The 144,179-nt window shown below is 48.8% G+C and overlaps 3 protein-coding genes and 1 long non-coding RNA gene across 7 annotated transcripts; 3 read left to right on the forward strand and 1 right to left on the reverse strand.

The window, feature by feature from the left end:
- Positions 1-16,177: 16,177 nt before the first annotated feature.
- On the forward strand, positions 16,178-28,469 carry LOC122363272 (histone-arginine methyltransferase CARMER-like). The gene is made up of 12 exons (XM_043332335.1): positions 16,178-16,575; positions 16,991-17,113; positions 18,067-18,170; positions 20,714-20,818; positions 21,220-21,330; positions 21,688-21,865; positions 22,375-22,465; positions 23,714-23,886; positions 24,372-24,594; positions 26,095-26,282; positions 26,627-26,713; positions 27,289-28,469. The coding sequence occupies exons 1-12, from the start codon at positions 16,443-16,445 to the stop codon at positions 27,567-27,569; spliced, it is 1,797 nt and encodes a 598-aa protein (XP_043188270.1). The 5' UTR covers positions 16,178-16,442; the 3' UTR covers positions 27,570-28,469.
- Positions 28,470-35,056: 6,587 nt separating this feature from the next.
- LOC122363268 (rRNA N6-adenosine-methyltransferase ZCCHC4-like) lies at positions 35,057-85,773 on the reverse strand. Of its 4 annotated transcripts, none has more exons than XM_043332320.1 (11): positions 85,644-85,773; positions 82,016-82,165; positions 73,647-73,851; positions 72,732-72,870; positions 71,949-72,143; positions 63,469-63,583; positions 62,756-62,854; positions 50,208-50,318; positions 49,431-49,594; positions 35,904-36,080; positions 35,057-35,628 (listed from the first exon to the last, which is right to left on the reverse strand). In XM_043332320.1, the coding sequence occupies exons 2-11, from the start codon at positions 82,083-82,085 to the stop codon at positions 35,596-35,598; spliced, it is 1,308 nt and encodes a 435-aa protein (XP_043188255.1). In that variant the 5' UTR covers positions 82,086-82,165; positions 85,644-85,773; the 3' UTR covers positions 35,057-35,595. The 4 variants fall into 4 exon arrangements, with proteins under 4 accessions (XP_043188255.1, XP_043188256.1, XP_043188257.1 ...); XM_043332321.1 differs by having other exon boundaries at positions 85,716-85,738; XM_043332322.1 differs by lacking the exon at positions 85,644-85,773 and adding an exon at positions 85,116-85,135.
- Positions 85,774-127,444: 41,671 nt separating this feature from the next.
- LOC122363262 lies at positions 127,445-128,388 on the forward strand. The gene is made up of 2 exons (XR_006253335.1): positions 127,445-128,125; positions 128,327-128,388. It is a non-coding gene; the product is annotated as an uncharacterized LOC122363262 (long non-coding RNA).
- A 2,453-nt stretch (positions 128,389-130,841) lies between these two features.
- LOC122363266 lies at positions 130,842-138,633 on the forward strand. The gene is made up of 4 exons (XM_043332317.1): positions 130,842-130,868; positions 131,005-131,599; positions 138,160-138,283; positions 138,485-138,633. Exons 1-4 carry the CDS (start codon positions 130,842-130,844, stop codon positions 138,552-138,554), a joined length of 816 nt encoding a protein of 271 aa, XP_043188252.1. The 3' UTR covers positions 138,555-138,633.
- The last annotated feature ends 5,546 nt before the right edge of the window (positions 138,634-144,179 follow it).

Here is a 144,179-nt window from a genome sequence, read left to right on the forward strand (position 1 = left end):
AGTTTCATCATGATCCATCAAACAATGTGGGTATCACCGGCAGAAAACCTAGGGATTCGGCGCACACGTTTGGTAACTGTCGGCCGGAGGCTGTACCTCTGATGACGTCATAACTCCGTGACCTGACATGACCCGATCAATTTTTTTTCGGCAAAAGATGCGCAAAGGTTGCCCCAGAGGGTATTGAAAATTTCAGCCCGCTACGACAAGCCGTTTAGCGTGCACTTCGAAAAAACCTCAGGGGGGGTTGATACAACCCCCCCCCCCTAGGCGTTCTAGGGTTAAAGGGACTATCCCACCTTCTAAAATGTTGTTAAAACCAGTTAAATTGTGCCCGACTATAGATTGGATGACCAGGAACACGGTTCTGGCATTTATTTTTCATTAAACATCTTAGGCTTCCCATATTCCAAACACAAACTTTCAAATATGTGACGTCACAGCCCAATATTACCTCCTTCCCCAGGCCACATTACTGTCATGAAGCTGATTCTTTTTACTCTGTAGGCACCACAACAAAGTTCAGACCAAGTTTTAAGCGATTTTCAATGAACAAACCCATTTAAATCAGAATGACTAAACGAGGTGACGTCACACTAACGGTCGCTCCATGTTGAAGATAGGGCCTTGTACAAGGCCCATTTTCCAATGAAGGGAACGAATTTCTTCAACACCAAGAGGCCGGGGGGGGGGGGGTTGCAACCTAGATAGATAGTGGTTTCTGAACCTCGCCGCAAACTTGGCTATCTCAACTCAAACCCCATGTTAAAGGTGGGATAGTCCCTTTAAGGCAGGGCCTCGTCTAACATCTTAAATGGGGGGGGGGGGGGGAGGCAAACCTCCGCAGTCACCGGCCTGCCCCCCCCCCCCAGTCAGGGTAAAAATGTCACTACTGGGGGGCCGGCAAAAGCGAAAAGGCAAGCAAATTTTTACTGTGAGACACATAAAAACAAATGCGTAAACGAAACATGGATGCAATGTGAGCACATATTGATATACACGATTACCTCTGACTGATTTACGTGTTTATTTTGTTTACCTGATACCATTGTTTTTTCCGCTAAACAATACGTTATATTTCGGGTTTTCAGGCGACCTAACTCGGTGTCCCACATATTCTCCTTTAATATCAATCTGTTTTTTTTTTTCTGTCCTCGGGGCGTGTATCTGTTGTTTCCACCTATCGTCGTTCTCACTACGCGACGTCGAACTTCTGGCTGGACGGTCACCGGTGTGCAGCAAGAGTAGCTCCTAATCGTGTTGCGATTCCAAGTTAAAGAACGTATAAATACACCAGATGTATTTTTTGATCGGATGTATTTTTGATCGTCAGCAAAATGAACAACCATGACAGGGCAGGGCTCCGACTCGGCCCAGTACAAACTCTGCACCAAGATAAGCCTACTCGATGAAATGAGAGCCTCGTTCATGGCTCCCCAACCCGTAAATATCCTCCCTGAATAGGCGCGTTGCCGTATGAAATAGCGACCTTGCAAGGCACGCTCAAATGATACGAACAGCTCCGTGAATATGATCACCGAACAGGCCGCTCAGACTAGTAAGGCTAACATATTCACGGCGCTGTGCTATCAGTGCAGTGGTTGGGTCCAAAAAAGCGTATGTGGAACGAGCCGGACAGACTAGTCCCAGATTTAGACCCTCGAATGTATATGCGTCGCCGAGTAAGCCGACAGCAAGCCTCTCAGACGAGTCTGCCGACGTCCCCAGCAAACGCATATAACATTCGAGGTCCCAACGCACCAGCCGCGACAACAGACATTGCCCGACTGCCCTCCGCCGGCGCGCCCTCACCCGACCTCGCCTCACAATCACGTGGTCAGCAGCCGACCAATCACCGCACGAGTCCGCGCCGCACAGCCCCGCTCCAGCGAGTGATGCTGTGCCGCAATACAGCGGCCGCGCGTCGGCCGAGGAGCTCAGCCGGCGGCCGAGCGAATCACTGATCACAGCAAGATACAAATATTACTTTAACCTTCCAGGCGGTGGGGGGGGGGGCATTTTTTGCCCCCCCTTTAGTTTTTTCAAAATACCTCGAGAACTGCTGCGCCGATCGTCACCAAACTTTCAGTACCCTCCCGGGAGCAGCTAGCGCACATGGTGACCAAAATTTTTTCCAAAGGCTATGATAGGTTGGCCGCTAATGACGTCAGAGTGACGTCATTTTTGCCATTTTCGACCCAAAAAAGGTTTCGCGGGAAGAGCTGTGAGGCCTACAGCTTTAGAGATACAGAAAAATGTTTCAGACATAAAAGGTGTGGAATCAAAAGTGCTACAAAACTGTTATTTCGGTTTTTCGAATTTTTTGGATTTTGACCCCCAAAAATAAAAAATAGATTTTTTGAATATAATAGCCAAAAATCAATTGTTTTTTTGAATTTCCAAAAAAACGGAATATATGTGATAGTCCCTACCGCCTTCTATCTACATACCAAATTTGAGCGCAAAAAAAGACCACCATTAGACTCCCCGTGACGAGCTGCATCGAATCGATACCCATTTTATGCAAAAATATCAACTTTGAAATTTGACCTTTTTTGACCTGACCTTGACCTGACCTCCACCAGAAAATGACCTAAACCGTACCTGATGGTCTTATAACCAACACCATTGAGCTGGAAATGAAAAACTGGCCATAAACATGCATCGCATAACCTTAGTAAAGTTGGGCTCATGTGGTGACCCTTGGTGACCTTTGGTGACCTGACCTGTGACCTGACCTGGTATGACCAGTGACCTCTAATAGCAACATATGTACTAGGCAACTGACGCCTTATCGCTGATTTTCGACAAAATGCGTTTTACTCGGTGTTATAGCGCTTTCCCTAGCAGCCCCGTGAACGGTGAAACATTTTATCTTTGACCTGACCTGTGACGTCATCGGTGACTCCGAGGTCAATGAAATTTGGTTTCATTCAACAAATTTGACAGGGCTATCGAACGCCGTTTGAATTTTGCGGATCCGTCCAGTAGTTTTGGAGATACGGGGGGGGGGGCAAAAAATGCCCCCCCCCCCCCACCGCGCGGAAGGTGGCTGGTAGGCCCACCGCCTGCCGGGTTAAACCACTCATGACCGAGTTTCAACAAATCGTATTGAAGCAGGCTCCCATTTTGGGTGATTGTAAGCTCAGCCTGGTGGTCTGTCTCTGGGGACGGGAAAGACTAGTGTGGGCGGTGTGGGCTACCAGAGGCCGACGTGGGTCCAGAAGCTGGCTTTGGCCATCAGAGCTCGGCACCTGACGCTCACAAGCCAGCGGGGCCCATTGGAAACCGATGTGGTTCGCAAAAAAGTAATGCGTTGGTAATAAATTGCTAAGATAAGATCAATGCTCAGGTCATTCGAGGGCATCCACTGTCCATTTCGCTCGATTATTCTCTGAAAATATTTGATTTCAACGTTTTAACTCTACCTTGCACGAACAGAGGAGCAGAAGCGCATATAAATAAGGAATGGCTCCCTTTTTGCCGTACCGGGAGCAAGATTCTTAGAAAACGGAAATAAGCCGTTAAATTTGAACTCTGACGAACAGTAAAGCATTCATCAGAGGCTGAAATCGTAAACAAATGACCGACTTAACCCGCGCGGGGCTGGGGTCTCCAGCCGAACGCGCGGGGCTGGGGGGGGGGGGGTAAATTTTACCCCCGTGTTATCTCCCGAACTAATGGTCCGATTTGGAAAATTCGAACGCCAATCGAAAGATCTCATCACCAACAACTAAAAACATGTACTTAATTTTAAGTTTGAGGTCAAGGTCAAGGTCAGGTCAAGGCCCAAGGGTACAAATTGCAAGTTTCTACAGTATCGGCCCTGCACCGTAGTTGCCGAAGAATGGAGTCATGGACTGAGACTGATTGCCCAAAACGTGTTTTTAGGCTACCAAGACAATGTTCGTTGCATGCAATATCATTCAGAGGTCAAGGTCAAGGTCAGGTCAGGTCAGGTCAGGTCACCAAAAACAAAATATAGAAAAGGGCATGTGCGACACATGTTTTATAGGTCATTTTACTCATAGAATTCAATAGGCAAACTCAATAAGTGATATGGACCACCTCTGGATGAATTTCAGGTCGAGGTCAGGTCAAGGTCAGGTCAAGTAAGGTCAAATTTTGAAGTTGGTTGTTAAGGCCTAAAAAGGTGTCTATCTGATGCAGTTTTTCACGGCGAATCGAATGGTGCTATTTTTGTTTCCGTACGAGGTCTAGAACTTCCAACAAATTCATTTTCAATTTTTTTGTGTGTCGTGACGTCATAAAATTTTGAATAACTCCCACATTTTTGAACCGATTCTTCTAAAAATTGGTATAGAGGTGCACATAGACCACTTCTCTGACATATATTCCGTTTTTTCGATACACTCGAAATTTTGGATTTTATAACTATTTTCCCAAAAAAGTCAGTGTTTTGAAAAAAATTGGGCCAAAATCCAAAATTTCGAAAAAACGAGATAGCCATTTGATAGACAAAGTAGAAAGGCGTATAACCTTTTTGTTACGTCTTGATTCCTTTAAAAATGAAGATATGTTAGCGGCGTTTGAAATTTTGCCGTTTTTGAGGCGAAAATGGCGAACATGACGTCACTAAAACGTCAATTTCTCAAAAATTGTCCGACGGATTTCGCTCAAATTTTCAGGGAACGTGTCAAATTGATGTAACAAAAGGTACTGAAAGTTTGGCGGCGCTGCGTGCCGCCGTTTTTGAGATATTGCCAAAATTCGCGAGGGGGGGGGGGGTAAAATTTACCCCCCAGCCACGCGCGGGTTAAAAAAGGTGTAGCGGGTCCAAAGCTAAGGTTTCATTCTTTGTATGCTTATTACTGTCTGGTGGGGCAATGTGAGGGGGTTAAAAACTAATGCCAAGGCATGGGTCGGATGGTCTATCATTTTTATTTATTTAGTGTTAAAAAAAGTTCATCAGGTTTCAGGGCTGTTATGAAAAATAAGTGGCGTAAATCCGGAGAGAAAACAGGACTTGGGGTACCCTAGGTTTGGCTCCTGAAGTTTCTGGCCCTCTCAGTGAAAATCTCTTAAATGAGGCCCTGACTTAACCCGCGCCCCACTGGGGTCTGTGTATGTATAACACGCCCTACTGGGGGGGGGGGGGGGGGGGGCTATTCATAGCCCCCCTCCTAACTCCGAAACTACTGGGTCGATCGTCAAAATTCAAACGGCGTCTGATAGCCCCGGAAAAACTGTCGAGCGAAACCTAATTTCATTGACCTCGAGGTCACCGATGACGTCACAGGTCAGGTCAAAGTAAAAATTACTAGCATTTTGGCTTGTTCACATTTTGGGCTCTGGCCGCCGTCTTACAAGTCAGATCAGGCTCATTTTTGGTTTCCACACTCGTGAACAGATGCTTTAGATACCTTGAGGGTACCAAACTTGTACTTTGATTTTTAGGTCAGGGTCAGGTCATCACAGGTCACGAAAATATTATATCATGCGTCGGTCACGTGACACATGTTTTATGGTCCATTTAGGCCATAGATTTCGAATGTGATGTCGTCTGTGTCATTCGAGGTCATTTTGAGTCAAATTTAGCTTAGGTCAGGTCACTTTCAGGTCAAAAAAGGTCAAATTTTGAAGTTAAAATTTTTCAACAAGAAAGGTGTCTATTGGATGCAGTTTGAGCTCAGGAACACGATGGTGCCATTTATATTGGTGTACGATGTCAAATACGTACTGAAAAAATGATTTGAAAAATTGATAATTGTGATTTTTTTTTGCAATAATGCGTATAACTTGGCCATTTTTGAAGATATTTAGCTAAAACTTGCTAGAGTTAGTCATAATCATGCGTTCTGTCACATATATTCCGGTTTTTTTTTTCGAAAAATAAAAAAAAATTGAAAAAAAATAAAAATATAAATTTTGAATATTATTATATGAAATTTTCGAAATTTTCAAACTTTGGAAAATCCGAGATAGCAGTTTGATAGCGCAGTCAATTTTGAGTTTTTTTCATGCAAAGAAATTGGATCTAGCTTAAAAACTGAGCTCTTGGGAGCGATTGCCGTGGTTCAATGTTTTGCGTCGAAATCGGACGAACATGACGTCACTCTGACGTCATTTCCGGCCGACCTATGGTAGCTACGAAGTTCAAATTTTCACACAAGGTGTCAAATTGATGCAGCCGAAGGTACTGAAAGTTTGGCGTCGATCCGTCAAGCGGTTTGGAAGTTATTGCAGAAAAACGGGAGGGGGGCTATAAATAGCCCCCCCAGTGGGGCGCGGGTTAAGGTCTCGATGACCTCAATTTTTCGACCTTTGACGGCACAGAAGGTCAAACAATGTTAACCCTCGCCCCGCTGGGGGGGGGGGGGTCAATTAGCCCCCCCCCCTGTGCTTTTTCTTGAATAGCAGGAAAACGGCGGCGCGCAGCGCCGCTAATTTTTCAGTACCTTCCCGGGCATCAATTTGACACCTTCACACAAAATTTCAAGTCTTAGGTCATCTTAGGTTTAGGAGTGATTTAGGTCAAACTGAGGTCATGTTCGAGCAAAAATGAGCAAAGAACATGAAATCTTGAAACGCTCACAAACATGGGTGGAGAATGTTTGAAAAAGTTACCCCGGCCGGCGACCGATAGTCGCGGGAAGACGATATACTCACGTTGTTCTCAACGGTCATCATCAAACCCCTATTCTGACGCATGGAATAGGATGCTGTGTTTGCTCAAGGATGAGCGTTGTATCCGACACCGTATTATTCATAACATTTTTGGAATGATCGAAAAGGCAATTTCCTTTTAAATTATTATTTCTTTTTACTTAAACTTCCTATTTCACACCGAACCCAAACCAAACCATATGCCATTTTGAGTACCTAAATGTTGCGTTTTCAGCTTTTTATTGTGTCTCAAAATAGCTACAAAAAGACAACTCACCATAGTAGAAGCTTTACAGAGAAATTGACAGATCGAACCAAGCAAAGCACTAAAATAGATCACTGACATCCACGGGCATAGCCTTTTTCAATGTTGGGCGGCTCTTATAATACAAACAGGGAGTCGATCCAGGAATATCGACCGGTCCCGGTCTCGTAGCTCAGTTGCTAGAGCGTTGGATTCCGCGTGGCGAGAGCACGCGGCCCGGTTACAACAGTCCGAGTTCGAAGCATGATGGCCGCTCGGTGTTTATGAGCACCCTGACGGGTACGCTCATAAACGGGTGTGGTTGCGGTTGGTGGCAGGTCAGTTGAAGGCAATGAGGTCAAGCAGTAGTTTTGAAAAAGTGCGCCGAAGGCGCGCCAAAATTTCGAAACTGAACAGGATGTGAGAGCAATCTTGGCATTGGCGACCACACGCGGGTCTTAGGGTTGGAGATTATGGCAAGTTAAGTAAATGGTAAATACCTACCTGATTCAGGCGCGGATACAAGGGGGGGGCCATGGGGGCCATGGCCCCCCCCTTGGCCGATTTTTTTTCAAAAATAAAATAAAAAGTTAAAAAGCTGAAAAGGGGGCCTCCTGAAAATAAAGTGGCCGAAATCCGATGAGTTTTTTTTTTAACCTACCCACTTAGTTATTTCTTAGAAGACTAGCTGAGAAGACTTCTTTGTTAGAAGATTGGTAAAGCTTTTCATAACTTGGAGGTCTCTTATACTCACAGAGATGACCACTTTTACAGGGCCTCCTAACCTGCACAGAGGGCCTCCAAGCCTGCACAGATGTCCTAACAAACACAAAATCTCTTAGCCTACACAGAGGCCTCCACTCGCATCCGAACAAAGGGCCTCCTAGCCAACACAGAGGGCCTCCTAACTCACACAGAAGGTCTCCTATCCTGCACAGAGGGACTCCAAGCCTGCACAGATATCCTCTTCGCCAACACAGGACCTCTTAATCTCCACAGAGGGCCTCCACTCGCATCCACACAAAGGGTCTCCAAGTCTGTACTGAGGGCCTGCGCTCGCATCTGCACAGAGGGCCTCCTAGCTATCACAGAGGGCTTCCTAGTTCACATACAAGGCCTCCTAGCAGGGGCGGATCCAGGGGGGCGATAGGGACTATAGCGCCCCCCCCCCGGGCGACTTTCTCATTTTCTTTTTTTTGCAAAAAAAGCATGATAGGGGGCCCCCAAAAATAAAGTGGACGAAATCCAGGCTTAAACTTTTGGGGGTAGGTAGGGCCCCCATCGATGGGGGGCCCCCGATTCGGAATAGCCCCTCCCTTGGCAAAATGCTGGATCCGCCCCTGACCTGATTTGCAATATTACGCCCATGGAAGTCAACATTCGAAGAGCGTGAGTTTTCTTTTCTCGTATGGAGACAGCTTTTAGGATTTACAAGAGTAGAAAAGTTACCCCGGCCGCGCCGGGGTAGGCTGAAAGTTACCCCGGCCACGGCCGGGGTGGCCGGGGCAGGTTCTCCACCCATGCTCACAAAAGCTACAGTTACCAAGCAATTTCAAAGTTCTTTATATGGTCATATAGGTAAAAGACGGCGTTACAAAACTGCTCTCTCAGATTTTCAAAATGCTGGGATTTTGACCCCCCAAAATTCAAAAAGTCGATTTTTTTTTAAAGAAAAACGCAAAAATAAAAAAAACGAATTTAGAAAAACCGGAATGTATGTGATAGTCCCTGCGCTCTTCTATATACATAGGGGAGAGTGGTGCAGGAGGCCCCCCCTTAAGCTCAGTTGCTATTTTTAGACAACTGATAATATTTAAGAGCTAACGTGTGCATGCGCTGTGAGCATGCATCATTTTCCCATACATATTTGCATTCAAAATGAATCTAGGGGGTACACAAACCGTAAACTTTAACATTTTGGAAAAAGTTGCAAAAGGGCCTCTTACACTATGGGTATGGTAAGACGCCCCCCCCCCCCTCGGGCGTTTAACAAGGCAAGTCGACTTGTAAAAGACGTTTTGCGAACACAGCTGCAAGGCCTTTTATTTCGAAAAGCTAAGCAAATACGGTGTTATCGAAACCAATAACACTTCCAAAGCGCTCGAACAATGCGAAAACTAGCACAACCAAACGCTGATGACCAACGAAAATTGTACCTATTACCTCTAGAAAAAGAAACAGAAAAAAAGAAACAAAAACAAACTCCTTGAAAAATGAATGCCACGCCTGCCGCAGGTGCAGGCGTTTTAGCATCGGGGGCGTTTTTTATCGGGGGGCGTTTTATAATCCTCGAAGGGAGGGCCTCTTAAAAAAATGCAGTGTTTTAACGTCACAATATTTATGGTTTATGAGACATTTGCAGCGCACCAGAACATGGTCAATTCTGAAGCTAACATGTGACAATTTCGATGAGATAAGATTGCATTTGATAGCCATTGTTTTTTCAGATATATAAGGGTGATAAAGATGCATATATCTAGCAAGTAAAGGGGCAAAAACAGAAACAGGCTTACCAAAAGTCGCTGCGACGCACCTGATACCTCAGGTTTCGTGAGTTGGTGTTTCAAGATGGCTTCTGCTTTACAAGAACATTGAAAAATAAATAACATTATTGGTTTGGTAAAAAAAGCGATGGGGCCTCTTACCGACCCTGGGCGTCTTACACGGATCTCCCCTACCAAATTTTAGATTGATATCCTTTTTTTGCCAATTTTTAGCGAAAAAAAAAAAACTGTTCAAAATTGATGACGTCAGATTTTTGAACTCGATTTTTAGCAATTCTAGATCACGTAGCGCAAAACAAAGACCACCATTGAACTCCCCGTGACGAGCTGCATCGAATCAATACCCATTTCATGTAAACATATCAACTTTGAAATTTGACCTAATTTGACCTGACCTTCACCAGGACATAATCTTAACCGACCCCAAAGGCTGCCTGACCCACATAATCGCATTTAGCGTAGTATAAAATGGACCATTAAACATGCATCACATGATATTTTCATATTGTGACCCTCAGTGACCTGACCTCTGTGACCTGACCTGGTATCAGTGACCTCAAATAGCAAAACATGTGTTTGACGAACATTTCTTTATCGATGATTTTTAATGAAATGCATTTTAATCGATTTTACAACGCATTTCTTGAAATGCCTGTACCTAAACGTGGAAAATTCGACATTTGACCTGACCTTTGATGTCATTAGTTTGACCTAGGTCAATGAAATTGGGCCACATGGTAGTTCGCTGTTGGGACTATCCAACACCGTTTGCTGCTTGTCGCTATGCTGCGTGGTTCTCGAGATCTTAGGGGGGGGGGGCAAATTGCCCCCCCGCCCGAACAGGACGCGTTGCTCGGCAAATCCGCAACGGGGCGCGGGTTAAATCTGTCATTGACTGTCAGACTCACTTGTCACATGCAGTCTGTGAGTCATGAACAGAAACCCATATTTTAAAATGAGCCTGGAATGGAATATTGCATAAGAGTGATCCATTTAGATAGCCATCTAAACGGATGATGAACTGTGACGTCACGAGAGTGTCAGCCTCCTAGACCAATCACAAGACACATGCGTGAGGCGTATGGAACGGCATATGCTGGATTGTGAACATTCGAGTTGCTATAAATGCGTCTCATATAGATATAAGCAGCCACAGCAACCTCGTTAGCTATTTTCTTTGATCTGTGACGTCACAGGTAGAAGGACCGATTAAAGGGTAAGGGGTAAGATGCACACATCTGGAACCCGAGGCTGCGACTATGTAGATATTGACCGAGGAATCAATTGCGAACCCTTGAGGCACTTTTGACGCGCCCCTTCCTTTAAAGTATCAAATGCGTTTTCTTGATAAAACGGATCAATACACTTTGTATGCGTCTGGGGAAAATGTGATTCATACTTTTTCTGCCACATCTAATACAATTCAAAGATTATTTAAACTTGAATCGAGATACATGTATCCATCGGTAGATACATGGCTTTGTGGCGTTTTTGGTACGCAATTCATGCACCAGCGTATGAACTTAAGGGCCGATTAAGGGATAAGGGGTATAGTCATAAGAACACCATGATTTAAAAGAAAAGTTTAATTACGACACACCCTACTGCACAGTGCGCACAGCCAAATCGCACAGGACTCGATAATACGAACGATCTTAACTGGTCGGTCAACTATTGCACTCTGTCCTCGTTGATTCTCGAGGATCGGAGCTGAGCTCCCTTATCTTGCGGCCGATTTACAGCGGTATGTCGGCAGACGGCGACAGGAGCCGCTAGCGAGCTGACCGCTCTGGGCGAGGAGAAGACCGTCTACAGTGGGAGGAGGAGGTGACCGCGCCGTCTATGGCAGGGTAAGAATGTGACCGGGACCCGGCCATGGCCGCCCAGCTGAGAGTTGGCCGCGCCGGCGGAAGAGCAGACGCACCGGCGAGGCCAACCGTGAGAGAACTGGTGGCCATGTTCAGCAAGCCCCCATCGTCAATTGGCCAGGTCAGTTGCTAGGGCGTTCCTTTGCGCAGCGCGCGTCACAAAAGTGAGCGGTCATCAGTTGGCAAAGTGGCAAGGCTTATTGAACTCTAAGACGAGCAGGCTTCGGCACAGGTCAACACTGAGAAGAAAGATCATGAGGACCAGAAAGAAAGAGAGCCGCTGTCTTTGATGACCTTGAACCTGTTTGTAAAGAGATATGGACGCATTAGCGAGAAGATAGTCAGCCTTCTCTTGGAAAGTAACCAGCCATTCAACTACCGCACGCATTCTGTCGTCAGTGCCTGGAACAACGCCAGGCGAGCGCTGCACTGGCTGCCGAGCGAGCCGCTGTGGCGCTGCCTTCAGCGACATTACGCCGAGGCGGCCGGCGAGTGTTCCGCCTGCTCCCCGCTCGGCCAGCTCTCCGTGCTGCACTTCAACCAGTCCGGCAGCAGCATCGAGGGACTGGACGACCTCGATGGACACGACAGCCGAAAGTGCGCCTCAGACGTGGACGTCATGATGGAGCTCGGCCCGTGTCGCTGGCTCAGAACTGATGACCCGGAAGGGCCGCCGCTCTTGGTGGACCCTTCTCCTCCTGATGGTGACCCGGACTCGATGCCGCTGCTGGTGGTTGAGCCAAGCGCCAATCCCGGTTTTGTGCTGCTGTTTGTCAAGCCAACGTCTGCGTGCGATCACAGCGATCGTCGCCAGGTTTCTGCCGAGGACCTCCGTCGTTTGGTGCAGGATTGGTGCAGAACCCGCCATGGCTCGGATGTGATCATCGAACAGCAGGGCCCGCCGTCAATGTCCGTCAGGAAGGAGACATCGACGGCGGCATTGACTGGGTGCCTTGTCTCCGTTGGCCCGTGTGGCCGTCAGGAGAGTTCCGCACCCGTCGACGTGTGACCGACTTCCCACCGGCAGAGGCGCGGGAAGACATCTGCCGCTATGGCGTACACCTGGTGCCCACCGGCCACCCTGGGAGCCCCACTGAACACATCGAGCTGCGTCTATCGTTCTCACGCGCAGAGGTGGTGGCTGGCTGGCACTTGTTTCCTACCGTGCGGATCGCTGCCCGTGGCCTAAAAATTGTGAAGAACGAGCTGAAAAAACGCAGAAAAACGACAACAGTGAAAGACACCGGAAAACGTCTCAAGTCCTATCACATCAAAACCACGGCTCTGTGGCTGTGCCAGGACCTGCCCAGGGACAGCTGGAAGAGTGCCACCACAGCGATGCACCTGATTCTGGACAAACTGGAGAAGGCACTCACAGATGGCACGCTGCACTGCTTCTTCTGGACGAAAATCAACCTCTTCGCAGAGTACACCGCTGATGACCTGCGCGCTACGCAGCGTGAAGTCCAGAAGATGAGGAAGTTTGTGGTGGCTGGGTTGCTAGCGTGGCACGACTCCTGTTTCGATCTCCAGCCGTGGTACGCTCATTACGAGCAACGGATGTCGCCAGACAGTGCCTCAGGCAGTGAGGAGGCTGCGTCTGGCGATCGTCTGCCCTCTGACCGCTCGCTGCAGCGTATTGCAGCTCGGTACATTACTATGCATGGAGTTATGGAAATCATCAAACATCGGCATCAGGGCGTCTCTGGTGTGGAGAACTGCTCCGACCTGCCGGACTTCATGCGGACAGAGCTGTTACGTTATCGGCTAGGCGGGCGATACCACCAGGGCCGCATATTTGTACAGGCGATGCTGGCGGCCCCTGACGACCTGGTGGGCAGTGCGCGGCTGGTAGCGCACGGCAGAGACGTCTACACCTGGGACGTGGCACCGCTGCTGGCACTGCTCGAAGACTCAGACATGCAGCTGCTGCTGGGAGAACCCGAGGCAGTGGCGAGCTGGTGGCGACAACAGCTGCGGCTGCCTCTCGCGGAGCGACCGGAGGGTATAACCGCTGACCTGGACACGCCGCTGGGCAGGAAGGAGCTGCTGCTCAATGCAGAACTCCTGCTGCGAGCCTGTGAAGAGTCCGACAGTCTGCTGACGCGACGCCATGGCCCGCCGGGGAGCTCGGAGCTCCGCCGCGAGGCCGACCAGCACGCTCTCGAGGCACATCGTCCAGGGTCGGTTGCGCCTCCTCCAACTGCGCAGAGCTCCACGAACTCTGCAGCGGATGAGACGAGAGATGCTCCCGGAACACGGCGTGCGAGAAAGCCAATCTGGAAAAAGGACAAGCGCGAATGGGACAGATCGTTTGGAGATGACAACTGGTACTGGCTTTCCTACGAGGAAATTCGCCAGGAGCTGGAGGACGACTATCGCTGCCATCTCTACGGCCGGCTGAAGCGGTGCGCTGTTTTCCGCGGGTCTCCGTGCGCCACTGCTGCCGCTGAGCTCTGGAGACAGGCCATCGGGCGGCTGCTGTCGGGCCCTGAGCTGCGCACCAAGTACGACGCTATCACCGGTGCCCTGCCGGACAGGTGGCAGCTCAGACAGTATGCCTCAGACGACTGCTGAACAAGCGAAACTCACGAAATACTGTACTAACGGGAAGTCGACTTTCAATAACGACCCGTGTGTACGTAGGGGTGGGCAGTGAGCTACCACGTCGCTGTGTGCTTTGAAATACGGATATGCAATGATTGCTCAGCCTGTGCTTGTCATCTGGTTAACCTACATACATCAGTGTGATGCGTACAGTTCATGTTTGTTATCGACCTGTAGCGAAGCAGTCAAGGACAAGCAACCTTGGCCCACGCATAAAATCAGCCGCACGAAAGCTAGAACTTCTGTAGGTAGGTATTTGATGTCAAACAAATCCAAATGTCAACATTTGATGCCTGTTTTTTCCTTCAGGCTGTAAACCTATATGCCTCAAAAACCTGTTTGACTGAGTTCAGCCAGAATGCGTATGAGAGCAGGAGCACAGGGCGCCGAACTATATGAATGGTTCGGCACTTTAGCCCGCGCCCCGTAGGGCTATCAGCGGACCCCACCACCCGTAGGGGGAGGGGGCGTTTCCCCCCCCTAAGATCTCGGAAAGTTACCTGCCGATTGTAAAAATTTAAACGACGTTCGATAGCCCCACCAGGTAACTACCTTGTGACCCAATTTCATTGACCTCGGTCTAACTGATGACGTCACAGGTCAGGTCAAAGGTCGCATTTTCACCGTTTACAGGCATTACAAGAAATGTGTTGTGAAATCGAGTAAATTGGTAAGTTATTGAAAACCATCGATGGTACATTGTTCGTCAAACACATACTTCGCTATCTGAGGTCACTGATACCAGGTCAGGTCACAGAGGTCGGGTCTGGGGGGTCACAATATGAAAGTGTCGTGTGATACATGTTTTATGGTCCATTTTACATGACAAATGCGATTATGTGGGTCAGGCAGCCTTTGGGGCCAGCTTAGGTCAAATGCGATTATGTGGGTCAGGCAGCCTTTGGGGCCAGCTTAGGTCACGTTTTGGTGAAGGTCAGGTCAAGGTCAGGCCAGGGTCAGGCCAAATTTGACCTAATATATTAGGTCAAATTTCAAAGTTGATATTTTTGCATAACATGGGTATTGATTCGATGCAGCTCGTCACGGGGAGTCCAATGGTGGTCTTTGTTTTGCCCTACGTGGTCTAGAATTGCCAAAAATTGAGTTTGAAAATTTACCGTCATCATTTTTGAACAGTTTTTTTTTTCGCTATAACTTGGCCAAAAAACGAGATATCGATCTGAAATTTGGTATGTAGATAAAAGACGGTAGGTAGGTAGGTACCTATCACATATATTCTGAGTTTTCAAACTCAAAAAACTTTTTGGATTTTTTGACTAATATATAAAAAGCGCATTTTTTATTTTTGCGGTTCAAAACTCAATAATTTCAAAAATTCGAGATTACAGTTTTATAGCCCTGTCAATTCTACACCTTTTATGTCTTGATGATTTTTTGGTATCTTCAAAGCTGTAGGCCTGACAGCTCTTCTCGCGAAGGTCTTTTTTCGGTCGAAAATGGCATAGCATGATGTCATTCTGACGTCATTTGTGGCCAACATATCATAGCCTCTGGAAAAATTTTTGGTCACAATGTGTAATATTGATGCCCAGAGGGGTCCTGAAAGTTTGGTGGCGATATCTCCAGCCGTTTAGGAGATATCGACGGAAAAGGACATGGGGGCCGTTTCGGCCCCCCCTATGGGGCGCGGGTTTTAAGGCACTTTTGACGCGCCCCTTCCTTTAAGGGCCGATTAAGGGGTAAGTGGTAAGAGCTAGGGCCAAATAAAGGTCATATTCTTGCTCCCCGTCCCACAATTGACCTGATAGGAGTTTTTGAAGCGATTCTGAATCCGACGCTGTATTCGTTGCTGTTGCTGACGCTAACTTCACGGACATCTCCGGAGAGGGAGTCGGTGGGCTTTTGGCGACTACGACTCCGACCGTCCGGGCAGAACTGTTGACTCCGACCGACTCCGACCCCGACTCCGACTCCGACTCCGACTCCGCAGCCCTGCATAGTAGGTAAGGTACGTACCTACTTGTACACTCGGGGGCAGATTGATGTTCCGCCTCCCCCTACCCATCGGGCTCCCATGGCTCAGCAGTGGCTGCTGCCAGTGTTGCCTGCCCTCAGCACTGCTCAGCACTGTCTGCCAGTGCCAGTGCTGCCAGTGCTGCCACTGGCCGCTGCCAGTGTTGAGCAATGGGAGCCTGAAGAGTAGGGAGTGGTGGAACATCAATCTGCCCCCGAGTGTACGCATGTTTCGAAATAGGTACGCGTGTTGAGCATAGGCGTAACAGTAAAGGCAAAAAGTGGTAGCACTTTTTTGGTATATGGAAGCTAATAAATGGTTCGTTCTTTGCGCACCTTGTCTTGAATGGCGCAGACACACAACCAACGGCGGGGCGCGCGCGCCGGGTCGTGTGTTGTGCTTTGGTTGTGCTCTGCTTCACTCAATATACCCTGGTGCTCTGCTGGGGCCGGGCGCCGGCTGTAGTTTATGGCAGATTTTTTTCGGATAACTTAGTTATTTTCACGAAGAAACTCACCCGCTCCCCATGAATCTTGTCATAAACTATTGAGAAGTCCTTGAGGTACACGTCTGCCCTCGAATCGCACATTATTCTGGAAACATTTTGAGCAATAACAATGGCAGCTGTTTTTGACAATGTTTTGATAAACAAAATCCATGAAGACGGCTCTTCTGTGAACCACCTGTCAGGAAAGGCACAAATTCGCTTGTCCTATGATCCTGCTGGAATAAGTGTCAAAGTTTTACAAGGTAAGTTGGTGAGTTGAATACCTGAGGGGTGTTCACGGGCACCGCAAACTGCTGAGTGCGATGTGTGCAGCGGGCGTGGGGGTAGGGGATGGGTAGACAGTTCTGACGTCCAGGACCACCAGTGGTAACTTAGCCCTGGGTTATTTAGTTGCAAAATTGCTAGCATTTTGACCTGCTAGCAACTACAACTACTAGAGCAACTACTAGACTAGTGCTTACAGCTAGTATAGGCTAATAATATAGGTTTGTGCATAGCAGAGAGTTGATAAAAAGCTGTCAGAATTTTGTTCAAGCTTGTTATGTGAGATTTCACACAAAAATCCACTAGTTTTAATTGCAAATTTTCTTTTGAAACTCTCCCACACCCCTTTTCACACCAATGACAGGACAGATACCTATTTTATCTCTGTTTCAGATGAAAAAGTCCAACTGGAGTTTCCTGTCTCAAAGACAACAGAATGCTGCAAGGCTGGGAAAACAGCATACATTTTCTCTCTGAGCACTGATGCATTCATGATTGTTCTTGACAGTACACAGGGTAAGTTTGGTCCTTATAAACCATATTTCTCTTCTTAATGTCTAGGTAAAGTAGCATCATCAGTTTGAAGCAAAACATAAAACTGAGAAGGTTGTGAAACCTAACCTTTTTTGCATTGCTGTTTTTCTCATTTCAATGCAACACTTCTCTTATATAGTTATCTGATGACTCCTCATTAAGCTTTAGCACTTAGAGTGGGTTGAATCTTTATTCAATTATCGGTCTTTATGTTCTTTTATCAGTACATACCCATTACCCACCCATATTCTTCCTACTAGGTATTTATGTAGAAAAGACATGGAAATGCAAGTCTTCTATAGGCCAGTAAATATTTGGTTGAGTACTTCTTTTTGTACTTATAAGTGGGTAACTGGGAAGAGGCCTTAATGGAGACAATGTAAGAGGCCTTTAGGGAGACAGATGAGATGTGGAAGTGACCCGTGCAGCATGATATGCACATGGATTAGGTATTCCTGGATGGGACACTCCGCCGATTATCTGACCACGCACGACGGCGAGGGCGCAGGCGCCATTTAGCATTGCGTGCTATGGGCAGATCGTGTCTAATGGTTCCGTATGTGATAGTGACTAAATGAAGCCATAATTATCATAAGAAAGGACTAAAAATATGTGAAAGTGTCTGAAATCGTGTCTTACGAGCTAGACCTCGCTAATTTCGCCCTCCATTACCGCGTTTTTCGGGTGGCCGCTTGGTCGCCGGCGCTGGTGTTGGGGAATAGGGAGTGTCCTATCCAGGAATACTTCATCCATGATATGCATGTGTCATTTAGGTTCAAGTAATTCTAGGTTTTGGTAATATGTCCTGCTTCCTTAGCTATTCCCGACCTTTTTGTTGTTTGCACTCCTTGCTATTGCTAGAGCCATTTTTATCAGTTAAACTCTCAATTTTCACCCATCTGCATTTATGACGGCACACCTTTTCTTATTTCCAGATTGTCAGCGACTCAGCACTCACATACAGGATTTCAAGTCTGGTCAGGCCACTTCAGTGTTCTCTGAGAGAACGGAAGAGGCCTCGGCCTCACAGTATTTCCAGGTCAGTGTACACTTCAAACGGGGCCGGTGTTCGTCTCGTATTTCTTCGTAGGCCAGTTATTGTGGCGCTATTTTCGTCGCGTCTCATTTATCCTCTGTTTATTCGAAAGTGCAAATTTTCTCGCATTCGTCCAGCGAGATTTCCCTGTCTCTACGCTTCTTCGTCCATCGTATTTCTTCGTCTCTGTAAATACTAGGGTTGACTATTAAGTAATGGAAGTGCCTTAAGCAATTAAACGGGTTTGCACGTGCACACATTATTTAGGTGTCATTTCATGCGCCGATCTTTTTTCTATCCAATAGTGAAGACCACATGTCCCTAGCTACTTTTTGCTATAAGCCATCGTCGTTTTCCCAAGAGACCACCCGAACCTGTGGCGCACCACCTGGCAATGGCCAAAGCCGCGCGCCAGCGCCGAGTGCAAGGTCATTAGAGCTCAGTTTGTTGTAGGGAAAAGGCCTACCAAGATCATAAAATTTATTTTATAAGTGTATGGAGCGACGCAGCCTCCCCACAGACGATAAGTCGGTGGTTTCATCGGTTTGAGAAAGAAAGCGCCGATCAGTCTTCTGGCGGCGTTCCAGGAGTGGGTCAAGACGAGGCTGGAATGGTGTGTGATGCTTGAAGGCGATTATGTGGAGTAGTGTATGCTGTCATTTATCGTGCCAATGTGTACAGGGTGTCCCATAAGTTCGTTCTCACCTACATTTTACGTTTTTAGGCTTTCTTGCTTAAAGGCACGCTGAAATTGGTTCGTAACTGAGCTTACATGGTTGCCATGGCTGGTAGAAATATGCTCCACAGTAGCTAATTTCTGTAGACAAAATAGTTTTTGCTAGAGCCCGCTTCCTACAGAGACGGCTAACGCCGCAACATAGAGGTCTCCGATACGGGTACGTCTCAGTATTTAGTCAGCACGTGACCATTCGCGACGATTGAGGGTGATTGAGGCCTACCAGTCTGTAGCCAATATCCATCGCTAACTGGACGCACAGTCAGCAAGTGACGCCGATGATTTGTTGGAAGTCAATAACTGCAAGTTTATCCTCTTTCTAGCCAGCCCTCAGGAATGAGCCAAGTGGCCAAAACTGTGTGGCGCCAAAGTGGCCATCAAAAAGGTCAAAGGGTTAGAAAGTTGGTAAACAGACTTTTCAGGATGGATTACCAGCTGTCTAAGAGTGTTCTTTCGGGGTACATAACTCAAAGGTGACTTAAGCTTTGCTTACCGGAAGGCTCAAAAAAGTCAAAAACGTCTTAAAATGGCCAAACATGAGTTTCGTTATGCCTGAGGCTAAACAAAACTAGAGGACTGATGACATCAACCAGGTCATCTGGACTAACTAGTCCACGTTCGAGATGAAACACCCGTCCAAACCCGAAAACAACCCCATAAGGGCGAAGGAGGAGGCCTTCATTTCGTCCCGTTATGTTCCTATGCAAAAGGTCAGGGTCACTGTGTTGTGGGGTTATAGGCGTTCTGGAGTTGATCAAGTTACAAGTGGCAACCCGGAAACAGTTTTGGGAAGCAGAATGCTTTTCCAAGAACATCTAGGAGGAATTTCAGCCCTCAAGCTGAACTCGAACCGCGAGTATGAACACATTTATAGAGGAGAAAATGGCATCCGGGAGGTCGTAGGCCCATCTTCAGGCAAGACAGTGCATCAGTGCACAGGTCAAGCAAAGCTTAAAAGCGGTGCAAGGAGACTGTGACAGGCGTTTGTGGCAAGATCACATGCCAGGCACCTCATCGGATCAAAATTTCATAAAAATTTGTTGGTTATGCTGAAGTTGAGGCTCGTTGAAGCGTAGCGCTCTTCCAGCCTCGAGGAGCTCACGGCGCATGTCAAGTCAGTCTGGGTTAACTTTAAGCCTGCTATGCAGCCAAACATGCCGGTTGGCATGCCGCAGCATGTATTCATGTGTTTGCCTATTAAATGGGGAGCACATTGAGGGGTCATAAATATACCAAAACGCAATGTACTCTGTTTCACATGCAAACAAATGTGAGAACGAACTTATGGGACACCCTGTATTGTTTTGATGAAAATATAGATATTGTCCATTGTGTAGCCATAACAATAAGCCAATAAGCTCTGATGACCTCGCGCTGGCGCTTGGCGCGCGATTTTGGCCATTGCCAGACTCCTTTTTCGTGGTGCGCCGCAGGTTTGGGTGGTCTCTTGGGAAAACGACGATAGCTTGGAGCAAAAAGTAGCTAAGGACATGTGGTCTTCACCATTGGATAGAAAAAACATCGGCGCATGAACTGACACCAAGAAAACATGTGCACGTGCAAAAACGTTCAATTGCTTAAGGCACTTCCATTACTTAATAGTCAACCCTAGTATTTGTTTTTGTAATTTTTAGCCCTGACAGGGACAAAGGTTATCAGACTGTGTAGGGTGCTTTTTAAGTTTGTACAATATGCTGACACCCATTCATTGTTGATAAAACAGATCGCTGACGTGCGTCGTGCACGATGCTTTGTAGTTGAACTTGTGGCTGGCTGTGTTTATAATGCTGTGATTCCTGTCTGTCCACAGTTCTACAGCTACCTCTCCCAGCAGCAGAACATGCTACAGGACTTCATCAGGACGGGCACCTACCAGCGGGCCATCCTCTCCAACGCGGCCGACTTTACTGGCAAGGTACGCCGCCACCCGGGCTCTGAGAGGCTGGCACGGGACTAGGAGCCCATCAGACCCAAAACGTGCACAATAACTTTTTTATGAAAATATCTCTAATGTTGATGCGAGTTCTACAGAATGGGGTACCCAGTAAGCAGAGCTTGTTGCACACTGAGCAACTCCATGGACCCACCACATTTGCTGCTGGCTCTGTTTTAAAGTAACTTTGCCTGCTCCTGTTAACCTCTATGAATTTAGGCAAAAATGACCGATACCAAAATAAAGGCTGCTTCTTTTGTCAGAATGAGTACACACAGCTATGTTTGCCGTAGTTTCCCCGTCGCCAATAGGGAGGCACTGTTTTGACTGTGTGATTTAAATTACGGAGTGGTGCGGATGCCGTCACTGGCCCGTCGTTTCAGGTGGTGTTGGACGTGGGAGCGGGCTCTGGAATTCTCTCCTTCTTCGCCGCCCAGGCCGGTGCCAAGAAGGTGTACGCCGTCGAGGCCAGCTCCATGTCGGAACACGCTGCTGTGAGTGGTCGGACGGTGGGCGGTGGGAGTATTCACCTGATTTATATACTGGGTACCTTAGTGGGTACCTATGGTGGGCGTCATATTCCGTCAGCTGCCCGCGTCAATCCGTGATCTAATTACCTCGGTGCTCAATATTGGGATGTATACGCTCCGCACAACGGATTGATGTGGTTACCGAAATACATTGCGAAAAACCTTTTTACGACGAAGGCTATAATACCACCGCGTATATCTGGCATATTAATACACGCCCTACCTCAACAGCTACTTCCGTCTCGATCTTTGAGCTCTTGTAATTGACATCCACCTATGACGAACCCGACCCCTAACGCCACCTCCCGGTGCCTCCCGCAGCGGCTGGTGGCGGCCAACAACCTTCAGCACGTGATCCAGGTGGTGGCCGGAAAGATCGAGGAGATCAATCTGGCCGAGAAGGTCGACATGATCATCTCGGAGCCCATGGGCTACATGCTCTACAACGAGCGCATGCTCGAGACCTACCTGCACGCCAAAAAGTGGCTCAAACCGGGCGGTGAGTCAGGGGCGGCGACTCGTGAGCTTGTTTCATGATTCACTAGGAACTGATGGGCACTCAGGTCAACTCATTATTCTGCGGTGCAGCTGTGTTTGACTCTAGTTGTAACAGACTCGCCGTGTGCGATTATGTCATTCTTGCACTAAATTCGCACAGACCGCGGCTGTTGTCTGTAGAAAACAATGATAACGACTGTATTGTGCAATTTACGTTATGCATACCGCAACTGACAGCAATATGGTGAAACCCAGTGCGGATGTTGGCTGGCAAACTCCAATGCAGTGTTTGAATCATCGTTTTGCTGTCTGAATCAACTGTACGGTAGTCGCTGGACGTTGTGGGTGCCGTCCGGTTCAGCTGTATACGCTGACGTGTGTGCAGCGTTGTGTTGTGTATGTACCGCACCCGTTGTGCCACGCTGCCTGTTGTGTTGGACGGCGCAGGGGACGACCCCCCTCCCCCTCCTCTGCGTTGACCGCCCTGTGACTCGGCCCGCCCTGCCACAGGGAAACTGTTCCCCAGTCGAGGTGACCTACACATCGCGCCCTTCCGAGACGACGCCCTCTACATGGAACAGTACAGCAAGGCCAACTTCTGGTACGTACCGCCGCCGTTAGACGGCCGGACAGGCGTGACGCTGTTAGCACGGTTAGGCATTAGACTTGACTGTTGATAACGCCCCTGTCCTGAAAAATGGCCGGAGCACCTCTTGAGGTCTGAATACCTAGTCTGTGTTTACTATTATTATTTGTTTTCCTTAATAGTTTTGCGCCTTAATTGCTCATCGATCGTAGCAGCTTGATAATTCGGATGACAAATCATAAAGCGATTGAGTTTGATTGGTGTGTTACTCAACGGTCGTCTGTAGCAGCCAACGCACAGTGAGGAAGGAGAACCGATCAGACCCCCTTTCGTTTGACCCTAATTGAGCTAGAATTAGAATTGAGGTGCGAGTCGAACGAGTGCACTAGGTGCCATCTGCCAAATGCATGGTATCAAGATTGTACCTATTGCAATAATTAGTATATTCGACTGACAATGTGACGGAGACTGGGCCAATAATCACCACCGGATGTTGCATTTCAATGCGCCACGGTTGGAGTGCCATTGCACGTGCGCACGTGCAGATGACGCGTCTACATCTCAAAGGGCGGCGGATGGACCGATTGCGATCTAGTTTACTACACTGTTAACCGGCTAGAAGGACTGGCCACTGGCCCACATAATGAGTCAACGAGATCTCACCCTGCACTGATGCGTGTGCATTATTCGCGATTACGCTCGCTCATTCGTCACTCAAAAGGCGGCTTTCTGGCATTATTGACCAGCACGGTTCCGGCCGTTTTCGCCTCTTCATCGTTTGATCTAACAGTATACTGATATCCTCCGACAGGGATTTCTGGTTTCAAAATATACAAGCATGCGTCCGAGTTCATTGGTCAGACTGATACTCGGATAGTGTTCCCCGTAGCGGGTGTACCGGCACCGCTTCAAAGGCTTGGACTGTTTGTCCTAATGCGGATGCCTTTATCCGCTTATTTCGAGGTTTGACGCATCAACGTTGACGTCAAATGTGAAGTTGCATATAATGCGCCTATTCCGGTTTTGCAATTTGCAGATCCTGCTATAACCTTTCTGTCTTGGGAGGCAATATGACAGACACTTTTCATGTTTGACGTTGTACACGGTAATCGCCTTGAATGCATCGTTGACAATTAATAGTTCGGTGACCCTTTCAACCGTGTATTCGTCTTGTATCCAGCAGCGGCAGAGATGTGTCCGTTCCGACGTTTGTGGCCAGTGAGTTTCGATGTTTCGTCGTTGACGCTTGCCCCCTGTACTCAGGTACCAGAACAGTTTTCACGGCGTGAACCTGACCTCGCTGCGAGAGCGGGCGGCCGAGGAGTACTTCCGTCAGCCGGTGGTGGACACGTTTGACGTGCGCATCTGTCTGGCCAAGGCGGTGCGGCACGTGCTCGACTTCTCCACGGCCGAGGAGCGCGACCTGCACCGCATCGGTAGGAGCCGGGGGGGGGGGGGGGGAGGGGACTGCATGTGGTCTAATGGGCAGGGGGATATGCTAAGTCAGCTGGAAAATATGGAGGGAGGGGGGAGGAGTCATGCTGCATCCGTAGATGCCCCTTGGCTAGTTTTGTTTTTATTTATTTTTCGTCGGGGAATTCGCAAGATGCCGTCGTTATAATACTATCATGCTTCTGTTAACGTGACAATGGGGATTGACGTTCGTTAGTTGGACAGTACACCGTTGCAAACAACAATAAGACAAACAATAATTGAAATATGTACTTACATCTTAATAACCTTTCCCCGAGGCGTTTAATTATGACTCAGAAGAGGTGCGCGCGTTAACAAAGCTGCTCAATGTCAACAGTCAACAGACCTGATTTCACACAAGCGGTCCGACTTTGTGTGCCCCTCCCCCAGACATTTATCTGAAGCTTCATACGCTGAAGACGGACTGACCTGACCTCCCCTCCCGCAGACATCCCGGTCGAGTTCCACATGCTGGAGACGGGCACGGTGCACGGCCTGGCTTTCTGGTTCGACGTGGCGTTCTGCGGCTCGCAGCAGACGGTCTGGCTGAGCACGGCTCCCACAGAGCCGCTGACACACTGGTACCAGGTGCGCTGCCTGCTCCGGCACCCGCTGCCCGCCAAGGAGGGACAGATGCTCACCGGGCGAGTGCTCATGGTGGCCAATCAGAGGTGGGTACTGACTGAACTGGGTACCGGTACCCTCACGGTAGGTACCGGTACCTACTATTAGGTACCGGTCTGGTACTGGCAGCACAAAGCCGTGTTTGTTTTTGGTGTGACTGGTATCGGTTTGATGTGGTTGGTATGTTTGCTATGATGGCGAACGAGGTTTCAAACATCGGGGGGTAGACGATGGCTCACTAGTCACTACGTATTGAAACGCAAAATCTCAGCAAGCAATGGTGGCATACAGCCGCTGTGCATGGTGAACCAGGAAATGTGGTCTTTTTTACCACTCATGTGACATACTACGTTAATTATCATGTTTCATTCATACACGGAAAATTACGGTGGCATATTAATTATTACGCCGCAGGGAAGTCGCATCACAGCACGCTGCGCTCCACCGTTTTCGGCTCGATTGTGTTGGTAAATCGACCATCTCTGGGAAACAGGTGGTGATAGACATTGGGCATCGTATCCGTATTCCGTAGTGACGTATGACAGCGGTTATCGAGCCGTGCCGGGTGCCGGGGCGACACGCCCCGCGCCACATCCTGCACATCAGGGTTGGCAGGGGTGGCAAAAACTGGTTTCTGCCAGTGGTTTTAACCGGTTTTAACCGGCTGGCAGAAACCCCGGTGGCAGAAACTGGCAAAAACTGGCTAAAACTCAGGAGGCCGAAACTACAACTTTTCTAGTTTCCAATTGATTTGAAATGCACAAATGCATTTCTAGAAGTTATAGAGGGGCACTAAACATGATGAAGTTTGCCAAATTAGTTAACCTCTGCTTAAAATGACTGCATGTTGGTAGACGTCCATCACACAATGCCTTGCACACAATGCATTTCCATGTATCACGGTTGGGATGCTAATGCACGTGCACACGTGCAAGGGACGCTTCCGAGCAGAACAGGAGAATGGCTGGGCCGATTGCTCTCAAATTTGGAACACCTCCACTTTCCACATGCGCACAAGAGGGGCGACGCTTACAGTTCTCGAGAACGGCTGCCTCGATTGCGCTCAAATTTGGTACTGGCACCGTTAGGAACCGGTAAGTAGGGTGCCGTGCACATATCAGTGGCAGCTGATACTCTTTCGCACTTCTGCATGTGCAGGACTCGCCCTTGCACTGGCTCATTTGTCACCCCCAAAAGGCGTCTTACTGGTTACTTATGGAAAGCCCATGAAAATGCTTCTGAGGTATTAAACACTGCAATGGTCAATATCTGACTTCTGTTTGAAAGCATAAAGCTTTCACTGAATCCTCTTTAAAATGTTTCCTGTTCAAATGCATGTCTAGGCATAGCATCATGATAGATTTTAGTTTTTGCCAGTTTTTGCCACTTTTTGCCGGTTGAAACCGGTTTAAACCGGCAAATGGCATAAACTAGTTTTTGCCGGCAAAAATGCCAACCCTGATGTGACACACCAGACAATTAGATAGCGCGCTCCTGGACACCCCCGCCCCCCTCCCAGGGCTATGAGGTGACCGCGTCCCCCGCAGGCAGAGCTATGACGTCACCATCACCCTGCAAGTGGAGGCGACGGGCGTATCGAGCACGGTGACGCTGGACCTGAAGAACCCACTGTTCCGGTATACGGGCGCAGCGCCGGCCGCCCCGCCCGGCTACAACTCCGTCAGCCCCAGCGAGAAGCACTGGGCCACGGTGGACGCCCAGGGCGCCAAACACGGTCAGTGGGGGCCGGCTGGTGAGCTGGGGCCGACACTGCCTGGTGGGTCCGGTCAGTTGTGGAGAATAAGGCCAGCAAGGTCTATTTCGCATTATTATCAATGAATGAAATGGGAAAATTGTCTATAGGTCAGCTGACTGAACATAAGCGATGTTTTTTTTTCTGGTAAGACGATGGAAGGCTACTTCACGTGACTTGGTTGGCCGTCCCTCCGCTTACCTGTGTAAACGCTGACCGATAACGTATGCATCGTGTTACGCTGACTGACGATTGCCTCTCATGCCGATTGTCAAACTGACCCACGCCCGACTTGCTGACTGACCCTGCGCGACTGTGTGCTACAGCTCTGAGTCTGCTGCACGGTATGACTGTGAACGGACTGGGCGAGGTCGCGATGGACACCTCCGGCCTGCAAAACACCGTACTGAATGGTGAGTCCGGCCGGCCCCAGGTCACTCGTATTGAACAGAGAGCCCACCCGCGCCGCGCTGCTTGCCACGGTCCGCCGCCGGACTGGGTTTATCGCCTACACGTGCGCGGTTTGCGACTGGCATTATTAATCGCAAACAGCGGAATGTGTGCGTGTGTGGGCCTTTGGTAATCTCGTAAGATACGCTCGTTAGTCGTTTCAAAACGGCGCGGCGGCGGCGCGGGATGGTGCTCGGTAGGTCGGTAACTTCAAAGAGCTCTGAATGGATAATGATGTTGGTTGGCTGCGAAAGTAATTAGCGTTCAAGAGAGAAATCAGCTCACCATCCAACACTTCGGGGAGGCTCAGTAGTGCGTATAGTTTATGACAACGGTTGTGGTCCATTAATGCTTACTGCGCTTCATAAAATTAATGTAGCGATGAAATTAATGTAGCGATCGTCCTGTAAGTTATAATTGTCATTCCGCCAGGAGGGGTATACTTGACCTTCCTCCCAGCACTGGTAGCCGGGTCTCGATGTGCCCCCGGAGTACCAGATGTGTCCCGGTTGTGACCGCTGTGCCTCACCCGTTTCAGTGGAGAGCCTGGTGAACCAAGCGGCCATCCACCCGGGCTCGATCCCGGCGGCGGCGCTGTCCAGCGGCCGACCGGTGGCCGCCACCAGCGCGCCCAAGCGGCCGGCGCCGGCGGCGGCCAGCTCGCGGGCTACGGCCGTGCGGCCGGCGCAGGGTCGGCCGGCGGCAGCCGCCACCACCGCCGACCCCGCGCCGCCCCAGCCGCAGCCGCAGCAGTACCCGCTCAGCCAGGCGCTCATGATCGGCGACTACGTCACACTGGCCGGCTCCTTCCGACAGTGAGCCGCGTGACGGCCCGTGACGCCCCCTCCCGTGACGGACATTGGTGACGGATTACGCTTCCGTGAAGCGGAGTGATTTTTTACATTGCCTGTTTTTCCAGGCACCGGTAGTGTTATGTTACGTCTATGCCTATTTTTACGGGCTCGACTGTTCTGTTTCAGAATAATCGTCTGGCGTGTGTACCAAAGCGACTTTTTCGCTCTAATTAGAATGACCTCCCGAAGCATCGACTTAACATCGGTGCACGCCCATGACCCATCGGTGAACGATCTATGACCCCTCGGCGGCCCCCGCGAGTCTCGGCGGGGTGAATATGTCACCGGTGTCGATACTACTCTCCCTGTGGGAGCTGAGTCAGCGCCAGGCTGGGAGTGCGCTGCTGAGCTGACGCCCATAGTGGACGCAGTGGAGCGGCGACTCAGTCTGTGCTGAGAAATAGCTCCAATCCGACGATCGGATCACGGCATCCTTTAAGTACCTTTAGCGGACGAACAAAGACATCATGGGAATAGATTTCGCACGGTCCCGTGATTAATCGGCCGTCTGACGAGACGCTCGTCCCGGTGTCTTTAGAGCACCGGTCTGTTTCCCCGTGTCGGAATTCATTGACGCCCCTCCGTCCGGGAGCGTTGCGGTCACAGTGACCAGACAAACGTTGACCTGCCGCTGGCGGCGCGCACTACAAGAAGCCTTTCATCAGCACCATTTCGTCGTAACTTGACAAAAGAAGCTTCGACATAGCTCGACCGTTCCAAGTAGCGCACTGATTGGAAATGTTAACGACGCACGGTAACGCAAACACGAATGCTGCGCATTCAGGCTTTCTCGGACAGTTGCAGCACCGCTGTGGCATTCGGCCGATCTGAGACCGGAGCTGGACAATACATTGATCTGACTTCAGTCTGGTGTGGGTCAAAAGCGCGCCGTCCGGCGTGGGTGACACCATCTCCACAGAGTGCCCGGTCGAGATGCTGAGGTGGCACGCGTGCTTTGTGCGGACTTCTAACTATAGATTGGGCGCGAGGGAGTGGCGGCTCACGTAGGTCCGGTCGGTGATTGATACATACACAGGGGACACCTCATCGCGACATCGTCAAGCGTCAGACTCTTGACCTTGTTACATAAGTAATCTATTGGCAGTCCTCGCCAGTCGAAGAGGCTAACAGTGCTAACAGTTGATCGGCAGTCAGTCACCACGCACGTATCTCTTGACTAAACTTCGCCGTTTAATCCAAGACTGTCCCGTCTATTCGAGGTCGAGGACCGAAGCACTCGGTCCCTAGATTCAGATTATCGGCTTTAAATCGCTGCGACGCGGTACCGGGCCCGCCCTTTGCTCCTTCGCTGCCATTTCATCTCTTCCATGCTCCAATATAGGGTGAGGGTGGAGTAGGGGGAGAGGTTACTCCGCACGACCCTGAGAAGGGGGAGGAGGGGTAACAGAAACGCCCGGCTGGTTCAGATTAGGAGGGAAGAGGGGGGAGTAGGATAGGCATCACGAACTCAGCCACGTGGCTGCCCCGGCTCTTCCGTTGAATATGGGTACTATTCGTAGTGTTCATTTCATAGTTCATTTCATATAACTATTTAACTATATACAGAAAGCGTGTCATGCTCTGAACTGCCAGGTGGGACAGGTCGTCTTGTAAGCGCGATGTTCCACAATGCGTTGTTCCCCAGGTAGCTGAAGGAAAGTCGCCGCGTTCGGCGCCCATTCTATCCTTTGGGTTATACAAATATGATAATGTGTATGGAGGGGTGCGGTTGGGGCTCAAATGCTTCCCGCATTTCCAAATTGATACATTGCTGTCCTCCTCCCTTAACCCGGCAGGCGGTGGGCCTACCAGCCACCTTCCGCGCGGTGGGGGGGGGGGGGGGCATTTTTTTGCCCCCCCCCCGTATCTCCGAAACTACTGGACGGATCCGGAAAATTCAAAGGGCGTTCGATAGCCCTGTCAAATTTGTCAAGGGAAACCAAATTTCATTGACCTCGGGGTCACCGATGACGTCACAGGTCAGGTCAAAGATAAAATGTTTCACCGTTCACGGGGCTTCTAGGGAAAGCGCTATAACACCGAGTAAAACGCATTTTGTCGAAAATCAGCGATAAGGCGTCAGTTGTCTAGTACATACATATGTTGCTATTAGAGGTCACTGGTCATACCAGGTCAGGTCACCAAAGGTCACCAAGGGTCACCACATGAGCCCAACTTTACTAAGGTTATGTGATGCATGTTTTATGGCCAGTTTTTCATTTCAAACTCAATGGTGTTGGTTATAAGAGCATCAGGTACGGTTTAGGTCACTTTCTGGTGGAGGTCAGGTCAAGGTCAGGTCAAAAAGGTCAAGTTTCAAAGTTGACATTTTTGCATAAAATGGGTATCGATTCGATGCAGCTCGTCACGGGGAGTCTAATGGTGGTCTTTGTTTTGCGCTACAAGGTCTAGAATTGCTAAAAATTGAGTTTGAAAATTTGACGTCATCAATTTTGAACAGTTTTTTTTTCGCTATAACTTGGCGAAAAAAAGAGTTATCGATCTCAAATTTAGTATGTAGATAGAAGGCGGTAGGGACTATCACATATATTCCGTTTTTTTCGAAATTCAAAAAAACTTTTTGGATTTTTTGGCTATTATATTCAAAAAATATATTTTTTGATTTTTGGGGGTCAAAATCCAAAAAAAATCGAAAAACCGAAATAGCAGTTTTGTAGCCCTTTTGATTCTACACCTTTTATGTCTAAAACATTTTTCTGTATCTCTAAAGCTGTAGGCCTGACAGCTCTTCCCGCGAAACCTTTTTTTTTGGTCGAAAATGGCAAAAATGACGTCACTCTGACGTCATTAGCGGCCAACCTATCATAGCCTTTAGAAAAATTTTTGGTCACCATGTGCGCTAGCTGCTCCCAGGAGAGTACTGAAAGTTTGGTGACGATCGGCGCAGCGGTTCTCAAGATACCGGGTGGCCCAAAAAAAACGTTCCGAACTTTGGAGGCCTATATCTCAAATTCGAGTGCAAATAACGAGCCAAAATTTTCATCAAGCCTGCGTCACTTCTTTGCGCATTGGTATGCCAAATTATAACACTGTACCATAATTTTCAAGCCAGCAATCTTATGTTGAATCAAGTAAGAAGTTTTTGCTTTTTTTGCCGTTGTTGAACGGAAGTAGTGATTGGCTTAGACGTACCATGTTAGAAAAAATACAAAAAAAAAAAAATAGAACGACTTGAATGATACCAGCACGTGTGTTGCTATTTTATATATTTTTGTCACACTTATGTGCCAAAAATTCAAATACTAAGCCAAAGTTGTGTTAATGGATGCCATTCGTTTCAACACAAGTCCTGTTTCGAGGCGAAGGAGTGGCACGGTGTATGGGTTACTGCTGATCGCCCTCCCTTCAAGAAGATCAAATTGTAAATCGACCGAATAAGAAAAAAAGCTAGAGGGAATGTGTCACCCTGAGGCCTGAACCACCAATGAGACTACATAGTTGCCAGTAGCAGTCATGGCTGTAGGCCGTGGTGCCGAGATGGAAGTGGCCCGTTCACTCACATTTTTGGTAAACATCAGAGCAAAAAAGTGATTTTTACATGGCATGCTAGAAACACGAACCGTTTAAAAAGTAATTGACCGAATAACATAAAAATCATACCATTCACTGAAAATATATGTCGCATTGACTACCGGAAGTTTCAATGTTGTATCTTTATCACTTTCTGAGAAATATTGATTTAAAATTGGGAACGTTTTTTCTGGGCCACCCGGTATATCGAAAAAACTAAAGGGGGGGGGGCAAAAAATGCCCCCCCACCGCCTGGAAGGTTAAGAAGAGCCTAAACTCCCTCCCCCAAAGGATCGTCGCCACCCCCCCCCCCCCTATTCCCCTGTGTCGCCTCCGCCCCCCCTCCCCGCTATGACTTTCTCCGAAGCTTGTTACTGGAGGCAGTTAGTTGGCTCCAGGCTCCACCTCGGCACTGATCATTGACCGATCCATTCACCTAACCGAGACGTTTCTGTGCCCTCGGAGACCAAAGCTCCGATCGATGTCCTTCCCATTGTCCCGAATACCCCCGGGCCTGAATACGACCTAACTGACGACCAACACGGGGCACCTACAATACAACGCCTTTCGGCGCTCAGAGTCGCGAGTACAGTGATTCGCGAACACATGTATGTAAACACCCTCGAACGCCTCTGTCACGGATACCGTCGTCAATCCACGTCACCGCCCAGGGTAACGGCCAATGTAGAGTCTGTGTCAAAGCGGCAAAGCTGGGTGGGTGTAATTATTGGTTTCCGGCCACGAGCTCTGACTGACTCTGCACTCTGCAGTCTGTGGGGGACAATTACCGTTACCGGGAAACATGACTGCGGCAGCCGGCAAGTCTCAGACAGCTGATACCGAGATAAAACAGACTGAGTCTGAGATGAACCGGTAAAAACCAGCTGAGAGACACCCGCGCTGGCGAGATGGGTTAATATTCAAATTATGCCCAACATAATCACATTCCCTCAGCGTTTATCTACCTACCATGGATGCTTCAGCTGATCAAACACACGAAAGTCTACCCCATTTAATTTATTCAGTTGCTTTTACCAACCGGAATATTTACAACCGTTACTCTTAGCGTAAAGCTACCAATAAGAACATGAATTAGATAATAACACTGACAGAGCTTCCTGATAAAGCTAGAAAACAGACTCATTAAATGCAGAAACGTCAAAACTCATATCTTAACCCATTTCTCTCTTACACAGATATTACCGTTTCTCATTGAGAATTGACTTCCGAATTCAGCCGCCCTACTATAAAACGTCTATGCGTCTGTTCCTACCTGCTGCACGCCTTTGGGATGTAATTATTTATGTGCAGCGTCTAAGCCAACAGTGAAAGCACATTTACACCGCAGAGGCTGCTGTTAATTACCGCATGAGGTTCAATGCGTTGCCCTTACGCTTCCTCCCCGGGAACTGCCCTCCTGAAATAGGTATGATGTAACACCATCCTCGCCGCCGAGCCGCGGTCAGGGCCCCAAAACGCCCAAACACAAACCAAGCATAATTGCACAAAGTTCGTTACGCACTGACGTTAATTTAATTAGCGGTTCACTAGGCTTGGTAACACGCCTAAAAAGAGCGTAACTGCTCTAAAACAAAATTAGCACGTTCCGTATTCCAGCAAAATGTGGTACAGGTAATACATGGTATGCTTAGTATCGTAACTATGCCACTGGCGGATCCAGGGGGGGGCCACGGGGGCCATGGCCCCCCCCAAAGGCCTAAAGTGGCCTGTTTGGCCCCCCCCAAAACGCCAGAAAAATTGCTAAGAAAATATACCTTGATGGAGGTTTTTAGCCACTTGGTGAAGTAAAGCTTTCCACAGCATAATATGGAAGCAATATAGTAGCAGTGAGGGTCAGTCAAAAGTTGCGCGAGCGGAGTCGACCTAAAAAAAAAAGACTGTTGTTGGCACGTGTTTATGGCGCGGCAGCTGGTAGTTGGCGGTGTTTCGCGTGGTGTGGCATCACTGGCGGATCTGGGGGGGAGGGGGGGGCACGGGAGCCTGAGGTGCCCCTGACAAGCCCGTGGTGCCCTTGCTAGGCCTGTGGTGCCCCTGGACCCTGGCAGGCCTGTGGTATGTACCTCTGGCGGGCCTAGGGTGCCCCTGCTAGGCTGCTGATGCCCCTGGGACCTGACAGGACTGTGGTGCCCCTGACAAGCCTAAATTGCCCCCAACAGGCCCGTGATGCCCCCGACAGGCCCAAGGTGCCCCTGCGTGATGCCGTGATGCCTGCGAGGCCGGTGGTGCCCCCTGCGAGGCCGGTGGGGCCCCTGACAGGCCCATGGTGCCCCTGCTAGACCGGTGGTGCCCCTGGCAGGCCTGTGGTGCCCCTGCTAGGCCGCTGGTGCCCCTGGGCCCTGGCAGGACTGTGGTGCCCCTGACAGGCCCAAGGTGCCCCTGCAAGGCCGGTGGTGCCCCTGTAAGGCCTGTGGTACCCCTGCTAGGCCTCTGGTGTCCCTGACAGGCCCATGGTGCCCCTGCGAGGCCGGCGGCGCCCCTGGCAGGTCTCTGGTGTCCCTGACAGACCTGGGGTGCCCCTGACAAGCCTGTGGGGCCCCTCACAGGCCCGTGGTGCCCTTGCTAGGCCTGTGGTGCCCCTGGCGGGCTGGTGGTGCCCCTACTAGGCCGGTGGTGCCCCTGACAGGCCTGTGGTGCCCCCGGGCACCAAGGGGGTCATGACCCATGTGGCCCCCCTTGGATCTGCCACTGATGCATAATATATTGATTTGTAAAGGCGTTATGGCTTATGCAATATGCAATTGCAGGCACTTGGTATCCCTCACTTATCCCTCATTGGGGCTCTGGCGGGCTCCTGAGGGCCCACGTCTATCTCCGGGAGCCCATATAGACAGGCTCCTTTGGGTCCTTTCAGTACACTATAGCATAAGAGGTCTCCATGCGAGTCCTATACATACATCTGAGGGCGTACCCTGATGTCTGAGGTACCCAACTGCAGCTCCAATGGTCTCTTCTTACACTGGCGGATCCAGGGAGGGGGCATTTAGGGCCATGCCCCCTTCCCAGAGGCCTAAAGTGGTCCGTTTTCCCCCTCCCCCAAACGATAATGAAACATAGTTCAATCAGGGCGTGGCCCAGGAGCCGAGTTAGACAGGGCTGTTTTACCACCTCCCGGCCCGCAAAGGGACCCAAGCACTGACTCGAAGCGGGTTAAAGAGACCCTCCCACCTTCAAAAAAGTTAATGAATTGGCATGAAAGTGATGTCGCTAGGTTCAGAAAGGGCGAAAACGAATATCTACCAAATTTTATAGAAAAATATTCACCGGTTATCAAGAGATTAGACTTTTATTTTTGTTTACTTTTTGGGATATCCGCTGCTGTTCCTAGCGACTTTATTTGAAAGTGCGGCATTTGTTGCGCGCAAAGCAGCCTATACCACCGCATGCTACCAAACGTTTTAGTAAAATATTAAAAAATCATTAGATCTCCGCTGACGTCACACATTCAGAGGGGTATCCAAAAGCATTAGCCTCTCTGAATCAAAATGCTGCAATTTTGAAATTCAATATTTCCGATTTAAGGCATTTCTCGATGTTGTGAGTGCGTGCCGAAACCGGTAATTGTGAGCCAGGGACCCCATTTTGGCTATCTCAGCTCAAATCTAATGTTAAGGTGGGAGGGTCCCTTTAACTGGTCGATAAAAACAATGGTAAGTGTTTACAAAGTAATATAAAGGCATGGGTCGGGTGGGCTACCATTTATATATTTTTCTTTTAAGTTAAAAAAAAAAATTCATAGTGTCAGGGCTGTGACGAAAAATAAGTGGCCTAAATCCGATGAGAAAACAGGATTTGGGGGTACCCTAGGTTTGGCTCCTGCATGAGTTGGCCCCCCCCCAAAACGCAAGCCTGGATCCGCCAGTGAACTATGCCACCCGCCACCCGGGCATGACACATACAATCGACATTTGCAGATTATATTTTAAAAAATAACAGTTACAAATGCATTGCATACGGCAGTGACTTGAATGAGACAATGCTGTTCAAGATTCGTCATTTTCTGTCAGCCTTTTCCCCAGCCTACATAACAAACGGCAACTAACAAAAACAACAGCAAGAAGCCACCCTCCGCAAACAAATGATGTGAACCCCGTCTCGGAGCACACTGTCATACGCATACGCACACATGACGTCATGCCGTCATCATGTCACATCCGGACACCCGGATGACGTCACTGGGGAAGACCGCGTGTTGCGGACCAATTACCTGTCGGCAGCGGGCAGCGTCCGGTGCGCTTTGAACGCGGACCTTCCGCTCGTTACCGGCGCAGAAAGACAAAAATCACCAGTCGAGACATACGCAGGTGGGCGGTGTCGGGTCGGCCTGGAGATAACAGCAGGCCATTTATACTGCACTGGACTGAAACAGTGGCACCGAACGGCACTCCGGACAACATTAACGGCCGAGGGACCAAACACCGGCGGTCTGCGTCAGACGCCCGCTATTTTCGCCGCCTCTTCGGTTTTTTCTTCGGCTGGAAGAGGAGCAAAAACGTTTCAGGTATCATCTGTTCTGAACAGGTCACCGATTTGTTGCTGGTCGCCCTAACTACATTCTTTCGATGACAGAGAGCAGTTGCAGTTGTTTTGTGTTGAAAGGTCACTCGCTGAGGCCCTGAGCCATTTGATAAATAAGGTCATTATCAGCTAACGACTGGTAGAAGGCTGACAGAGCTCCGTTTAGATCGTCTCAAACCTTCCAGACTGCCCCGGCCTGCGCCCATCCCTCTGATTCGCCGGGTCGCCTCACCTGGTGTCCTGCCGGGCGTTTCGGCTGTGTGGGCGCGGAGACAGCCCTGTTCACACCGCGGTCCTGCCCGGCACAGGGGTGGTCGGGCAGCGCACAGCGGTCACACGCGGCGCAGTGCTGCCAGGTGACTTTGACACAGCGTCCGCACGGCGCGCAGTGGCGGTACGGCCGTCCGTCCTGGGGACAAGCGAGACCGAGGGTCAGAGATCAGAGGCAGACTGAGGGTCAGACAAGCATCAGAGACAGACCGAGGGTCAGACAGTCATGAGAAAGACCAAGGGTTAGACAGTCATCAGAGATAGACCGAGGGTCAGACAGTCATCAGAGATAGACCGAGGGTTAAACAGTCATCAGAGATAGACCGAGGGTTAGACAGTCATCAGAGATAGACCGAGGGTCAGACAGTCATCAGAGATAGACCGAGGGTTAAAAAGTCATCAGAGATAGACCGAGGGTTAGACAGTCATCAGAGATAGACCGAGGGTCAGACAGTCATCAGAGATAGACCGAGGGTTAAACAGTCATCAGAGAAAGACCGAGGGTTAAAGGTAGTGTGCCACCTTCGAATGATTTCCCATTTTATTTTTCCTAGGATAAGAAGCTTCTGTTTTTACCTAATATCGCAAAAAAATCAAAAATGGGCCTAAAATAGTGCTTTTTTCGCCTAAAAGTTTATCGGTTTTTCGATATGTAAAACAACTGTAGTGGGCTCACCTGCAAACAGGCGTCGGAAACAATCACGAATGCGGCGCACATGTGACAATAAGCAAAGGTCATTGAGTTACGGCGTACGGGAATGAGTTATCAGCTGTCTAATCGTAGACAACACAATGTCGAATTTAAACTGTAAGCCTGTATTGGTATTGTTTCTTTAATTTGGCTGTCGAACAATAATTTATGGTTTGAAATATTATTTTATGTAAAACCAGTATAACGCCTTTTGGGGCGACTAACGGAGCGAGCGAGAGGGTGGGCCTTGCACGTGCGAAATTGCGAGGGGGTACCTCCAACTGACTTGTGCACGGCACCACCCTACTAACTGGTCTCTAGCGATGTGCCAAATTTGGGCACAATCGGCCCAGCCGTTCTCGAGATCTGGAAGCGGCACCCTGCACGTGCGCACGTGCAAAATGGGTCCCAACTGACTTGTGCACGGCACCCTACTAACCGGTCCCTAACCGTGTACCAAATTTGAGCGCAATCGGTCCAGCCGTTCTCGAGATCTGGAAACGACCCCTGCACGTGCGCACGTGCAGCAGCACCCCAACTCTGGCACATGTATATGCAGTGCCTAGTGGGTGCCTACCTACATGCCAACTTTCAGGGCAATCGGCCAAGTAGTTACCGAGATATTGCAACAATTACAAAAGTGACACCTCTTCGTTTTGCACGTGGCACGTGCATAAGGGGTCACCCGCATGCATCGGGAATAGTCCAATACTTGGTAGAAGGAATGAAGCTACCCTACAAAAATTACCGCGTGTAAATCGGTCAAGTGGTTGCTGAGATATAAGCCTCGCAAAAGCGTGACCACGGCCGGCCGGCCGGCCGGCCGGCCGCTCATACTCAGAAATTTCCGTTAATCTAAGGAAAGACTACGCTCGCTTCGCTCGCTCCGTAATAATTGCTATGAAACAGCCGTCTCTAAAGTTATGACCCCATCTCACCACATGAAAGTGGCAGAAATGACAATGATCAGCTGACGCATTTTTCTTGGCCGAAGTCAGAGCGCGCGGCCTGACGCACCACCACCGCACCACAAAGTATGAGCAGAAGCCGCGCCCAAAGCCAGGGCCCCGGTAACGTGAGGTAGCCGAGTCGGGGCAGCGTGCGCTGACCCAAGCCGGGGCCGCGGCTTTGGGCGCGGTCTACCGCATCCCCGCGGGCAGCCCCGGGCTATCACATGACACCGGGAGGACGCGCGGCCCCGGCTTGGGTCAGCGCACGCTGCCCCGACTCGGCTACCTCACGTTACCGGGGCCCTGGCTTTGGGCGCGGTATACCGCACCACCTAACAGGCGTGTTCGAAACCGCAGGAGATGATGATGAAAGGGTTTATCGAAACTTGATTGGATGAGCCTATCGGTAATAGCGATTTCAGTGTGTGCATTTATTGTTCATAGTGGTGTGAAATGTGGTTGGGGTACGACCGACAACCCGTCGGGGCGAATTTCGCACTGGGGTACTCAAAATTTGAAGAATTTAAGACGTTTCCATGAGTTTTGAAGGTATGGATAAGTTCTAAAAATCCGGTTCTCCTTATCTGGGCCATTAACTAATATATACTGATATATACTGATATATTAACTAATATATATATAATAATACTATAACTGCGGTCAAAAAAATAATTTTTTGAATATAACAGCCGAAAAATCCAAAAAGTTTTTTGAATTTCGAAAAACCCGGAATATATGTGATAGTCCCTAACGCCTTCTATCTACATACCAAATTTGAGATCGATACCTCTTTTTTTGGCTAAGTTATAGCGAAAAAAACTGTTCAAAATTGAAGACGTCAAGTTTTCAAACTCGATTTTTAGCAATTCTAGACCTCGTAGCGCAGAACAAAGACCACCATTAGACTCCCTGTGACGAGCTGCATCGAATCAATACCCATTTTATGCAACAATATCAACTTTGAAATTTGACATTTTTTGACCTGATCTTGACCTGACCTCCACCAGAAAGTGACCTAAACCGTACCTGATGGTCTTATAACCAACACAATTGAGTTGGAAGTGAAAAACTGGCCATAAAACATGCATCGCACAACCTTAGTAAAGTTGGGTTCATGTGGTGACCCTTGGTGACCTTTGGTGACCTGACCTGTGACCTGACCTGGTATGACCAGTGACCTCTAATAGCAACATATTTACTAGACAACTGTCGCCCTATCGCTGATTTTCGGCAAAATGCGTTTTACTCGGTGTTATAGCGCTTTCCCTAGAAGCCCCGTGAACGGTGAAACATTTTATCTTTGACCTGACCTGTGACGTCATCGGTGACCCCGAGGTCAATGAAATTTGGTTTCCTTCGACAAATTTGACAGGGCTATCGAATGCCGTATGAATTTTCCGGATCCGTCCAGTAGTTTAGGAGATACGGGGGGCAAAAAATGCCCCCCCCCCACCGCGCGGAAGTTGGCCGGGAGGCCCACCGCCTGCCGGGTTAAACAGTCATCAGAGAAAGACCGAGGGTTAAACAGTCATCAGAGACAGGCCGAGGGTTAAACAGTCATCAGAGACAGGCCGAGGGTTAAACAGTCATCAGAGACAGGCTGAGGGCCAGACAGTCATCAGAGACAGACCTAAGGTGAAGCCAGTGTCCAGTGCCGGCGGTGAATACAAGGGCTGTCGCCTGTCGCTTAGTGGGGCGTAATGGTACAGCTGTGAAACAGTGAATGTGTTCAATCTAATGACAAAAATAGGTTTGTTTATTTGAATTCCTTCATCTTCTGTAAAAATATGTGTGTTACAATGTACGACTCTGTTACAAATTGATTTACGGATATACACGTTACACAGTGTGTGCATGCATGAAACTGAGGTTCACCGACGCTCACATTTAACGAGGTCTATCTCGACATCAATGATATAGGTCGGGTTTATTGTGGAATATAAATCAATCACCGGCGGGTATATGAGCTTCCCATAAAACAGCGAGCGACTGGATATCAGTTTCAACATCACAGACCGATAACTAACTCAATTACGGCGCGTGAATACGATATCGGCGCTGATTAAACACGATGTGCGGGGTTCGTGGAACGCGTCCGCTGGTCGCTCTCCGTTCTCGGGAGGCAGACATCGGCACGGCCACCGTCCTCGACAACTTCAGCCCAACTTGCCTCATAATGGCTAAGGCAAACTCTGCTCTGTACAGTAGGTCTATTAAAAAAGTCCCCCGCACCAGTGGGCGCTGCCTCCGCTGAGCCGAACCCCCGTCTGCCCGTCCCATATCGCGCCGGGCTCAGGTCAGGTAGGGTCAGCGGGACCGCTCGGTCCGGCCCGCGGGCGGTGGACGGGCGGCCGGTAACGCTTTCCGCCAGCGAGCTGTAGAATCCAACAAACGGGACGGCCACCACTCAGCGCAGCGAAACCGGTGTTAAAGAATGGCAGTAGATGTTAATTGCCGCAATGATTATGAGATAGTCATTGCTAGCTCGTGCCCCACAGAAATGCCTAGACTCTCACGCCCTGTTGGAGGGGAAATGGGGATTGAGCATCATACTTATAACTCAGATTTGGGCATTTCAGTGGTATTCAAACCAGTATAACGCCTTTTGGGGCGACTAACGGAGCGAGCGAGAGGGTGGGCCTTGCACGTGCGAAATTTCGAGGGGGTACCTCCAACTGACTTGTGCACTGCACCCTACTAACCGGTCTCTAGCGATGTGCCAAATTTGAGCACAATCGGCTCAGCCGTTATCGAGATCTGGAAGCGGCGTCCTGCACGTGCGCACGTGCAACATGGGTCCCAACTGACTTTTGCACGGCACCCTACTAACCGGTCCCTAACCGTGTACCAAATTTGAGCGCAATCGGTCCAGCCGTTCTCGAGATCTGGAATCGACCCCTGCACGTGCGCACGTGCAGCAGCACCCCAACTCTGGCACATGGATATGCAGTGCCTAGTGGGTGCCTACCTACATGCCAACTTTCAGCGCAATCGGCCAAGTTGTTACCGAGATATTGCAACAATTAGAAAAGTGACACCTCTTCGTTTTGCACGTGGCACGTGCATAAGGGGTCACCCACATGCATCGGGAATAGTCCAATACTTGGTAGAAGGAATGAAGCTACCCTACAAAAATTACCGCATGTAAATCGGTCAAGTGGTTGCTGAGATATAAGCCTCGCAAAAGCGTCCGCACGGCCGGCCGGCCGGCCGGCCGGCCGCTCATACTCAGAAATTTCCGTTATTCTACGTAAGACTCCGCTCGCTTCGCTCGCTCCGTAACAAAAGTAGCAACCAGTATAACGCCTTATGGGGCGACTAACGGAGCGAGCGAGGGGGTGAGTCTTGCACGTGCGAAATTTCGAGGGGGTACCTCCAACTGACTTGTGCACGGCACCCTACTAACCGGTCTCTAGCGATGTGCCAAATTTGGGCACAATCGGCCCAGCCGTTCTCGAGATCTGGAAGCGGCACCCTGCACGTGCGCACGTGCAAAATGGGTCCCAACTGACTTGTGCACGGCACCCTACTAACCGGTCCCAAACTGTGTACCAAATTTGAGCGCAATCGGTCGAGCCGTTCTCGAGATCTGGAAACGACCCCTGCACGTGCGCACGTGCAGCAGCACCCCAACTCTGGCACATGGATATGCAGTGCCTAGTGGGTGCCTACCTACATGCCAACTTTCAGCGTAATCGGCCAAGTAGTTACCGAGATATTGCAACAATTGCAAAACTGACACCTCTTCGTTTTGCACGTGGCACGTGCATAAGGGGTCACCCACATGCATCGGGAATAGTCCAATACTTGGTAGAAGGAATGAAGCTACCCTACAAAAATTACCGCATGTAAATCGGTCAAGTGGTTGCTGAGATATAAGCCTCGCAAAAGCGTCCGCACGGCCGGCCGGCCGGCCGGCCGGCCGCTCATACTCAGAAATTTCCGTTATTCTACGTAAGACTCCGCTCGCTTCGCTCGCTCCGTAAAAAGAAGAAAAAATACTTCAGCCAATTTTAGATCGGGTCAGAGCCAGAGGTCATGTCACCAGAGGTCATCGATGGTAAAATTTTGCTTGGACAGGGTGCGTTGCGCACACCGGTGCATTGGGTTTCCAATTTCCATGGAAACATCAACAGACTCGGAAGCTCGCAACGCTAGCGTGGAGCCGAATTCATATCAACCGCCGCAACAATGCAGCAGCGCAGCGCAGCGTGCTGCAGCGCGGGGCCGTGAAACGCCGCCCAGGGCTATCCATGTGTCAGGGCACTCCAACCCACGTGATGGGCTCGGCCCCAGCGGAGCATGAGGCCCAGGACTCCCGCCCAGAGCCATGTCCCCCCGCCCTCTAATTCCTGTCATCCTTCCCACTCTGAAATCAACGGAAGAGCCTAACCTAACACAACAATCAGCTCGTTTACCGCTATGTCTGAATAACATTGTCAGATTTAATTAAGGTCAACGGCTTAGCATGAACAACAACTGCCACCATCGGTATTATGAGGAAACCAATTGTTTTTCCACAAGAACGTACAAGTTTTTAGCTTAAAACTTGCATGAAATTAATTTTACCAGCCTCGTGTTCCTCTTATCAAAACGCTTCGAATGAATCACAAGTTGATCTTTAAACGTCATTTGAAAAATTTGGCCTATGTTCAAAGACATGACCTGACCAGAAATGGTCATGATGCATAGCAGGATATTAGATCCGATTCGTATCGTGGAACTTTACAAACACTTCAGATGATTTCATAACTTAAGCATGTCTATCAAAAATAATTATTACATGGCTCGTATGTAAGCTGCAGGTGTGTGATCATGCTTACGAGTATGTTGAACGCAACTGATAATGTTCTGTAGGCCACAATTTCTATATTTAATTTATCCTCCCGGATTTCATATTTTTATTAATGACGATGACGATATAATTGACGATTGTAAATGATCAGACATGATTGAGTTTTATTCACGATCGATGGCAACACAAGTCAAATTCCTAAAACCAGACGTTTCGAAAAGCTCTGGAAAGAGAAAAGCTCTGGAAGCAGCTCACATCTGTTTCCAAGATACAGTGAACGAAAAACCTGGATTCTTTACCTGGGCAAAAGCGGCTGCAATGATGGCACTAGGAAACAAAACGTAAACGATTTCTAAACGAAAGGTGATTGGCGAACTTTGAAAGACTCTGAGAAAAGGCGAGCGAATTAAACGTTCCGACATTTACATTGTGACCTGTAGGTACATTCATTATATAATTTAATTTTCAGCATATCAAAAGAACGCGACAAGAACAATAGCGTGATGAATGCTGTTCTCAATTTAGGTTTTTAATGTTGAACCAAAGAATGCATTTCGAAACCTGTGCCCGATGTGTCGACTTCGAACGATTTATACCGATTGTTTTTGATACTATGTGTTTTTAATTTAATTAATCACTAGTGTCCACTGACGAAGGCACCCTGTGGCCGAAACGTCTGGTTTTAGGAATTTGACTTGTGTTGCCATCGATCGTGAATAAAACTCAATAATTGACGATGTCGAGAAAAAACGCTTAGGAGATTTAACAGATACGTTCAGTATAAGGAAGGGTCAAGGGTGCTGGATTCCTTCCGTCCTTGCTATCCTAGGGAAAAACCAATCCGCATCGCCCCTAGTCTTCATGCTTCCCTCTCTGGACTGGAGGTCACCCCACCAGCCAACCTGTAGTTGATGTCAGATCCATTCCAGGACACATAGTATCCTCTTCGGGTGACCGTTTGGGAGACGGCCGGACCGTCCCAACAGGGCAATCTGGTCCCACGGGAAAAGTCTCGCTTCTGCAGATCACTGTCGCTGGCTCGCACAACCCAATTACTACACCAGAGCATAGTTAAATGTCATAGCTCTGCAAGGGCCTTTTCAGACCGAAAAAGATGGCTCCTAACAAACAAACAATTTTCTTATTCCGTATTGTATCCCATCAAGCACCACATGTTTTAAGAGTGTTTATTATGCGTTCCGTCCAAAAAAGCGCATCAGTTCAATTTTCTCCCATTGACTTGAGCGATCTCAAAATTGACCCGGCCTTTCTGTCAGCAATGTCAAACTTGCAAAGTAAACGTTTCAAATACATATTCTGTTGCCCATTGAAATCGCTGAAAGTTCTAAAGCGATCGGTTAGTCGGTATACATATGAAGAGCATAGGAACTTTCCTTGAGGGAAGGTCACTTGACGTAACCTGGTGTTATGACCTTGAATTGAAAGACTTGGGAGGAGAAAAATGGGTCATTTGAAATATTTAAATGCTAGATTTTAACAATAATTGCAAACTATCCCGGCCAAATAGTGAGTGAGAATGGAGCGATTCCCCAACCCCATGTTTAGCTACTATAATTGAGCTAGCTGCTAGAGCCTCGCGGAAAAAAAACGAGCGCTTGCGTCGTTAGGTGATGCAGCAACTGGTACCCCATTTTAAAATATCAGTGACTCCTTTGGGCAGGTCAAGGGCCCCAAGGCATTGGATCGGTTTTTGGTAAATAGATTCGCAAAAATGGTCGCAGTATCGTCATTTCGATACAATCGTGTTTTCTGTTCTCAGACGCGTCAATTTATATGCTTTTTTGCTCAGGTGAAGCAGTTTAGGATGTTTACCTCAGGTCAATGTCATGTTACGGCAACACAGGTCACGAAGCTGTTGAAAGGAGGACATGTTGCATAACATTTGAGTCGGCAAGTCTTACAAGTCCATTGATGGCTGTCCCGACTGGCTAGCTCATTTTGATCGGGAGTTATTGACAAAGCACTCCTATGAGCCTAGTTACGTCATAAATGACGTCACGCAAGGTGAACAATGCAAAAGTGAAGCATTAGACCTTGCCAAGAATGTAGGAAGCACGATTTCATGTGCTTGAGGTATAGTTTCAGATCATTTCCGACGGCAAATTAATAGTTAACATATTTCCCCATTATGCTTATATGACACTAAGTGCATTGCGGATTTGCATCATTTTATAACCGACAATCATGCAGAGGTTTACTTAACCCTCGCCGGACCTATTGGTTTTCTACATACGCGCCGGCCGAGGGGGGAGGAGGCGGGTACGACCCCCCCCCCTCACCGTTTCGCCCCTGGTGGAGCTAGCGCGTCGCGGAAAAAACGAGCGTGTGCGCCGTTACGAGACGCAGAGATTGGTACCCGATTTTAAGGTCCTAGTTCAACCGGTGACCTCTGAGATCAGGTCAAGTGCCCCAAGGTACGGTTCAGTTTTGTTGAATAACTTCGCAATAAACGGATGCAGAGCCGAGATTTTGGCAGCATCGTGTTTGCCTCGGTCAGGCGCGTCGAATGATATACTTTTTGTTTGGGTCAGGTCAACTTAGAGTGTTGACCTCAGGTCACGGTCAGGTCAGCGCCCCCAGGTCACGAAGTTGGTCGAAAGAGGTCATGTCGCATATCATTCGATTTGGCAGGTCTTCCTGAGTCCATTGGTGGCTTTCCCGACTCGCTAGCTCAATTTGATCGGGAGTTATTGACGAAAATCTAATATGACCTTGATGACGTCATAAATGACGTCACGCAAGGTCAACATTGCAAAAGTGACGCATCTAACCTTGCAAGGAGTGCATCAAATCACGATTATGTGTGCTTGAGATAGTTGGAGATTGTTCCCGGCGCCAGAATAGCAATTTTCATTTTTCCCCATTGACTTATAATGACCTGACAGGTCATTATGACTTATAATGACCTGACTTGTCGGCTGTCAGGTCATTGACTTAAATGACCTGACCTCATATGACCGTTAGGAAAAAACCGAGATATTCAAGTTGTGGGACTCGTAATGGATACTACATAGATCTTGCAGGTTTCATTTCCCTGTGAAAGCTCCTCTGGCAGTGAGGGCGTTGCGAAGTTGCGACATCTGAAGACCGTGCAGAGGTTTACTTATGACGTCATAGGTCAGTGACCTGACCTGACCCGAAAATGCGGTTGGTGTCAAAAGATCCGGCTTGAATCAAGGGTCAGGTATGCCACGTTTTAGCTCTCTACCGCCAGCGTGTTTGGAGCTATCGCGAAAAAACCCTATGGGGGGGGGGGGGCGGCACCCGCCCCCCCCCCCCTCGGCCGGCGAGGGTTAAGACGTCATAGTTAAGTGACCTGACTTGAAAACGTGGCTGATGTCAAATGATCCGGCTTGAATCAAATGTGAGGCATATGAAATGTCACTCTTCTATCATCAGTGTGCTTTGAGCTACCGCAAAAAATACATGGTGGCGGCATCCACCCCTTCTTTTCGGCCGGCGAGGGTTAAATCTCGCTTCGAATTATTGCAGATAATGATGCGACCGAAAACAAAGCATTTATCTGTGTCTAGAACGGCCGCTGACTTGTTGGACAAGACCCCCAATCTTAATTCGCTAGATGGGAATAAAATACTCGGTATGTGATACATATATACCCCTCGATTTGCCCTCGCGCTAAGTCTTATTCTAATCATCACTGTGGCTTTTTTATCCGAGATGATGTCGCCGCTAAACGGGTTGTTTTGTTTGCTTGCTTGCGTTGAATGGTATGTAGTCATTACGGATTATTGAAGGATTATGATAAAATAGGAATGTGGCAAGGGAGGATATGCACTGAAGGTGTTTAATTTAGATCACAAAGGCATCATTTCCCGCATCGTGCAGAGTCACTATCTTCACCTCCTCTGCACTGCGGCATCTCTGCGCCCCACACGCGGCATCCTCACTCCACAGCCGGCCGCCGCCAACTGACCCACTCGCCGGGCGCCGCGACCTGACCCGTGTCGCTGCCGCGGTCTGCGCAATAGAGTCGGGGCTGGAATCCGGGGGTTCGGCCGGCCGGCCGCCTCTGGAGCGGGGGACTTTTTTAGTAGACCTACTGTACATCCTGCTATAGCACATTGGGCAGCGGCGGTCTCCATATATGCATCATCGAAGATTGGTATTGCCACACGAAATTCACAATGTATGGACTGTGGACAATAATAATATTTTAACACATAATGATAGTTCTATGAGGTATTGGTCACTAAAACTGAACTATTATTTCAACAATTTCATTTTCGGAACATCAAATGCAGCTTGCGTAGCTATTCTGCCATTTGTTTTGTTCATCTGCGTCGCATAGTTGTTGACGACGCCATTCCGTTTATCGCTGATGGATGATGTTCGAGGAAACTAGATGAGCATAAACAAGCTCGCATTTCGTAAAAAAGAAAAAGAAAAAAAGCCACATTTAATAACAAAGAATGTTCAGTTAGTCATTAAATGGAGCACCAAATGTTAATGCCGTTAGATAAATTAATGTCAACCTAGAACTCCACAGTGTATATGAAGTGAGCGCGCCAGGCCGGTTTCCTGCACAACTCGCGTCGCCCGCTGAGCCATGGAACATGACGATCATTTGTAGCTCCAAACGACCTCTGTCTAAGTTCCGGGATTAAGCGTAAAGCCGCGCCTTATGAAAGTCGCTTAGGAATCTGCACCCTAAATAAGCCCGAGCGCCGATCTAAATTGAGCCCAATCTCCGCATTAGACGGGTAATTGAGCCCCGACGTGATAAGGATCTCCGGATATGGGTGCAAGTACGCCGCGCGGCCGGGCGCCGCTACCCGCTCCCGGCGCGCCGTGTTTTGATACTGCAGGGCATTAGGGGGTCGCGCCGTCCGTCCGTCCCGGGCCGACACACTGTTTGTCGACACTACCGCAAACACAATGTGCACTAACGCTTCGGCAGCGGCTTACAGTCTCCAAACACGGGCTGTTCCGGACGGGAAATCCATCCTCAGACAAAGTGGTCGGGTGGGAGGGGGCTGCTCAAAATACCTCGGCGCAGCGAACACGCCGACCCGCATCCAGTATCCAACAGCAAAAGAGACGCAGAAGAACCGTGCTTCTTAGGAACGCTGAAAAGGCGTAGACGAAGCAGGGGAATGCCTTTTGGGACCTACCGAGTAGTTAACGGAAAGAGCGCGTCATTAATTGTTGTAGGAGATGCGCACTTTTCAGGGGAGGGCACCTTTGGGCAGTCGATCAGAGAGCGAACAGCTCGATAGGACAGCCGAGAGGTGCCTAATATGACCATTGATTGACCAGCCTACTCCTCACCTTCACCCTGGATGACTGCTTTCGTTCACAACTGAAACTGCACGGCATTGCTATGCATCGAAAACCTGGCTCTAGCTGTGCCCAATGCTGTATTGCTTTCGTTGGTGAGTGTATCATTTCCAGCAGCGGCGCTGCTTGGTGATTGTCCAAAAACGGGTAAATGCGCTGATCTAAAGGCAAGCACAACTGAAAATAGCCCATTTTCCCGGCTCAGCGGATCCAGCGAGTGTCGACAACAGGCCGTCCGCCCACTCACTTCAGGCGCAAAGCCAGCCCGTTTCTCATTTCACGGTGTGCGACTCCCCAAAGTGCACCGTCTCTGGGTAACCCTGGGCCGGTGGGTGGTTGGCACTCGGCTGTCGCCGCGTGCGGGCGCGGGTATCCCCGTAGACCGGTGTTGGTGACGGCACTCATCCGAGGCGCTGTCACACTGCACCGGTACCAACGGCGCATACAGACAACACCGGCCGGTATGGGTGTAGTCAGGGACGGGCCTACGCCCTACAACGTTCCTTACAGAACAGTATACACAGGATTGTTTTTTTTTTTGTGCAACGGTACCCATTTTATCGAACAGTGACCAGAAAGTGTGCCAGTGCTATGGACGGTTTAGAAGAAACCATGTTCGTCCCGCCACGGGCCGTCAATAACAACTAAATGTATGAATAAAAAGACGACGTAACACAGAAACGGTTTACGAACACCAATACCTACTGAAAGAGGCACGGCGGCCGCAGCGCTACTGATTGGTACTGTGTGAATGACCGTTGCATGGAATCGGAGACCAATGGTGCTTTGATGCGTTGGATGTTCTCTATCCGGATAGATGGCTTAACTCACATACGGGAGTCTCGGAAAGGTGGATCCGTGGAAGAAAGATAATTTGGTGCGTCCGAGTCTTTGAATGTGGTGCGTTTGTTGGGGTCTTTGCCACAATATGACACGGAGTCGAATGGCTAAAGAACACTCGTTTAGACATTGCTTGACCGTGTGCCCGGGTAAATATAAATCAGCATTTCGACGAGCTAGCACTGCTTATGGTAGACAGGGACCGTTTCAGCCGCAGTCTCGACACCTTTGTGTTTACCATTAGGGTCACTGGCTGGCACAGCTGCGCAAAATATACGCGTTCCGAAGAAATCGCTTGGAACGTTGCATCGTTAGCAAATGACATTGAAATTATAGTGTCGTAATGGTGTGTTTTGTCGGTTGTCGCTATATATCTTTTTTTCTAACAACATGAATCGATTCTTTCCGTTATGGGACATTACTGCATCATTACGCCAGTAAGTAGTTATTTGACAAGCAGCTCAGGTACAATGCCGGCGAGGGGAAACGGCTGCGGTCTGTGGCAATGTTCTCCAAGCGTGTTTACGTGAGAGCGTGGCTAATGGGCGGAGTCGTGGTAGCCGATGTCGAGGTATGAAATAGCGCCGAGACCTGCAGCGGGCCTGACTTAGAGTCGGGTGGTAGCTGCCGTTGTACTGTGTGCACACTAGCGTTACACTGTCGACAGCCTCCAGTCGGGAATAATGCGGAACTTGGTGTCCGCTAATGATAAATCCAGACACGCTTCTAACCCAGTCATTTACAGGCAAACTTATAATTCAATGAAAAAGGGTACAAATGGCATTCTCAGGAAATGTTCATCTAGTATTTGGCGTTCAAATTATTTTCTGTTGTTTTAGCTCGGTATTGGACTATTGGCCTACTTCAACATTAAAAAAGACGACATCTGCGTACCTTTGAGGTGCAGCTGCGGCAGCGGTCACAGTGCCGGTTGTCGGCGTGGACCCAGCGGCCGCACGGCGCGCACAGTCTGTAGGTGGGCTCCGGCAGCGTCACCAGCTGTGGCGCCACGCTGGCAAACAGGCGCACGGGAGAGCCGAACTTCCTGCCACCGGCGGCTGCACGCGCCAGGCGGGGCACACGCCGGTCAGACACAACCCAAACACACCGGGTACCGCACCGGTACACACCAGTTCACACCGGACAGACACATACCTCAGACACATACCAAACACACCGGGTACCGGGCTGGTACACACCGGGCAGACACATACCAAACACAGGGTACCGGACCGGTACACACCGGTCAGACACATACCAAACACACCGGGTACCGGACCGGTACACACGCGGGTCAGACATATACCAAACACACCGGGTACCGGACCGGTACACACCGGTTCACACCAGTCAGACACATGCCTCAGACACATACCAAACACAGCGGGTACCGGACCGGTACACACCGGTTCACACCGGTCAGACACATGCCTCAGACACATACCAAACACAGCGGGTACCGGGCAGGTACACACCGGTCAGAGCGACGCCCAGGCATGCCAATCATACCAAGAATCAAGATAACTTCGCCTGAAACACTGGGGTACCACCAAGAATTACGTTATCACATTGGCGAATCTTAGAGTCGTATTGGCCATCGCACAGTTATTGCTCTTTGGCATACATGTCCACTAGCGCTGAGTTGTAGGAATAAGCCCGTTCGCGACCTACCTGAAGTGTACTTGTTGTGATTGTCGTACTCCACGCGGAAGTCTGTCATGTGCAGGCCGGGCAGATTTCGCAGCACGTCAGGCTCGTTGAAGTACGGCAGCACGAGGAAAACTGGCCAACACAGAGAACAACGAATGGTTAGCTGCTGGGTGAGCTACCAATACAAATATATCAGGGATACATGAGATGCAGAGATGACACTAGGGTGCCCGTAAAGCAAATGGTTTGTTCAAGGGAGTTTGCTCAGAAGTCGGGGCAACTAATGAAATGAGCCACGACCCGCGTCATACATCTTTCCTAGCCATCGTGTACAGTGTACACACTACACATGCTGTACACATGCTCATCACTCAACGCAGGGCAGGCACCGCACACCAGTGTGGCTGAACAAACAGAAAATAGAACGGTTGGGAGCTCTGAAGTCAACTGCTTATTAAGAGGAGTCGGCAATAAAACCCTTTTCTGGTCCCAGGCGGGCTAAAAAGAACTAGGTAGAAAAGAAGTCGGCTGTCTCACGATAGGTGAAACGAAAAACTGGGCAAAAAGAACACATGAACATTTTATGAATAAATTCAATCGTCCACAGACCCTAAGCAGCTCCATAGATCTCGGTGTTAGATCAGCATCATTGCAGTTAACCTTACAACAAAATTGCAGGGTAGGATATATGATCCCATTGCATTCCACGAGGGTAAAATGCGCTGGGAACTGATATGTCTCATAGGATCTGCAGTGGATCAAGTGCAGAGGATATATAGTCTAAGCTTATCTCACGGATAACATGTTCATCGTGGAGCCATAATTTCAGGCGCTCCTGCTGAAATCAGCCACAGTCGGCAACATTCTTAATTGTTAACTGTGAATATACGAGGGAAGGATAACTCGATATCGATAAGGATAACTCGTAGTGGAACTCTAACAGAAATAACTAGGCATAGCATTAAGCATTTGCAGAACAAATTCTGTAAGATAACACACAGATCAATTATTTTGGGATTTATAATGTCACTGCATTCCTATACAGGGTGTCTCAAAAGTTCGCTTACAGGTACCAGCCATGCTTTTTTGTCAATAATTCTGAATCAACATGAAATTAACAGTCGAAATTTTGCATGGGCATTGGTAACAACCTTCCTCAAGCAGCTTCATTGTTTTCAAGCGCATTCGACCCTTCATGAGCACACAAAAAGGGTTCACCTCTGACCATGGATCAGGCATGAAAATGGAGGTCGCATACTCGGGTCGGCTGAGAAACTCTCTGCTTCACGAGTAATGGGAATGGTTAGGTCGGAAATGACACATGGCAAAGTGTCGGCGAGGATGAGTACAACATGATGGTCATCTAATAAAAATGGTGGCTAAAATTTTTGAAGGACAAAACCATGCGAGACTAACAGCGCTTTAAACGACCCTTGTACCGCAGCAGACTCGTGCTCCGGAAAGCAGCTGAAAATGCAGTCCTAACTATTGAAAACTGACTAGAAGCTCACAGACAGAGGTTACCCAGTTTCAAAAATTGCAGGTCATCATAAAGTGAAGACAAAATATCATTTAAAATTGTTTATAATATCTATAACGCTAAATTTTGAGGGAAAATAATGCGAAAATCGTCAATGCCGAGGACAAGTGACCCTCCAAAAGTGTCAATTAATGTAAAGTTTTATCTAACGAAGTTTCAAGAGGCAGATCTGGAGCAAATAGCTTTCTTTTACACACAAAATCCGGACAAAACCGCACGATGGACAGGTTTTGGCCGTTTACGAAGCAGAACCTCTCCTGAGGAAAACACTCCGGAACCCAGCGAAGGTCTTGGCATTGGGAATGACGAGCGTTCGGGATTTGCAAATTTTGCAAAATGTGTCTAAGAAACAGACGGCCGACACATTCTGCTACGATATGCTGCGAAAAATTTGCCCCTGGCACTTCCCATTTGTTCAGGAATGGGGTTGTTTTGAAAAGGAAAATGGTGCTTGGGAGGTCGGCGCCAGTCATTCATGAAGGAGTTAGCGCCAGAGAAGACCTACAAAATACTCACGGATGGTGTCGATGCAAGCTATCGGCTTTCAGGGAGAAGCGGATGTTGCCGGGGAGCTCGTCAAACCTAAATCCGACGCAGAAACTGCGGGGGATTCCCCTACAAGAGCTTGAAAGCTGGTAACCTTTTATCAGCCTCCGGCAGCTGACGGAGTGACGAAAATCGGTATGGGCAAATATTTTTGGAGATACAGCAAAGGGTTTGGTTTCAAACCTTCCGAATCAATTGTCAAAGCATGCATATTTGTCTAGTGTACACACGGACACCAAAACCTTAGATTTTTGGCCGGTTCTTATATGCTTTATTGACATGGGAAATGTGTAAGCGAACTTTTGAGACACCCTGTACATAAGCCAGGCAGGTCATGACACCAGCTCTATAACATAAAATACAGAACAATCATTTTGGGATTTATACTTCATTCCTAGACAAAGCCATAAGCTAGACACAGCTCATAACACCAGCTGGTCTTTCGGCAAGGTGGAAGAAAAGATGGATCTATGATCCCACCGCATTCGCGATCAATATCCATGGAGCCGAACCCACATCCATTCTCAGGTCGATGCACAATGCTCAATGCACATGGCTGCCTGTTGTCTATTGGTAGAGTCTGCAGCTCTTTCCGATACACCGTTCATATCCGTTATCCGGTGAGTTACCATTCGCGGTCTCCAGCAGCCTCTTGCACGGAGCTGCGTGTGCGCGCCACAGACAGGAGATCGGATGTGAATCCAACGGATCCCGGGCAGAACACATGCCGGGTCCACCGACCACCGACGCCACACGGGCCGGATCCAACGGACCCCGGACGGCGCACGGGCCGGGTCTACCGACCCAGGGCATCACAGACGCTGAATCCCACCGACCCCGCACAGCTCACGCGCCGGATCCACTGATCCAGGCAGTGCGGATCGTATTCGTTTCACTTGTATGATTCGTACTTGCGAAATTAATTCATACCACGTAAACGCGTCTGCTATGTAGTACTAATAGAAAAGTGTAGGCAAACATTGAATGCAATGAAATATGTTCCCGTACCAAGCTTGAAAAGAGCCCGTGAAACCTGTGCAGGCTCTTCCGCACATAAATCACGAATATGCAAAAGGAAAAATCAAAGCAAAATGTTATCGTCACGTTAGCATGTTTACTGTGCAAACATACTTTACAGGAGTACGTATCAAAGACCTTGAAAAAACACGCATGACTGATAACTTTTCTGCTGAGCGACGACGGCGACAAATAAGGTGATACAGGACCAGTCTCCCCCGAGCCGGCGTTCAACCACCGCGACCAGCACTGCCACCACACAGGAAGGCATACATTTTTATTGCCGCCCGCTAAGCCCGACAAGTTTTGATTGCAAGCGCGCGGACAAGTTGAGTGGCTATGAATAATGCAGCAGCTTTTTGGATTAGCGCCGCTGAAAGGCAGCGTTCTCAGCGTGGCGGTGCGTCCTGTCGGCGAGGGCGCCCGGCCTACGGTGTCCATCAGACCACCTCAGCGGCGCCGGAACACCGCGGCGGCGCGCGTTAGAACGTCCAACTCACAGCGCAGAGCGGCGACACCGCGGGCACGCCCCAGAGCGGTCCGCACAGCAACACCGGGATCAAGGCATAGATTACACAGAGGACACCACCAAACAGCCCTCGAAATGTGTTTCAGCCGTAAGCGACAATGTGTCATATTCACTGATATCCTTCATCGCACAGAAACCCATTTGGCCGAGTGCATCCAAACCACTCGAGTGTCGCGCAGACCGCGAAACTAGATCGTCCTCCGGCTTTGCGCCCCGCTGCACTATGGTTGGAAACGGCCTCACGGATGGCCGGGGGTCAACACGAAAAAATGTTTTGCCCATAACTTGTTAATGCGTAGACCGACTGCGATGAAACTTTGCATAGGTATACCAGTGTCTTTCGTGCATCATACAGTAACTTAGAAATGACGAGGTCACGTCACGTCACGCGTGTGTGACGTCATCATTGCAAGTATGTTATAAGTCGCCTATGTCTTTCGTTATGTTATCGATATCGCAAGGCATTTTGAACATGTTTTGAATACTGCTATTACTGAATGGATATTGTTGTTATGCTTTAGGGCGAGAAATATCAACGTAGTGACGCACAGTGTCTTACTATTGGTCATAAAGGGTTAAAAATTTGGAGAAAGAGTATTTATGATTTTTTTTAGATTGGGCAAAAAAGTAAGAAATAAAATGACGATCAAATGACAAAACATGCGTCAGATTAACCCGGCAGTTGCTGGGGTATTTCCCCATCCGCCGTTTGCCGGGGGGGGGGAGCGTTCAACGCCCCCAGCCGATAACTCGCGAACAAATAGGCGCAGCGAAACGCACGAGGCGCGGCAAACGAAAGAAGAACGCGACGAGACGATTCACATGAATACTTTAAAGTTGAATTTCGAGGTCACAGGTCGGGTCAAGGTCAGGTCAAACACTTGAAATCGGGCTTTCAGTAGCATGGACTTTAGAACCTCGCAATCGGTCATCGGTGCCTCGCGTTTCGCGTTTCGATTATATCGTCATCAGTTGGTCCTAAATAAATTCAGTCATCAGTTGGTCCTAAACAATCTGTCACAACTGTCACGACTGTCACAACCCTTCATATAAGTGCTAAAAGAGTGTCAGATCAATGTAGGGGTCAGTCAAACATAGGCCACTGGCCAGGGTCAAAGTCAGGTCAATCAGGTAAGCACATAACCCCGAAAATTAAAACTGGTACCTATTCGCAGCCCATGCATGACACATGTTTTATGGGTACTTTTGGGCGTAGAACACGATGGTGACATTCATTTTATCCCGCGAGTTGCTGGGGGGGGGGGCGTTAAACGCCCCCACTTTTTTCGCCGGGCCATAGCATTAAAACGGCGCGCCGCAGGCGCGCCAAATTTTCGGTACCTGTAGGGAATTGATTGAAGTTTATTGTGACAAAGTTTCAAAAAAATCGGTCGGAAAATTTTTGAGATATCGAGGTTTTAGTGACGTCATGATTTCCGAGTTTTCGACCAAAAACGGCATATGTTCAAAAAATCATATAAAATCACAGAATAGACATATAGACATGCCGTAAACGCCATTAGACTGCCAATACCATGAAAAATCAAATGGCTATCTTCGATTATTGATTATCGTTCCGCATTTTCCAAAATCTTGAACTGAATCTTGGCAATTTCTCGTGACTACTTCACCACCATGATACATGAATTTCTTAAATTGAACTTTTTTAGCCAAACACGTACACATATGATAAAATGAATGTCACCATCGTGTTCTACGCCCCAAATTACCCATAAAACATGTGTCACAGGTTGCGAATATCAGTTTTTATTTTCGGGGATATGTGCCTGCCCGGTTGACCTGACCTTGACCGTGACCTATGCTTGACTGACCCCTGCATGGAGCTGACACTCTTGTAGACCTTATATGATGGATTGTGCACCGTTTTGACAGAGTTTATGACGAGAGGCGCCCATTGCGAAGTCCTGAAGTCCATGCTACTGAAAACCCGATTTCAGGTGTTTGACCTGACCTTGACCTGACCTGTGACCTCAAAATTCAACTTTAAAGTACTCATCTGAAGCGTCTCGTCGCGTTCTTTCGTTTGCCGCCTCGTGCGTTTCGCTGCGCCTATTGGTTCTCGAGTTATCGGCTGGGGGCGTTTAACGCCCCCCCCCCCCCCCCAGCAAACGGTGGGTGGCGAAATACCCCAGCAACTGCCGGGTTATCATACGAGTACGTGGCTGGTTAAAAAAAGATCAATTTCAGAAATGCATGCATCATGGTCGTGAAGTAGTCACGAGAAATTGCCAACATTCAGTTCAAGATTTTGGAAAATGTAGAACGATGATCAAAAACCATAGATAGCCATTTGATTTGCCATGGTATTGGCAGTGTAATGGCGTTTACAGCATGTCTGTATGTCTGCTCTGTCGGTGGATATCCATATCCATACTCCATGATATCCATACACGTTTGCACGATATCCATACTCCAGGTGCAGGGGCGAGCAGTTACTTCTTACGAGGGGTGCGGAGTCGAAGTCAGAGTCGGAGTCAGAGTCGGAGTCGGAGTCAGAGTCGCCCAGAGTCATGTCAACGAGCCAGGAGTCGGAGTCGGAGTCGGGGTCGGTCAGGAGCCCGCAGTGGAAGTCGGAGTCGGTCCGAATCGGAACAGCTCCATCACGACTCCGAAACACTGGCAGGGGTCCGGAGTCGGAGACAGAGTCGGCCGAAGTCATGGCAACGAGTCAGGAGTCGGAGTCGTAGTCGGAGTCGGATTTGGCGCCACCACGACTCCGCAACCCTGCTTCTTACCATCATTTATAAGGATAAGCGATTGCAAGACTGACGAGCCGACCTGGTGCTAACGAAGCGACGGGTAGGTACGCCTCGGGAGATGAAGCTTCACGGACGATTTTGCGCGCAAGTGCGCAGTCTGATTTTACGTTCCCCTTACGCAGAATTGAACAGAGATTTATTCTGCCAAAAAGCTCAATGGAGGTCGATGGAGAACTTTTTGTATGTCCAATGAAACATAAACGTAATTTTGCAAATATTGCTGTGGTGACACTGCAAACAGAATGCAATGCCGTTCCTGATTTTGAACACGCATGGGAAAAAGAGTCACTCCACTCGATAGCCAACATAACAAGGATTATTTTGATATATAATAATCCAGTTTTACAACGTCATGGAGGTACTCCACATGCTATCACCAGCGCGGTTGTTTAAACCTTTGACGGCGCACCAAAAAAGCCACTATCAGAAACTCCCGATTCCACGTACAATAATGGAGACTAAATGCGCAACTAAATAATTTTTTTCTGCCCAATTCAAAACATTTCATCAATTTCCAACAGAATGACACCCCAAATATACATATATTCCGAAATTGCCCACGGCCATCCGTGAGGCCGTTTCCAACCATAGTGCGCTGATCCGTTAATAGCCGCACTGATGCCGGGTGAATGCGTCGCGCGCTGTGTAAACTGAGCTCCCTGTGTGGCCCCGCTGACACTGACCCTGCCCGCCAGAAATAACTATAGGGAGCCGCACTGCAAATGCCACCTTCGCCAGGGCCGCCGCTCGGCAAACAAAAGGTCACCTGCATCCTGTATCGGCAGTCGGAGAGATTCGAATCACCCTTGCAACAACTCATTGAAAAAGTACCGAAGCTAACAAAAAAGCCTATTCAGGACAGCACACTGATGAATGAAAGAAAAGACAATTATCGCAAGGTCTGGCTAATCATATGAAATTCAGCCTCTATTTTGATCTCAGGAAGCTTTTGCAAAATTGTCAGGGAACTCTGATCTGTTTTTTCAATCCAAAAACAAAGTTCTAGCGAATAGTGTTTTAACCCGCGCCCCGCTTGGGGGGGGGGGGGGGCGCAGAATCTGCCCCCCCTCCCGTTTTTCGCCAATAACTTCTAAACGCGTTACGCCAGCGACGTCAAACTTTCAGTACCTTATCATACATCAATTTGACACGCTCCCTGAAAATTTGAGCGAAATCCGTCGGAAAACTTTTGAGAAATTGACGTTTTAGTGACGTCATGTTCGCCATTTTCGCCTCAAAAACGGCAAAATTTCAAACGCCGCTAACATCTTCATTTTTAAAGGAATCAAGACGTAACAAAAAAGGTTATACGTGATTCTACTTTGTCTATCAAATGGCTATCTCAGTTTTTTGAAAATTTTGGATTTTGGCCAAAATTTTTTCCAAAAAACTGACTTTTTTTGGGAAAATATTTATAAAATCCAAAATTTTGGGTTTATCGAAAAAACCGGAATATATGTCAAAGAACTGGTCTATGTGCACCTACATACCAATTTTTAGAAGAATCGGTTCAAAAATGTGGGAGTTATTCAAAATTTTATGACGTCACGACACACAAAATTTTTGAAAAATGATTTTTTTGGAAGTTCTAGACCTCGTACGGAAACAAAAATAGCACCATTCGATTCGCCGTGAAAAACTGCATCGGATAGACACCTTTTTAGGCCTTAACAACCAACTTCAAAATTTGACCTCACTTGACCTGACCTTGACCTGACCTCGACCTGAAATTCATCCAGAGGTGGTCCATATCACTTATTGAGTGTGCCTATTGAATTCCATGAGTAAAATGACCCATAAAACATGTGTCGCACATGCCCTTTTCTATATTTTGTTTTTGGTGACCTGACCTGACCTGACCTGACCTTGACCTTGACCTTTGAATGACATTGTGTGCAACGAATATTGTCTTGGTAGTCTAAGAACACGTTTAGGGCAATCAGTCTCAGTCCATTCTTCGGCAACTACGGTGCAAGGCCGATACTGTAGAAACTTGCATTTTGTACCCTTGACCTGACCTTGACCTGACCTCTGACCTACTTAAGCAAAAAAATTTGGGCTCCTAAGATCCGCCTTGTTGAGAGCTTTCGATTGCCGTTTTCCCCCGTCTTTCTACGACCATCGGTTCGGAAGTTAGACAGGGGGGGGGCAGAATCTGCCCCCCCCCCCCCAGCAGGGCGCGTATGGCTGAATAGCCCAGCGGGGCGCGGGTTAACTATTGAACAAAAGCCATCGGTTGTACTTTTCCTTAGTTTCAGTAAGTATAAAATGTTATGAAAATATTTCAAAGCTTGTTTTAAATCAACTTGCCAATTCTCTTTGAGGCCTTCAAGTCACCTTACTTCCTTTTGCTCGTAGTTATTATATGTTGTATGAAAGTTTCAGTTACTATTATAATCTACCTTGGTTTGAGTATGAACTGCTACGAGTATAACATTTCAATGCTTGATTCAAATCAACTTCACAAATCCCTTTGAGGCTTTCAAGCCGTCTTACTTTGTTTTGCTGGTAGTCATTACTCATTATATCTTTTATTCAATACGTTTCTGAAGACGTATACAGTCAACTTAACCTCACTTAGCCATTCACATTATACGTATAAAACATATAAGGTTCTTGTCGGATTAACTCGAGTAAAAATAAAACCTAAACCTTATCGGGCTGTTTCGTTCGCCATCATATCATCATATCGCCATTCCATTTACCATCTCAGTGTTACAGTCGATTGTTGATCTGACTGAAAATGCGTGCTGAATGATACTGGGTTTCGCTGTTGATTTGGCTGGAAGAAAGCTGAAAATGTTTTTTCTTACGTCTTTGACCCGTAAAATTCACTAAATTTTATCAAAAGCTTAATTAATGCTTCCTGTGCTTACTGAAGTTAGTTTACCTCCAAATCGTAAAACCACGATAAAGTTCGTTTTTTTTTTAAGTTCGACCCTCACTGTAATCGTCTCTTTTAAGACAGCACGAGAATTGCTAGCTGAATTACTGAGAAAACTGACTGCCGCACATTGATTTCACAGACGATTAATTTTACTCAAAATGATTTCTTCCTTGCTCTTATTTCCCAGACTCCTAGCTCGCATTTGCCTATATATACAACCCCACAGAAAAAGACGACTTGTCAGAAATTATAGTTGAACTAATCAATAAATCGTACGGCGTTTAACATAAGGGTATATAATTGGTGCTAAAAACTTATTTGGAAAATATTATTCATACCTCCAGTACAATGTGCGCTAACCAGTTTTCTAAGTAATTCAGCTAGCAAATCTCGTGCTTTGTTCAAAAAGATGTTTACGGTGAGGGTCGAACTTAGAAAAAACGAACTATAATTAGATGCATTTTGTGCAGGTAAAGATATGATCCAGCGGCATTGTCGACTGAAGTGACTGACAGTGCCCGTCCTTCGAGCGGTAGGGGAGAGTGGGGTAAGATGCCCAGGGTGGGAAAGACCCCCTCTAGCGGGGAAACAAAGAATCGAACCTGGAAATTAATGTTCTTAGCGTAAAGCGGAAGCCTGCCTTGTTAACTGCACAAAAATTTGCGAAGCTCAGTTGGGCAACGGCTGGCTGGTGATTGCATGTTTTTTATTTGCTGCTTTCAAAAAATATTTTGGCGCCAAAACATTGTAAATATCAAAGAAGGTAGATAATTTTTGCGTCCCTTGCTATAGTCGTGATACATTAACATGCGTGTACTGTGTCCCAAACAGTTTGTTTCAGGGTATAGTTTTATGGCTAACAAATTGTGCTGATTTAATGTTACTTCGGTACCTTGGGGTAAGATGCCCCCTGTCCTGATGGGGAAAGACGCCCCCCTAAATTCGTAGGCTGTCCTTCAAGCAGCCCGTCAAATCATTTATTACATACTTGTGATGAGAGACAAAAGCCGATCTGGGACTATTGAGAGTCCGGTACGGTCGGGTGCTCTCCATGCCGGTCTCTCGGCCCACACAGCGACTTTTTGGGCGGCATCTGACACTGAGAGCCCTCACGACGGCCTCTGTGGGCCCCATTATTGGTTCCAGGGCCCCTCACGACATCCTTTGAGGGCTCCCACGTTGGCTCCACGGGCCGCGCTGGCATCTGAGGTCCCCACGATGGGCTCGAGGGCCCTCAAGCATCATGAAGACCTATAAGGGCCCCACAGTGGTCTCCGAACGCCACCACGGAGGCTTGTTTGGCCACGCTGGACTATGATGGCCCTAACGATGACCTCTGAAGCCCCTTACGACTACTTTTGAGGGCCCTTATGATGACGTTTGGTGTCTACTGCAGGCTCGAAGGGACTACTGATTCGTTCAGGCGATTCACGTGCCTATTTATGTCACTTATAGTGCAGGGGGCATCTTACCCAACGCCAGGGGGCGTCTTTTCCACCCTGTGGGGTAAGATGCCCCCTTTCACTTCTTCAGGAAAATGCTTAATAGCAAAAAAAGTTATCATATTTCAGGCACGAAAGTGTGATATTTTTGGAGAAAAATGATGTCGGCTTCCGTTGAAACTCCAAGTTTTGGCTTTCCGATCGTCATTTTCGAATAATATATGACATAGTCAAACCCTGGGCATCTTTCCCCACTCTCCCCTAATATCAGGACAGCAAAGGCAACTAAAAAATAAATGGACACATTCTTCAACCATCTAAACGGCGGTGATTGACCGTAGGTTGAAGAAAGAGGTGCACTTCCAAAACGAAGCACACCGTCGGGAAATAACCCTGAGTCATGCACTTGTGGTTGTCAATGAGCTTGTCGATTTTTTCAGCGAAGCTCTAGGTTATAAATGAGTTTGTAGATTTTTCCAGCGAAAATAATTTTGTTATGTAACAGTCTACGACTCGTTCTTATGTTAATGCCACTTCAACATTGATCATTATTTATGCTCCTCTTTTACCACGCAAATATCGCGTTTCTAGTCCATGACAGTGCCGGAATGGCAGAGCAGCCTACCAACAGGACATGCTATGTATATGCCCACCTAATGCTGACATTGACTGAAGCATCCGCCTTCATTGACTGGAATATCTATCTTTTACTGACTGGGATATCCTGTAACTCGCCTCAATAGCCCCTTCACTATCTGGGATATTCGATCACCCCTCAGTGCCAACTGCCAGGAAGGGGGTACTCCCAAGCTTCCTAAGTAATGGCCACAGTGCGACGGGAAAAAGGCTAGAAAAAGCTTCCGTAATGCAAACATTTTCTGGCAAGGCCAGTGTTCATCCCTCTCGCAGCTTACTATACGGTCAGTTCAAAGAAATGCTTGCTTGAAAACCATAGGCACTCGAGTCCAGCATAAAAATGGGGAGGTGACGTGTCACGTTTAACAGAGATAAGTGCCATACACAGGGGGATCGGAGTTAGGTCATGCCACCCCACCGAATAGCACTGATCCCAAAAACGCAAACGTGCAGAGTGCAGACTGCAGCACATGTTTTATGAGTCATTACTCCCAGAGAATGCAGAAACGGGAAGGACGGATGCAATACGGTTCCCAGCCACTTGCAGGTTTCAATAGAAGGATCACGATACCACCACGATACAAGCTAGTAGCAATACAAGGATGACGAGATCTTAAAAAAGCTTCCAATATTCTGGATGGACGGATTAACGCTGAAAGAAAACGCATTAGAAAGCTTGTAGGTCAATGCCTGACTCTATGTACTTGGTCAGCTAAGTCCGAGCAGCTAAACAAAATCAAAATCAAACTAGCACACGATGTGCATCATGCAAGAGATAAGTGTCCTCTCCTCAAGAAGGTGTCCTGCAACCATGGTCTGACTGATTACATTTGCTCCAAATAACAACAGGCCATTCTGCCACGAGTTTCATATGTCAACCACTGGCACGACTAGAACCGGGGCCCTAACCACTGGAAACCTGAGGCTCTGAGCTACCTGACGGGTACCCACAGAGTTGTCAGAATACTACACAAATACCTGACCCTAGCCAGTTATTCCACAAATGAAAGGCACCGCGCCGTCGGCACTCAATCTGCGTCTAAGACACGCACAGAAAACAACAGCCCACGGCGTGCCCCCGTCAATGAGGAACTGAATAAACAGCTCTGTGCTATACAAAGAAGCATAACGGCCTGGGTAGTCGAATGAATCACAAGCTGTAGCTGTTCCTACCCGAGACTAGATGCCTCACCTGCCGGTTGAGAGCCACACTCGTCAGCGATGGTGCGTAGAGTGAGAGCCAGGGCTTCCAGCCGAGCCCCGAACGGGGGGTCCACGAACACTGCCAGACCTGTCGGACAGTCCACATACAGTGACAATACAGATACATACGGAGGTCCACGAACACTGCCAGACCTGCCGGACAGTCCACAAACAGTGACAGACAGACATACGGGGGGGGGGGGGGGGTCCACGAACACTGCCAGACCTGTCGGACAAAGTCCACAAACAGTGACAGACAGACATGGAGGTTTATCAAACACGACCAAACCTGTCGAAAGGCGCACAGGGTCCACAAATAAGGTAGATACCTAATATGCAAAAACATAGTAGATGTCAAATACACATAAAGGGTCCATAGACACGGCAGGCGACGGAAAACTCACGACACGCATAGACTAATCAAAGTCGTATCCAGCAAAAGTGAGAAGAAAACTTAGCAGTGTACGTACCTGCAAACCCACACAAAGATGATACCTAAATCGTTTCAAACAATATGTACTGTGAAGCCTGAGCCATTGAACAATTGAGCATTTTGTAGCATATTCAAATATTTCGCTGCGGATTCAAGCTGGAAGCTACAATATCCAATCGTCAATAACTCTTAAATCGATGAAGTAAGGGCAGTGATGACCACAACGCGTCGAAGCCCCGCGGTGCCCCACCCCGCCCAGAGTCGGTTACCCCGTCCGCCGTCCCGCTGGACGAACTCGCGGTAGGCGCGGTGACCCTCCTCGCTGATCAGGTGGTGGTTGAACATGTTGTACACGGAGAACGTCTCCGGCGGCCAAAACTCCTCCTGGCGACACGGAAAGGGGCGTCCCCGTCAGCGGGCGCAAAGAGAAGGAGGGGCAGCTCCATCGCCGAGAACGATTATATATCCCCACGGGCAGGCCCTGCTGTAAAAGGGCAACTTCGATCATTCTCTGCAGTGACAACACTTACCGGAAACCACACGAACGATACAAATTGCCCAAACAGTGTCCACAACAGATTCACAGGCGCCCATTTCAATTGAGAGCTACCACGTGTCGCACAAGGGCCAGGAGAAGGACTTGACACTGAACTCATTAGGTTGCTATGTTTTCCAATGTTGAAAGAAGAAGGAAGAGAACAAGGGAGACATAGTCAGAGACAGATGGAAAGGGAGATAGAGAGAGAGAGAGAGAGAGAGAGAGAGAGAGAGAGAGAGAGAGAGAGAGAGAGAGAGAGAGAGAGAGAGAGAGAGAGAGAGAGAGAGAGAGAGAGAGAGAGAGAGAGAGAGAGAGAGAGAGAGAGAGGAGCGATAATGTATTCACTAGATGCAGTCCGGTACACGCCTGGATATTCAGTGGAAGAATAATTCACAGATAAAACGAATAGAACTCAGTTGGGATCGGTAAAGCTTACAACAAATCGACAAAGGCATAGAGTTCGAAAGGTGTATGAGCATAAAATTATGAAACATGACATTTAAATCTAGCATTTAAAGGGACTATCCCACCTTCTAAAATGTTGTTAAAACCAGTTAAATTGTGCCCGACTTTATAGATTGGATGACCAAGAACACGGTTCTGGCATTTATTTTTCATTAAACATCTTAGGCTTCCCATATTCCAAACACAAACTTTCAAATATGTGACGTCACAGCCGAAAAGTACCTCCTTCCCCAGGCCACATTACTGTCATAAAGCTGATTCTTTTTACTCTGTAGGCACCACAACAAAGTTCAGACCAAGTTTTAAGCGATTTTTCAACGAACAAACCCATTTAAATCAGAATGACTAAACGAGGTGACGTCACACTAACGGTCGCTCCATGTTGAAGATAGGGCCTTGCACAAGGCCCATTTTCAAATGAAGGGGACGAATTTCTTCAACACCAAGAGGCCGCGGGGGTTGCAACCTAGATAGATAGTGGTTTCTGAACCTCGCCGCAAACTTTGCTATCTCAACTCAAACCCCATGTTAAAGGTGGGATAGTCCCTTTAATCACATTTGACAGGCCTCCATACCAGCATTTACCTACATACACAATACACATTCATTAGCTGCTCTGTGGAAAAGTAAACTGAATTCTAACTAGTCCGTTGCCACATAAACAACTAGACTGCTAACGAACTTTGCCAACTTTGTATCATGCTCTCCGGCCGCTGGCGAGGCTCGACGAAGGTCTCCGGCGCGCGAGCAGCTCGACCTCAGCCGGCGCGTCTCCCCGTACAGTCCGCCGGCGCTTCCCCCGTACAGTCCAACGACGCGTCTCCCCGTACAGTACAACGACGCGTCTCACCGTATAGCCTGACGGCGCGCGTACTCACGAGACAACAATAAGACGTGTCGCCGGCGAGACGAGCATCAAGTGCGTCAGCACAGGCCGTCTCACCAGCGGAGAGATCAATAAGTGTTAGTTGTCTGCTAGTGCCAGCGGTCGAACGGGGCCTCCAGTCACAATAAACGGTGTTGGCGTTCCCTCAGTATCGTGTTCGCCTGCCGAATACCGTGTGTTCACACTTCCGGGAATGCCCCCACTCTGAATATGGTGTCTTTACTCCCAGAATACCGAGTGTCCACACTCGCCCGCGTGGGGCCGCGCCAAGGGAGTTTCAAGCGAACAATTACAGCCCCCACATGCTCACCATTTTGAACTAATTTACCCAACTCGTAGAACTTAACATCGAACATCGCTTCACAACTTCTCGGAAAAGATCGTCAGCCATTTCTGGCGCCGGAAGACATACAGAAGAAACATTTCATGGAATGATCATGAGCCTGCTAAGTCGATTTTCGGCTTACGGAATGCGCAGTGGCGCACTATGCAGTACGTGATTGAGACCCGAGTTGCAATGACGGCAATGAGCGGCGATCGATGCTCATTAGCCAGTGTAACGCAGTGAGCGCGGCGCTACTCAGTAGGCTAACCCAATTGTCTCCCGACCTCCGGCCAGGCGTGACCCCGGAATGCCAATGAGGCAGCCGGAGCGCTGTTGGACACCGCGAGACATTCAGCTTACTTTTAACAGACTAGGACAGTCACACCTAAGTGGCATTGCAAGGCTGGCATGCGAGCACGAGTGTCTTGAATAGATCCGATGTCAAATACTTATGATTGAATATTTCCCATTCACTTCCGGTCGGGAACAGACGATTCAGGCACAACTTCGTGCCGAATACAGAAAAGTTAGAGATAAAGCACTGTCACATGAATCAATGAATGAAAGCTGTGAGCCATTCGCCTCGAGGCAGTCAATATATGTAAATGTATAAGGATGTATGTGTTCTGTGGAATATGATCGGATAAAAACTATAACCAGCGCATATGAATTAACCCTCGCCCTGGCGGGGGGGGGATCGATGCGACCCCCCAAGGTTTTTCGAAAATAGCGTAAAAACGGCGGCGCGCAGCACCGCCAAATTTGGCACAGCCTATGGGGCAGCCTTTTTACATATGACCTGAAAATTTCAGGTCCAAGTGACCTTGGGTCAGGTCACCAGGTCCGAAAACCCAGTACAAGGTCATGGTCAAATTTCAATTTTCTTTTTGCACCTGTCCAACTCACAGTTTTGGACTGATTTCCTTCAAACTTTCAGGATGTGCTAAGTTCACCGAGTTGTATAACATATAGTTCGGGTTTTTGATGCCACTGACCTGAGGTCAGTTAGAGGTCATTACGTCGTAATGTTAAGCCTATGGGAAAATACTAAATTCGGAAAATACTGGAGATATCAGCTTCGTTCTACCACTTTTGTGCTTTGAAACTACAGTACTTAACAGCAGGTCACTTGGTGCTTCTTTTTTGGTGTAGTTATCCATGGGTCAGGTCAAATGAGGTCAACTGAGGTCAAATGACGTTTTTGCCAATAACTTGGCACATAATGACGCTAGAGCTTAAAAAATTGTGTCGTTGTGTTCCTGGTGATCAGCCGAATCGAATGATATGCGACATGATGCAATTTGGTAAGCTTGAACTTAATTAGTTAATTAAAGTTTACTTAATAATTAAGAAAAACACTAAGTACACTTAAGCAAGCAAAAAAGTATATCATTTGACGCGCTTTGACGTGCTGAGTGCAGTGGTGCTTTTCTTTTTGCTCTATCTTAATTAGATCAAAAGTTATTAGCGAAAAACATTTGACCGGTTTTAAGCAAAATTTTTACATTTATACCCCCCAAAACCCACCTAAATATTGACCAAGAGCAACCAAATTTGCACAGGGGCGAGAACTCCAGGGGACCCACCTACCTACCAAATTTGGTGTTTCTAGGTGCCATAGGAGCCAAACGCAAGCGGGGGGGGGGGGTCGCATCGACCCCCCCCCCGCCAGGCTGTGTTATGAAAAATGCCCTGCGCGAGGGTAAACTGACCATCCCACCTTAACCCGCGCCCTGCTGGGGGGGGGGGGGTGTTTGAACACCCCCCTTGTGGTTTTTCGCGAATATCTCAAAAACGCGCCGCCGTTTTTGATACACCTTATCATACATCAATTCTACACATGTTGTGAAAATTTCAGACCAAGGTCATTCAAGGTCAGGTCACCAGGTCTCTTGAAGTGACCTCACCTCATAAAAAGTTTCAATGTCTGTCATAGCTACACCGAGTGACCGATCGCTTTGAAACTTTCAGAGATTGATAAGGGTAACAGTATCTAAAAAGAACGTATATCTCAGAATTTTGATATCGGTGACCTAGGGTCAGGTCAATTTTGCGACCTCCCCATTACAGACATCATCTCTGATCAAAACTAACACGATATTCGTGATCAGCGCCCCGGAAAACCCAATAGCAGCCACACTTTACGACTTTCCTAAAGGTCCCGATTTTCCCGATTTTCGGGTCATTGACCTGACCTGGAAGGTCACCCGATGACCTAGTCACCTAGGACCTTAAAATTGGATATCATCGGCTTCCTTTCGTGATGGGCAACACGCTCGTTTTTTCCGCGAAGCTCTAGCTCGATCAGGGGCCAAACGCAAAGGGGAGTCGTACCAACCCTCCCCCCCCTTGTGCCGTCGAAGGACGCAAAATGGGCTGTGCCGGCGAGGGTTAACACCCGTAACATTAGTTTTGAGTTGAGATGGTCAAATTGGGGTCCCTGGTTCGCACTTGCCAGTTTGGGCACTCACAACATCGAGAAAGGCTTTAATTCAGAGATATTTAATTTCAAAATTGCAGCACTTTGGATTCAGAGGGGCTAAGGCATTTGAACGCCCCCTCTTAATTTGTGACGTCAGCGCAGATCTAGCGATTTTAAACATTATACTAACGTCTTTGTGAAGCAGTGGTGGTATATGCTACTTGCGTGCAACATCTGCCGCAAGTGCCGCACTTTTAAGACACCAAATTGTTGCTTCCAAATGACGTCGTAGGAACAGCTCAGGTCCCAAAAAGTAAACAAAAGTTAAAGTGTAGGGGAGAGTGGGGTAATTTGGCCGCTTTTTTAGAAAAGGATGTAACTTAAAATCGACAACATATTTCTGCTTTTTCTCAACGCTGACAGGTGTGGCACACATTTTACTTTCTTGGACAGTGAACTTGAAATGATTGAGTAACTACTTATATTGAAATTGTGGCGTATTACAAAGGTCTGCAAAGCGGCCAAATTGCCCCACTAGCAGGGTTATTTGGCCGGGGGTGTGGGGCAATTTGGCCGGTGTTAGTTTGAACTTTGAGGTCATGATTTTTGTTATAGGCGAGTCAGCTTCACATTCAGCAATGACGCGTGTCCTACGACGCATTTGAAGCATTTTGAAGGTTGACTCAGCCGTCACAGGGGTCGAAAATAGTCAAAATAGCGGCTCTATGATGCGATGACAGTTTTTTACGAATAACTTTTGAAGTAATCAAGCTAGGCCAAAACTAAAAAAACCATCGTAATTCTCTCGTCATTCCGCGTCGAAACATGTATGTGTTGACCTCGAGAGGTCAAGGTCAAAGGTTGGCTTCAGGTCACGTTACCTCAGGTTGCTTGACCTCAAGGTTACGTGAGTTCAAGGTCATCATGTATATCATTCGATGCGCCTTGACGAGCTGAACACAATGAGACCATTTGCGCGGCTGTATCTTTTTTCTGTAAGTATTTATTAGCAAAAAAGCGTTAGGTAACCTTTGATGACGTCACAAGCCCTTACAGCTGTCCAATAGGAAATATGGCATCAAGGTATAGTCAAAGCTGGTCATGAATTATGTCCTTTATGGTATAATTGACCATGACAACTCGGCCGTCCCAGCATAGTGACTCTGAGCGCACCGGCCAAGTTGCCCCGCTAGTCCCGGCCAAATAATCGGCCCACATTGCCATTCTGAAATTTTTTGTCTATAAAGTCGTCATGGCTGTACAGAACTAGATGAAATTGCTCTTGGAACCGCTGAACACCCTCAAAAATGGCGCTATGATGTTGGAATTCGTTTACAGCCCAAATATGTACTTCATGTTATACAAATTTTTAAACGGAAGTAAAAGTTACCATTTTCTAACGTTATTCACCTTTCATTAATTTTGAATAAAACTAAGAGGGGGAAAGTTGACATTTGTTCTCGAGTTAGTTCTGCCGATGACAAATGAATAGAGACTAAAGTTATTTCATTCACTTTTATCAGCTTTCGTACAGGTGGGGGCGGCCAATTTACACCACCGGCCAAATTACCCCACTCTCCCCTAATACGTTGAAAATCGGTCGATATTTTTCGGTGAAATTTGAAAGATATTCGTTTTTTGCTCTTTCTAAACCGTGCGACATCCCTGTTACGCCAATTCATTAACTTTTTTGAAGGTGGGAGGCTCCCTTTAACGTACTGATGTAGTTTACCTGTAGATACCCCAGAAAAGGCTGTAAGTACTAGAAGTTGGCTGGGAGGTTGGTATGACCTGGCTTGACCTGGTACGTATCGAAAGCTACAATTTCAAAGCTACCCACACGTTATGAAAACCCTTCGTGAAACATTTGTGTGGAACATCTTGAACGATAACCGGCCGCAATGGGACGTGTTTCAAATTTCGGTGACGACTTGAAATTGAATCTGTATTTGGACAGTCCGCTGTTGGTTCAAGTCACCTGTTGAGACGTGTTTCCCAGCAGCCGCTGTGGCAGTTCCTGAACCGTCTGTGTGTTTACAAACACCGCACGATCAGACAATCATGCGTTTGTGAGCGCACGGCATGGTACATACCAGAGCGGCGGGCAGCCGGCGACGCTAAACGACACAGTACCCAGCCGCACCGGGCAATAAATCTCCGACAGGTTATGAGAAAGCCCTAAAGCAGAAGCTAACCGACCCTGTCGCTGAACGTAAAGAAAAATGACGACGGAATTCGCCATTGTGCCAAGCCGAGGCTACCATAAAATTGGTGGCCGACCGGACCAAGTGACGTCAGCATAAATCAGGCGAGCCATTCGGCGCTGGTGCACCGGAAAAGGAAGTGTGCATATGGCAAAATCGGTGGGCTGACATCGTCATAGACTACTCCATATCAGTAATACAGAAGCCTATGACATCGTTCATCCGTCCGTTCAAGATGATCGTTTCATTCGCTGTTAAGTTGTTAGGCGCACGTTGTGCCAAAGTGCGAGCTTGTGCCTGCAAAGCGATGTAAATTGATATCTATGTACCGTTGAAAACCGCCAAAACGTTGGTAAATACACAAAGGGGAATGGGGATCGAGAGTGATAGGCAGGTGAAACGAAATGTTACAAAGAAAAAGTGGTCAAGCTTCCCGTGCTAGACTAAACACAAACTGATTTGACCAACAACGAGAAGCCAATTTAAGCAAATACGTTTGACGACTGGACAATAGGCATAAAACACAGATAACTCGATAAGCCATGTACATTTTCATTCTAAGTATGTCATTCCATAGTTCTCAACCAGAGGTGCTAATGTTGCCGATTATGCTGCGTTCTACGCACAGCTCATCTCTCATTCACCTGGTCGGTTAGTTGACGTACTGCATGCACCAAAGCCAGGCTGATATCATGTATCTAATTTCCGGTCGCGGTGGGCGGTACAGCCACGCCTTATCAAACCCTTCCCAATTCCACAGCACCAAAGACGGTTGGCATTCACTCACTGGCAGAGAGTGTTCCCACTGATTAGAGAGAGCACGCAACTGTAAGGGATTAATTTCCGCAACACTCGCGTCAACCAACACACATCAGGGGTGGAAATCAGTGCCGAATCGCCACTGCACACAGCACGGGTGGGAGTCAGTGCCGAATCAACGCTGCAGGCCGACACCCGCGGGACCGACCACGGCCGGAAACCAACCCCGTCTCAATCTCCGGCAAACATGTATATACTGTCGGCGAGAGTTTTACAAACACAAAATATTTATGGAAATTGTGCATTATGTATGCCATCGTCGCGAATGCAATGTAAGGCATCTTGTGACCAAAAGTCAAAGCCCAATAAATCAGCATCGCCGTAGCGAAATGTGACACACCTGTCAAGAGGTATACTGAACCTGTGCCGAGCATCAAGGGTCACGATTTTCCGGAGACGGTGAAAACTTAAGGAATGTAATAAAATGCTGCAAAAATAAGCAACGAAAACAAGAGCAAGTTTGCAAAAGCTAATGTTTGCGAAGGTGAATAGATGTACCTGCTGAGGAGGCCCTGGGCGCTAGATGTACGAACTCTTCAAGTTTAGAGAACAGGCAGCATCTGCTGTTTTCGAAGTTTGGCGGATCTTTATCTTTATCAAGCGCAGCTTTGAAAACATAAACACGAAACCCCCGGTACTACATATACAATAAGATAATTAACCTCCACTTTCAAGCATTTCGTTCCAGCCCGTTGAATGCGGTGGGCCAGAAGTTAGTCGAACAGGTGCAGCATCACGCCCCCGCTTTGCTCCCCGGTTAGCGGATCCGGTACCTCACCTGCGCAGTGAGGCTGAATAAGCTGAAAGTACCGTCCCCACAGCACGTTTTGGAGATATGGCAGTGGTGTTTAGCATTATTTTTAATTGTTTTCATTGTTCAGTCGTTTTGGTTGGAATAAGGACGACCTGTTCACACCAGCCAACAAATGAACATACCAAAGGATGAACATAAAAATGAACAAAAACGACTCAAGATAAAGGCCACCGCATGACTATAAAAATCGTCATGGCGTGAATCAGTCGCTTCTTTTTCATCTCCTACTCTTCCTTTTTCCCACTATCAAACCTCCCTCCACTCTCCGGGACTCACGAATCTCTCATCCAGGTCGAGTAGCAGGCTGTCGCGCTGGCCGGCGCTGAGCAGGTGCTCGTGCAGCCGCGGGGTGCCACAGCACAGCACCCGGCGCACCCCGGCCGCACCCAGCACCCCGTCCAGGACGGTCACAGTGTCCGGTGAGAACAGGTACTGCGCCGACGACTTGTTACAGGCGCGGGGACGCAGCAGCTGCCGAAGACAGGATGGCAGTGGTGGTCAGTGATTGTAGATAACCACAGGGAGGGGATAGACTAGGGGGGGGGGGCGGCAGCAGATAGTGGCAATGGGAGGAAGCGTGAGTGAATCTCGATTCATCACCACGGTAGGCATAGAAGTACATAATTAGCCAGTGGCAGTGAGCGATCCGTGCAGCTTTCGCATACAATCGTCGGGACATTTCTCGGACTTGAACTGAACCGGAATAAATGGATGGATAAAACAAGGACTGTTATGCAAAGGATAGCATTCGAGTAGAATAATTGGCGTGAAATTGGCCAAACTACGAGCATTCTCTATCGGAAAATACACAAAGACGCACAGTTTCCAAGACAATGGGACGGCCCTGTTCAGGATATTGCACCGAAGGCACAGATCCAACCATAGACTACTCTATAAGTCATTATGGATACGAATCCGGAAACAAACGACAGGCGAGAAAGATCAAGAACAGCTGCTGTGTCAGCCTGGCTAAGTAAGGCGCAGCGACTGTCCGACAGATATAACTGCCCGGCCGGAGCTGCTGCCGGGATCTGAGGGTTTGTTCATACGGCGCCGTACCTGCGTCGGACGCCGGGCGCTCTCCGTGTCGGCTGGCCGAGTCGGGTGGCTCCTGTGCTCCGCCGCCGCCGAGGCCGGCACCAGGGCGGTACAGGTCAGGCAGTACTGTGCGCCGCCCCCGCTCAGGATGGTCCGCGCCCTGCCGCGCGCCAGAGGTCGTCAGTCCGAGCTGCCCAGCGCGGCATACCGCCCTCGCGTGCAGCGCTCTCACCAGCCACACAAGGGTAGGGTATTTTTGTATTTAACAATAATAAGGCCCCTAGCAAGGATGCATGTGGGAGCTGGCAAATATAGGTGGTATTGTATTAGCGCCGTACTGAGAAGAGGTGCGACTCGCATGATTCCGCTGTGCAAATATTACACCGCAGAAAATAGATGCACACTGGAAACCACAGTGATATGTAATGAGCCTGTGGCCTGAAAGGAGGGTATCTCCTTACATGTCAGAAATGAGTAGGACATTTAACATGGACATATGAGCAAGCAAATACGCATAATAAACGGATTTAGCATGGAGCATCAGCCACAAATCCGCTTACAGTGAGCGCTTACTTTGTTCCTGTATCTGATATAATTATATCGCGGTTCCGAATTGAAACGGCAAAAGGGCGGATTTTGTTGAATAAAGGTTATACTGGCAGGATGCGCGCTAACTTGGTTTTCCTGAGAAATTTAATCTAGAATAACAGTATCACATCGTACCATACCGGATACATAGCAATGCCTACAGACCAGCTTGATATGTGGACTCCATAGAACTTATAGGTTAAGGTATCCATTCGTGATCAATGATCAGCACTGATAATAAAATACCCCGAAACTGCAAACACCGTATCAAATCAAGTCCTCCGTATGGCGGATAAGACGCGTGTCTCGGCGGCAGCGCGCTGGCGGCCGGCCGGGGGCGGTGCGCACCTGTCGTATCGCTGCCGGTGGCTGGCGGCGCGCGACTCCCCTGCGGCTCGCTGACGCCACTGGCGCACCTTCTCCGCTGGCAGACGCTCGTCCCGCCACAGGAAGAAGGCGCACTGCTTGCGGTCGCGGCACGCGGCGCACGCGTAAAACTGGCGGCCCGCCTTCGAGCCACAGTCGTCCGCCTTCTCGAAAAGCAGCATCGGTCCTGGGCAGGGACAAAACAGAGCTTTTTTCAGATGACAGTGCAAAACCAGAACTTCAAAGGAGGCCAGCTTCACAACTACCGAAACATGTTGAGGTTAGGCTAGTAAACAGCCATTTAATTTGATTGATTGTAAACTGCTTTTCCACAACGTTGCCGAAACGGCTCCAGCAATGAACTGAACACTTCTGACACGCTTCCCTGATCCACGGAGTGCCAAATTATAGAATGCGAGTGGCTATATTTATCATGCAGTATACATACGAGTCAGTAGCGGCGGAACACCTTCAATTAATGGGAGGGGGGGGGGGGCGGGGCACTGCCGACTTTTGGTCCCATTCTTTCCATGCAACGCCCATAGGGCTAATGTTAAAATGCCAAAATCAAAGGAGGGCAGGTGCCCCGTTGCCCCCCCCCCGTTCCGCCGCCTTTGATACGAGTAACTAGCTTATAATGTCCAGCATGCTGCTACAGAAAGTTCTACATACGGGTTGCACTGCAGGGGATGTTCGGCGAGCAATTACAGAAAGTTCCACATAAGGGCTGCACTGGTGCGGAGGGGGGGGATCGGCGCCATTGCAGTTAGTTCCACATCAGGGCTGCACTGTACATGGGCCTGTACGGGGATGGTCGGCGCCCGACATCCCATCGGAATCCGGGCTATTCAATACCTGTTCAAACAAGGCCGCGCCCGCGTCAACCGCTCTGATTGGCAATGTCAATCGGAGACCCGATTTACGGTAAACCGTTACCACGCCGTTACCGAATCGGTATTGCCATTTCCACTGATTTATTCTATTAATCCCAACTAATGTTCAATGTTTGGGAATCGGTAAAAGGTATTTTTCCGTCAATTTCTCAAGCTTTCACTCGGGAATTTTGTCACCCCCCCCCCAAAAAAAACATTCTTCCTTTTCCTTTGTTTTAATTGGTATTTTGTTTGGTTTCCGTCCATCAAAAAAAAAAATGTAATCACTAGATCTGACGCTGCATTTCTGGGGGAGCACGTCACCGGCAATGAGCCCGGGGCAGACGGGGCCCTCTCAGTACGCCGCGGTGCACGTCGGCTGATTCTCGATGTGTGATATTATCACCAATGTCAGGTCAGCCGAGTGCACCAGGGGGCAGAAGACGTGTTTATTTCTTCGAAGACCACTCATGAGTCGCGCTGCAAAATTAATAACCTGATGCAGGCGCAATCGGCGAGAACTGTGAACGTCAATCCAGACAGGTAGGGGAGAGTGGGGCAAAGCGGCCACCCGGGGCAAAGCGGCCATCCATCGTTTTAGCCCTCCACAGCTGGCGTCAGTTCCAATTTATGATTTCCAATTATACTTCTCTTTGCGGTCGTTCGAATGAGCCAGACCGGGGTTTCAGGCCCATCGCCATTGTTCTGTGAAACACGGAAAAGCATTTCTTGCCAGGTTACCAATTATGTTTACAATTTTTAAATGTTATTTTATTCCATAACCGTTTGGAATTTTTATAAGCGTTTTTGTCCATGCATTGCGTGGTTATCGTACATGCCTTCTACCAATTTTAATGCTTTTTACCCCACTAATAGCTGAGCTGGAATATTTTTGTCTCGGACGGTATGCGCGGGGCAAAGTGGCCGGGGCAAAGTGGCCAGCCCCCAATTGGTCATAAGTTGTTTCCATCTGGATAAAAACATTATTTATATTCAAATGTGTCGTCATGCATTCATCTTGGCCACTTTTCGGTTACATGAGTTACCAAATTATGCAATTAAATGTTTTTCCAAGAAAATTCTTTCTTTGTTTAGCAATAGGTGGGAAGATAACAAAGTAAACATCCATCTTCCCTTAAACATTGTCACCATCAAATACCCTAGTCGTGCATGAGGCAACTATTCTGTTTCTCATATCGGGACTTGAGAAGTCGCCAGTGGCCGCTTTGCCTCAGGGATGGGGCAAAGTGGCCAATATGCTATAGGTTTAAAGTTTTGTCAATATCTCCCATATGTGAACGCCTTTGGAAATGAAACGCAGTTGGAATAAAAGACAATTTAATAGGGATCACATTGGTATAGAAAGAATCTTTCCAAGTTTAAAAATCAAGCGTCGGCATCGTTAGAAACGTTAGGGTGGCCGCTTTGCCCCACTCTCCCCTACGCATTAGTTGAGTGGAGGAAAGACATGAGCTCGGACGAAGATGATGAAAATTTCCGGTGATATGTGAGGGGGATTTGCGCATGGGATTACCTGCAGTGATCACAGCGTAGGATCTATGATGGTTATATAACATGTTTCTGCCTCCCAGCTCAAAACTTCAATGGTCAATATTTCAGTACGCTCGGGGTCAGGGTCTATTAAAATTTAAAGCCTGGGGACATGAAAATAGTAAACTCTATTGTGCAGGAGTGCGGTTAAATCGTGATAAATTTCCGACAGCCCTGCTCCGGCTGAATGCTCCGGCCCCGGCACCGGCTCCGGAACTGTTCCAGCGGCTCCGGCTCCGGGCAGTAGCGGCTCCGGCCCCAGGTAAAACGTAACGGCGCCGGCGGGACCCACTATAGGTACGGCTCATCGCCCTAATCCATAGTGACAACATGGAGTCTGAAAGACAAACATTGGCTCTGCCTTGCAAAGGCAACATTCTGAGCCACCAGCGCATTTTCGAATATAAATTGAGCTATTTGAATGGAGAGGATGAGGCCACGCTGAGCGGAGCCACGGCTAAGCAGAGCTTGTTAGGCACCCTTACCGTCCGACCAGCCCATCTTGAGTTGAATCACGAGACTTTCGAGGCCAAACTTGGCATGTCGATCAAAGCCGAACACGGGTCATATTAGTTATTACTCAACCGAATAAAATTCAATGCCAGGCGCCGGAACGACTCGAGCCAGTGTCCTCACTATCGGGAGAGTACTGGTACTGGCACCTGCCGCCTATCTTCCTTTCATCCACAACTGCCGATAGTGCAGGCATTTTGGTTACCAGCTTATTGTTACGGAGGGCTGAGCTGAGACCACCTGTTGTGGCGTGCCTGGTGCCGCCCATGGCGCCTCCCTGGTGTGCGCGCTCGGCGCGCCCCTGCCGTGTGACCCGGGGCGGGTCAGCTACCGGCTGCTGGGGGAGACGGGTGGAGCCCGTGAGAGGCAGCTGGACGACTGAGCGCGCGGTTCGCTCCCTCGTGCTTCTGGTTTACTCCATCAATGATGGAGCCCTCGCGGGCCCGGGGGAGGGGACGCTTTTTGCCCCCCCCCCCTGACGAATATTTGCGATAGCTCACGAACGCTTAAAGATAGGAGCACGAAACCTTCAGTACCTTTTCCCCATCAATTTTACATCATCTGGAGTAAAACATTGGAACTAAGCCTCTCGATGACGTCACCGGGTCAATTTTTCTAAACCCCTGCACGGCAAACTTTGACATCACAGAAGTAAAGTCACAAACGCTGCTTATAATAGTTTTAGAGATAGATAAAAACTACGAGCATGGTTGTGAACCATATCTATGAGCTAGAAAAAGTAATTTTGGTGACCCGAAGTCAACAACAAACCCGAGCTGGGGTTTTAGTTTTTGCAGATAACTTCAACACAAAGGATCCTAGAACGAAGACAGTGATCCCGACGCATTCTTCGTGTCAAGACGAGTCGAATGACATACATTTTGTTCGGAAACGGTCAGGTTTATGTTGACCTCATGTGACCTTGAATGACCTTGGATGACTGGAAAACCTCGCCATATGATGGGTCTTACAAGTTACATGGTATGCGTAACTGGTCACAAACAGGGGTGGACAATTGTGCCGAGTTGGGGTAGCACGAGCCTTCCCAATTCCACGCCGGCTGCGTCGGCTTGGCTTTGGAGCTGCACCAGACGGCGGAGGTCAAGGTCACCGCTAGGGCGGCCCTCTCCCTCTCCCCCTTTTCCCTCTCCCTCTCCCCCTTAAACGGCCCTCTCCCCCTTTTCCGTTGATATCTCCTAAACGGCTGCAGATATCGCCACCAAACCACAGTGATGTAAATGGGGCTCACGAGTGGCCATAAATACCGAAAAGGCCCAAATTTCAAGTTCACCTAATTGAATAAATCGTAATATGGCCAGTCAGGCAAACATTTGGGGTGTCTGAAAAACATGACTTTCATGTTTTTCTCATAACCGGCCTCGTGTATGATTGTCAGAAGTCGTGACATTTTCTATGCTGTAAAATGACTGTCAGATACTCGCAACTTCAAACGCCGCTAGCGTGCGTCCATTTCATACAAATGACAAAAATTATACATGGCAATGATCCCCAAGGTCTGCTGCTTCTAATGCAGGGTCACAAAAAGCCGTATCTCTTTTGGTTTGGCGTTGATCTAACTATTTGTCATCATGTTGCAATCGCAGTTTTTTACTTAAAAATATTTGCTTTCGTTTCACCTAGAGCAGTTTACACAGTGTGTGCCCGTTAGTGCACCATACCATATAATTCCCTTATCATTTCTGAGCCGCACTGTGAAAAAATGAAGGCGCTAGCACAGGGCTGACCGGCGCTACTAAAGTTTTCGTCCGTTGCGGTCGGGTGCCGCGGCGCGGTGGGCAGCCCGGGCGGCTGCGCCGCGGGCGGGCGGCCTCAGCGGGGGTTCGTCGGTGCATCCCTCTGCTGTTCCTAAACGAAGTGTCCTATCGCCTCGCGACAACAACCAATGGATTGCTCTTGACAAGATCTCGCGAGTGAGCATATTACTTTTGACTTAAGGTCAATATTTGACCTACTTATAGCAGTTCAAAGTTACACGTCTGTCGAAATTGCGATCTGCAGTGAAAATAATCCGCCCCGACCGCGACACCCGACCGCGCCGGACAAAAACTTCAATAGCACCGGTCTGCCCTGTGCTAGCGCCTTAATTCTTTCACAGTGTGACTCAGAAATGGTTAGGGAATGATATGGTATGGTGCACTAACGGGCACACGCCACACACTGTGTTAACTGCTGTAGGCGAAACGAAAGCAAATATTTCATAGTAAAAAACTGCGATTGCAACATGATGACAAATGATAAGATCACCGCCAAACCAAAAAAGATACGCCTTTTTGTGACCCGGCATGAGAAGCAGCAGGCTTAACCCGGCACCGCCTGGGCTATTTCCGTACCCACGACAGCCTGGGGGGGGGGGGGGTCGGATCCGACCCCCCCCCCCCCCCTGTTATCTCGAGAACCAATGGTCGTATCGAGCCCCGCGAGGCGGCGTTCGAAAGGTCTCTACGAGACCTTCCCAAAGCACTCTTAAGATTTTAAGATTGAGGTCAACTTTCGGGTCAAGGTCAGGTCAAATGTCAAATTCTGGGGTTTTGCATGATTAGGCTTACGGACAGCGGAATCGATAGCTGCTGCTCGAAACTCACCAAAAATGACCTCAAAGGCCTAGTGAATGTACCATGTGCGTATAGGGGTCATACTAAGTACGGGTCAAGGTCAGGTCAGGTCACGAAAGGTCACGGTTTTCACTTTCTGCTACATGGGCGTGCGACACATGTTTTATGGCTTATTTTTTTCACGCCGAATCCGATGGTAATGGTTATATGTGACCCCAAGTCACTGCGCTGGTGATAATTGTGCATTAAAAGCATAAAAATCGTTTATACCATGCATAACTAAACGAGGGCCCAGAAAAAAGGTAAATTTTTCAACTTTATATTTTTGACATAAAAACGCACTTTTCTAGACGAGCTTTGTCCCAGGAATCTAGTGGTGCCATTTGTTTTCACATGCGATGTTCAGAAGTGCCTCTAATTCACGAAAATGCTTATGACGTCACCATGCCCTATGCATGTTGGAGCTATTTTTTACAATTTGGGGATAAAAAATCAAGATAGAAAGTTGAAATTTGGGACATCTAATGTTCTAATAGAGCTCTATAGCATATATTCCGGTTTTTTGGAAATTCCCAAAATTTTGGATTTTATTAGCTGTTTTCCAAAAAATATAGTTTTTTGAATTTTTAGGGTAAAAAAACGCATTTTATGGAAAATCCGAGATAGCCATTTTAAAGAACTCGTTAAGCTGCGTCTATTCATGTCCTAAATTTGCAATTTGCTTAAAACCTCGATTTTTGGCGATTTTTTAAACATTTACCATTTTTTGACTGAAAACGCCATGTAGTTACATCACTAAAATCGATATATCTAAAAAAAATTGTTTTTTTTTCTTAAAAATTGCACAGGAGACGTCAAATTGATGGGGGAGAAGGTATGCCAAGTTTCAAGTAGATAGTGTGAGCGGTTCATGAGTTATTCAAGAAAAACGGAGGGGGGGGGGGTCGGATCCGACCCCCCCCCCAGGCGGTCGCGGGTTAAGGGATCATTGCCATGTATAATTTTTGTCATTTGTATGAAATGAACGCACGCTAGCGGCGTTTGAAGTTGCGAGTATCTGACAGTCATTTTACGACATAGAAAATGTCACGACTTCTGACAATCATACACGAGGCCGGCTTTGACAAAAATATGAAAACTATGTGAATTCAGATGCACCAAACATTTCTTTGGTTAGCCATATAGCGAATAACTCGGTTTGGTAAACTTGACTTTTTGGTATTTATGACCACTCGTGAACCCCATTTGCATCACTGTGCAAAATGTCAGGACAACTCCAGACATCAATTTTACACATTGTGACCAAAAACTTTCCAGAGGCTTTGGTAGGTTGGCGACAAATGACGTCAGAGTGACGTCATGCTCTGCCATTTTCGACCCAAAAAATGGTTTCGCCGGAAGAGCTGTCAGGCCTACAGCTTAGAAGATACAGGAAAAAAAGTTTGACATAAAAGTTGTACAATTGACAGTGCTATAAAACTGCTATCTCGGATTTTTGAAACTTTTGGATTTTTACCCCCTAAATCAAAACAGTAATTTTCTGGACAAAATAACAAATACCATTTTTTCGACTTTCGAAAAAAATCATCTATATGACGGTAGCCACCGGCTTCTATTCACATACCAAATTTCAGATTGATAACTCTTTTTTGGCCAAGTTATGGCGAAAATAGGTACTGTTCAAAAATGATGACGTCAAATTTTCCAACTCAGTTTTTAGCAATTCTAGACAACGTGGCGTAAAACAAAGACCACCATTAGACTACCCGTGACGAGCTGCATGAAATCGATACCTACCCATTTTGTGCAAAAATGTCAACTTTAAAATTTGACCTAATTTAACCTGATCTTGACCTGACCTTCACCAGAACATGACCTAAACTGGCCCCAAAGGTTGCCTGACCCACATAATCCCATTTGTCATGTAAAATGGACAATAAAACGTGCATCATACGACACTTTCATATTGTGACCCTCAGTGACCTGACCTCTGTAACCTGACTTGGTATCAGTTACCTCAGATAGCAAAAAGTGTTTGACGAACAAATTTCCATCGATGATTTTCAAGAACATACCTACCAATTTACTCGATTTCACAACACATTTCTTGAAATACCTGTAAACGGTGAAAATGCGACCTTTGACCTGACCTGTGACGTCATCGGTTGAACCGATCCAATGAAATTAGGTCACAAGGTAGTTCCCTGGTGGGGCTATCGAGCACCGTTTGAATTTTGAAAATCGACCGGCGAATTTCCGAGATCTTAGGGGGGGGGGGCGGGTCGCCCCCTTCGGGTGGTAGGATCCGCCGATAGCCCTACGGGGCGCGGGTTAATGAAGTTAGATAGGGGCGGGGGCGAAAAGAGCCCCTCCTCGGGCTGCGGTGATTGTAATTGTCCCACTGGGCCCGGCCAGGTTAATGTGCTAAATGCCTCAAGTATGCGTGTGATACAGCCCCGCCATAATAAGCCATGGACAAAGTGGAGTAAATGCATTTTGTTGCAAGGCAATGACCGATTCCAATTCATTTTCTCTCCAGTTAATGGCGTGTAGTGTGTACCGCTTAAGTACTGAAATCATACTTACTATCCCATAAGAGCACCCCGTAGCTAAGTGCAGTGAGTGCTGGGTGGCTTCTCAACTGGACGGGCTCAGTCCCGGCGACTCACCAGGGTGCGCGCCCAGACCAATGTCTCCCCTGATCCTATCATCCTTCTGGCTCTGAAATGGTCTCATCAGACCAAAAGAGCCAAACCCAACAAAACAAAAACAAATACAGTTCAACAACTTACTGTCTCTGGGGCATAATAATTATCAACCTTTGTTGTTACTTAGTACTTACCATGTGGGCACTCAGGAACCTTGTTATCAAAAGAAGCACTAGGCACAAGGCCAACGAAATTTACACCCATTATAACCTTCTTCAGTTACTGTACAAAAATAATGATTACCATAAGGAGGTGTTTATAATCCTCACTTGAGGTAAGATAAGCTGGAATATAAGAGCAAGGTCAAACATTATTGAAAAAACATGACACTCCAAAGTACTAAGTGCCGGTAGGCAGTATAGGAAGCAATGCAGGCAGGCAGGTAATTAGTTTGTAATAACAATCTGCCGTGTAAAGGCAAAAAAGATAACATCCGGTCCGAGGTCATTACATCAGGCCAGAGGTCACCCATGCCCAAACGTAATCTTTTTTGCTTTTGAACAGCAGCATTAACTCGCGCCCCACTGGGGGAGGGGGAAGCTCATGCATAGCCCCCCCCCCCCGTCTTTCTGCATAACTTCTAAACCGCTAGACGCATCGACGCGAAAATTTCAGTACCTTTGGCTGCATCACTTTGACATCCTGTGTCAGAATATGAGCTTCGTAGCTACCATAGATCGGCCGAAAATGACGTCAGAGTGACGTCATGTTCGGCCGATTTCGACGCAAAACATTGAACTACGGCAATTGCTCTCAAGACCTCATTTTTTTAGTTAGATCCAATTTCTTTGTATGAGAGGACTCAGAATGTATTGTGCTATCAAACTGTTATCTCGGATTTTCAAAATTTTGAAATGTTGAAAATTATATGCATTAAATTTCAAAATATGTATTTTTATCTTTCTTTCAAAAAGTTTTTGGCTTTTCGAAGATGGCAGAATAGGTATATGTGATAGAAAACAAACCCTTGATCTACTCAAGCAAGTTGTAGCCAGATATCTTCATAAATAGCCAAGTTATATATGCATTATGGCAAAAATTTTGCTACTATTATAAGTTTTCAAATCCATTTTTTTCAGTACGTATTTGATATCGTACAGCAATAGGAATAGCACCATTGTGTTTCTGAGCTCAAACTGCATCTGACAGATGCAGTTTTAGCTGACCATGACCAATGACCAATGCTATAAGATTTCCGTGACCTGTGATGACCTGACCCTGACCTGAAAATCAATGTACAAGTTTGAAGTTGGGTAGGTAGTAGGTACCATCAGAGTGCCTAAAGCATCTTATTCACGAGTGTATAAACTAAAAATGAGCCTGCTCTGACTTGTAAGCCGGCGGCCAGAGCCCAAAATGTAAACAAGCCAGCCATCGATAACTTTTACTTTGACCTGACCTGTGATGTCATCGGTGACCATGAGGTCAATGAAATTAGGTTTTGCTCAACAGCTTTTCAGGGGCTATCAGACACCATTGGAATTTTGACAACTGGCCCGGTAGTTTCGGAGTTAGGAGGGGGGCCAAAAACAGCCCCCCACAGTGGGGCGCATTACACTATGCAACAGTCATTTTGTTCCTGAGTAACGACCGATTTTTTTGGACTCATTGGGTCCCATTATAACCGAAATGGGCATTTGTTTTGAACTGAAAATGCTTTTCCGGTTTTCAGAGACGATTTTCGATTTTTGGCCCCGAAATTCGGTTTTTGGCCCACTGTGTCCGGTGTAATTGAGTAATCGACTCGTGGTAACTTTCATCGTCCTTCCTATGCCACAAGCTTTCGAATGATATCCGGTTTTGCATATTTGCGTGTAAAAATAACGTCATAAATCTATGTTAAAGTAAGAAAATTTGAAATTTTGTAAAAATTTGACATTTTTTCGATTTCATTTCAAAATAGAGAAAAAAACTAAAGGCCCTATCCAAATTCTGAGCCCAGTTCCTTGAAGAGCATTCAATTTCCGTTCGGAAGGTACTATTTTAGTGCATTTTATCGGTTTACTGTGGCGTCCAGATTGAGTCACTTGAAAAACGGGCCCCCAACAGATCAAGATTCTGAGCGACAGGACTGCTCAAAAGTAAGTTCCTGCGTGTGACCCGAGGTCACAAGGGGTCAACAAAATGACCTCAGTTGACCCCTCGTTGATCCTATGGCGTTAACATACGTTATCAGGTTAATGCTATGTGATATGACTTAGGATATGTGTTTAGGTTAACTCAATCTGGACGCCACAGGAATCCGATAAAATGCACTAAAAAGGTACCTTCCGAACGGAAATTGAATGCTCTTCAAGGAACTGGGCTCAGAATTTGGATGGGGCCTTTAGTTTTTCCTCTATTTTGAAATGAAATCGAAAAAAATGTCAAATTTTTACAAAATTTCAACATTTTCTTACTTTAACATAGATTTATGACGTTATTTTTGCACGCAAATATGCAAAACCAGATATCATTCGAAAGCTTGTGGCATAGGAAAGGCGATGAAAGTTACCGCGAGTCGATTACTCAATTACATCGGACACGGTGGGCCAAAAACCGAATTTCGGGGCCAAAAATCGAAAATCATCTCTGAAAACCGGAAAAGCATTTTCAGATCAAAACTAATGCCCATTTCGGTTATAATAGGACCCAATGAATAAGAAAAATTCGGTCGCTTTCCAGGAACAGAAAATTTTTCATTTTTTGTTGCATAGTGTTATACTCAGACTCCAGCCTCCAGGGCACTCACTACTCTCTTAGCAGAAATCGCCCTTGCTGCCATAACTACATCTCACGTGCGCTGCAATTGTCCTTTCACAGTCAAATATGCAACAAAACATAGGTAATCTAACCTGACCTAACCCTACCTACAGCCTACCAGCCTACAGCAAACTAGCCTTGAGCCTGCCAAGGCCATACAAACATAACCTACAACCAACAATTTTGGCTGTTGCGTATTTGCAGCAACTGCGCCACAATGGACAATCAGACCTTTTCTGAACAAATACCAAAATACCCACCTTGCCATTAACCACAAATGGCAAAGAATTGTTAAGGAGAAAAGGGAGAATTTCACACCTTTCAGTTCATTATATATTGATGGTCTGGTCCTGTTAATTGCTTCATAGTTCCAATTGTCAATCTCTGGTAGGAATCGGTTTCCACACAAATTGCAGAACAAGAAGTCCTTAGTCATATTCAAGCTCACAACAACAAACTTGTTCATGTTGGTATACTTGTGCAATTGCATACTTCTCTAGTCTTGGTGTTGATTGTTGAATATAACGTTCACTGTAGTGTTAAGGCTGAAACAGACTCTTTCCGCATAAAGGAAATCGCATGCGAGAGCCTATTCAAATACATTATAATTCTTCTCGCGACAATCGCTTGCGGCAGGTGCATGCGATTGATGCGAGCGTGCTTCCATGTATTTGAATAGGTTTTCGTATGCAATTTCCTGACTGCAGAAAGAGTCTGTTTCAGGCTTAAGTGCATCTCTAACATTTGTAACAGATGCCTCCCACATAAAATAGCAGTGAACAAACTTAACTTGAACTGAAATTATAGCAATAATGTGAAGAAACTAATATTATGATGTTAGAAAATGACCTTATGCTAATGATACAATGAAATGGTATTAAAATAAGTCCAAAAACATTATGTTCTTCCTATAATACTTTTTGAACTTATTTTAATATCATTTTATTGTATCATGAGCATAAGGTCATTTTCTAACATCATAATATTCATAATTATGCTCAAACTAGCCATAGCTCTCACCTCCAATGAATAAACGGGGGCGAGGGTTAAGCACCACATCCAGTGGACCAAGGTGCTAACCGGAACTCTCACGCTGTTCCAAGCGGTCAGGTAGCGGCAATGCCACGTGCATTGCCCGGGAATCGAACCCGGATGGCCGGCAATGAATAAACGAATATCAATATTCGCTTTCAGTGAAATTCACAAACGTCGCACTTGCGCCAGGTCTGCAATCTCACATTGCTACCATATTGACGTTTTCTTGTTTTCCCTTCCCGATCGGCGCTGTGGCTTTTTTTTTAACCCGCGTGTTTGAACACCCCGACCCCCTTGCGGTTTTTGGCACACCTTTTCACAGGGACATGCCTTTTATATCCCGATAGCATGCCTTTTCTATCCCGATGACCTTCAAGGTAGGGTAAGGTAAGGTAAGGTAAGGGACGGCGCCACAGGGGGGGGGGGGGGGCTGCCACCCCCCAACTCTGAAAAATGGGACCCTTTTTCAGAGAGGCTATGGACGGAAATAACGGAATGCTCTCTGACTGTGCAGAAAGAAGCAGGGGCGGCGCCACTGGTTTTCGATGGGGGGGCCATAGGCAGCGGAACGGGGAGGGCACCGGGGCACCGTGCCCCCCTTTGATTTTGGCATTTTAACCCTCGCCGGCACAGGCCATTTTGCGTCCTTCGACGGGGTTGGTACGACCCCCCTGTCCCCCCCCTCGCGTTTGGCCCCTGATCGAGCTAGAGCTTCGCGGAAAAACGAGCGTGCTGCCCGTCACGAGAGGAAGCCGATGATACCCAATTTTAAGGTCCTAGGTCATCGAGTGACCTTCCAGGTCAGGTCAATGACCCGAAAACCAGGAAAATCGGGACCTGTTAGAAAGTCGTAAAGTGTGGCTGCTATGCGGTTTTCCGGGGTGCTGATCACGAATATCGTGTTAGTTTTGATCAGAGATGATGTCTTTAAGCATTTAGACCAGGTCGGGTCAGGTCAGGTCAGGTCAACCGGTAGGGGTTGTGACGGGTATTCGTAATACGTGTCAACCGCCTCTGACAGCTTCGTAACATGTTACGAAGGCACCAAAACTACTTCGTAAATGTTCAAATGGTTGCTAAATTCGAACTCAGCCCCAAAAACTAGCCTAGAAACATGTAAAACTCGAAAAAATGAACCGAGGTCACCCGAGGTCACCAAAGGTCAATGACCTGACCTGACCTTCACATGACCTTGACACCCACCCTAATGTATGGGAACAATATCAAATCACATGTTTGAGCGTTTGAAACCACGAAAAGCTTGCAAACGCGCGGCTAATGCGAGCCGACATACGCCGAATCGCGATTGCCGATTCCGGCCAAACATGGTCTCGGAAAAGAGGTCACAGGTCAAAGGTCATTTGGGTCAGGGTCATGAAATTTTCAAGGTAGGTGTGAAATTGATCAATGCGAGGGCACTGAAAGTTTCTTTGCGATCGACCGCTTTTTATGCGAGTTATTCGCGAAAAACCTTAGGGGGTTGCATCACCCCCCCCCCCTGTGCCGGCGAGGGTTAACATTAGTCCTATGGGGGTTGCATGGAAAGAATGGGACCAAAAGTCGGCAGTGCCCCCTCCCCTTTAATTGAAGTTGTTCCGCCGCTACTGGGGAGGGGGACGGATTGACTGACCAAAAACTCAAAAGTAGATACCGAGCATGCATGGAAAAAAGAGGCACGTAACGCCGCGAAACTTGTAAAGCCCAAAACGCATCGAATGGTGCATCCCGTTTCCAAAACTATCCTAGCATTGCCTGGTGAGTGCCTACCGCAAGTCAATCGCCCAAGCGGTTGCGGAGATCGGTAAAAGCCTCTTAAAAGCGCTAATTCCGCAAAACAGCTTGAACGCCCTTGAATGTTCAGTGTTCACGTTGCATGTGCCACGTGAACATCGCAGAGTAAATCGTTGTCTACGAAGGCCGAAAGTCGACGTTCAAACAAGAACGCAACATGGATCCATAACATGTGGGTAGGTAAGAGGCACGTGCCACGACGGTCACCTAAATGCATCCAGAATAGTCAACCACAGGGTAGAAGGAATGTGGCTACCCAACAAAAAAGACCGCATATCAACCGGTCGAAAAGGCCCCTAGCCCGATTTCGAACCTTTCAGAGCCGGCCCGGATTAGGGTTAATTAGAAGCAATCAGGAAAAACTGGAGGGGGCTAATTTTGCCCCCCCCCCCCCGCCAGCAGGCCACGGGTTAACCCTATTAGTGGCAGGCTCCTGGCTACCCCATATTAGTGGCGGGGGGGGGGGCTGTTTACGACCCCCCCTTGATATCTCGAGATCTAACCGGCCGATTTTCAAAATTCAAACGGCATTCGATTTGGCTCAACGAGATCTACATTTCTAAAAAAAATTAAAAATGTCAATAGGGGGGTAGAGGGGGGTAAAAACGGGCAAATTGCAGATACATTTTAGACTGTTTATCACGGCCAGGTTTCTGAACCAATCTTAACGCAACTTTTGCCGATCGATAGAGAATGAACCAGGAATTCACATGGATCCTAAAAATATGCATTTTCAAAAATCATAGGCGGATACAGATCATTGAGATTGGGGGTACACAAAAAGTATAGTAAATAAGGTTTTTGTTGGTACTGTTTCTAAAAAGGGTGGCAATGGTCTTGTTATGCTACAATTTTCTTATGAGAGAACGACTAAAATTGTATTGGTCATGCATAGGCGGTGTCAGGGCACCTATGTTGGGAGGTAAAAAATAACCCCCCTTTTTGGACGCCTGGATCCGCCTATTATAGCAAAAACGTGTCAAAAGAGGATGCACAATAACTTTGTATATGTTATCACATGATACCTTTCATTCACTGTTCGTAAAACTGGTGCAGCATCGTGATCTTCGCCCAAATGACTCGCTTCACGAATAGGACCCCCAATTCCCAGTGCTCTGGAGCCGCCCCTGGTAAAGTTATGAACTTGAAATTTTCAGGGAATGTGCCCAATTTAGTTTTAGGAAAAGTCAGAAAATTTCAGCATCGTAGCTTCAGCGGTTTCGGAGATATTCCCGAAAAACCTGAGGGGTGGATAAAAACAACCCCCCCTGCCACTAATAGGGTTAAGGTCCAATTATAACTCATTAGGATATAACAATTATAGCTAGTTCATTAAACGCAACTCGACGAGAGCAATGTTTTGAGTCCGGCCAAGCCGCTGACATGCTCCGGTCGGGCCGCTGACACCTGCTCCGGCGGACCCGCTGACACCTGTGTCCGGTCGGGCCGCTGACACCTGTTCCGGTCGACCCGCTGGCATGCTCCGGTCGAGCCGCTGACACCTGCTCCGGGGTCGTGCCGTGGCGGCGACGTCCAGTCCTCGATGGTGTGTCAGCCGAGACGCCGGTGGTCTGAGCCCGCGCGGCCGGTTGGGGTGGCCGTAACTCGACCTGATGAGGGCGGTGTCGTCGGTGGGCGGCCTGAGAACGGCCGTCGGCAGGCCGCGGCCCGCGGCCCGTCGGTACCGTCGGAGCCTGCGTCCTGCAGTCGGCTCAGGTGGGCTCCACTCGGCCGGCCGAGAGCTCCGCCAGTCGACGGCGACGCATCGAGACGGCAGCAGGTGGCGGCGGTCCGTCGGCGCGGAACGCAGGTCAGTCGGCCGCGGCCGCCGCCCGCAGTCCCCCTCCCGAGCTCACCTGATCGCCGAGTGCGTGTGTGACCATAAACACCCGGCTGCTTACTTATAGTATAAAGTCATGGCTGGAAATGCTATTTAATTAAAATCGCTTGCCTTTCGCTCGACAAGAAAGTCGTTTTCAGAAATGTTATTCAGCTTGCCTGTACCTTACAGAACGCATAACCAAAACAAGAATATTGTCCTCTTGCTTTGCTCGTTGGTTGCCTTGTCTGTCCCATTGCTTACTTGTTGAGATAATACCATGTATTAGGACCGCTGGACAATGACTTGCGCTGAACAATTTTTGCTGGCGTACCTAATTATCACATCTTTTATCTTAAGATGTCCTCATGCAGTACGAATACGATGCAGCCTTCCGAATGCGAAAATAAGGAACTGCTAGTAATCACTTTTGATATTTGAACTTTGAAGCATCACTTCGCTTGCTATATTGAACATTTCTGCTGTTTAGTTACTTTATGTGCATTATGGTCGAGTCATTAACCCGCGCCCCACTGGGGGGGGGGGGCTATTTATAGCCCCCCCTCCCGTTTTTCTGCAATAACTTCCAAACCGCTTGACGTATTGACGCCAAACTTTCAGCACCTTCGGCTGCATCAATTTGACACCTTGTGTCAAAATTTGAACTTCGTACCTACCATAGGTCGGCCGGAAATGACGTCAGAGTGACGTCATGTTCGGCCGATTTCGACGCAAAACATTGAACCACGGCAATCGCTCCCAAGAGCTCAGTTTTTAAGCTAGATCCAATTTCTTTGCATGAGCGGACTCAGAATAGACTGCGCTATCAAACTGCTATCTCAGATTTTCGAAATTTTGAAAATTTCGAAAATTTTATATAATAAAATTCAAAATTTATATTTTTACATTTTTTCAAAAACTTTTTGACTTTTCGAAAAAACCGGAATATATGTGATAGAACGCATTATTATGACTAACTCTAGCAAGTTTTAGCTAAATATCTTCAAAAATGGCCAAGTTATACGCATTATTGCAAAAAATTAGCAATTATTAATTTTTCAAATCAATTTTTCAGCACGAATTTGACATCGTACGCCAATATAAATAGCACCATCGTGTTTTTGAGCTCAAACTGCATCCAATAGACACCTTTTTTGTTGAAAAATTTTAACTTCAAAATTTGACCTTTTTTGACCTGAAAGTGACCTGACCTGAGCAAAATTTGACTCAAAATGACCTCGAATGACACAGACGACATCAAATTCGAAATGTTTGGCCTAAATGGACCATAAAACATGTGTCACGTGACCGACGGATGATATAATATTTTCGTGACCTGTGATGACCTGACCTTGACCTGAAAATCAAAGTACAAGTTTGGTACCCTTAGAGTATCTAGAGCATCTGTTCACGAGTGTGTGAACCAAAAATGAGCCTGATCTGACTTGTAAGACGGCGGCCAGAGCCCAAAACGTGAAGAAGCCAAAATGCTAATAATTTTTACTTTGACCTGACCTGTGACGTCATCGGTGACCTCGAGGTCAATGAAATTAGGTTTCGCTCGACAGTTTTTCCGGGGCTATCAGACGCCGTTTGAATTTTGACGATCGGCCCAGTAGTTTCGGAGTTAGGAGGGGGGCTATGAATAGCCCCCCCCCCCAGTAGGGCGTGTTATACGCAGACCCCAGTGGGGCGCGGGTTAACTATAATTAATAATTTTGTTCAGCTATTTGAATTTTGCATTTATACAATAATACAATATTCGATTATGCAATTTGTCATTGTCGAGATACCTACAGTGAGATAATCTTGGCAATTACTCGGCGCATCCATTTAGGATTAGCCTCCGAAACACTGATGCAGAATAACTTCGAAAAATAATAGCCCCTAAAGAGTAAAGAGAGAGGGAGAGAGAGAGAGAGAGAGAGAGAGAGAGAGAGAGAGAGAGAGAGAGAGAGAGAGAGAGAGGAGAGAGAGAGAGAGATGACGAGGGAGTGGAAGGGAGAGACATGATAGACGCGCGCCTGGGATCGTAGGCATGCTCTTTAAAGATGCGAACCTTTGAAGATTTAAAGGCCCACCCACCTGGGGAAAGCTGTAAAACACATTGCCACTTACAGGCTGGCATGGAACGGCCGCCCCTCCCTTCTTTGCAAGACTTTTTTAGACGCATTTCCTTGATTGATCTCCGCACCTTTTAACTGGCTGGCGGGTCTCTGAACGGAGGGAGGGCAGGGCCGCGGAGTATGTGGAGCGCCCCAGACGCGTGGTTTGCGGGGGGGGGGGTCGACACGTGCTCTCCGAGGAATAGGACTATTCGACTCCTCTGATTAAAACACACACACACAGTACACCCGAGGGGGTCTCAGTCTCAGTGAGGCTTTAATCTGGGGAGTGAACAGCGAAACAACGTGTTCGAAAATGCAAACCAGCTGCTTGGTTTTTCTTTGAAGCGTTTCTAGGGAGCGGTTGTCTGAAGTGAATATCCATCAGGGAAAAAATCAAATTGGTTAGCTTGTTGCATGAGTATGGGAAACATTTGCAAATTGACTAGATCTCAGGCAGATTTTTCTGCACTGTCCGATAACTCAGATTTGATGTTCAATAGAAAGATCATAATTCTGACCAATAGTGTTTCAGTTACTAAACACAAATCTCGGGTACCCACGGACTACAAATGGGTACGGTTCTCACGGACTTACGGACAGCTGAAGAGTATCATAGAAAAGACACAAATTCTGCAAAATTCAATTTCAGCGCGGATCGGGCGCACCAGCCCACTATTTCATTTCGCTTGAGCTGCTGGCCTTTGTCATTACTGTGCCGTATATGCCGTCAGCCGGCTGCTCTGAGACTCGTGAGACAGTTGAACGTGACATGGGAGTAGTGGCACACATCGCTTTACCTGACAGAGCCGTCCCTTGCGTCGCTCTGATTCTGCCAACGTGTTCCGAGAGCGAGGCTAGACCCCAACTGCAGTCATTATCTGCAGGCCAGACTCGGCACCGCGTGTGCAACGCTGCACAACCTTTCGCCTTGCGCGCCCTGATTGTTGGCAAAATGGATACATATTAGCGAAAGACCGTCAATATCTCAAATGAAAATTAGATACATTCCATCATCCCTTGAATTATAGCTATCGCACCACGAAGTTCGACATATGCAACTTATTGCTTAGATGAATTAGTCGCAGAAGACAAGGAATAGGACTGTCCCGAGCCCATCTGGTTTCGTGATTAGGGGAGAGGCGGGAGAATTGGGACTTATTTCTCAGGCCATGTTCATTGAGGTCTTATTTGGCAAGTATTGTAGCCAAGCTGCTTTGCGCAGCACCAATAAAAGGTCCACCATTTCTCTGCGTTATGCCATCATAAAATAGCGAGCCTGTGCAATGATGTAGCTATATGTGGACAAAAACAAAAACACTCATTTTCAGGAGAATAGGGACACATGCAAGGAGACAAGGGACAGACACGAAGCTGAATTGGGACATATAAAAATTTGGTATTGGGATGACTCTATCTCAAATTATTTGTCGTGTCTATGTCTATAGGCAATCATTTGATACATTGGAACTTATCTTCACACTATCTGTTTCGTTAAAGGCCGGGATTGTCTTTCACGATGACGATGTTCCAAAAAAATGCACATTTTCCTACCTGAGTAAGACTTTCTGGTCTTCGCTTTGATGTATTTGTGGTTAAGGGTGCAGCTGCAACCCCTTCCAAAACACGATGGTAAAATCACATATTTTTGCACCACTTTACCGTTTTTACCATTTGGTGTCCCTATTCTCCCACAACACCGCCATAACAAATCACTCATTTTTTTGTCATTTATCAGTTACAGAGCATGTTCATACAAACTAGCAATCGAATAAGGACGGTGTTAATCTAACATCGTAACATGTTGAAAGAAAGATAGTTTGTCATATGCAATGCACAGACAACTCAGAATAGCACTCGAAAAAGCAAGTTTTTTGGTGCTCAGCCAGCACAGCCCAAACGACGCCCACAAAAGGGTTGCTGAGGCTTCCCATCGTTGCATGACACATAGAATCAAAAGATAAAGGCAACAATCGTGCAAGGATGCTGCCCATTTTTTAGATATTGGCGCGTCCCTATTCTCCTGCGTCCCAATTCTCCCGCCTCTCCCCTACTGGTAGGTAAAATATATCACAAGGGGTACAAGAAAGCAGCGGCTAGACTCGCACAGGCTGGCGACAGCAGCCAATCCAGGCTCTGCGTGTCGGACTACGTTTCTATACGCGCCAGCTCCTCTCCGCTGAGTGAAGTAGTGCGTGTTTCCGTCAGCGCGACACCTTATCGCGGATTCAGATCCCTTGCGAACTACAAGTTTAAGAAGGAGTGTCGGACTAGCGGCGGGGGACGTCTCCCCTGAGAGAGCAACGCGTTCCAACTTCCGAATCCGAGTCAGGCGAGCGGTCCGAGCTGGACTCAATCCGACGCGTGCCGACCAAAAAAGTCTGTTGGAGCTGGCATGGGACATTTAATATATACATTGTGTTGCAGCGGATGCTTGTGTTACCCAAGCAGAGTCTCACGGCACTTCTGGGCCAGATGATTGACGGTTGATGATGACCATTATTCGTAGGTACTTACATACATTGGATTGAAATGTGGTTGATAATGCTTAGAATATATTTTGTCTATGTTTTGTTGTTATAACTTAGAACCATTGTCTTGCTTGTGAAGTATAATTTTTCCTCATTGCTGTGCTTTTTGAAATTAGTGATCGATTTCTTCACTTGCGAGCCACAATGCGCTGGATTCCGCCTGAATTCAGGCAGGAAAACCCGACTGAATTCTGCCTGTGCTGCTTTCACTAGTACCTATACATTTGCTACATTTATTATACGTAACATGTGTGGAAACTGGAAACTAGAAAGCATGAAACATCACAGGCACGTCTATTGCCTATGACGCTGGCGGCGTGCGCCGCACATGAGACCTTATCTATGCATCCTATGCGTGTCTTATTGTTCAGACAGGCTTTCAAGGAGCCTTTTATCCCGATGACACTCCTGACATTTGGGCTCACGTTGTCACACCGTGCCGAGACGTCTGCTCCAGGGAGTAGCTGGCTGATCCAGGATCGAATTTCAGTGACACGCTTCTAGTTCCTTTACTATTAACTGGAATGTCGATTCTGGATTTATCTGGAGGTAGCGAGGCAAACGAGTTGGCTCTCTTTGAACCCTGGAGTATTCTGGTGTATATGGCTGGAGTCTAGGACACTAAAACAAACGGAAAATCGGAGTAGCTCACGAACTGACACGCGCTGCACAGTGCATAAGGCATAGCGCTACCTACATTATCCCGCGCCCTGGTGGGGTCTGTTTATAACGCGACCTGGTGGGGGGGGGGGCTATTTTTTGCCCCCCCCCCTCGTATCTCCGAAACTACTGGACGGATCCGCAAAATTCAAACGGCGTTCGAAAGGCCTATCAAATTTGTCGAAGGAAACCAAATTTCATTGACCTCGGGGTCACCGATGACGTCACAGGTCAGGTCAAAGATGAAATGTTTCACCGTTCACGGGTCTGCTAGGGAATGCGCTATAACACCGAGGAAAACGCATTTTGTCGATAATCAGCGATAGGGCGTCAGTTGCCTGGTAGATATGTTGCTATTAGAGGTCACTGACAATACCAGGTCAGGTCACAGGTCAGGTCACCAAGGGTCACAGGTCAGGTCACATGAGCCCAACTTTACTAAGGTTGTGTGATGCATGTTTTATGGCCAATTTTTCATTTCCAACTCAATGGTGTTGGTTATAAGACTATCAAGTACGGCTTAGGTCACTTTCTGGTGAAGTTCAGGTCAAGGTCAGGTCAAGGTCAGGCCAAAAAAGGTCAAATTTTAAAGTTGATAGTTTTGCATAAAATGGGTATTGATTCGATGCAACTCGTCACGGGGAGTCTAATGGTGGTCTTTGTTTTGCGCTACGGGGTCTAGAATTGCTAAAAATTGAGTTTGAAAATTTGACGTCATCAATTTTGAACAGTTTTTTCGCTATAACTTCGCCAAAAAAGAGGTATCAATCTCAAATTTGGTATGTAGATGGAAGGCGGTAAGGACTACCACATATATTCCGGTTTTTGCGAAATTCAAAAAACTTTTTGGATTTTTCGATTATTATATCCAAAAAATTTATTTTTTTATTTTTGAGGGTCCAAATCCAAAAATTTCAAAAATCCGAGATAGCAGTTTTGTAGCCCTGTTGATTCTACAGCTTTTATCTTTTATCATTTTTCTGTATTTGCAAAGCTATAGGCCTGACAGCTCTTCCCGCGAAACCCTTTTTTTGGTCGAAAACGGCAGAACATTACGTCACTCTGACGTCATTTCCGGCCAACCTATCATAGTCTTTGGAAAAATTTTTGGTCACAATGTGTAAAATTGATGTCCGGGAGGGTACTGAAAGTTTGGTGATGATCGGCGCAGCGGTTCTGGAGATATATCGAAAAGTCTGGAGGGGGGGGGGGCAAAAAATAGCCCCCCCCCCACCAGGTCGCGGGTTATAACCGTCAAGCCATTGCATTGCCATTGCTCCGTCCCAAGTAATTCATCTATTCCGTACGGGTTCCCTGGGGCCACGCCGGGCTCGCTCAAGGGCCGTATTGTCCATTGGGCCTGTCAATAGCATCCCCATTCCCCAGGGCCGCAGCAACGAGCTACCGGCCCCTCCCCTTCCCTGCTCTCCCTCCCGCCCCCACTGACCAGCGCGCAGTGCCGGCTTGGGCTGGCTGGCGCGGCGGCGAGATACGTGTGCGGCGGTACAGCATACCACGCCAGGCGGCTGAACGATATACGTGCGCTGCGGCACAGCATACCATGCCAGGCGGCAGAACCGCACGCACGACTGAACGGCATATGTGCTCAGCGGCACAACATACCTTTCCAGGCGAAGTGCCACCGCTGTCGAACGCCTCGCCAGCAGTTATCACACCAAACGCATCTGTTCATTTTCATACGATGTTCGTATCTGAATAATTACGGAGTATTGAGTAGCGAACAGTAGTTGGACATACCGGTCAGGCACGGTCGCTAGACGTCCTCAGTCGGGATCCGACCGACGGGTCGGATCTTTCGGGCCGGACCGGCGTTCCCTGAGGTGCTAGGGTGCTCGTGAGTTGGATAGCACGGGTCGAATCATGGTCGTGCCGGCGAGCTGGATCTGGCGCACTTGACCTATGTAGTGCCTCGGAGAATGGATGTGTGGGGTTGGATCTCTTTTGCGCCGGTCGGATCCGTGGGTCTGGATCTATCGGTCTAGTTCTGGCGTTAGCGTCGGTCGGATCTGTGGAACCGGATCCGTTGTTCCCCCGGGTGGGAGCTGTCGGTCTGGATCGCGGGGGGGGGGGGGTCGGATCTGTCGCGCTCCCGGCGAACAATGCCAGGGCCGGCGGTCGGTCGGTCGGTCGGTGTGTCTGGCGGCGGCGGCCGTGCCCGCCGCACCTGGGACGGTCTGTTTGTCGGCAGTACGGCTCGCCAGCGGCCCGCACGCTCCAGATGCAGTGAAACGGCCCCTGACGGCTGCCGCGGCAGCGATACGGGCCCCATTCAGCTCTGGGCCGCTGCAGACTCCCACAGGCACGCCCGGAGAACAGGGCATGTCGGTGTTAGAGTGAGTTTGCGAAATCGGTGGATCCGCGGAGTCCCTAGGGAATCCACGGAGTCCCTAGTGGCTCCGCGGATGAACATCAAGTCCAGTATATTCGCGGATAAACGGGCGGGGATCCGCGGATGAACAAGACTCTTCAGGATAACCGCGAACTCCCTGAAGAGTTGACGAGATCCGCGAACTACCCGGGGAATCCGCGGAGTAACGATTCATTCTAGTGAGTTTGCGAAGTTCCTATGCGTTTCGTGCAGCTATCTTATGACAAGAATGCAAGGCATATTGGATAGATCGTCTGCGACTTAACCCTCACCCGTATTGGTGTTTTCCCAGTTGCTGTTGGAATTCACCGAGTAGGTACCGATTCATTCTAATGAGTTCGTGAATTATTCTTTCATCTCGCTTAGACGTCGCTCGCAAATATTAATATGCAATTAAATAATGGACGGTAAGCCATTTTTGGCGTGGTGAACTTCCGCGACCAGTCTGCTTACTTTTCTCCCAACCATTAATGGAAAGCTGGAAAGGCTACCGCGCATCTGAGCGATCATGTGAATGTATGCAAGTATGTATGCATAACAGTAATGCTCACTCTTCTCCAGGGACGAAGCTTCCCGTACAGTTGGTGGGGCAGTTGCCCCCCCCCCCCCCAACTTGCCCTTTTACCACAGCCGACCTGACTCGACCGGTCAGCACCGCGCCTACAGACGCTCCAGCCCGGCGCCACAGTATCTATTCTGGGGAACATTTGGACTGGAGGGGCAATGGCAATGCTGAACTTCGATACAAGAACCCAACACGTACATATCAACCCGCCTTTGAATATAGTTATTTGACCCAAGTTGACCGTAATTGGCTGAAGCCATTGCGTACTTGCAAACAAACTAATGAAAACTTAATCACGCATTGGCATTAATTGAGGTTGTTGTCTGTTGCGTCTCAAAGGCGATTTAAAAGACAGGATGTCCCCTATGCTATTTGGAATCGACCTGGAATGTCAACCAAATACCAATTGGCCTGGGGCCGTATGGTTTGGGTATTATTGGCTTCTTCTATGTAACCACGGAAAGCAAGCTATTTTTTTTTCCGCGAAAGGTTTAGCTCGATCAGGGGCCGCACGGCAAGGGTTCCAACGGAACCCTCCCCCGCGGACCCCTCCTCCCGCACACGGTAGCGTCCGAGAAAACAATAATACGGGCGAGGGTTAGCCCTCGCCCCGTTGGGGGAGGCAATTTGCCACCCCCCTATGGTTTATCCTGAATGTCAAATTTTTAGTTCCTTCCCGGGCATCAATTTGACATCTTCACACAAAATTTCAAGTCTTACGTCACCTTAGGTCAGGAGTTATTGAGGTCAACCTGAGGTCATGTTCGAGCAAAAATGACCAAAAAACATGAAATCTTGAAACCATCACAAAAGCTACGGTTACCAAGCAATTTCAAAGTTCTTTATGTGGTTGTGTAGAAATAAAACGGCGCTAAAAAACTGTTATCTCAGATTTTTAAAATTGTGGGATTTTAACCCCCCCCCAAAAAAAAACTTAGTCTTTTTTAGGAAAACGCAAAATTATCCCAAAATTTTACGAAAACGGAATATGTATGATAGTCCGTGCACTCTTCTATCTCCATACCAAATTTTAGATCGATATCTCCTTTTTTGGCCAAGCTATGCGAAAAAAACTGTTCAAAATTGATGACGTCAATTTTTTAACTCAATTTTTAGCAATTCTAGACCACGTAGCGCAAAACAAAGACCACCATTAGGCTCCCCGTGACGAGCTGCATCCACGCATTTGTCATGTAAAATGGACCATAAAACATGCATCATATGATATTTTCATATTCTGACCCTCAGTGACCTGACCTGGCATCAGTGACCTCAACTAGCAAAATATGTGTTTAACGAACAATTCCCATCGATGATTTTCAATGACATGCATTTTACTCGATTTTACAACACATTTCTTGAAATGCCTGTAAACGGTGAAAATTCGACATTTGACCTGACCTCACTCGCTTTGACATAGGTCAATGAAATTGGGTCACAAGGTAGTTCTCCGCCGTGGCTACCCAACACTGTTTGCGGCTTGTTGCTATGTTGCGTGGTTCTCGAGATCTTAGGGGGAGGGGGCCAAAATGCCCCCCCCCCCACAACAGGGCGCGTTGCTCCGGCAGACCCCAACGGGGCGCGGGTTAAGTCGCAGATGATCTACCCAATGCATTCTAGTCTAGGTAGCTGCACGAAACGCATAGGAACTTCGCAAACTCACTAGAATGAATCGTTACTCCGCGGATTCCCCGGGTGGTTCGCGGATCTCGTCAACTCTTCAGGGAGTTCGCGGTTATCCTGAAGAGTCTTGTTCATCCGCGGATCCCCGCCCGTTTATCCGCGAATATACTAGACTTGATGTTCATCCGCGGAGCCACTAGGGACTTCGCGGATACCCTAGGAAATCCGCGGATCCACAGATTTCGCAAACTCACTCTAACACCGGCATTGTGGGCCGGCTGGGAAAACACTGTCGGCCGGCTAAAACATCCGTCAGCCCGCTTCTGTGACTGTCTACTGCTGCAAGACTGTAGGTTACAATAATATTTTCCGCCGTTGGAGAGTTGAAAATCTACTAGCGGATGGGGAAATTTAAATGTTCGTTGGATATAGATAACGTTAACTACATACACGATAGCACAAAAAATGCTGTTCTGGTTGAGGAAGACGTGGTTCTTTACGTCTTCACCGTCACGCCAACTACGGAGGCGTTCACAATTTACTTATCCAATATCCAGTGTCTGATGTGAGCTTCCGACGTACTCATAAACTCCGGCCTCACTACTATAGGAGAGCACCTGGGCTTACGTTCTGTTGTGTATCTGTATATCCACGGTGAGATTTGTGACTGTCGCCCGATAACAAGCTAATAAGACAGCAAACATGACAATATTCAAGGGAAATGCTTTATAGCCTAAAATTAGGCCCTATGAATTGCACAGGCTCTAATGAAATTTCGCGCCTGATGGACAGGACTAGGAGTGGATGATGATGAAATGTTGGACGGTGCTGCTCCCGCCCGGAAGTCAGGAATGATTGAGTGCAGAGAATGCTTCATTGCGCGAGGGTGCTCTTGAGAGCCAGCGAGTGCTTTGTGCTCCTCAAACATCCGATATTAGGTATCAAATTATGATGGTTAAAAATTAAAATGATGATGGTGAGAAATCTTTGACTCTCCATATAGTAAAATATTTATTATCGCCGAACGTAAATGACATCAAATATAGACATATCGCATATGACAAATGTTATTTACTTTTCATGTTGGTCTTCTACTACACCTATGCAAAACATGCCTGATTAGGTACCATCATACGCCAGCTTTGCTATAGTGAATGTAACTATTACACATTGCAGCATCACTTGGCCGAATAATCCAGTGAGCCTGAACAGCAGCACTGCTATCGGACGGTATGCTGTCATCCTCTCTGCCCGCCGTCACTGTCACCGTCACCGGTCACCTGTGGCCCCGACTGGCGCCGCTGTCCGGTACTCTCGCATTCTGTCGGATACCGGGGTGTCTGGACAGTGTCTTGTCTGGCGACTGGCATACTTGCTGGACCTTGGCCTTTTAGGGAGAGCACGACGCACAGAGAATGATGCTACTATACGCGTCCATATGCGCACATTACCGTTTCTTTTGTGCGTATGGTTGTCTGTTGCTCTTAGCCTAGCATTGTGCAATGTGCACTGCACTTACAAGAGGTCACGCAAATCATCGGGTCAACTTTCTGTCGATTTCAGGCTTTTGCTAAATGGGTTTGCATTGCATTGCGCACTGTGCACGTGCAATGTGCATTGCGCTCGAACTATAGTTATATGAAAATGAATGCAGAATTGCAGAGTGCCAAAGAGCTCCTGCCGCAGCTTTGTTGGGCCCGTGCTATAAGCAATGGAGTCAACGTAAAAAAAATGTATTTCACTTGGGTGCCTTTCAAAACCTATCTTTCCCATTTCCATGCACATTTTGGCAGTTCCCCTTTTCAGCCGCGCCCGGACAGGCACGTTTTTCTCATCACCGACAAATACTCCGCATATGGTGACAATGACCCTATTCTCATCACATTGCATTTGGACTGCTCATGAAACTCAATAGCGTAATGAACCAGTGGCTGTCGAACGGCGCAATGGTTTGAACACAGGAGAGATCCAAGCGTAGCTAAAATAAACTGAGAACGTGTAACAGTCAACGGACTACTACATTCAGGCGAGCTCACACGCCTAACGAGCGCTCACCAATTCAGAATATTCAAAGACTCTCCCCAGTGGCAGCAGTTGCGCGCCTACCCGTTCCCATCAGCCAATGGCACAGCTCTGCTATCGGGGCGGGGTGCACCTGGTCGGCTGCAGCCCCCTCCCCCTACCCCAGGGGGGGGGGTTGTGACCCGGTGACCTCCCGTCACCATATGTCAGACGGAACCCAATCACGGCGCAGATAGGCGTGTTATTGTGCCTGTATTAGCGGCGCAACATGCGGGTGGCAGCTGACACTGAGCTGACAACACGGAGAGGGTTCGTAGAAAGGTGCAACCGCTGCAACACGCCGGCGTTGACGGCTCCAGTGCCCACGGCAGGCGCAGGACAATAAGGGACTAATTGAGACGCCGTAATAAAACAATCGTTAGCGTAGAAAACAGTTGCGAGACGAGGAAAACCTCCAGCACACATTTGCGCTAGTAGGCACCGATGTGAATATAGCCGCTAGGTGTTGCCGAGAAATACGTCCTTAATACTTTGTTGCTCTGATAACCCGCGCCCCGCTGGGCTATTCAGCCATACGCGCCCTGCTGGGGGGGGGGGGGGGGGCAGATTCTGCCCCCCCCCCTGTCTAACTTCCGAACCGATGGTCGTAGAAAGACGGGGAAAACGGCAATCGAAAGCTCTCAACAAGGCGGATCTTAAGAGCCCAAATTTTTTTGCTTAAGTAGGTCAGAGGTCACGTCAAGGTCAGGTCAAGGGTACAAAATGCAAGTTTCTACAGCATCGGCCTTGCACCGTAGTTGCCGAAGAATGGACTGAGACTGATTGCCCAAAACGTGTTCTTAGACTACCAAGACAATATTCATTGCACACAATGTCATTCAAAGGTCAAGGTCAAGGTCAGGTCAGGTCAGGTCAGGTCACCAAAAACAAAATATAGAAAAGGGCATGTGCGACACATGTTTTATGGGTCATTTTACTCATGGAATTCAATAGGCACACTCAATAAGTGATATGGGCCACCTCTGGATGAATTTCAGGTCGAGGTCAGGTCAAGGTCAGGTCAAGTGAGGTCAAATTTTGAAGTTGGTTGTTAAGGCCTAAAAAGGTGTCTATCCGATGCAGTTTTTCACGGCGAATCGAATGGTGCTATTTTTGTTTCCGTACGAGGTCTAGAACTTCCAAAAAAATCATTTTTTAAAAAATTTGTGTGTCGTGACGTCATAAAATTTTGAATAACTCCCACATTTTTGAACCGATTCTTCTAAAAATTGGTATGTAGGTGCACATAAACCACTTCTTTGACATATATTCCGGTTTTTTTGATTAACTCAAAATTTTGGATTTTATAAATATTTTCCCAAAAAAGTCAGTTTTTTGGAAAAATTTTGGCCAAAATCCAAAATTTTCAAAAAACCGAGATAGCCATTTGATAGACAAAGTAGAATCACGTATAACCTTTTTTTGTTACGTCTTGATTCCTTTAAAAATGAAGATGTTAGCGGCGTTTGAAATTTTGCCGTTTTTGAGGCGAAAATGGCGAACATGACGTCACTAAAACGTCAATTTCTCAAAAATTTTCCGACGGATTTCGCTCAAATTTTCAGGGAACGTGTCAAATTGATGTATGATAAGGTACTGAAAGTTTGACGTCGCTGGCGTAACGCGTTTAGAAGTTATTGGCGAAAAACGGGAGGGGGGGGGCAGATTCTGCCCCCCCCAGCGGGGCGCGGGTTAATACTGCCCAGGCCAGTCAGGTATGTATGTACACAACTGCCGGTTTATCGGGTGCACACTGCACATATCTCGCCATAAATAATGCTGTGGTCGATGACTCGGGGTGACTGTCTATCATCTCTACATATATTACGTTCTACTTTGGACCTTCTGACCTGGTGCTAACTGTATCTCAGGTAATTATCAAAAGGTAGAATACCTTACTTCGCATCGCCGCTTGAATTATTTCATTGTCAGACCTCCTGTCTCCATTGCTGGTAGTCTCAACTGGTAGCCAGTCACAGAACATTCAAAGAATGCTTTGGCAGCAGTTAAGGATACTGCAGTCTAATAGGACCCGGAGAGCCGATCTCGACCGCATTAGTATGCACATTGGATTGGCGCATTTCTTTCTGATGAACTATTCGGCTCCCCCGCACGATTCTCCCGGCTCGAGGAAATGGCGGCCACCATTCTCCGTAATGCGGCCGTTTGTTCGCGTAAAATGTGCGATAGCGCCCACTCATGGCGCCGCCTTTCCAGTTTGGGGTAATCAGGCGCACAATACGGCCTTTCAGAAGTGGCGTGCAAGTGGTTAGGGTTTCACGGCGACCCCAATGAGCCGGGACATCGGTCAGCCATTGTTATTCTCCGTGGGTACCACCGGACGCAGAGACTGCCTACTGCCTAGTGCCTATGAATCCTGTCCAGACACTATCCGATCGCTGCCTAGTGCCTAGTACATACCTACTTAGTGTCCAATGCACTACTTGTGAATATATGTAGTGACTTCGTGTCGTGGCTACTACAATTTAAGATGTTGTTTAGAAGGGACCGTTTTCTCCTAACACGTTTAGCCCCCACGTGACCAGTTTGCCCAAAATCGAATATCGAAAATACCTACATTTACAGGTATTTTAGGTTGCTTAGGACCATTGAGCATTTATCTGGTCATGCTGCCGTAGTTTACTGCTCCTATCATTTTGAGCCCTCTGATATTTATTTTACAATTTATCGTCTTCCCATTGATCATTTCATATTATATTCATTACGATAAAAAACAGCGTCACGCTTCTGCTTGGAAGCCCGGCTAAGGCCCCCGATACCTATAAGAAACTAAGGCCGTTGGAGTGCCGTAAGCCCTAGATGGATTCGGCACAGCACCGAGCGAACAATGGTATTGAACCAGTAATCCCACCATCCCAAAAAGAGCAGAGCTCCTACCTAGTGCTTAAGCCTATAGGAGACTGAACGAAACGTCACCCAGCGTCTCCCGGCCAACTTTTTCATCCATTAAACGCATGACTCTTAATGTCTACAATCATACCGTGTTTTGGGAAACAGGTATGCGATGCCGGAGGCTGAGATAATCACGTGCTTGAGTATCTTCTCATCTAGAGCATAGACTGTTTTCTGATCCACCTATCTATCAAAACGATGGATTGAATGAACAGCTGAACGGAACCGAAATGAGTTGGAATTACATGCCATTTTTTTGTGTTAAAATGGCACGTTTCTTAATTTTCTCGCAAGCAAATATCTTGATATTCGTCTTGCAGTTGACAGAAATGCACGTGTCCCTGCTCAGGTTCGCATGCTCACATGCGCGGGGGGCCGAGACCACGAGGGCCGAGACGGGACAGGCCCCGACTAGAGATGTCAATCGGATACCAACTTTTTGGTATACCGATACCAAACCGATACCAACTTGGTATTTGGTATTTCAAGGCGAGTGCATTTGGTATTTTGTTGGTATTTATTACGAATCCTCACTAAAGTAAAAGAGGCTGAGAATTTGGTAAAAAGTTGGTATTTTCCTCATATTCCCAAGTCGGTTTGGTTTCGGTATTTTTCAATGGATATTGTTGGTATTTGGTTTGGTATCGGTATCACGATTTTCCGTAATTGACATCACTAGCCCCGACTGTCCCGACGGTCATCGCTCTGACTCCGCCGGCGCGCCCTTGGCGTCGGTGCCACGCCACGATGTTTCCTCGTTACGACTCGCTACCTCGTTATGTCCTCTTCTCCAATTCACCGGTGAAGTCTGGGATGTGGCTTGGCCGGTGCGAAACTGCGGAGTGGGTCCGGCGGATGTGACCCTCGCGTTTGCGACTTGCGAGGCCGCCCGGGCTCACCGCGGTGTGCCACCCGGCCGAAGCGACCTGACGTTTACAATGGAGCGCACTGAAACTCGTGATAGCCGCCGCTAAACTCGTTTTAACCGTCTGCTTATAAATGGAGAAGACGTTATTTACGTTGATGAGCTTCATCTTTATTTTGGTCCTCCGGGGTAAAGGACTGAGTGACGATGAACGAGCGGATAAGAATATCGCGCGAACACATCCCATTATACGTCCTCTGATATTCCCTCAGACATTCTGTACGTTTTTCTGCATGCCCGCTCTCTCCCGACACGATTCTCCGTATGCCTTCCCTCTCCGCGACATCGTGTCGATTGGTGTGTCCGTTTCCCGTCACCGGCTCTGTTTTTCTTCGGTTTCCGTCGGCCGGAGGTGGGCAAACAAGGCTGGCGGCGGTGGCGTCTGTGTCGGCGCTGCCGCACAGGACGGACACCTCGTCACGGTCGGGAGACGGAGACGACCGTAACCGCTGGAGGCTCGCCAGTCGCCGGCCCGGCCCGTCCCCCGGCCCCTCTCCATTTCCTCGTAGCAGTCTGTCCGGGCGGCGACCCACTCTCCGTGCGGCCGATTCCGAGTTCCGACAGACAGACCGTACTCGGACCTCATACAACGTCTGGCGGTGAGGCTCCGGAACGACAAGGCTTCTGACGTGAACGTGTGCGTCTTTAACTGTGCTGAAATACGTCTCAGTGTCTTTTTTAAGTTCATGGCGTAAGCAAGCATTCAATCGACCCAAATGGGGCTGGTTATCCGGAATTGTTCCAGGTGTTTTACAAGTGTAAGCTCCTACAGGCTACAATTGATTTTGCTCGCTTACTGATTCGGGGTTCACCCACGGCGGATGTACTGAAAAAGTAGGTGGCTCAGATCGGTTGTGCCTCAGACTGAGAGACTGCAGCAGGCTGTGTCAAACATGCAGAGCTGCGCAAAACTTCACTCACGTTATGCCAATAGAGAATTATAGCCCTTAGAAGTCAGTGCCTTTGATCCGAACCGTTCCCTTGTGTTTTACAGCGCGACACTTACCGTGACACGAGCTGGAAATCCAATCGGGGTTATGGCGACTGTATTGACAGTCGGCGCTGAGATACGACCGTTCGGTCGGCCGGAGTCGACAGTGCACTTCCCGGGGGCGCCAGCGGATGTCTCCCACCCACGTCAGTTCCGTCACGTCACACGGCGGTCCTCCGGGCCATTCCGGGTCACACTCCACAGGTCACAGCCCATCCCAGGGTCACACTCCACCAGGTCACAGCCCATTCCAGGGTCACACTCCACAGGTCACAGCCTATTCCGCGGTCACACTCCACCAGGTCACAGCCCATTCCTGTTTAGCTCACGGCTTCCGGAAGCGATTCGCCGCCGACAGTCTCTTTACGTTAAATGGATTGATTCAGCTCTGATATGGCACCAACTGCTTGGAAGTGAGGTCACTTTCGCCCTCATTGACGAGGCTGATTAGCAGGCGAGATGCATTTGATACTTTTCAAAAGGGAAGCCGAAACTTAAAACCGTACATCGGATAGGAAACAGAAATACATACCGAACATTGAACAATTACCAACCAGCTCACGCAAAACTTGCACGCATTATATGCACGTATGTTTCAATGATGCATTATGTAAGCATATGAGAGCGTTCAATTGCGTGTGTTTATGAACTTCGAATGCGTATATAAGAGCACGGCATGCTATAAAACATCAGAACTCCCACACTTGTCTTGGCTGGTAGCCGGGCTAAGTTTGTTTAATGCAGTGCACACTTGGCTGACCTTGCCGCTCGCTGACCTTAGTGCCCTGGAGCCCCTGTGGTGCGTGGAACTTTGACAGCTTTTGCCGTGCGCACGTCAGCACAGTTTATTTTCAATTGACGGTGAAGCAGCGGGGAATCGGCGAGGCTTTTAATGGAGTTCAACAATTTACAATACTGACAGCGCGTCACGGCGAGGAACGTAGCTGGAGTTGACAAACTACTATAAAAAAGGAGCTTTGTGAGTTTGGTACTTATTCCCAGGCGAAATATTGGCCAACGTTAGCGACATGCTTTATCGTCACATTGATATTCAATGAAGCTTCCTTGTTGCCGCACACATGTTTTAGCTATACCAACTTCATCGGCTTTAGCAAATCTGCGACCTACTTTGGGGTCTATTAGCATTTCGAAACCTGGTCATTTTGGTCATCGTTTTTTTGGCATTGTCATGGAATGGTATATGGTTCGAAACGTTGCATTTATTGCAATTTTCAAATTTATGCATTTTATTTTTAACATCACCTACCTTTTACTGTCTGAAAATTATTCAGTTCAAAAGATGTGTCATATTTTCACAGTCCCGATCTTTACACAAAAAGGTCATTGCGACTGTGATAAAAAGGCCATTGTGTAGGTTTTTTGCGGATCTCATTTCATAACAAAAGAAGGCTTTGAGCAGCATGTGAATAGTTACCAGGACGGACTTGGTAGAACCGCAAAAAGGCGCCCGGAAAGGCATTATTTTCTTTTGAGCTCTGTCTCGCTGTAGTCGGGTTGACCTGAATGGTCGCTCACTGTTTCGTTTCGCATATAGGTGAGACGGATATTAAGTGGGCACCGAATCTCCGAGCCCCGAGATTCAACAGGACATCCATAATGGAAGCCGATGGTGTAGCCATTGAGGAGGACTTCAATTTCTAGGCGGGATTTCACACGGGAGAATCAGGCTTCAGTCATTCAAAGTCGTGTATTCATTCAGTGCACGCGTTTCTCTTCAACAGAGATATGTAATAACCTAATTAATTATCTAATACCGTCTTTCCTCGTATTCACAGATCCCCAATGATTTGTTCAGAGCACGGGGGTTAACCCAATCGCGAGAGAGCTCGGTGGAGTTTTTCGTTTCTATCCTCGCCGTATCACGCCGACCAAGACCCTCATTCGATATTCTACGTCATATCCTTGTCGCCGCCCGGTGCCCGCGAAGGGAGGGTATGGGCGACGGCCGTCGATCGGGGTGCCCGCCAGGTCACGGCTCGTTACCATGATAAGACAGAAAACCTGTCCACTGAGGGGCAGCGGAATCGCGAGCCGTGACAGCGGGGACGATCCGCTGCATTAGCCGGCGGCTCGGCCGACGACAGAGGCCGGTCGCGGGGATCAGGGAGACCCTGCCAGCGATTACGCGCTCCCGTGGCCAGCTGACAGACGGCTCGGTACATGCATATCGACGGATGGGGGCACTGTTGGCCAGCGAACCAGAGGGAGTGAAGCAGGGTGAGCGAGTTGCCACAGAGATAGCTGGTTCTGGAGTGTGGTGGGCGAGTGGCTCAACGTCCTGCTGCTCTCTGAAGTCGGCTGGTTGGGGTGTGATGACTGATGAGATTGCGGGTGGTCGCGAGGTGAGACGGTCTGGTCGCATTGAAACGCTTCACCAGTTGGGCACCATGAAGGTGACGAAAGCTGCCCGCCCATCATCCTAAGCCCTCCCTAACCTTAGTGATGGAAACAATGGCTCTGAGGCACTGATTGGCTTACTTCCGGGGGCTGCAGAGGAGCCAGTCCGCGATGGAGCAATTAGTCCAACGGCCGGGGAGACTTCAGGGCCGCCGTGTCCAGGCCCCTGGGACGTCCACCGCAACGGGTAGCCAGTCTCGGGATTTCCGTAGTTAGGCCTCCTGTGAGATCTGGCGCACCTGTTCCTTGCTAGTGAGCTGCAGGCAGTAGCAGATTATTCGCTTGTAGGTACAGTAATTTTCCATTTTCGTCTTTTTTTTCTCGGATTTGAATCCTTGGCGTTTGTGGAACAAACATTAGAAAAAATGTTTTAAGTCGAACTAGTTGAAAGCAGATAGTTTTATTTAAAATTTAGGCATGAAGAGGAGCCCGCAGCTATTCTAATCATAATAATCATGATAACCATCAAAATCCAGACGTGGAATAAACAGCGAAGACCTGAAACATTCACGTATCTTTCACAAAATAAAAAGCTGTCATATCGATTGGGCGAGCTCGTAAATGTGATTCCATACGCATTTACGCGGAAACTACGAGGCACAAATTGGAGTGATGCCTGAGCTTAACAGCATTTGCTCTGGAGCCAGCTCATTCGATGACAATTTTCTACGGTCTGTTGATTACGAAATAAAATCACAGACGAACAAAGTTACCATGCTAGAAGTGGAGTGAATTGATTTTAAATCAGATAAATCAAATCTAATGTCCGCATCTGACATTTTTCACAAAAAGTATATTACCGTCTGGATGGCACTTACACAATATACCGTAGGTAGACACCTTGCCAGATCGCACTGCCCCGGACTAGTGAGCAGATGACACGAAGGTCGCGGCGACTATACTGAAACCCGTCCGCGGATACTGTCACTGCTGCCGTTGAATCGCCAGACCCCCCCCCCCCAAAAGAACGTAAACCTGAACGAGACGGCTTAACCCTCGCATGTGTGCGGTGTTTGCCAGCTTCTAATGTGTAGGGGGGGGGGGGGTGGGGTCGGTTGGACCCCCCTTGCCGTTTGGCCCCTGATCGAGCTAGAGCTTCGCGGAAAAAAACGAGCGTGTTGCCCGTGACGAGAGGAAGCTGATGATACCCAATTTTAAGGTCCTAGGTCATTGGGTGACCTTTCAGGTCAGGTCAATGACCCAAAGTCGGGAAAATCGGGACCTGTTAGAAAGTCGTAAAGTGTGGCTGCTAAGGGGTTTTTCGGGGTGCTGATCACGAATATCGTGTTAGTTTTGATCACAGATGATGTCTTTAAGCATTTAGACCAGGTCGGGTCAGGTCAGGTCAGGTCAACCAGTAGGCATCGTGACGGGTATTCGTAGTACGTGTCAACCGCCTCTGACAGTTTCGTAACATGTTACGAAGGCACCAAAACTACTTCGTAAATGTTAAAATGGTTGCTAAATTCGAATTCAGCTCCAAAAACTAGCCTAGAAACATGTACAGCTCGAAAAAGTGAGTCGAGGTCACCCGAGGTCACCAAAGGTCAATGACCTGACCTGACCTTCAGGTGACCTTGACACCCACCCTAATGCATGGAAGCAACATCAAATCACATGTTTGAACGTTTGAAACCACGAAAAGCTTGCAAACGCGCGGCTAATGCGAGCCGACATACGCAGAATCGCGATTCCGGCCAAACATGGTCTCGGAAAAGAGGACACAGGTCAAAGGTCATTTGGGTCAGGGTCATGAAATTTTCAGGGTAGGTGTAAAATTGATCAATGCGAGGGTACTGAAAGTTTCGTCGCGATCGGCCGCTTTTTACGCGAGTTATTCGCGAAAAACCATGGGGGGGTCCATCCGACCCCCCCCCCCCCCCTACACATGCGAGGGTTAATGAATTGCAGGGAGAAATCACAGAAATGTACCTACATAGGGGCACACAACGGCATCATGACTGGGTGTTGAGCTGGTCAGTAATTATCGTCCAAAATGTCGACACGTGTTCGATCAGCAGCCCAGCTAATTAAGCTGCAATTGTGTATATCATCCAAAATAATCGCTTGAGATCTGTGTCTTCAAAGCCATGAAAGAGACTAAATTATCGCTTGCGCACCAATCATATTTAGCCTGAATGAATGATCTTTACCGGTTTATCAAGCAAAAGTGGATAGTAGAGCGACATTCTGTTCTGATATAAAAAGTTCTCACACACAAAATGCGACAAACCAATTCAGATGCAAAGAATGCTGACACTAAACATCAAAGGAACTCTGATTTACCGAAAGCTTAGTGTGATGAACTGATGATACGAAAAGCTCTGGCAGTTTGGCCTGGCCAGGCTGGAGCTCCAGTGTCGTTCACTTCTGTCGGAGAGCGGGACAGCCATTGGCCGTGGGATGGGGTCAGGCCGCGCTCATTTTCATAGCGCGTCTGCAGCGGACCACCTCCCCCGTGATATGCCGCGCCTGGCTCCGGCGATGCCTCGTCGCAGATTGAAACCATACATCACCAGCTTCTCAGTCCTTATTATGCAAGCATTGGAAATATTCGACCGCGGGATATTTGGGCCCAATCGGATTGCATACTCCCAGGACACGCCAATGCCCTGGGAGTAGGGAACTCTGTGGGATGTCGAAATGAACTGGTCCCGGCTACGAGTGCCAATGAAGGTGGTGATCTAAACGCACAAACACTTACTTTTAGAAATACTCTAACCTTCCCCCTCCCTACATGACGTAGACCCGGATTGTTCCTAGGTTATAAAGTAAAAAAGATTTTGTGACATTATAATGTCACCTTGCCAGTCACCTATTCAGTTATAACTAAATCCTACTCGTGTGCCTCAGTGGCCGCCACACAATGTCTCGAAGCATGATCCGCGCGCAAGCACGCCCTATGTAAAAGGATATTAGTGTCCCATGTATACTGGGGGTTCAAACTAGTCCTTTCCCAAATCGTCACAACTGATGTAGCTTGCTGTAATGCGCAGTGGCAATATAGTCAAAATTGAAGGCGCATCCACTATACAATACACATCGATTGCTTTGAAAGATAAGTAATAGTATCTTCCGATCTTCATCGACGTCTCTGTGACGCGCGTTAGCTTATCAGAATTATAAAATTGTCATTCGTCTTTGCGATCTAAAGATGAAGCATTGACATGTCGAAAAGCTGAGCTGATTGTTTCTGGAAAATGTTTATCACTAATGTGGAGTAGCTTTTACTGAAACGTTGGCTTCAATTTCCAATGGTAATTCTCGGCTCCATTCAAGTATTGACGCCAAGCTCACGCTGCACCGCTTTATTTTTCCTTGGAAAATATCATTGCATTCCTTTGTCGAGCTAATCCCTGTTGTAACATATGCAAATTGACATTTAACCCCATTACTGTCAACTAGTTCGTGAGCATACTGATGTAGCGGACAGTTTCTAGCTCAGCAGCATTCCCTTCTCGGGAATCTCATCACATCAAACGGCACACTCGCCGTTCAGAGAACAGCACAGCCGAAAGCCATAGCATGCATAACGTTCAGCAGGTTAACCCTATTAGTGGCAGAGGGGTTGTTTTTATCCACCCCTCAGGTTTTTCGGGAATATCTCCAAAACCGCTGAAGCTACGATGCTGAAATTTTCTGACTTTTCCTAAAACTAAATTGGGCACATTCCCTGAAAATTTCAAGTTCATAACTTTACCAGGGGCGGCTCCAGAGCACTGGGAATTGGGGGGTCCTATTCGTGAAGCGAGTCATTTGGGCGAAGATCACGATGCTGCACCAGTTTTACGAACAGTGAATAAAAGGTATCATGTGATAACATATACAGTTATTGTGCATCCTCTTTTGACACGTTTTTGCTATAATAGGCGGATCCAGGCGTCCAAAAAGGGGGGTTATGTTTTACCTCCCAACATAGGTGCCCTGACACCGCCTATGCATGACCAATACAATTGTAGTCGTTCTCTCATAAGAAAATTATAACATAACAAGACCATTACCACCCTTTTTAGAAAGAGTACCAACAAAAACCTTATTTACTATACTTTTTGTGTACCCCCAATCTCAATGATCTGTATCCGCCTATGATTTTTGAAAATGCATATTTTTAGGATCCATGTGAATTCCTGGTTCATTCTCTATCGATCGGCAAAAGTTGCGTTAAGATTGGTTCAGAAACCTGGCCGTGATAAACAGTCTAAAATGTATCTGCAATTTGCCCGTTTTTACCCCCCTCTACCCCCCTATTGACATTCTTTAATTTTTATTTTTTAGACATGTAGATCACGTTGAGCGAATTCGAATGCCGTTTGAATTTTGAAAATCGGCCCGTTAGATCTCGAGATATCAAGGGGGGTCGTAAACAGCCCCCCCTGCCACTAATAGGGGGTAGCCAGGAGCCTGCCACTAATAGGATTAATGAGACTTGCATTACCATGAACACTCTGTGAGTGAGAGAGGAGGCAGAGAGAGAGAGAGAGAGAGAGAGAGAGAGAGAGAGAGAGAGAGAGAGAGAGAGAGAGAGAGAGAGAGAGAGAGAGAGAGAGAGAGAGAGAGAGAGAGAGAGAGAGAGAGAGAGAGAGAGAGAGAGAGAGAGAGAGAGAGAGAGAGAGAGAGAGAGTGAGAGAGAGAGAGAGAGGAGAGGGGGAGGGAGGGAGGGAGAGAGAAGGGGAGAGAGAGAGAAGGGGAGAGAGAGAGAAGGGGAGAGAGAGAGGAATTGGTGGATTGATTTAATGATGCTGTCCTCGATAATTGTTGAAATGGCAAAAAAAGAAATAAACTGTATAAATGTTTCATAAATTTATGAACAACACTTTATCATCATCTTTGAAGAAATTTTTAGGGCAATTTCTTTCCTAGTTGATGATGAACTGTTTTTTGAAAATTTTCCAAACAAATATAATATTTACTTTTCAAGTGAAATTTCAACAATTATCGAGGAAAAGATCACTTATCAAGCTACTTACATCAGGACTTTCCTTGCAAGAGCACTGCGTACTATTTCAAAATGTTTTAGGTTTTCAGAGTAAAGTCTAGTCCAAAAGACGATCCGTTCTCTGGTTTGACACGCGTGTCTCGGCGATGGGAGGGCGGTTTCGGCAGCCCTCTGCACCTTGGTGGCGGACAAATATTGGCCGAGCTCTGGACACGGCTGTGAAAACAGTGGAATGCAGGGGGCAAATAGACGGCTCCGCCGTCGCGCCGTCCGCGCTGCAGTATCAGACTGGGACACGGGCGGCCGCTCGCTGACAGACGAGGACTCCGAGCGGCGCTCGCAGTCCTGCAGATGCGCAGGATTCAGAGTTGGCGAGCTGTTCTTTGATACTGGCATTATTGCTGGTATTTGGATGCCACTGATCACTCAATTAGTGTTCCCTCTCCCCTGCACCATGGGTGTTGTTTTCTATGGACTTGGTAGGGCCCGGGCCCTACAAATATTTTCAGAATTTTTACAGTACCCCTATGACCATAGGGTTAATCGTATAAATCACTCGTATTGCATTGTCAGTAGGTATACCACGAGCAGTCGGCACTTGGCAGGTCTTTGTGTCCGTGTGGCTGACTGGTGGCGGGCACTTACTAGTTACCTCGCCTCGTCGTGGGCAGCTGCACTGAAAACAATTTAACCCAAGGCCGGCGAGTAAACCAGTGTTTCACGGGTACCCCTATCCGCAACCATTTTTAACCACCCTCCCAGGAGTAGTGCTAGGTCCCATTGCGGTGTAGTCGTACTTGCTCTGAGCGGATATAACCGCTGTCAGCGAATATGTTCGCTGAGAGCAGGGACGACTACACTGCAATGGGGCCTTACTGTACTCCTGGGAGGGTGGTTAAAAATGGTTACGGATAGGTGTACCCGCGAAACACCGGTTTACTCGCCGGCCTTGGGTTAAAATGTTTTCAGTGTGGGGACTTTTCAGGGCAGCTCTCGGTAAACACGCGGCCGCATACTCGACGACGCGGCTACAGAAACGTGCAAAAACTTCACGTGGCTGCAGGAAATACCTAATTACTTCATTGTTGCTGATTAACTGTAGCGCATGGGTTTGAGCGAGGTTTCTACTTGCCAGAAACCGCAAAATAATGATTTTGATTACAAAGTGAATTTGGCGGAGGAGAGCGACAATATTGCCATCTATGTTATTTATTTTTAGGCATTTTGGTTTGTTTTTATAATGTTTTATGATAATGGTGTAATGTTATAACCTATAAGAATGTAACTATATTACTATATTATTATGACAGTGTGCGATGACATAATTGTAAGATCTATGATGATTGATTAATTATTGTCGCTGGTGCTCTGCTTTTGCGGGAATCCCCTGATACGATTATGATAGAGCTCATCAATATGAAAGTAATTGCAAACCCAAATGTAGGTAAAAAGAAAAAGGAAAATGCCATGATAGTTGACTAAAGCTCAAGGCATAGCTTCATTCCGTATTATATAATATCACACGGGGCCGGTAAAATGTTTCATTCAGGACCGAGGGATTTGTTGAGTTTTCCGCACGAGACCGAAGGTCGAGGGCGGAAAATTCAACAAAGCCCGAGGTCATTAACGAGGTCAAAAATCATTAACGAGGTCAAAAATCATTAACCTGAACTTGCAGAGAAATATATATTCAGAAATGTCAAAAAAAAAATTCCATATTTAAGCTTCTTTAACAATTTTACATTCTTGAAAGAAGTGGAAAAACCAAGACCGAATATCAAGAACTAAAAAATGTACATATTCCCTGACCAAGATAACCAGTATAACGCCTTTTGGGGCGATTAACGGAGCGAGCGAGAGGGTGGGCCTTGCACGTGCGAAATTGCGAGGGGGTACCTCCAACTGACTTGTGCACGGCACCCTACTAACCGGTCTCTAGCGATGTGCCAAATTTGGGCACAATTGGCCCAGCCGTTCTCGAGATCTGGAAGCGGCACCCTGCACGTGCGCACGTGCAAAATGGGTCCCAACTGACTTGTGCACGGCACCCTACTAACTGGTCCCTAACTGTGTACCAAATTTGAGCGCAATCGGTCGAGCCGTTCTCGAGATCTGGAAACGACCCCTGCACGTGCGCACGTGCAGCAGCACCCCAACTGTGGCACATGGATATGCAGTGCCTAGTGGGTGCCTACCTACATGCCAACTTTCAGCGCAATCGGCCAAGTAGTTACCGAGATATTGCAACAATTACAAAACGGACACCTCTTCGTTTTGCACGTGGCACGTGCATAAGGGGTCACCCACATGCATCAGGAATAGTCCAATGCTTGGTAGAAGGAATGAAGCTACCCTACAAAAATTACCGCGTGTAAATCGGTCAAGTGGTTGCTGAGATATAAGCCTTGCAAAAGCGTGACCACGGCCGGCCGGCCGGCCGGCCGGCCGGCCGCTCATACTCAGAAATTTCTGTTAATCTAAGGAAAGACTACGCTCGCTTCGCTCGCTCCGTAATAAACCAAGCCGACTCATCCTTGTGTCTGGCTGTGAGTTGGATTTCTATCAAACCAAGAACATCTACTTCAATCTATGTCATATGAGAAGCTAGAGTAACGTTCGTTTTCAATATTAGAGAAGAGTGGAAGGTATACCTACAATCCTGTGAAGTGAGCGCTTGGTTTTCTACCCATGTCAATATGAATAAAGTTTTTACTGATCAATGTGAAATGCGTTTTTTTTTTTGTCAATTCATTACACTTGTAAAAGGCATGAAATTAGCGCTACAGTAGGCGATTAATTAATCTGTCAGTACATTAAGATTTAAAACATTATCTTATTGAAAACCAACATTTACAATCTCTTCAATAGTTCAAAGCGACCAAATGCAACACGTCAGTTAACGTTAGATTTATATCAGTTAAGCTCTTTTCCAGCGCCTTCCTCCGTCTCAGGAAATGCTTCAAAAGTTCGCTGGTAAAATGTTTTGCCCATGGGCCGAAACCTTTGCTCAATTGACTTCAACATTATGCGGTTTAATCCAAAAAGCTTTTACCGCACGCTCGCGCTAATGCTAAAGACATACTCCGGCATATGCTAATTTTTGTGACATCCTTCTCAAATTGCTTTGATCCTTTTAGTCTAGAACGAGGACCTGTTTACATTCACCTATCACAAGTTTTTTGTGTGATAAATGACTGTCGACAACGGTTATCTGATAGGCACCGACTCACATTGCCTTAGTTGTCTGAGACATCCCAGTGGAAAGTCTTAACCCGCGCGGGGCTGGGGGGGGTAAATTTTACCCCCCCTCGCGAATTTTTGCAATATCTCAAAAACGGCGGCGCGCAGCGCCGCCAAACTTTCAGCACCTTTCTTACATCAATTTGACACGTTCCCTGACAATTTGAGCGAAATCCGTCGGAAAATTTTTGAGAAATTGACGTTTTAGTGACGTCATGTTCGCCATTTTCGCCTCAAAAACGGCAAAAGTTCAAACGCCGCTAACATCTTCATTTGTAAAGAAATCAAGACGTAACAAAAAAGGTTATACGTAATTCTACTTTGTCTATCAAATGCCTATCTCGGTTTTTTTTTGAAAATTTTGGATTTTGGCCCAAATTTTTTTCAAAAAACTGACTTTTTTTGGGAAATAATTATAAAATCCAAAATTTTGAGTGTATCGAAAAAACCGGAATATATGTCAGAGAACGACATATATTGATCAATCGACACATTGAACATTTGATGAAGTTACAGTTACAGAAAGAATGATTACTTAAAAAGGACGGACAAATGACACATGACAATTCCACGACACACGATAAAAAAACGCGGGCCCCGGAGAGCACTGAGTGTGTGCTTCGAGTTGCACCTGTGCGCCTACCGTTCACAGCGGTTCTGGAGCAGCGCCGTGGTCGCGGATGCTCTCACGCATCTTTGCGAGGAGCGCGGCATATGCGGTCAGCGCATTGGGGCGCGGCGGTCGGGGCGTGTCCTGTGCCAAGCTGGGAGAGAGGCATAACAGCTGCTCGGCGAGCTGCTGCGTCGTCGGCGAGTCCGCATCCGTAAGCGGTGGAGACTCGCGGCGGGGCAGCAGGTAGTAGGCCAGGTCTGGGTCATCTAGGGGGTTTCTGCTAGGCTCCTCACTGCGACTCCCTGCAGATGGACGGACTGGCATCACTGGACCGGGTCGCAAAGCTGTCGCTGAATCCTTGCTGCAGCCGACGCTGCAGTTCCCTTCGCCAGTGTTGTCGCAGCCGTCGCTGATCTCACCAGTGCTTCTGTCACCTCCACCGCCGCCGCTTCCTCGGCCGCTGCCGCCGCCGCATTCATCGCTGCTCTCGCCGCAGCTGCTCCTGCTGCAGCGGTCCACGTCGTGGCTGTTTCCACGGCTGTCGCCACCGCTTCTGTCAAAGCTGGTGACAGCAGTTCTGACGTCAGGTCTGTCGTGGGCTCCCGCCAATCGTATGGCCGTGGCGTTTCCGCGGACCACTGCCACCGATATCCGCTGAATGAGGCGCTCCATGTCCCGCCGGTCTCCGGTTACCTGCACGATGCGTCGGCCGAGGTCCTTTAAAAAAGAACAGCTGTCCGAGCCCAGTGCTCCGGATGTTTCCACGGCGACCGGGCGGAACAGATAGCGCCGACTGATGGCCTCATACCGCCGGCGTTTGCGTCCCTCGGCGGCGGTCGCGGCTGCGCTTGCCCGGGCTGCTGACGCGGCGACTGATGAGGCGCTGAATGTGTCCACACAGGTAGCATCCCAGACGAGGCACCTCCCTTCTGCGTAGGGGAAAGCTGTGATGCCATCCGGGCGTCGTCCATCACCGCGGTCCAAGCCAGCCGGCTCAAGAACCGATGGCAGTCCAGCGGCCGCGAGTCCGCGCTTAATCACGCTGTTGAGCTCAGCGTGACGGGGGAATCGGCCGGCGCTCAGCTGGCAGCTGAGGCCGTGCAGGCCGCGCTCGTCGATGTCCGCTCCGCAGCGGCAGCGATGGGGAGCGCAGACCTCTGCGCCGACCCGCAAGGCGACGGCTGTTCGTAGGGTGTCTGGGTTGAGCAGCGTGCCCACGCTGGCTGCTGGGAAGGCGTTCAGCCAGGCGCCGGAGTGCGGTTGTGCGGCAGCTCGGAGCCGCGCCCGGTCCACATCAGTCGTGCAGTCATCCAGCAGCTGCCGACTGATCGCTTCTGCTGCTGCTCGGTCCCAGTCACGCTGATAGCGCTGTCTGGACACATCTGGCGACGGCAGACCAGTGTGAGTCTCCCACTCTTCGACCAGGCATCGCGTCGCCTCACCGACACGAGCAGCGGCGGAGCCGTAGATACTTGCGATCGTGTCAGCGGAGGCCACTTGTGAAGCGATGTGGGCAGGAAGGGCCACGTCAGTTACCATCCTCACACCAAGTCCGCCGAGATTGACGGGCAGCGTCGCCTGCCGCCATGAGTCGCCTCGCAGTCGGACGTTCGTGATTGCCTCCATGCCGCAGCGAACGGTTTCGTCGATCTTGACGAGCAGGGCAGGGTGGCGATAGGCCGGGGAGCTTCGTAAGAGGTACAAAACGCGAGGAAGGCTGACGTAGCTCTTCAGCAAGAAGAATGCCTGGTGTGCCTCCTCCAGGGCCTGCAGCCGTCTGATGAGCTTTTCCACCATAAGCTGACCTTGTAGAAGCTTACGTCGCACCTGGTCGTCGTGCACAGGCGCGCCAAGCAGCTCCAACTCGCTCATGGCCACTTCTCGGATGTCTGGCAGGACGCTGTGGAGGTGGCGTAGAGCGATGGACTTGGATTCTTCGCTGGATCCTTCCAGGAGAATGGCTTCACATTTCGTCGGATTTATGGTGAGGCCCACCTTGCTCAGCTCTGCCTTCACTCGTTGGATGCTGGAGACAACATCAGGCACTGATCCCGCCAGCGTGCCGTCATCGAGGTACCAGATGTTGATATCTGTGTCTGCAGACCTGGCGGCGGCATCCACCGTCAGGGAAAACAGCAGAGAACTCAGTGGGTCACCTTGCTGAATTCCTGTTTGAGACAAGATTTTGGAATCGCCTATGAAGAGCGGTGTGGTGGTGTTGTATCCCTGCCATACGAAGGGATAGATGGCAGGCGCTTGCTCTATTACGGCTTCCATCATGGAGTCCCTGCGCACGGTGTTAAATGCATTGGACACGTCCAACTTGACCATGATCTTGCTGTCTACGGCCGATTCTGAGCTCCCTTGTATGTAGGCTCTGACAGCGTGCACCGCCGCCTCACAGCCGTTCCTTGTGGCCACACCGAGCTGTATTGGACGCAGTCGAGCTCCTACAGCCCCAGAGACGGCTGCCGCGGCGACTTTCCCTGCGATGCGGCGGTAAACACTCCCAACCGCGATGGGCCGCAGGCCGCCGTCCTTCTTTCGGAGCGCGATCAGCGATGCGCCGAAGAACGCTGGCACCACACACTCGGGCAGGCGACCGCTCAGTGCCAGGTTTGTGAGCGCCGTCAGGGCCTTGAGTAGTCGAGCTCCAGCCTCAGCAGTGTGCTTGGTGAGCAGAGAGCGCAAGTGGGCCGGTCGGATTCCGTCGAGCCCTGCGCTGGAGCTCGGCGGGAAAGAGTTGATGGCCTTCATCACGTCCGCCTCAGAGGCCACCAGAGGCGCCTGACTGTCATCGGGCGGTGGGATGTCACGCAGATCGGCGGGCGGCTTCGGGTGCTTTTCTTGCATCTTGTTGATGACATCATCCGCTGGGGGTGCGTAGGAGTCATCGGACGTCAGCGTTCGGAGTGCTCCTCGGATGTCGCCGTCCGTGAGCTTTGAAGCCACGCGTCGGGACATCGCTGTCACTCCGTCCGCTGGGCGATGACCGCGGCGGCGTTTGGTGGGAGGCACCGATGGCTGTGCTCCGTCTGGGTCCCCGTTCTGCGTCAGATTTAGGCGTACTTTTGCAGCTAGTGAACTCCTCGGCGCCTCCTGCGATTGCTCCTTGACCCTCAGCGCGGTGTAAGCAAAGCGCATTAGTCTGCGCCATGCGCCTTCGGCGCCCTCAGCGACGGCGCTGTTGATGAGGCGGGCGAGTTCGTCAGCCACAGCGATGCGCGCTCCTCTTGGGACGTGGGGTAGAATCCGCCCGGTTCGCTTCAAGGTAGCTATTTCAGCGGCAATGTCGGTCGTGGCAGATGGTGTCGTGTTGGGACATTTATCCCCGAATCGGCAGGTGGTGCACGGGTTTCCCAGTCTGACACAGCGGCACGCCTTGCATGGGTTTGTTACGCACCTACAGCAGTGCGTTATGCATTGACTGGTCTTCATCTTGCATCTACCAGCTCAGCAGCTGAAGCCTTCAAAGTTGACCATACCAGCCAAAGCGAAAGCTCCGACGGCCAGCAGGGCTCGAACCCGCTCCACTCCTCACTCCCTCTCCTCAGGGGCCAGCACCCTATCCACTCGGCCACGGTGACATGTGCCTGGCCGAGTCATCACAGCAATCAAAAGTTAGCTAAACGGCTAAAGAGTGTCCTGGAGCCCACTTTCCGTCCTGGCTTGTCAAGAAACTGGGAAAAACACAAAAAAATAGCTGAGCGCCTTATCTCCGGTGCAAGGCGATCTCGGGGAGCAATGTCACGTTTTTCTCCGGAAGAAAAATATGCGATCTCTTGCAATCGCTGACGCTCTAAGAAGTTGTCAAATATAGCCAAATTTCAAAGAATTATAGCATTATAGTTCTGATCTTACGTGAGTTCATGCTGCGGCCCAAGAGAGAAAAAACTTGAAATTTTCATCTTACATATGGCACAGAAAGAATGTTTTCATCTTCAGTCTTCTAAGCCAGCGATGAAAATCCGCGCCAAAAGTCGTCTCAGCAAGTCACATTTGTCGAAGGAAAGGATTTAGAGCCTTTTTTGTTTGTATAAGGGATTTATGTGCGCTTCGGCCGGCCAGTGGGCTCAAACAACACAATATAACTATAGGATGTACGATCTTTGCAAAAGAGGCTTAAAATGCTGGAGATTGCGGGACCAATTCAGGAGATGCTTCCGGCAGGAGCTGCACCGACGATGCGACGATTTTTTTTTTATTTACTTCCTTGTTTCGGCGGTTTTCACCACCGTGCGTTTTTTTTTATTTACTTCCTGTCAGAGAACTGGTCTATGTGCACCTACATACCAATTTTTAGAAGAATCGGTTCAAGAATGTGGGAGTTATTCAAGATTTTATGACGTCACGTCACACAAAAATTTTGAAAAATGATTTTTTGGAAGTTCTAGACCTCGTACGAAAACAAAAATAGCACCATTCGATTCGCCGTGAAAAACTGCATCAGATAGACACCTTTTTAGGCCTTAACAACCAACTTCAAAATTTGACCTCACTTGACCTGACCTTGACCTGACCTCGACCTGAAATTCATCCAGAGGTGGTCCATATCACTTATTGAGTGTGCCTATTGAATTCTATGAGTAAAATGACCCATAAAACATGTGTTGCACAATCACATGCCCTTTTCTATATTTTGTTTTTTGGTGACCTGACCTGACCTGACCTTGACCTTGACCACTGAATGATATTGTATGCAACGAATATTGTCTTGATAGCCTAAGAACACGTTTTGGGCAATCAGTCTCAGTCGATGACTCCATTTTTCGGTAACTACGGTGCAAGGCCGATACTGTAGAAACTTGCAATTTGTACCCTTGACCTGACCTTGACCTTGACCTCAAACTTTAAATTAAGTACATGTTTATAGTAGTTCGTGATGAGATCTTTCGATTGGCGTTCGATTTTTCCAAATCGGATCATTAGTTCGGGAGATAACAGGGGGTAAAATTTACCCCCCCCCCCCAGCCCCGGCTGTTCGGCTGGAGACCCCAGCCCCGCGCGGGTTAAAGGATCCCTCACTCCCCCAGGCTAAGGTAAGGAAGGGGACTATGAATAGCTGACGCCCGATGTCTTTTTCAGGACTGCGAGAAGCGATTGGTCACCCAAAGTTAAAGAACCCTTTGGTGAGTAATGCCTAAAGGAACCGTACAGCCGGCCGAATGTCCGAGGGGGTTTTGAACAAGGCGGGGAGGGGGGGGGGCACGTGAACCGTTCTGTTCTGACCCTATCCATTGAATATGAAAACATTGTTATTATAATCTCTAACTGATCTCAGGTAAGTTACGTAAATACTCAATAGCTGCCATAAAAAAGATGAGCTTAGTCTTAGCCTGAGACACTGAGGGAACCCAGTGCAATGTTATGTGTTTATATTGTACATATATAATTTATTCGAATTTGACCCTAATCCTTGTCTCCTTTCGTAGCCGAGTGATCTGTACTGAGTTCACAGGACTTATAATTGCAGGTAGTGTGTACAAAGAATGTCCCATGGCTCCTCACAATGCGTCCTGACCCCACTCAATGACATCTCACTGGCTGTCACGCTTAGAAACAGTGTTGCATTTGGTGACTGAATGGCCCTCGTGCTGCATTGTTACCAAGCGCCGCCACTGGAATAGAACTTCTTCCCGTAATATTGTTGGAAGCTCAGATGAAGTGTGCCACTAATTAGAACCATTGATAAGGAGTCTACAGCAAGTCCTAAACTTGATAGCAAATTGCCTAAGCGTGGTACACGCTACGTTACGTTGCTTTGATGAAATAATGCATGTGTGGCTCGAAGACGGCTTTGGAGTGGCATGATAGGGGTTGATCAGTGGTCGAAGCTGTACGGGCCCCTTGGTGCCAGAGCATCCTTTTGGTATATGCGGCTGTGTGACTAACTTGGCGCGTGACTTCCGTGAATAGACGGGAGATCGTGTGACAATCTTAGGGAAATGTGCCAGCTGTGGAACTGTTGTATGTAATAGTATTCTTGCAAGCTGCAATAAACTTGTGAAGTGCATTTATACTGTCAAAAAATTTATACATGCATTTCAATCCATGCAAATTTAATAATATGTGCAAACATTCATTAAACTACTTGTATGTTATCAATAAAAACCGTATGGCCCAAGTGCAAAACGTTTCGTTTTTCTCTTGATGGATATACCATTACGCTCAAAAGCAGCTTTAACAATTTTAGGAACTATTATCTTCGCACGGCATATAGATAAGTCTCTTTACTTCCCTTTGACAAATAGTTGATGCTGGAGAGCTAATTTCCTTTGGTCCCAAATTCAGATGCCTTTGATGCATCTCTGAGTGGCCTCCATGACGTGCGCCGGTGACAAAATCGTTCCAACTGCCCCGTGATTACTAAGCCGATTACCGCTGAAGTTAGGTCTATCGTCGCTGTGACCACCGACCGGAGTACTACCACGTGTCGTGTTGGGACGCCACTGCACGTGCAGAAAGCGTTTACCTACATACATCTTGAGACTGGCTGGCCTGATTGCGCTGAAAGTTAGCACGTCATTAGCTGTTGGCTTGGTGGCTGACCCGTGGGGGAGGGGGAGGGTGATGCCGTCCAGGGGCCGCTTCTACACCTCAAAAGCAGTTGGGCCAATGTCATTCTGTACCGCTAGGTGCGTCTACATAGGTAAGGTACATACACTTAGTCGTATTACACACCCGTACATACATGCAACTAGGTTAGGGTCTTTGCTCATCAGAGCTTGTGGAAGGCTCACTTTCACTAACGCACTCTACTCTTGAGTTGATTCGTCATAGTGGTTTAGGTATGCACTGAACCGTTTTCCATGTGCATGCATAAATGCATTAATGTATGAATGTTTTTTTAGACTATATTTTCTCTAGTAACTTTCATAAATATTGGTTTTTAGTTCCTTCTACGGCTCGCACTTTGCTATCCTATCCCTTTTCTGTCATACGTCATACGGCCCGTCACTAGTAAACATCTGCACGTTCAAAACATGTTGCATTTTACAACGTTTTCAGTGCCAAGAAATCTCACGCACCGAGACAAAACTTCATAAATTTCATAAACCAATACCATCTCAAGTCCTCACAGCCTTTTTCCTTCGATTTTTCATCACAATCGCCCGAGCCTTCTCAGGTACGAAGGCTTCTCACATACGAGAGATTTCCAGTCACGTACCGTCCCTTCCCATTATAACTTAAACTTTCAACTCTCCATCGCTAACGCACTTTGAGCAACCTTGAAAAACATTGTCAGAGGGACATCATCCTTTGTCTGCCGCAGAGGCTTAACGGCAGCAACTCAACTGCAATAAGGAAATTCCGAACTATTGAGTGTTCAATTGTCTGAATACAGTCCCCACTAACGTGCCTTTCACTTGTGTTCTCCTCCAGAGGCTATGCAGACCACTGCAGAGGCTATATGCAGACTACACGGTGTTTTGGCACCAGATGGCCTAACGTCTATCTGATGTCGCTGTAATTTCGAGCAATCGGCCGTCTGAGATGGAGTAATTGGCACTGTCTATTGCTTCAGAATCAATAAGAAAACAAGAGATTAGCCGTTTTAACGACGGCCATCTGGTACACATTTGGTGCACATCTGGTACAGATTAGGTGCAGATTTGGTCAAATCAGGTTCAGTGTGTCTCTTAGCAGCTATCAGCTAGGGTTGCACTAATTGCTTATATGCCTGCTTTGTCATATTATCAGAGACATGGGCGGCGCCACCGGGGGGGACGGGGGGGACAGGTCCCCCGCTATCGAAAGTTAGGGGGGTACAGTACCCCACTATCGGCGAGGCCCGTTCAATAGTTGATAGTAATGCATTGTAGAGTTATCCGTCGCATTTAATGCATCGTTGGTTAATCAAGGCAGGTTCTGAATAAAGATTGCTGTTGGGATGTATCACAGGGGGGTCCTGGCCATCTGCAAAAGGTGTGGAGCTGTGATGCCTGTAGTAAGGTATAAGGTGATCGGCAGGGCCTCGGGGATCGTGCCCCCCCCCTTTTTGGGGCGCCAGGCAGGGTTATTACCTCCCCACCCCACTGCCAGACCCCATTGCCGACAAAACCAAGTTTACTAAAATTCCATAGATTTCCGTTACTATGTAGTTATATGGATATTTTCCATTCCTAATTAGTCAAATTCAAGCATGGCAGTTCTACCACAGGAACCATTTGAAATTTATGCCATTTAACCCCAGCACTTGTGGGGAGAAGTGTTCGGATAGATCACAGGCAGGACCAAAAAAGCACGCAGTAGCCCAAGACCTTATAATTGGGTAGCATCGGCTCCCTCTCGTCAAGGGGTTCGATAGCACTCTTTTTTTCTGCAAAACTAAGTTCCGTCGGCGGCCGAACGCGATCAGTATCTACCTACTTTTGGGATTTTCGGTCAGGCAAGTCCCCGTCCCCCCCTATCGAAAACCCGTGGCGCCGCCCCTGATCAGAGAGCATCATCGATTAAAACACTGAAATAAATTCATAAAATGAAGATATTTGCTGTAAAAGAAATGAGGTGCAGATTTGGTCAAATCAGGTGCATTCGCCGGATAGCCCGTCGTGAAAACGGTTATTGTGTATTTTTTTGTTAAAAAAAAAACTAGCGCGACACGACGTGGTAGCTCAGCAAGCAATCAATACGGGTATGGCGTTGATTTCTTAAGTGGGGGTGTAACAATGGAACACATTACAAGCAATGGCGCTGATGATGTGCACAATACTCATGCCACTCTGGGATTCTGGGCGCCTATCAGTGAGCTCTATCCGAAGAGGCTACATCTGCTAGGCTATCCATTCTGACCACATTGCGCAATATATTTTTTGCCGTGTTATTAGCATGAGTCCAAATCATATTTATTCCCTACTTCGTGCTTATTCTATGTTACTTTGAACAACAATCAAGCACAACACAAACAAACGAGGCCATGGCTTATGTAACCATTACGACAAAAAGTGTTGTGACCTCTTGGGTAATGCGTTTTTATCCGTCTGATCTGTAATCACTGTTGAAGAAAATTGATAATATATTAAAAATTCATAATGCATTGCTTTAAATTCATTAACCCGCGCCGGGCCGGTGCTCTGAGATTCCGCGCCGGGCCGGGGGGGGGGTGTCTGAACATCCCCCCCATCTAACTCGGCTCCTGGGCCACGTAGCGACACGCGGTAAGCGGCAATCGAAAGAACGTCCAAAATAAGGACGAAAACACTTCGGTCATTTTTTGAGTCAGGTCAAAGGTCAGGTCACCAGAGGTCACCGAAGGTAAAATGTTGACTATCTGCCAACGTCTATCTCGGGAACCGATAGAGCTACAGCGCTGCGGAAAAGCGCATTCGATAGCCCTTTTACAGACCTTTCTGAGTAATGCTCTCAGATTTGACCTCAGGTCAACGGTTTAGCCTTCAGAGGGCAAAAACTCCAAAAATAGCCGTTTTTACGAAAAGCGTTTTTTCGGCAATAAATTTTGATTCAAAAGAGCCATAGCATTACTTTTGCCAGCATCGTGTTCCTCTCGTCGAGACGCGTCGAATGAACTATAATTTGACATTGAAAGGTCAACTTGAAAATTTGACCTCAGGTCAAGGTCATGACCTGACCGGAAAAGGTCATGTTGCATATCGAGCAACGTCGGGCCGAACACATCTAAGGCGTTTTCAGCGCTCTAGCACGCCTCTACCAGAAGTTATTAGCGAAAAACTGTTAGATTCTGTTCGTGACCTGAGATGACCTCGAGGACATAACGAGGGGTCACAGTTGCCATTTGCCGGCTCAGTGTGTCAATTTTACCTACATCTCGATGTTTGAGAGTGTCTAGAATGGCGTTCGTGCAAAACAGACGCTTTTCAATTTTCTCCCAATGACTTATAATGGAGAGGCCGCAAAATTGACCTGACCTTAGGTCACCGATATCAAAATTCCGAGATAAATATTTTGTAGATAATGTTGCTCTTATCAATCGTTGAAAGTTTCAAGGCAATCGATCAATCGGTGTAGCTATGACGAGCATTCTTATTTTTCTGAGGTGAGGTCACTTGGCGTGACCTGGTGACCTGACCTAAGGCGACCTGGGCCTGAAATTTTAACAAAATGTGCGGAAAAGATGCACAAACAGGTGTGCCAAAAACGGCGGCGCGGAGCGCCGCCGTTGTTCAGATAGCTGCGAAAAATCGCAGGGGGGGGGTGTTCAAACCCCCCGGCCCGGCGCGGGTAGATGGCGCCCGTCCTATCCTATCCTTTCCTGCAGCTTGTCCGTCTTCCGACCCGTTTCACATATCCTTCGTGCTCGTTTCCCGATAAAACCGGCGGCTCTAGGAGCCGAAGTGCGCGTTGGAGCGGCGGGCCGCTGAACGCTTGTGCGTAGGGATATAGTGCGCGTGTTTTCATTAATTAGATGGCGTTGTTAATTAATTGCTTTTGAAATATCATTGGAATATTTGTACTATCTCGTAGGGCACCGATTGTGCTGGTTGTAAGCGGATATTGTGTTTTCCGGAATTTCGAATGCCGCGCTGGCAGTCACGTGACCGGTTCTGATGTCGAGTCCGACTGCGCGGAAGGCGGTCTTTTCGTTCCCCGCCATGATTGGAGGCGGATGTGTTGCGGGTGCTCCGGATTTTGGTACCGGTGAGTGAGGTTCTAGAGGTTTGTAACTGCTGAATCTAATATGGTAACTACTCAGTTGAATTTATGTGATGAATATTTGTTTTGTTGTATAACTTTAATGTGAAAACCGGTTTATATGAGCTGATATGTTCGATTCTCCGGGACAGTGGCTCGGTTGCCCCCGATTCGGGGAGGACAAGCTGTGGAGCTTGTTTGTGGAGGCTGCCCTGGTGGCCTCGTGAGTTCGGTCGCCGTGGTCGTTTGGCAGCGCGCCAGAGACTGGATAAGCCGGTATGTTATCACTAAAGATGCTCATTGTCTATCTTTGCTTTGAATTTCGATACCTCAACGTCTGCTGTGTATTGCTTGATTTATTTACTTACTTGTAGAATGTTAAACAGAGTTCTTGGACCCCGAGCTGTGTTGTGACCCATTTTGCATCGTGCCAACTGGTATTTGACTCGAGCTCGTATTGTGTGGATGTGTTTGCAGTAACAATCAAATGATCGAAGACGGGATCCAGAGCGGTCCAATACAGATCTGTCCACGGCCAAGTCTCTGAGGTGGCCAGGTGACCGAGGGGTGGCAGGGAGCAGATGCGGGCGATGGTGGCGCGAGCAGTGGCCGGGGGCCATCTGCATCTACAGTTACGGCTACCTTCTCCGCGCCTTCATCTGCTGGTGAAGCCCAGTAGCGGCTTCCCTCTCTGCGCCTTCGGCTGCGTCTGGAGCTACAGTTACCTTACCTTACCTTAATGTTGGCGGGACTATTGGAGGCCAGAGGCCTATTGGACCCGATCTCGTCGAGCTCATGCGGTACTCTTTGCTCAAACTCAGTTTATGGTAGGGATATCGTACATACGACTCGACCAGTGTCTGTCAAGGAGGTTCTTGAACCCATTCAGGGTCGGTGCGAGAACCACTTCAGCCGGCAGCGAGTTCCAGTCGTTGACCGCACGTACGCTCCAGTGGTTTCTTCGTACTCTAGTCAGAGCTCTTGGTTTGGCCACCTTCATCGTATGACCTCTTGTGCTTGCCGATGGAGCAGCCTGGAAGAAGTCTTCTTTCTTCAGGTTCAGAAGACCAGTCATGAGCATGTAGAGCATGATGACGTCTCCTCTGCGTCTTCTGTAAAGCAAGGACGGCAGCCGTAGCCTGCGCAGCCGCTCCTGATACGGGAGATGCCGGATTTCAGTGACAAGTCGCGTGGCTCTGCGCTGGACTCTCTCCACCAGTCGTTGATCTTCTTTGTTGAAGGGGCCCCAGATGATGTTGCCATACTCTAGGTGAGGTCGGACCAGGGTCTTGTAGAGGACTGGGAGAGTCTCGGAGTTGAGTAGCTCAAAGGAGCGTCGGATGACTGCCAGAATCTGGTTGGCCTTGCTGATGGCAACAGCAGCATGCTTCTTGAACTTCAATTCCTCGTCGATGAAGATGCCCAAGTCTTTCTCTTCTGTCACCGCTGAGAGTGGCTCCCCCAGAAGCGTGTACTGGAACCGTGGGTTACCTCTCCCGAGGTGAAGAACCTTACACTTCTTCAGGTTGAAAGGGAGAAGCCAGGTCGCTGACCAGTTCGCTGCGGCTACTAGGTCGAGTTGCAACTGGGCGCCGTTCGCGTCAGTAGGAGCCTGAGGCGGTTGCGACTGGTTTGGGCCGTACAGTTTTGCGTCGTCCGCGAACATGGCGATGTGGCTCTTGACACATTCTGGGAGGTCGTTTACGTAGATGACGAAGAGCGTCGGTCCCAAGACCGAACCCTGTGGGATGCCGCTCATGACAGGGTGTTGAATCGAGGTTGTTCCATTGATCGACACTCTTTGACCTCGGCCAGTAAGAAATGCCTCAATCCACTTGAGCACCGGGCCTCGGATTCCGTAGCCCTTCAACTTTGCAAGCAGACGCTTGTGCGGAACAGAGTCGAAGGCTTTTCGAAAGTCCAGGTAGGCAATATCAATATGCTCTCCATTCTCCAGCTGCCGAGTCCAGTCTTCCAGAGTAGAGAGGAGTTGGGTTGCGCACGACCTCTTGGGAAGGAAGCCATGCTGGGCATCGTTGAGCTGCCCGGTCTCCGTGAGGAACTCCATGATTCTGTCTCTGACTATGCCCTCCAGCACCTTCGAAAGCACGGATGTCAGGCTTACAGGTCTGTAGTTTGCTGGTTCCAGTCTGCAACCACCTTTGAAGATTGGAACAATAGTTCCCAGTTTCCACTCGTCTGGAAGAGAGCCGCTATCAAGGGACTTCTGGAACAGAGAGCAGACGGGAGAACTGATTGCGGTCGCGAGCTCTCGCAGGACCCTCGAAGGAATACCATCAGGACCAGGGGAGGTGGAGGTTTTGAGGCTCTCTAGTCTGCGCTGAACCAGTGCAGGACTCAATTCAACACGCTCTAGTGTTCGTCCTTCCCATGGAGACGCCAGGTCAGGCATGTTCGAACAGTCCTCCACGGTGAAGACACTGGCAAAGAACTCAGCAAGCACGTCCGCCCTCTCCTGATCTGAAAGTGCTAACGAGCCATCAGCCTTTCTGAGGTTTCCAATGCCAGGCTTAGTTTTCAAACGTGAGTTGACATATCTCCAAAAAGGCTTCACGTTGTCTTTGAGCGCATCAACCAGAGTCTGTTCAAACCTCCGCCTCAACCGCCTGGTGAGGCTTCTCAGGTCGTTACGCGCGCGGACAAAACGATTGTAGCACTCCACGTCTCGAGTTCTCACGTATTTCTTCCAGAGCTTATTTTTCTTATTTCTTAGAGTCCGGGCTTCTCTTGTTACATAGATGTTCTTCCTCTGATGGGATCGATGAAGCGGGATGTTCTCTGTCATCATCACCCTGATGGTCTCGGAGAAGAGCTTGCAGTGTTCTTCCAGCGGGACCGACTCTAACGAGGCCCACGACACGCTTTGGAGGTCATTCACCATCTTTGCATAATTACCCTTGCTTAGGTTCAACTTGGCTGTGTGGTTGCCTGCTCCAGGTGTGTAGCAGTGCAGCTCGAACCATAACACCTCATGGTCGCTGTTCCCGAGAGGAGGGAGGTGAGTGATTTCGGATATCATGCCCTCCTCATTAGAAAATATCAGATCCAGGACGTTGGGGGTGTTACCATGTCTGTAACGTGTTGGTCGCTTGACATGCTGATGGTCTCGGCGCCTTCATACAGTTGCTGCTTAGTCTCTGCGCCTTCATCTGCCTCTGGAGCTGCAGCACCGGCTGCGCGCCGCGCCTTCCAGGATTCTGCCTGAGTGGTGTGTGGCTGGCTGGCGCGGAGTGGTGTGCGGCTGGCTGGCGCAGAGTGGTGTGCGCCGGCGAGAGGCGCTGCGTGGTGTATGCCGGCGAGAGGCGCTGAGTGGTGTGCGCCAGCGAGAGGCGCTGAGTGGTGTGCGCCAGCGAGAGGCGCTGAGTGGTGTGCGCCAGCGAGAGGCGCTGAGTGGTGTGCGCCAGCGAGAGGCGCTGCGTGGTGTGCGCCAGCGAGAGGCGCTGCGTGGTGTGCGCCAGCGAGAGGCGCTGCGTGGTGCGCGCCCTTGGTGCGTGCAGTGTAGTGTGCCCCTGGACGGGCTGAGAGGGTGCTCCCAGCGGGTGAGTGCCCCTCTGGCGGAAACATCTTTCGCGGAGCTGCACCTTCAGCTCTGCATCTGCTTGAGTAGCAGCGACCGCCTCTCCTCGCTGCCTGGTGCCGGCATCCTGGTTCGGCCGGAGCTGGGAGCTGGAGGATCTGGCCGTCTGAGGTTTGCTGCTACCTGCTGCTTCTGCTGGACTGAGTTGACTGGTAAGGGTGATCCTGTGGTGGTCCTGCGCTGGTTTTAAATTGTGTTATGTGGTGTGTTTTTATATTGCTGGGAAGTGTCTAGGTTAAGGTGTTTAGATTAAGTGATTGCTGAGGAATGCGGTATCCTCTCAGTGCTGGGAAGTGTTTTTAAGTGTCTAGATAGTAGATAAGTGAGGGTGGAAGGTCTGTGGTATCCCCGCTGTGCAGATTCCTATTCCCTCACCCTGAAATGGCGCCTACTAAGGAGGAGTTGGGAAGGTTGAAGCTGACAGAGCTGCAACGGGAATTAGAGACCCGTGGGCTGGAGGTAACCGGTAAGAAGCAGGATTTAGTGGATAGGTTGTGGTCAGCCCTCGAGACTGAGATGGACCAGTTAAACCCGGCAGAGAATAAGGTGAGTCCCCGAGAAGCTACTGGAGGGCCATCGACAGATGTATCGATTATTTTGGCGAAACTTAAGCTCCTCAAGGAGGAACAGGCCGTAGAGCAGGAGCGGATGGCGGTGAGGGCACGCGAATCGCTTTTGCAGGCCAGGTCGGAGCAGCTTAAACTTGAACGCGAGTTGGTAGAGGCAGGGCACCTAGTGGAGCCTGAGTTGGCCCAGGTGCAGGTTCCGATCGAGCCGGTGGGTAAGCCCTCACTGGGGGAGGCCCTCAGTGCCCAGGTCAAGCGGTCCCTGTTGCCCCCCGCAGAGCTCCGCCCGTTCAGCGGCGAAATAAGAGACTATCGTTTATTTACTAGATCGTTCCAGGCCCGTATTGAAACAAAGACTGAGGACCCAGATGAGCTTCTTTTTTATCTCGATCAATATACGAAGGGAAAGCCCAACCAGCTCGTGCGAGGGTGTCTCCACCTGGGGGAGGCTGGTTTTGCAGAGGCAAAGCGGCTCCTGGAGGTTCGCTACGGCAACAGTGTGGGGCTGGTCGACTCCTATGTCGAACAGGTGAGAGGCTGGCCTAAGGTGGCCGCTGGCGATGTTGAGAGTCTGGACCAGCTTCTTCTGTTTCTTGACCGAGATCATGAACGCGATGGAGAGTGTGGAACTGAGTGAATTTGATCATCCAACGAACTTGCGCCTTGTCATGTCGAAGCTGCCCTCGTACCTCCAGGATCGGTGGATGAGAGAGGCAGATAGACTCCTTCAGGAGGGCTCGACCGTGCGCCTGTCGAACCTGGTCGGGTTTCTGTCCGCTGAGGTCCGTGTAAAGCGGAATCCTCTGTTCGGTCCTCGTAGTGCCGAACCCGCGCGCCGTGAGGCTGTGTCCAGGTCCTCTCCCGGGTTTAAGGTGAGCGCAGCTCGGGTCACACGACCGGGCGCGGGGTCAGGGCTGTGTCCTTTTTGTGACGGTCGCCATGAGCTGGACAGGTGCCAGCGGATGTTTGAGAGGCCCTGGCCTGAGAGGCGTCGGACGGTGTTACGAGCGGGGCTTTGTTTCGGGTGCCTCAGGGAGGGTCACCGTGCCCGCTCTTGCAGGAGCCAGCTGACTTGCCGCTCTTGCGGTGGGCGTCACCCGTCGGTGATGCACCGGGACCCCGACTGTGACGCTCGTGGTGTTCCAGCTGCCCCTCCGGTTTCCGCCCAGCCGCCGGTGGCGCGGCGTGGTGCCGGCGGCGGCCGGGAGTTGCGGCCCGAGGCGGCGGTGGTGCCGCCGCGCGGAGATGGTGTGGCGCCACCTCGTGGTGGATTTGTGGCGCCACCTCCCGGCGGTGAGGGGTCGGGTTCCCACAGCGGAGCCGTGATCAGTGCGAGCCTTGGACTCCAAGGTGTCGATCGGACGGCGCTGCCGGTCGTGGCTGTGCGCCTCCGTGGTCCAGACGGCAAAGTGGTCGTCACTAACGGATTTTTGGACCAGGGCTCCTCGGGATCTTTCCTAACTGACGGACTTGTTTCCTTGTTGGGACTCCAGACCGAGGAGACGAGTGTTGTGCTCGAGACGGTGGGGAGCGGGAAGAGGCGGATTCAGACGTGCCTCGCGTCGGGCGTGCAGGTGGCCGATGCGAGAGGGGGAGCTTTCCATGCTCTGCCGCCTCTGATGACCGTTCCGTCCCTGCCGGTGACTCAGGAGGACAGGTGTCCGAGGAGTGAGCTGAGGGCAGCCGCTCATCTCGCCGATGTCGCGCTGACAGAGGTGGACACGCCTGTGGGGATCCTGATTGGGTCGAACTGTGCCGAACTGCTTCTTGCCAGGGAGGTCCGGGCTCCGCCTGAGGGCCAGGCGGGGTTGTGTGCCATCCGTACCGTGTTGGGGTGGTATGTGATCGGACGTGTCCCTGGGACAGCAGTCTCGAGGGGCAGGCTGACTGTCAACTTCCTGAGGGTCGAGAGGGCGACCGATTCTGATGATGGGGTTACCCAGAGTGTCCGTGATCACTGCTCGGAAGGCTGTCAGTTTCGAGCCATGTACGAGCGGGACTTTGGTGACCTGTCTGATGACCGTGAGTGTTTTTCCCTTGAGGAGCGTGAGTGGATAGCCGACGTCGAGTCAGGCGTCCGGCGGGACTCGGAGGGTCATTTTGAGATCCCCCTTCCCAAAACCGATTTTGGAGAGCTGCCAGACAGCTTCGGAACGGCGGCCAGACGGTTGAACTCACTCCGGAGGCGGTTCCGATCTGACCCAGAGTATTTTGACCAGTACCGGCGTGTTATCAGCTCGCTGGTCGATGACGGGTACGCCGTTCCAGTCTCTGACGATGACGTCACAGGTCCCGTATGGTACCTCCCCCACCATGGCGTGTGGGAGCCTGGTAAGGGCAAGCTGCGCGTGGTATTTGACTGCGCGGCTAAGAGTGGTGGTACCTGTCTCAATGACTTGCTGAGGAAGGGACCTGTTCTGACGAACTCCCTGCTGGGGGTGCTCTGTCGATTTCGTGAGGGGCGGGTCGCTTTTGCGTGCGACATTCAGAGCATGTACCACAGGGTGCATGTACCAGAGTCGGACACGAGCATGTTGAGGTTCCTGTGGTTCCGTGACAACGATCCGGACGGAGATGTGCAACTCTGGCGAATGAGGTCTCATGTGTTTGGAGCTGTGTCGAGTGGGAGTGTCGCCAGTTTCGCACTGGGCCGGTGCGCTGAGGAGGGTAGATCGAGCTATCCGGAGGCCGCTGATGCTCTGATTCGCAACACATATGTGGATGACGCACTGTGTGCTGTGGACTCCGTTGAGGATGCTGTGCATCTGGCACGGGATCTGAAGGCGCTGTGCGCCACGGGAGCGTTCAATATGACTAAATTCACCAGCAGCAGTCCGCAGTTCCTGAAGTATGTACCCATGGAAGACAGAGGTAAGAAAGTCAAACAGCTGGACCTCGACAAGGACCGACTCTGCGCCGAGAGTGCGTTGGGTCTCAGATGGTCGGTCGATGATGACACCTTCCGGTTTCAGTTCCGAGGTGAGGAGAAGCCCTGGTCCAGACGTGGTGTATTGTCCACTGTCAGCTCTGTTTTTGACCCCTTAGGTGTGGTCTCCCCCGTCACCGTGACGGGACGCGTGTTGGTCCAGAAGCTGTGCGCTCTCTCTTGTGGCTGGGATGACCTTCTTCCTGCCGTACTGGCGGAAGAGTGGCGAGAGTGGCTGGACAGGGCTAGAGAGCTGGATCTGGTCCGGCTAGATCGATCTATCGTGGGCCCACCCGGGGAGGTTCTGACCACCCAGCTGCACGTGTTCGCTGACGCCAGTGAAAGTGCGCACTCGGCTGTTGCGTATCTCAGGCGGGAGGTGCGCTCATCTGGGGGTAAAACGGAGCGGTTTGTGGCGTTTCTGATGGGGAAATCGCTGGTGAACCCTATCAGGTTTGTGTCAGTTCCGCGCTTGGAGTTGGCCGCCGCTGTGTTGGCGGTGAGAGTGAGGAAAGTACTGCAGAGGGAGTTGGGCACCCGATTTGATACTGTTCATATGTGGACTGACAGCATGATAGTCCTGAGTTGTATCCGGAATCGCACGACGCGATTCAAAACTTTCGTGGCTAACAGGCTCGCTTACATTCATGATGGCTCAGAGGTAAGCGAGTGGTCATACGTGCCGACGGACGCGAACCCAGCGGATGTGGGTTCTCGGGGCTGTGCGCCGACCGACTTGGGACCCTGGTTGAGCGGGCCCGATTTTCTCGCGGGGGACGTCGACTGCTGGCCGGTGGAGCCTGCTGTTCCGTCCGCCCTGCCGGCGAGTGAGGTGAAGTCGGTGCCGGTCGCCCTGACAGCGGTCGGAGCTGATTCGGCTCAGCCGTGTGACGTGCTGATTCAGCATTTTTCTTCCTATTTTAGACTTAAGCGAGCGGTGGCTTGGTACCGTCGGTTCATCGATGTTCTTCGGAGCGGTGAGTTCCGAAGATGGTGCTTGGCGAGACGGCGAGGGCTGCGGCGCCGGGAAGTGCCCGTCCGGACTTCTCTGACGGTGTCAGACCTACGCGGCGCCGAGCTGGCGATCTTGCGCCGAGTCCAGCGAGATCTGCCAGAGTACCCGAGCGGTGTGTGTGACGATGGTCCAGTCAGCGTCAGGCGGAACAGTCCGCTGGCGAAGCTACGCCCTATACTGAGTGATGGTCTGCTGCTGGTGGGCGGTAGGCTAGAGCGGTCCGACTGTATCTCCGTGAGTGCCAAGCACCCGGTGATCCTGCCCAGGCGGCATCATGTGACTAGGTTAGTGATAAGGGAGGCTCACGCTGAGGTGGGTCACGAGGGCAGACTCCATACCTTCTGGAGGCTGCGTGAGAGGTTTTGGGTTCTGGGTGCCGGACCGGAGGTCCGGAGGCTGATCCGAAACTGTGTCGTGTGCCGGAAGGTCAATGCCCGTCCTCAGCGGCAGCTGATGGCAGACCTGCCGGAGGAGCGCGTGTCCGGTGACACGCCAGCGTTCTCTTCCGTCTTGTTAGATGTATTTGGTCCGATTTTAGTTAAGGCTGGACGGGGGGAGAAGAAAAGGTACGGTCTGATGTGTATCTGTGTTGTCACGCGCGGTGTTCATATAGAGGTTTTAGATTCTCTCCGCACCGATTCCCTCATCAACGCCGTCCGACGTATCAGTGCCCGCCGGGGGCAGATCCGTCAGGTGCGGAGTGATATGGGTACCAACATGACTGGCGCTGATCGAGAGCTCCGAGAAGCGCTGAGGGACGTAAGCAGCCGTGATCTCCAGCGTGCTGCTCTTCAGAGGGGTATCGACTGGAGGTTCAACCCTCCAACTGCCTCTCACTTTTCCGGTGGAGTGGAGAGGCAAATCAGGACGTTCAGAAAGATTTGGAGGTCCATGCCGACGCAGCAGCGGGTGGACGATGAGTCGTTGCAGACCCTCTTCTGTGAGATAGAGTCCATTATGAATGACCGCCCTCTGACTTACGTGTCTACCGCTGATGGCGATGTGGAACCCCTGACTCCGGGACACTTGCTGTTCCTGAGGGGCCGTCCTGGGCCGATTCCAGGCGAGTTTCGAGAGGCCGACTCGTTCTCCCGACGCCGTTGGCGTCATGTCCAGTACTTGGCGCAGCAATTTTGGACTCGCTGGAGGAGCGAGTACCTGCTCTCACTGCAGTCTCGGCAGAGGTGGACGCAGGAGTCTCGCAACCTGGAGCCTGGGGATGTAGTCTTGCTAGTAGACGAGAATGTGCAGCGAGGCCAGTGGCAGATGGGGAAGGTACAGGAGGTTCTTCCCAGCCGAGATGGCAAGGTGAGAAAGGCTCTCGTTAAGACTAGCACCTCTGTGTATCTGCGCCCAATACACAAGATGGTAGTGGTGAGGTCCGACTCCGATCTAGAGTAAGTTAGAAGTAAGGTGCCGTCTAGAAATAGGCTGCCGTCAGCCACAGGGCTGATCAGGCTCGGTAAGGTAGGATAGGTAGAGTGTGAGCGGGACGCTCATCGGTTCAGTGTTGTGTGGTGGTAGATATATATATATATAAATATTTTTTTTTTTTCGTGGACGGATCGTCAGGTTTGTAGAGGTTGTCAGCTTGACGGGCGCTCCTGTGCTTCGAATGCCTCAGTCATTCGAAGGGGGGAGTGTAGATGGCGCCCGTCCTATCCTATCCTTTCCTGCAGCTTGTCCGTCTTCCGACCCGTTTCACATATCCTTCGTGCTCGTTTCCCGATAAAACCGGCGGCTCTAGGAGCCGAAGTGCGCGTTGGAGCGGCGGGCCGCTGAACGCTTGTGCGTAGGGATATAGTGCGCGTGTTTTCATTAATTAGATGGCGTTGTTAATTAATTGCTTTTGAAATATCATTGGAATATTTGTACTATCTCGTAGGGCACCGATTGTGCTGGTTGTAAGCGGATATTGTGTTTTCCGGAATTTCGAATGCCGCGCTGGCAGTCACGTGACCGGTTCTGATGTCGAGTCCGACTGCGCGGAAGGCGGTCTTTTCGTTCCCCGCCATGATTGGAGGCGGATGTGTTGCGGGTGCTCCGGATTTTGGTACCGGTGAGTGAGGTTCTAGAGGTTTGTAACTGCTGAATCTAATATGGTAACTACTCAGTTGAATTTATGTGATGAATATTTGTTTTGTTGTATAACTTTAATGTGAAAACCGGTTTATATGAGCTGATATGTTCGATTCTCCGGGACAGTGGCTCGGTTGCCCCCGATTCGGGGAGGACAAGCTGTGGAGCTTGTTTGTGGAGGCTGCCCTGGTGGCCTCGTGAGTTCGGTCGCCGTGGTCGTTTGGCAGCGCGCCAGAGACTGGATAAGCCGGTATGTTATCACTAAAGATGCTCATTGTCTATCTTTGCTTTGAATTTCGATACCTCAACGTCTGCTGTGTATTGCTTGATTTATTTACTTACTTGTAGAATGTTAAACAGAGTTCTTGGACCCCGAGCTGTGTTGTGACCCATTTTGCATCGTGCCAACTGGTATTTGACTCGAGCTCGTATTGTGTGGATGTGTTTGCAGTAACAATCAAATGATCGAAGACGGGATCCAGAGCGGTCCAATACAGATCTGTCCACGGCCAAGTCTCTGAGGTGGCCAGGTGACCGAGGGGTGGCAGGGAGCAGATGCGGGCGATGGTGGCGCGAGCAGTGGCCGGGGGCCATCTGCATCTACAGTACCCTACTAAGAATCCATTACTGGCCTATTACTTTATTACTTCCTATTACTATGGTGGAGTGTCCACTTATTTAAGCGGTGCTGAAAGATCTAACTGCTAGTGAAAAAAGGTTTCAGTCACCAACGATTCTCTTGCCCACGTAAAGCCATTTCCAACTTTTGAATTGCTGATATTTCAGAATAAGCAGTCGACTTTTGAGCGGCGCAGTTAATCATTTCTGCGAGCGTTGCGGCCCGGTTGGATTTCTAGTGTATGCTCAGCGCCCAGTGAGTACGAGGCGGCCTTTCTCTCTCTCTCTCTCTCTCTCTCTCTCTCTCTCTCTCTCTCTCTCTCTCTCTCTCTCTCTCTCTCTCTCTCTCTCTCTCTCTCTCTCTCTCTCTCTCTCTCTCTCTCTCTCTCTCTCTCTCTCTCTCTCTCTCTCTCTCTCTCTCTCTCTCTCTCTCTCTCTCTCTCTCTCTCTCTCTCTCTCTCTCTCCTCTCTCTCTCTCTCTCCCTCTCTCTCTCCCTCTCTCTCTCCCTCTCTCTCTCCTTCTCTCTCTCTCTCTCTCTCTCTCTCTCTCTCTCTCTCTCTCTCTCTCTCTCTCTCTCTCTCTCTCTCTCGCTGGGTTAGCGCTGCTCTGTTTCTCGTCTGTGCGGGGCGGTGATGGCGGCCTGGATTGAATGATGACATTTGGCCCGGTGGTGGCTACGCGAGGTGACTGTATATATTCAGTGCACCGGAGTGTGCAGACGGCTCCGGGTCGGTCAGACAGACAGACAGACAGACAGACAGACAGACAGACAGACAGCTGCAGGTTATCGGGTGATGTCGCACCACTGAACTGCCGACTGGCATCATATTGCCTTGTGATTATTGATCTATTGTAGCCTGCAGAATGCAGTTGGGTCTAGAATGAACATTGAACGCGGCTGTCTGGCAGCACAAAACTTCATACAAACAGAAGCCAGTCTGAAACTTACAAGTGCGTGGAACATGTTAATTGGTTACCCTTGAAGCCATGAAATTGCAACTGAAACCAATATGTTTAAAAGTTTGGAGAGTTATCGGCTCACCGAGTTTTATAGCACCTATGTCGGTTTTATATCGTTAGCCGGAGGTGGTGTAAGGCTATGAACTCGAAATGACTATGAAAAGGCCATTATCATCATTAGTTCAATGGAAACACCATGGACGCAAGCAATGCGTTTTATCACTTAACGCTGTGAAGAGAAAAAGAAGCATATAAAAAACCCTATAAAGAAAGCAGTAAAGAAGCTAGAAAGTAATTACCTAGAAACCAAAGCAAATAAGCAATTTTACTAGAACCTCTACGCTAATGCCATTAGCGAAAAAGTATACGTATGTTCCGGCACTTAGAGAGTAGTGCCTAATTGTTCATGAAAATGTAACGCCGATGGAATATTCTATCTCATCAAGACAGAATTAAAGGAACTATCCCACCTTCTAAAATGTTGTTAAAACCAGTAAATTGTGCCCGACTTTATAGATTGGATGATCAGGAACACGGTTCTGGCATTTATTTTTCATTAAACATCTTAGGCTTCCCATATTCCAAACACAAACTTTCAAATATGTGACGTCACAGCCCAAAATTACCTCCTTCCCCAGGCCACATTACTGTCATAAAGCTGATTCTTTTTACTCTGTAGGCACCACAACAAAGTTCAGACCAAGTTTTAAGCGATTTTTCAACGAACAAACCCATTTAAATCAGAATGACCTAAACGAGGTGATGTCACACTATCGGTCGCTCCATGTTGAAGATAGGGCCTTGCGCAAGGCCCATTTTCAAATGAAGGGAACGAATTTCTTCAACACCAAGAGGCCGCGGGGGTTGCAACCTAGATAGATAGTGGTTTCTGAACCTCGCCGCAAACTTGGCTATCTCAACTCAAACCCCATGTTAAAGGTGGGATAGTCCCTTTTAGTGCTCAATGCTCATGTGATATTTACCAGAATAATTCAGCATATTCGACAATTGTTTATTCAGTGACTAATAGGGAATCTATGTCCATCCAATATTCTATTTTGTCTACCATCCTCATCTCATCCCCACGGTCAGCTATCTATAATTGAGCAATTATGCAACTCCTGTCCTCCGTCCAGTAGGTATGGAGACGGCCACTCCCACACTCTGCTCAGAATCGAAACCACTACTCAATTTATGACTTAGAAACTCATTACTCAAATTAATTATAAATTGACAGATTATATAATATCTCTTCCTCCGTCCTTCCTCCTCTCTCTCTCTCTCTCTCTCTCTCTCTCTCTCTCTCTCTCTCTCTCTCTCTCTCTCTCTCTCTCCGATCCTCTGCCCAGCCCAGTCCCATCGCCCCTCGTCTCTCACGCCGCCGCGGTCTCTGATGCCCTGTGCGGCTGTATTTCGTCTCCCGGTGATCGAAACCGGCATCAATCGCTGGTGGGAGCGATTGGCCTCCAATTTATCAGCTGCAGCGGGGGCGGGGAGGGGGCGACGGAAGTCACCGGTCACCGGCCCTCCCAAGAGGTGCATTACCTCAGCCTCCCCTCTCCCCCCGGGGACCGCTCTCCCTCCCCGCCACAGCGCGACCGTCGACCTATGTACATATACAGGACACCTCCGACCGTCTGTGGGTCTGTCTACGGACACCTTCGTCCTGTCTGTGGGACACCTCCGTCTTCCCTGTCTGAGGGACGCCTCCGTCCTGTTTGTCTGTCTCTGTCTGTCTGTCCGTCTGTGGGACACCTCCGTCCATCTGTGGAGTGTGGACACCTCGGTCTGTCTGTCTGTTGAACACCTCTGTCTGTCTGTGTAACGCCGCTGTCCTATCTGTATGTGGGACACCTCCGTCTGTCGGTGAGACACACCCGTCTGTCGGTGAGACACCTCCGTCCTGTCTGTGGGACACCTCCGTCTGTCTGTGGGACACCTCCACCCTGTCTGTCTGTCTGTCTGTCTGTCTGTCTGTCTGTCTGTCTGTCTGTCTGTCTGTCTGTCTGTCTGTCTGTCTGTCTGTCTGTCTGTCTGTCTGTCTGTCTGTCTGTCTGTCTGTCTGTCTGTCTGTCTGTCTGTCTGTCTGTTTGTCTGTCTGTCTGTCAGTGGGACACATCCGCCTTGTCTGTGGGACACCTCTGTCCGTCCGTCGGCCAGCGCGCAGCTCGCGGCTGTCCGTGGAAACGGTGGTCGATACTCTGAGGATCCTCGTTCCCTGTTCGGTGAATTCGTGTCATCCGAGGCGCCGCGATAGCAGCTCCGAGGAGCGCCAATGACACATCTATCGCATTTCCAATGGCCGGTGATTTCTTAAGCTGTTGACGTAGTTGACACCCAGAGGCGGCCGGCCGTAGACAGCGGAGAGGGACATTGAGCCGTCAGTGACAGCTCTTCATTAAGCTAATGCACGCTGCCCTCGGCGGCACTCTGTTGTCATTCTTGCACGTTACACCCGGATATGTACTAGATATCATGTACATAAGGTACATTAGGTAGGGACACACCATCTCCCTCCGGCGACATCATAGCGGGGGGATGAAATATGCTCCGGAGCAATAAGAAAAATGACATTGACATAAGGAAATGAAGATGACAAAGATCACATTCTGCGCCTACGAGCTACTTTTTTCGTGCAAACGTTAATCTTGGTTTGTGACCATTTCTCTTATATTGTTTGATGATAAGTTAGAAATGGTCTCGAGCCTCGACTGGTATTCAAATGAGAATACACTGGGAACAGCGCAATATTATTTTACGGTTGGAGGCAAATAACCGCGAACGAGTAACATTTTGTCGTCTTGCGAGATAACCATCTAAAGAAGGAACTTGAAGCAGTCGAATGGCCCTAGTTACCATCGGTCGGTTGTTTTATGACCTATAACCCCGGCTAACGGGGCTCAGATCGGATAGGGCCGCCGTGTCCCTGCCATGTGTGACGGGTAACTGGTCAGAGCCCAGACAATAGAGACAGGAGGGGGCCACTGCCACCGGCCAGGGCTGAGACATTGAGACAGTCACAGACGGGAGGGGGCCACTGCCCACCGGCCAGGGCTGAGACATTGAGACAGTCACAGACGTGAAGGAGGTCAGTTCCCACCGGCCAGGGCTGAGACATTGAGACAGTCACAGACGTGAAGGAGGTCAGTTCCCACCGGCCAGGGCTGAGACAGTGAGACAGTCACAGACGGGAGGGGGCCACTGCCCACCGGCCAGGGCTGAGACGGTGAGAGTCACAGACGGGAGGGGGTCACTGCCCACCGGCCAGGGCTGAGACAGTGAGACAGTCACAGACGGGAGGGGGCCACTGCCCACCGGCCAGGGCTGAGACAGTGAGACAGTCACAGACGGGAGGGGGCCACTGCACACCGGCCAGGGCTGAGACAGCTAACATTGAGACAGTCACAGACGGGAGGGGGCCACTGCCCACCGGTCAGGGCTGAGACATTGAGACATTGAGACAGTCACAGACGGGAGGGGGCCACTGCCCACCGACCAGGGCTGAGACATTGAGACAGTGAGACAGTCACAGACGGGAGGGAGGTCAGTTCCCACCGGCCAGGGCTGAGACATTGAGACAGTCACAGACGGGAGGGAGGTCACTTCCCACCGGCCAGCAACCAGAAAGTTAAAGACGGGAAGGTTTACCTACAAACTGTTACCCGAGCTTTGTTTTTAAATCAGTGATCCCTGCATTAGCAAGAGACAGCATGGCAGCAAACAGAGGAGCTGGCGAGGACGGTTCCCTATTTTTCCACTGTCCGCAGGCTCTTTCGATGATCGATGAGGCCTTTCATCCATCATTGGCCGCTGATATGTTGATCAAGTGCAAGAACGCAGGTGCTAATGTGTGCCGATATGCACTCAACGCTGTCTTATGACGCTCAAGTGTGTAACTATTAAAGAGGCTAGCAGGCGTTATGACGAAATATAAGAAGCGTCTCATATTGATTTTGCCATTGATGATGTAACTAAATTCTGCTGCATAGTGACACGTGCACAAGATATTGCGTAATATCAGCAGGCAGATAAGATGAACCATTTGTCGATAAACGTTAGAAATACATACAAGCATTGCTTTTTAGTTTTTAATATTATCAGTAAAGGAGCTAAAAAGTAGCCAAAGGAGTGGCGTCTGCAGCGTGATTAGGCCACTGGTCAATATCGATCGGCTGTCCGGTTGCGGGTAATGCCGCGGAGTAAGACCACAGGGTAAGGTTGTGGTGTAGTGCGGTGGGGTAGTGCCGATGGTAATATGAGGTAATGCCGCGGGGTAACGCCAGCACACCGCCAGGGCCCGAGAGCAGACAGAGCACACAGGATGTGACGTCACCGCCGCCACCCGGATATTGCGTTTGGATAGAGAAGAACAGAAAGTGCGCCGCGTCGTTATTGCTCATATAGGCTATAAACACAGTGGCCATGGTAGATCCCTCGCCCACGTATAAGGGGACGGCTGTCGTCTTGTCCAAGGTAGTTTTTTTTTTTACTGTATGGCGCATCGTTTGCATTCCAGGAGAATGGAGATGATGTGTAGCTGAGCATTATTTTATAGTTCATCATTTTC

This window comes from Amphibalanus amphitrite, unplaced genomic scaffold, assembly GCF_019059575.1.
Source record: "Amphibalanus amphitrite isolate SeventyFive unplaced genomic scaffold, NRLGWU_Aamphi_draft 000612F_arrow, whole genome shotgun sequence".
NCBI lineage: Eukaryota > Metazoa > Arthropoda > Thecostraca > Balanomorpha > Balanidae > Amphibalanus > Amphibalanus amphitrite.

Excerpts from the sequence above, each read along its gene's own strand:
- LOC122363272 (XM_043332335.1), top strand. The coding sequence starts at position 16,443 with ATGGCAGCTGTTTTTGACAATGTTTTGATAAACAAAATCCATGAAGAC. Across the intron at positions 16,576-16,990 it reads AAGTGTCAAAGTTTTACAAG|ATGAAAAAGTCCAACTGGAG; the intron begins GTAAGTTGGTGA and ends TCTCTGTTTCAG. Across the intron at positions 21,866-22,374 it reads AAAGTGGCTCAAACCGGGCG|GGAAACTGTTCCCCAGTCGA; the intron begins GTGAGTCAGGGG and ends GCCCTGCCACAG.
- LOC122363268 (XM_043332320.1), bottom strand. The coding sequence starts at position 82,085 with ATGGGTGTAAATTTCGTTGGCCTTGTGCCTAGTGCTTCTTTTGATAAC. Across the intron at positions 72,871-73,646 it reads CACCGGCAGCGATACGACAG|GGCGCGGACCATCCTGAGCG; the intron begins GTGCGCACCGCC and ends GGCGCGCGGCAG. Across the intron at positions 72,144-72,731 it reads GCGCCCGGCGTCCGACGCAG|CTGCTGCGTCCCCGCGCCTG; the intron begins GTACGGCGCCGT and ends TGTCTTCGGCAG.
- LOC122363266 (XM_043332317.1), top strand. The coding sequence starts at position 130,842 with ATGGTCGCTGTTCCCGAGAGGAGGGAG. Across the intron at positions 131,600-138,159 it reads CTGCTGGACTGAGTTGACTG|TGGCTCGGTTGCCCCCGATT; the intron begins GTAAGGGTGATC and ends TCTCCGGGACAG. Across the intron at positions 138,284-138,484 it reads GCCAGAGACTGGATAAGCCG|TAACAATCAAATGATCGAAG; the intron begins GTATGTTATCAC and ends ATGTGTTTGCAG.